The sequence below is a fragment of the Bos grunniens genome, chromosome 11, assembly GCF_055505025.1.
Source record: "Bos grunniens cultivar Pamir isolate PY7600 chromosome 11, Bosgru_T2T1.0, whole genome shotgun sequence".
Lineage (NCBI taxonomy): Eukaryota > Metazoa > Chordata > Mammalia > Artiodactyla > Bovidae > Bos > Bos grunniens.
In genome coordinates, this window is record NC_141175.1 from 17,525,953 (window position 1) to 17,670,131 (window position 144,179).

A 144,179-nucleotide genomic window follows, 5' to 3' on the forward strand; every position below is an offset into this window, starting at 1 on the left:
AGAAAACTGTGGTACATATACACAATGGAGTATTACTCACCCATTAAAAAGAATACATTTGAATCAGTTCTAATGAGTTGGACAAAACTGGAGCCTATTATACAGAGTGAAATAAGCCAGAAAGAAAAACACCAGTACAGTGTTTTTTTCCATATATATACTAATGCATATATATAGAATTTAGAAAGATGGTAATGATAACCCTCTATGCGAGACAGAAAAAGAGACACAGATGTATAGAACAGTCTTTTGGACTCTGTGGGAGAGGGAGAGGGTGGGATGATTCGAGGGAATGGCATTGAAACATGTATAATATCATATAAGAAACAAATTGCCAGTCCAGGTTCAATGCAGGATACAGGATGTGTGGGGCTGGTGCACTGGCATGACCCAGAGGGATGGTATGGGGAGGGAGGTGGGAGGGGGGTTCAGCATGGGGAACACATGTACACCTGTGGCAGATTCGTGTTGATGTATGGCAAAACCAATACAATATTGTAATTAGCCTCCAGTTAAAATAAATAAATTTAATTTTTTTTAAAAAGGCTCTTTATTTCTTCTGCACTTTCTGCCATAAGGGTGGTGTCATCTGCATATCTGAGGTTATTGATATTTCTCCCAGCAATCTTGACTCCAACCTGGGCTTCTTCCAGCCCAGCGTTTCTCATGATGTAGTCTGCATATAAGTTAAATAAGCAGGGTGACAATATACAGCCTTGACGTACTCCTTTTCCTATTTGGAACCAGTCTGTTGTTCCATGTCCAGTTCTAACTGTTGCTTTCTTACCTGCATGCAGATTTCTCAAGAGGCAGGTCAGGTGGTCTGGTATTCCCATCTCTTTCAGAATTCTCCACAGTTCATTGGGATCCACACAGTCAAAGGCTTTGGCATAGTCAATAAAGCAGAAATAGATGTTTTTCTGGAACTTTCTTGCTTTTTCAATGATCCAACGGATGTTGGCAATTTGATTTCTGGTTCTTCTGCCTTTTCTAAAACCAGCTTGAACATCTGGAAGTTCACAGTTCAGGTATTGCTGAAATATGGCTTGGAGAATTTTGAGCACTACTTTACTAGCATGTGAGATGAGTGCAATTGTGCGGTAGTTTGAGCATTCTTTGGCATTGCCTTTCTTTGGGATTGGAATGAAAACTGACATTTTCCAGTCCTGTGCCCACTGCTGAGTTTTCCAAAATGGCTCACATATTGAGTGCAGCACTTGCACAGCATCATCTTTTAGGATTTGAAATAGCTCAACTAGAATTTCATCCCTCCCCTAACCTTGTTCGTAGTGATGCTTTCTAAGGCCCACTTGACTTCACATTCCAGGATGTCTGGCTCTAGGTGAGTGATCACACCATCGGGATTATCTGGTCATAAAGATCTTTTTTGTACAGTTCTTCTGTGTATTCTTGCCATCTTTTCTTAATATCTTTTGCTTCTGTAAGTCCATACCACTGCTGTCCTTCATTGAGCCCATCTTTGCATGAAATGTTCCCTTGGTATCTCTAATTTTCTTGAAGAGATCTCTCGTCTTTCCCATTCTATTGTTTTCCTCTGTTTCTTTGCACTGATAACTGAGGAAGGCTTTCTTATCTCTCCTTGCTATTCTTTGGAACCCTGCATTCATATGGGTTTATCTTTCTTTTTCTCCTTTGCTTTTCACTTTTCTTCTATTCACAGCTATTTGCAAGGCCTCCTCAGACAGTCATTTTGCTTTTTTGCATTTCTTTTTCTTAAGGGTGGTCTTGATCTCTGTCTCCAGTATAATGTCACAAACCTCCAGCCATAGTTTATCAGGCACTCTATCAGATCTAATCCCTTAAATCTATTTCTCACTTCCACTGTATAATCATAAGGGGTTTGATTTAGGTCATACCTGAGTGGTCTAGTGGTTTTCCCTACTTTCTTCAATTTAAGTCTGAATTTGGCAAGAAGGAGTTCATGATTTGAGTCACAGTCAGCTCCCGGTCTTGTTTTTGCTGACTGTATAGAGCTTCTCCATCTTTGGCTGCAAAAAATATATAATCAATCTGATTTTGGTGTTGACCATTGTGTAATGTCCATGTGCAGAGTCTTCTCTTATGTTGTTGAAAGAGGGTGTTTGCTATGACTATTGTGTTCTCTTGGCAAAACTCTATTAGCCTTTCCCCTGCTTTATTCGGTACTCCAAGGCCAAATTTGCCTTTTACTCCATTTGCATTCCAATCCCCTATAATGAAAAGAACATTTTTTGGGGGTGTTTGTTCTAAAAGATCTTGTAGGTCTTCATAGAACTCTTCAACTTCAGCTTCTTCATCATTACTGGTCAGGGCATAGACTTGGATTACCGTGATATTGAATAGTTTGCCTTGGAAACGAACATAAATCATTCTGTCGTTTTTGAGATTGCATCCAAGTACTGCATTTTGGACTCTTTTGTTGACTATGATGGCTACTCCACTCCTTCTAAGAAATTCTTGCCCACAGTAGGAGATGTAATGATCATCTGAGTTAAATTCACCAATTCCAGTCTGTTTTAGTTCGCTGATTCCTAAAATGTCAACGTTTACTCTTGCCATTTGCTGTTTGACCATTTCCAACTTGCCTTGATTCATGGACCTAACATTCCAGGTTCCTATGCAATATTTCTCTCTACAGCATTGGACTTTACTTTTGTCACCAGTCACATCAACAACTGGGTATTGTTTTTGCTTTGGCTCCATCTCTTCATTCTTTCTGGAGTTATTTCTCCACTGATCTCCAGTAGCATATTGGGCACCTACTGACCTGGGGAGTTCCTCTTTCAGTGTCGTATCTTTTGCCTTTTCACACTATTCATGGGGTTCTCAAGGCAAGAATACTGAAGTGGTTTGCCATTCCCTTCTCCAGTGGACCACATTCTGTCATAAAATTAGGGATAACCAATATGATTGACTTTAAGCTCAACATTCAGAAAACTAAGATCATGGCATCCAGTCCCCTCACATCATGGCAGATAAGTGGGGAAACAGTGGAAACAATGGCTGACTTTATTTTAGGGGGCTCCAAAATCACTGCAGATGGTGACAGCAGCCATGAAATGAAAAGACGCTTGCTCTTTGGAAGGAAAGTTATGACCAACCTAGACAGCATATTAAAAAGCAGAGACATTACTTTGCGAACAAAGGGTCCATCTAGTTAAGGCTATGATTTTTCTGGTAGTCATATATGGATGTGAGAGTTGGACTATAAAGAAAGCTGAGCACCGAAGAATTGATGCTTTTGAACTGTGGTGTTGGAGAAGACTCTTGAGAGTCCGTTGCACTGCAAGGAGATCAAACCTGTCCATCCTAAAGGAAATCAGTCCTGAATATTCATTGGAAAGACTGATGTTGAAGCTGAAACTCCAATACTTTGGCTACCTGATGCGAAGAGCTGACTCATTTGAAAAGGCCCTGATGCTGGGGAAAATTGAAGGCAGGAGGAAAGGGAACGACAGAGAATGATATGTTTGGATGGCATCACCAACTCAATGGAGATGAGTTTGAGTAAACTCTGGGAATTGGTGAGGGACAGGGAGGCCTGGCATGCAGCAGTCCATGGGGTTGCAAAAAGTAGGAGATGACTGAGTGACAGAACTGAATGGAATATGATTTCTGAGCTCTGCTTTTTTTTGCCAAATTAAGAAATTAAACATCAAACATTAGTATCATTCAAAGAATTTTAAAAAATAAGAAAGTGAACAGACTTAAAATAAAATATATTTGAAAAATACAGATTTAAAAACATAGTACCAGTATGTTTAACCATATTTAACCAGTATATTTAAGCTTTTGTTATTCAGTCACTAAACTTGAACCCAACTCTTTTGAGACCCCACAGACTGTAGCCCAGCTGGCTCTTCTGTCCATGGGATTTTCCAGGCAAGAATCCTTGAGTGGGTTGTCATTTCCTCCTCCAGGGCATCTTCCTGACCCAGGGATCAAACCCAAGTCTCCTGCATTGGCAGGTGGATTCTTTCCCACTGAGCCACCTGGGAAGACCATATTTAAGCTAATGCAGGTTTATAGACTAAACAGTGCTCTCCATGCTGAGATTCTTGACTCTAATGTCCTAACACTTTGCACGTGGACTAATACTAAGAAGGCTACATGCACATCTCCCTCCCACAATCCATCCTTCTGTCCTCTCTGTACTGTTTCCTCCCTTTGTATTGCTCTTATTTTCTTCCCCTCACTCGTTCTGCTAGTCATTTGTGGCTCCTATGAGGACAATTGTTTCATTTAAGCCATATTACTTGCAATGCTTCTGTCTCCAAAGAACAGTAGAACCAATTCAAATGAGTTTCTCCCATAAGAGACAGCATAACATGAAATCTAAAGGTAAGGTGGGCTTCAATATTAATCCAATACAGTAACTCTGGCTCAAGATTCCTCCTTCTCTGTCCCCCTCTGTAGGCCAGCAAGCTAGCTGGAGCAAGAGAGCTAAAGTCATCTTTAACTTTATATTTACATAGTGCAACACCGTGAGAAATTGAGAAAAGGTCACTGCCAGAGTTGTTAACAAGATAAACAGAGACACTCCAAAAGCACCCATAAAAATCCCCTTGTCGTCACTGGCCCAGTTGGGTCTCAAGTCTGTTCCTCTTACTAAATAGCAAAGTAGAATTACCCTTAAATCAGTCTAGGTCATTCCTATGATTGGGACATATGGGGTCTTTGAAAATGAGTGAATTGCAAAAACAAGTCAAGATTCCATTTGGAAGAAAGGAAGTGGTTGTTGAATCTGCAGTAACAATATCTACTGAAGTCTCTCCCATTATTCATCCAATGTTCACACGTGAGCTACATGCATATACTCTCAAAACTGCTTATACCCATTAAAAATGCATTAATCTCCTCTCAAAAATTAGACAATACAAAGTCTTGTTGATGCTCTCAAATTGTAGTGCTGGAGAAGACTCTTGAGATTCCTTCGGACTGCAAGGAGATCAAAACAGTCAATCCTAAAGGAAATTAACCCTGAATATTTCCTGGAAGGTCTGATGCTTGCTAAAACACGAATACTCTGGTCACTTGATGTGAAAAGTTATTGGAAAAGACCCTGATGCTGGGAAAGCTTGAAGACAAGAGGAGAAGGGGGTGGCAGAGTATGAGATGGTTAGATAGCATCACTGACTCAATGGACATGAATTTGAGCCGACTCTGGGAGATAGTGAAAGACAGGGGAGGCTGGTGTTCTATAGTCCATGGGGCTGCAAAGAGTCAGACATGACTCAACTACTGTAGGAGACATGGGCTCCATTCCTGGGTTGGGAAGATCCCGTGGGGAAGGAAATGGCTACCCATCCCAGTATTCTTGCCTGGAAAATCCCATGGACAGAAGAGCCTACTGGACTGTAGTCCATGTGGTCACAAAGAATCAGACATGACTCAGTTACTAAACTACAACAGCAAGATTACTTCTTTACATTAAGTTCTTACTATAACTGCAAGAGGCAGCAGATGTAACCCCAAATCCAGATTTTTTTTTCCATCGAAGTCCCTTAAAATTCAACCATCAGTGGTCATCATAGATTAGAGTTTGGCTCACTATATTGCTTTGGCATGGGAAAAACTGCCAACAACCCAGTCCAGAAAAAAAAAAAAAAGGTTTCTAGCCACCTTACCCCTGCCTCCTTCACATGGTATCTGTCCCTGTTTTTGGCTTGTTCCCTGCAATAGTTCATCTCTGGTTATCAAATTATGTGGGATACAAGAAACAGAAAAAAAATGTGAACGTTCTTATCACCAAACTCCTAGTAAAAGCTGTGCTCTTGGAAATATATTTTGGAAACGCTAGTTGAACACAAGACAGTAAGTAGTACAGAGATTTCTTTAGAAGAAGTGATTTGATGTTATGGCAGAAAACTGCAGACTCTTAATGAAGACAGCTGCATACTCCTGCCATTCATCAGCACGAAGGTTTCCTTTTGTAATGGGTTAAGTGGGTAGGTGATTAAAATATGAGAAACGGTTATTTTCTACCACAAATGTCTGTACTTAGCTGGTACAGAGATTCAAAATTGAATGTCTAAACTCTAGAAACTTACAGGAGTTTGTGTTATTAATATTTTAAAGACCTGTCTTCAACTTGTCAAGATAAATATCTCCATATATTGTTTATTTTCAGGTGCTAGAATCTCTATGTATACATTTGGTCTAAAATCAACCTCATGTTTTCTGTCTTCTATTTGGATTGTCTTAAGGAGATGACAGTAACTAATTCACAGGTCTGAATTTAAAAATCCTGTACATATTAGCCCCTTTCTGTGATGATTTACTGACATCTTAGACACTCTAGTTTCATTTTAAAAAATTAGATGTATTGCATTTACGATATGCCATGGATAGCTCTTTCTTATCTCCTCTCATCAATTTTTATAGGTCTTCCAGTGCTGCATGGATCCGATACTCCTAGATTATTTAAAATCCCTAAATATCCCCTGAAATATGAGAACCTATGATAGTTGCTGGTGGAATTCATGAATTTTCTCTGGAAATTTATGTCACAGATGCAGTGTTGAGACTTTTTATCCCTTTGGTTTGACTTTTCTGCCAGCTGTCTCCTGAGCTCTGGGTGAATATATTTATCTTAGTTTGTCTGAAAAGGCTCTCTGAGATCTGCAATCTGAACTTGATGAAGGATTGATCATTGAAAGTGGCTTTTTAAAAGACATTTTGGTTAAAAGTCATTTCAACAAAGAAAAACAGCTTGTAGAAAATGTATACATAGTCAGTAATATTCTAGAGATAGGCAGACCATAGATGGCAGTCAGTGAATCTCATACCAGTGCTGATTTTGAAATTCTCCAGCCTGGCTGAGAGCTAAATTTCTTCTTACAGAAGTAGAGAGGCTGCTGTCCTCATGAACTCATTTCCCAATCAGAGAAAAGCAGATCACATGATCAAATACCCGGTTTCAATCTGGAATATGGTCTCTTCCTGGGAAGATTCTCTCCTGACCCATAATCTTTCTATTGAGATGGGAAAAGATGCTTTCCACCGAGTGCCAGGAAAATAAACACACCAGTGATGGATCCCCAACTGAGTAATGTCAGTAAACCTAAGCCTGGAAAGAAGCAGTTGCACAAAGGAAAAAGGCACTTCTCACCTTATATCTGCAGAACAAATGCCCTTAAGAACACAGCTTTGCTTCTGCAGAACGGACTTTGAAAGATTCCCCAGAGTGCCTTCTAAAATATAGACCTTTAGTTTCAAAAGATGCTCTGATGATCTCACTTGTAATTAATAACCACTTACTGAAGAATGAACAGGTTTTTTTTTTTTTATAAAATGTCTCTTTGACATAGACTATGGCTAAAATATAAGTAAAACCTGGGAAACACACACAGACACACATTAAAATCAAAATACACACATGATCCCTGACACAGATACAGGAACAAGGAAAGGTAAGATGGAATTGACAGAGGGAGAGAATCGAAGGCAAAGGGCTGATGGAGAAGGAAAGCAGGGAAGACCAGAAGAATAAAAAATGAAGAATAAAGCAAGTTCCGATTAGACTGTGAGTCCGAAAAGCCCCTCTCCTTTCCAGCCCTTTGAGAGTTTACTTATCTGAGAACCCTGTTCACAGCTTTCTAATGGCTCTCTCTTCCTCCAACCTTTAGAGCCTTTAATGACTAGAATTACCAGAGTAGCCCTCGGGAAGGAAACTGCTATCTGTGCTGAAGCGTCAGTGACCAGATCTATGGCCACCTAGAGACCAAGCTGCAGGCTGGACCTGGCTGCCGGGTCAGAAGTTCAAGGTCTCCATCCCGCTCAGCCTCAGATGCAGTGGACGTGAAGACACCCACAGCCCCCAGGACCACCAGTTACCACATGTACTGAAAACTGGCCTAAAAATGATGCTCCATCTCAGAAAGAGGCATGGCTTTTCTCCAGTGCATTTGTTTTTAATGTTTAACAAGCTGACAGGAGCGATTACTCAAGGACTCAGGGCAGACTTACTGGTTACTCCAACACAAACAAATCATCACCAGGCTGTCAGGACCTGCACAGTGTCCATTCTACAAAACAGGCCTCATGTAAAGTGAGACATCCTCTCCAATTCCTCGTCCCACTCCCCAAACAATTGTTTGTTGTGTTTTTATTAAAAAGGTGGGAGGAAAGATTTTCCACAAAGGTGGGTTGTGGGAATCAAACAGAACCGGGGTGGGTCTGAAAGGCCCATAACCAGGTCACCATCTGCTTTCATTCCTTAATCAGATAAAAGCTCTCCTCCAAACCGTTTACACTCCCAGCTAAATTGTCTACGAAGGTGCCATGCCCTCGAGCCTAAGACATTCAGAATAAGTAAACCCCACTGCAGTCCATGTTAGGAGATATTCTGGAACTCATCACTGGGCCAAACGTCACTCCCTTGTAAAAGAATCACATAATTTTTTTAACGTGTTCCCTGAAATACAAAGCTAGTTCAAGTTTTCAGTGATTTAATGCTCATCTTGCTGTAAACTCTGGGCTGGGACTCCCAGCGAGGATTTGATGCAGAAGCAAAGGGGGAGTTGGAGGCTGCGGTTTCCGATTCATGAAGGTCTCCGAAGGGACACACCAGCATACCTTGTCATTTCTGACCTAAGCGTGAGAGCCGGCCTCCTCCTGCTTTCTCAGCCTCCTGCCCTCCTGACTCAAGAAACAGAGTCTCCGAGCCCCTCGGAGTGGGCTGCAGCACCAGACCCCACAGCTGGCCTGCAAGCTCAGAAGAACGCAGGGCTTAGGACAGATCAGAGAAAGTCACTCTTGAGGATCGTGTTAGAAGAGTCAGCGTCATTAGCACAGTAACCTGGGTGGCCCAGACCTGCCGAGTCCCCTCTGAGCCCCCAGCTTGGCTTCCAGGCTTTGATTAATGGATGGTATTAGCAATTAGGAGACCCTTGCATGATGGAATCGCTGTACCTTCCAAGGCAGTTTTTATCTTTTGCTCAAAGGTAATGAAGAGTAAACAAGGAATGGAGATAAACTCAGGCAGACAAGAATCAAATCCTCTTCGTAACACCACGATTCTTCATTTCTGTGGTTCTTAGAATTCAGCCCACCAAAGGGGCCAAAGAGCCCATTTGTTTGCAAGAACTGATGAATAATTCTGCACTTTTGACTCAGCTGAATGTTTTCTTTGCATTTGTCCAGGTATTTGAAGAAGATAAGAGCTAAATGGCAGTTTAAAAGGTATTAAGTAAATGTGTACACAAACATAAGCGATCACATCTACCTTGAGGTCCTTCAGACCAGCAGATGTCACATCAATACAGGCAACTGATGATACTGCTCACCTTTTAAAAAGTGTCCTACAGTCATCTGGGTCTGTTAACATTTTTCACTGAATTAGTGCCTGTGATTTGGGCGAGGGAAAGAAAAAATGTAAGATGTTAACTAAAGCTAGCAGCCAGGTGGACGTGCTTTGTCTTCAGTGTGCCTTTCACTTACGGGTCAGGAGATTGAATTTCATCTCTCATAGTTGAGGTCAGACACCTCCCCCTTGTGGTTCAGTGTAACTGGCTCAATCCTGTTACCATCCACATTCAGATACTGTGCTTCCACAAGCAGGGCCCTGGACAAGCAGACAGGTGAGTGACATTTGTGTCATTGCCACCAATCACATGGTCCTCAAGTGAGAATGACCACAATGAGCACAGGACCTTAACACTAGCAAGAATTAATTCAGGATATACTTGTTGACACAGCGAATTTCACCTGGAAAACTCAGTGTTCTGTTATCGGCTATATCCTTATTGCAGGTTGTTTGGATTATTTTAAAAAATTTTGTGCAGCATACATAAGGAAAGGATAAAAATTACTCAAGACTATGTTAAGAGTATCTACAAATCAGTAAAAGAAAATATTTGCACACTATTAGAAATTGAGCAAAGTAAATGAACAGGCAATACCTGAAGAATTTTTACTGCCAATTAATACAGAAAAATAAACTTAATATTATTCGTGGTCAAGTAAATACTAATTATAACAATAAGTATTATTTTTCACAAATAGATTTGAAAAAAATTTTAAAGTGGTTGAAAAATGTGAGAAACTGGCAGTATCATACAATTTTAAAGGGAGTGCTGTGCTTAGTGGCTCAGTCACGTCCAACTCTTTGCAACCCCAAGAACTATAGTCTGCCAGGCTCCTCTGTCCATGGGGATTCTCCAGGCAAGAATACTGGAGTGAGTTTCCATGCCCTCCTCTAGGGATCTTCCCAACCCAGGGATTGAACCCAGGTCTCCCACATTGCAGGCAGATTTGTTACCATCTGAGTCACCAGGGGAGCCCTTTAATGGGAATATAAGTTGGTAAAATATTTATTAAGTGCTGATTTTCAGTACCATCAAAAATATAATTTTTGTTTGATCTAGAAATTGGAGTTCAGGAAACTCTTTTTATAAGAACATTCCTAAAAAAAAAGTTTTGCATTTAAGAATATTTATTGCCACATCTGGCATACTAATAAATACTAGTAAATATTATAAATGTGCATCAATGCTCTTAATTCTTTCCTTTATCTGGTTTGTGGGAACATGAAGTTGTCCACTGACCTGAATGTTAATATCCCTTCTCTCCTCCCCCCAGAATTCTATTAGTTTTGATTTGGGAACATTGCACAACTTGAATAAGGTCCCAAGAGCTCTTTTCTGCTTCTTCTGGTGTCAAACAGCACAGCATGTCTGAGAACTGGCATATTGCATAAACCCCCTTTCTTATGTGTCTGACTGCTATTTCATACATTCAGTTAAATCCTACCCTAAAATCCCAAATAAACACCAGAGAGAATGGCGCTCATCTCCTGCTGTTGGAACTCCCACATAGGTTGTAAAACTCACTCCTCATAGTCTGATGCAATTTCTTTAAAGGGAACCATGCCAAGTCCCTTGGCTAAACACATCTTATTTACACACTTGGGGCAAAAAGAAATAGATTAAGTATGGGCTGCGTGGGATTAGGGATGGCTTCTGGAACTGGAAAACTTGGCTACTCTCTACTGCCCTGCATTCATGAAGATTGGAATGAAGGGACTGCTATCAGTAAAAAGAATAAACATCCTCCAGAGAAACAGAGCCTCTTAGAATGGAGAACGGCCAGTGGATTCATGGTTGGAGCAGGACATCAACATGTGCTCTGGTCCAGCCTGAGCATTCTCAATCACAACTTCTCAGATGCTGTAGTCCCAGGCAGGTACACTAGATGGCTGCCCACAGAGGATAAATTACACCTGACTCCACAAATCAGTCACCTTCATTCTCCAGACTGTTGTTGCCTCTTTTCCATCTTCATTTTGCTTTAGATTATCGTCGAGTTTCCTAATAGTGTAGATAATAGTCATAAGAAGAAAAGATATCAATGTGAACATTGACAATATACCAGGCACTAGGAGGTACTGTGCTTACATTCAGTTAACTCAGAAAATAATCTACTTGAGGTAGGTGACATTGTACCTGTTTTAGACATTGGAATTTGAAGCTCAGAGAGTTTAAATGGCTCACCAGTAGTCACACATAAACTTCCCGTGGCTTCCATTTACAAATTCTTAACTCTGTCTAAAATGGCAAGATAACAAAATAAAGGGAGATTAATGAGAAACAACAAACCTAAATGTGGGTAAGAAACGTGAGAAAAACAAAGAACACTTTTTAAAAAAAGATCACAATTTACCTTTTTCCATTTATTTCAGTAGGGCTGAACCTCGTTTCACTTGAGCCTTGATGGAATAAAACTCAGAGAATCGACACTGTAGATTACTCAAGATGATAGCTCCTTGTTGACATGAAAGACTCCTTTATCGGAAGAAATAAAAGGAAAATAACCCCAAAATCACAACCCTAGAATTATAACCTTATTCAAAAGCTAAAAAGCAGTACTAGTTATCTGTTAAATTCATGCATACTTAAAAATTCAATAATGACTGTGTTGTGAATACCAACTTCAAAAAATGATCAGACTTGTGTATAATGAATATGCTTTCATATAAAAGGGAAAATAAATGACACTTCTTTGCCATAAATTAGAATTTATGCCTATCAGGATTTTCCAGAACATTTCTGATTTAAAAATAGCATATATATATGTATATAGGATAGGCTTCCTTCATAGCTCAGTTGGTAAAGAAGTTGCCTGCAATGCAGAAGACCCAGTTTCAATTCCTGGGTCAGGAAAATCCCCTGGAGAAAGAAATGGCAACTCACTCCAATATTCTTGCCTGGAAAATCCCATGGGCAGAGGACCCTTACAGGCTACAGTCCATGGGGTCGCAAGAGCCGGACATGACTTAGTGACTAAACCACCCAAACCATATATATGTATATGCTCTATACCCTAGTTGTTTTTATTAAATATATTTAGCACATTTTATTAAACATATGCAGTTACTTTAGTTTCAAAAATTGAAGATGTTTTTATCTGTGATCAAAAAGTATCCACATCAAGAAAAATGTTGTCGTTTTCATTTTGATGTTAAAAAAGACAGAGAGAAGCAATCACTCGCTTAGATTACTTGCCAGGAGCGATAGAAGACACAGGCATGTACATATCTTCTGTGCTCCCTGTTTTGGATTTTTATTTTTAGCTCCAGAGTCTTTCATGTGCACAACATGGAATTTTGCAGTGATCAAAAAGAGTTATTGATTTGGGTCATTGATATTAGTGCTTTATCCTCACATTGAGCACAAAAAGGATCAAAAACATAATAGTGGCTGCTTAGCCTCTAGGGTGGGCTTTCCAGGTGACCCTAGTTGTAAAGAACCTGCCTGCCAGTGCAGGAGGCATAAGAGATTTGGGTTCAATCTGTGGATTGGGAAGATCCCCTGGAGGAGAGTATGACAACACATTCCAGAGTTCTTGCCTGGAAAATCCCATGGACAGAGAGCCTGGTGGTCTACAGTCCATAGGATCACAAAGAGTCTGACATCACTGAAGCGACTTAGTATGCATGCACGCAGCCCCTAGGATACCATAGTCATACAGGAGAGCCCAAAGAATGAAACGAATGCATAAAAGCTATAAAATGTTAGTTGCATTCCTATTTTCAGGGGGTAAAATAATATGATCATAGACGTGTACCTCATAGAATTGAAATAACTTAATGTAATTGTTTTTGTTTTTGTTCCTGTGTTAAAATATGACAAGGGAAGGCCTAATTTACATAATCCTGAATGGCATCACCAACTCGATGGACATGAGCTTGAGCAAGCTCTGGGAGTTGGGGATGGACAGGGAAGCCTGGTGTGCTGTAGTCCATGGGGTCGCAAAGAGTCAGACAGGACTGAGAGGTTAAACTGAACTGAACTGAGGACAGAAAAAAACCAGAATGGCCCTGGTTTTAAGCACAAGAAAATAAAGACCTGTAAGTTGTTCCTGAGGCACTGAGGAACTCCATCACCCAAGGCTGGATTCATTGAAGGAGGCATGCACTCAGATAACTGAAAACACTTCTCTTTTTTTATTCTGGTCATCTAAGGGATGCAGGGGTGGCGGGTGCACAGTGCAGGAGTGGCCAACAGGAGATACCCAATGTCCAAGGTCAGGAGTGGCAGCCGTGAGGAGATACCCCACCTCCAATGTAAGGAGCTGCAGCTGTGCTTTCATGGAGCAGCCGTGAAGAGATATCCCATGTCCAAGGTTAAAAAATCCCAAGACAGACAGTAGGCTCTGAGACAGGGCATCAGAGGGCAGATAGACTGAAACCACAATCACAGACAACTAGCCAATCTGATCACATGGACCACAGCCTCGTCTAACTCAATGAAACTAAGCCATGCTGTGTGGGGCCACCAAAGATGGATGGGTCATGGTGGAAAGGTCTGACAGAATGTGGTCCACTGGAGAAGGGAATGGCAAACCACCTCAGTATTCTTGCCTTGAGAACCCCATGAACAGCATGAAAAAGCAAAAAGATAGGACACTGAAAGATGAATTCCCCAGGTCGGTAAGTGCCCAATATGCTACTGGAGATCAGTGGAAAAATAACTCCAAAAAGAATGAAGGGATGGAGCCAAAGCAAAAACAATACCCAGTTGTGGATGTGACTGGTGATAGAAGCAAGTTCCAATGTTGTAAAGAGCAATACTGCACAGAAACCTGGACTGTTAGGTCCATGAATCAAGGCAAATTGGAAGTGGTCAGACAGCAGATGGCAAGAGTGAACATCCACATTCTAGGAATCAGGGAACTGAAATGGACTGGAATGGGTGAATTTAACTCAGATGACCATCATTTTTACTACTGTGGCCAGGAATCCCTTAAAAGAAATGGAGTAGCCATCATAGTCAGCAGAAGAGCCCGAAACGCAGTACTTGGATGCAATCTCAAAAGCGACAGAATGATCTCTGTTCGTTTCCAAGGCAAACCATTCAATATCATGGTAATCCAAGTCTATGCTCCAACCAGTAACACTGAAGAAGCTGAAGTTGAACGGTTCTATGATGACCTACAAAACCTTCTAGAACTAACACCCAAAAAAGATATCCTTTTCATTATAGGGGACTGGAATGCAAAAGCAGGTAGTCAAAAAATACCTGGAGTAACAGGCAAATTTGGCTTTGCAGTACAGAATGAAGCAGAGCAAAGGCCAATAGAGTTCTGCCAAGAGAACACACTGGTCATAGCAAACACCCTCTTCCAACAACACAAGAGAAGACTACACATGGACATCAACAGATGGTCAATACTGAAATCAGATTGATTGTATTCTTTGCAGCCAAAGATGGAGAAGCTCTATACAGTCAGCAAAAACAAGACCAGGAGCTGACTGTGGCTCAGATGATGAACACTTTCTTGCCAAATTCAGACTTAATTTGAAGAAAGTGGGGAAAACCACTAGACCATTCAGGTATGACCTAAATCAAATCCCTTATGATTATAAAGTGGAAGTGAGAAATAGATTTAATAGACTAGATCTGATAGACAGAGTGCCTGATGAACTATGGATGGAGGTTCGTGACACCGTAGAGGAGACAGGGATCAAGACCACCCCCAAGAAAAAGAAATTCAATTAAGCAAAATGATTGTCTGAGGACGCTTTACAAATGGCTGTGAAAAGAAGAGAAGCGAAAAGTAAAGGAGAAAAGCAAAGATATACCCATTTGAATGCAGAGTTCCAAAGAATAGCAAGGAGAGATAAGTAAGCCTTCTTCAGCGATCAATGCAAAGAAATAGAGGATAACAATGGAATAGGAAAGAATAGAGATCTCTTCAAGGAAATTAGAGATACCAAGGGAACATTTAATGCAAAGATGGGCTCAATAAAGGCCAGAAATGGCATGGACCTAAAAGAAGCAGAAGATATTAAGACAAGGTCGCAGGAATACACAGAAGAATTATACAAAGAAGATCTTCATAACCCAGATCACCTAGAGCCAGACATCCTGGAATGCGCAGTCAAGTGGGCCTTAGGGAGCATCACTACAAACAAGGTTAGGGGAGGGATGAAATTCCCGTTGAGCTATTTCAAATCCTAAAATGGTGCTGTGAAAGTGCTGCACTCAATATGTGAGCCATTTTGGAAAACTCAGCAGGGGCCACAGGACTGGAAAAGGTCAATTTTCATTTCAATCCCAAAGAAAAGCAATGCCAAAGAACTACCGCACAATTGCACTCATTTCATATGCTAGTAAAGTATTGCTCAAAATTCTCCAAGCCAGGCTTCAGCAATACTTGAACCATGAACTTCCAAATGTTCAAGCTGGTTTTAGAAAAGGCAGAGGAACCAGAGATCAAATTGCCAACATCCACTGGATCATGGAAAAAGCAAGAGAGTTCCAGAAAAACATTTATTTCTGCTTTATTGACTATTCCAAAGCCTTTGTCTGTGTGGATCACAATAAACTGTGGAAAATTCTGAAAGAGATGAGAATACCAGACCACCTGACCTGCCTCTTGAGAAACTTATATGCAGGTCAGGAAGCAACAGTTAGAACTGGACATGGAACAACAGACTGGTTCCAAGTAGGAAAAGGAGTATGTCAAGGCTGTATATTGTCACCCTACTTATTTAACTTATATGCAGAGTACATCACGAGAAACGCTGGACTGGAAGAAGCACAAGCTGGAATCAAGATTGCTGGGAGAAATATCAATAACCTCAGAAATGCAGGTGACACCACCCTTATGGCAGAAAGTGAAGAAGAACCAAAGAGCCTCTTGATGAAAGTGAAAGAGGAGAGTGAAAAAGTTGGCTTAAAGCTCAACAGTAAGAAAGCTAAGATCATGGCATCTGGTCCCATCACTTCATGGCAAGTAGATGGGGAAACAGTGGAAACAGTGGCAGACTTTATTTTTGGGGTCTCCAAAATCACTGCAGATGGTGATTGCAGCCATGAAATTAAAAAACACTTACTCCTTGGGAAAAAAAAGTTATGACCAACCGAGACAGCATATTAAAAAACAGAGACATTACTTTACCAACAAAGATCTGTCTTGTCAAGGCTATGATTTTTCCAGTAGTCATGTATGGATGTGAAAGTTGGACTATAAAGAAAGCTGAGCGCCAAAGAATTGATGCTTTTGAACTGTGGTGTTGGAAAAGACTCTTGAGAGTCCCTTGGACTGCAAGGAGATCCAACCAGTCCATCCTAAAGGAAATCAGTCCTGAATATTCATTGGAAGAACTGATGTTGAAGCTGAAGTTCTAACACTTTGGTCCCCTTATGGGAAAAGCTGACTCACTGGCAAAGACCCTGATGCTGGGAAAGATTCAAGGTGGGAGGACAAGGGGACGACAGAGTTTGAGATGGTCGGATGGCATCACTATTCAACGGACATGAGTTTGAGTAAACTCCGGGAGTTGGTGATGGATAGGGGGGCCTGGCGTATTGCAGTCCATGGGGTCGCAAAGAGTCAGACACGACTGAGTGACTGAGCTGAACTGAAGAGAATGTATTCAGTATGCAAATGAGGATAAGTGTCTACCGGTAAAAATGAACAACTTTGTCATTTAAAAATATTGATAGCTAATAAATATGCTAATATCTTTCATGTCACAGTTGGGAAAAATGAACAATGGTTATTTAATTATTTGGGACCTGTCTTTTCTTATAATTTGGTAAAATGTTTTAAAAACTCAGTTGTGGTATTTATTTTTAATTTTGTTTTTTGTTTCTGTTTTAATTATATAACCACAAATCTAAGAAATTATACTTGGAAACATCTTTGACAAGGAACTGAAAACGCTTTTTAGTTGGGGCTTAACTAAACTGAAACCATATTACCACTTGGATAGGTATGAAAGTCTGAATGGGGCTTCATGGAGCAAAATATTTGAAATCAGGACTGTCCATGCCAGGGAAGTTGAGACCTACCATTGGGCAAAATAAATTCAAGTATCTTTCAATCTCTGCCCGTCACACTCTTACCTAACTGAGATTTGAAACAAGCTCTTTCATTGCCTTTGTCTATGTGCTGAGTATGACATTTCAGCATTACTGGTAATTGGAACCACAGGCTTCCTGTGCACAAGATAAAAGCATGCAGAAACATGCTAATTTCCTAATTCCTCAGCTCCAGTCTCACTCCTGCCAGAGAAAACACGCATTTCACCAGGACTGTGTTTCCTAGAGAGTGAATGATGAAATATTCAGGTGATATTTACCCAAGCCCGCTGTTATTTTTCCTCTGGATCAAAATGCATATACATTATCTTCTAGTTAATTTTTTTCTTGTTCTTTCTTACTTTCTCTCCCGTCCTTCCTTCTTTTTTTTCTTTCCTTGTTTCCTTCTTAAATAAATGATGCTTTCAGTTCAAGCAAAACCTGGGGGTCTAGGACATGCCACACCAGATAGCGTATGCCTTTACCCTTCTCTGCAAACTGCCAATGTTCTGGGCAAGGAGTTACACTCACTCACTGAGTCATGTCCAACCTTTTGCAGCCACACGGCTTGTAGCCTGGCAGGCTCATCTGTCCATGGACTTTTCCAAGCAAGAATACTGGAGCAGGTTGCCATTTCCTATTCCAGGGGATGTTCCAGACCCAGGGATCGAACCCTTGTCTCTTGTTTTCTTGCATTGTCAGGTAGATTATTTACCACTGTGCCACCTGGGGAAAATCTCCATGCAAGGAACTACCTAGCAAAACAAGACCCCAAGGTCTCAGGTGCAAAGTCCATGAGCAGGTTTACTTTCCCTCTATCAGAGAGACAGACGGCCTCGAAGACTCCGAGGGACCCAGAAACAGAGCCTCTGACCACTCGGCCCCTGTCAGCTCTGCAGCTGTCTCTCCGGCCCTCCCAGGCTGCTCGAGGCCTGTCAGGACAGCCCCAGCTGCTGCTCCCTGCTCCAAAGGCAGCTGCTGCAACAAACAGACCTACCTCTTTGGGGCCCTTGACTGGCAAGATTGCCTTTCAGCCCATTGTTCTGTTAGACACTGATTAACCCTGCTGCATTTAGAGCAGGGGATTGCATCAATATCTATTGATCAGCTGTCGCAGTATGATAATCCTCCTGCTCTCATCAGGGCAGTCTGGGCCTCACCATCCAGCAGCCCCCTTTCCCCAGTCAATGCATACCTTTGCCTGTGCTTGTTGGAACTCGTGAGATGCTGAAGGGAAGGTGAGCTGTTGTGGTGAGTGATTGCAGTTCCGGGAGATTACTTCTGCTCCGATATCTGCTTCCCTCATAACCGTCTGCCTGTTCTAAGCTGTCTTGAGCACTTTTAACAAATAAGAAAACTGTATGAAACAAAAGTAGAATACTCTGACCCTCCTTCCTGGCTTAGAAATCACCATAACCCTCTGGCCAGGTAGAAATTGATGCAGGCAACTTCTGAGATCTGAAATTTTTCCAGTATCCGTGACAACAAAGCCATTCCACAAATTCGATTTCATTCTCAAACCAGAGTTTATACACTGCTGTTTGTATTAGTGAAGTGGTTACCTTGGGCTTGTTTCTCTAAGCTGGGCATTTTTCATTAACAAAAACTTTAGTGAGGAAAAAGCATTTCCTATATTTGATTTGCATTGATCTTTTTTCTTCTTTTAATTGTCCCTAAAACAATTAAATTTATTGATATGTTTAAGGAATCCATCTGGGAACTCAGGAGTTTTAAAGGAATATTAAAGGTGGTGCAATGGTGTAAAAAAAAAAAAAAAAAGCCACCTATCAATGCAGCCGACACAAGAGAAGTGAGTTCAATCCCTGGATTGAGAAGATCCCCTAGAGTAGAAGATGGTAACCCACTCCAGTATTCTTGCCTAGAAAATCCCATGGAGTCTTCTCCAGAACCACAGTTCAAGGGCACCAATTCTTTGCTGTTCTGCCTTCTTTATGGTTCGTGTCTCACAACTGTACATGATCGCTGGGAAGACCATAGCCTTCACTATATGGACCTTTGTCAGCAGAGTAATGTCTCTGCTTTTCAACACACTGTCTAGATTTATCATAGCTTTCCTGCGGAGAAGCAATTCTCTTCTGATTTCATGGCTCCAGTCACCATCTGCAGTGATTTTAGAGTCCAAAAAGAGGAAATCTGTCACCACTTCCAGTGATGGGGCTGGATGCCATGATCTTAGTTTTTGTTTTAAAGCTTAGTTTTATTTTCTTCTATTTCTTCTGTTAGGAAAATCCAAATCCATAAGTGGTAAGGTTTTGCACAAGGTTCCTATAGTCAGTAAAAAATAAAAATGGAAATTAAACTCAAGTTTTTCCGGGCAAAAAAATAATCTAAATTAGCACATCATCTCATGGCTCTGGAGTCAGAAGATACAGATCAGAGCCCACACTGATCATCATCATTTCTCTGAAAATCTAGATGTGAAAGCTGCCCCACCCATAGCCTCCTCAGGAAGAAGCAGCATCAGCTAATACTGGAAAGGCACCCCTGAACCCACTTGAAAGGTCATTCCTGGGCAGCCCCGCTATAGCCTGGCAGGTGATCCAGGAAATTTCCCAATGTGAAGGGCTTTACCCCACATGTCCCGTGGTAATGAATTAAGCAAAACAGAGGGGAGCTTTCTGGACTGTGTACTGGAAAAAGTCGAGAGAGACTCACCAAATCATAGGCAAAGGCCAGTGATGCACCCAAGTGAGAAAAGATACTGTTAAAACGATGGCCTGTAAGAGTGAGAGAGAATGCAGACATGGGGTAAAATGCCCAGCTGCCAAGAACCTGGAAGGCTTCCCAGTTCCTGACCCCACCCATGGCTCTCCATGTCATTCTCTCTCTTATCCTACTTATTTGGGTGACTTTTTTAATTAAGAAAAAACAAGTGTGTGTATGGTAACTTATTAACCCTTTTATGTATTTTACATAAAATGTTAATAATGCTGCTAATGCCTTTGACTGTGTGGATCACAATAAACTGTGGAAAATTCTTCAAGAGACGGGAATACCAGACCACCTGACCTGCCTCTTGAGAAACTTATATGCAGGTCAGGAAGCAACAGTTAGAGCTGGACATGGAACAACAGACTGGTTCCAAATAGGAAAAGGAGTACGTCAAGGCTGTATATTGTCACCCTGCTTATTTAACTTATATGCAGAGTACATCATGAGAAACGCTGGGCTGGAAGAAGCACAAGCTGGAATGAAGATTGCCGGGAGAAATATCAATCACCTCAGATATGCAGATGACACCACCCTTATGGCAGAAAGTGAAGAGGAACTAAAAAGCTTCTTGATAAAAGTGAAAGAGAAGAGTGAAAAAATTGGCTTAAAGCTCAACATTCAGAAAACTAAGATCATGGCATCTGGTTCCATCACTTCATGGGAAATAGATGGGGAAACAACGGAAACAGTGTTAGACTTTATTTTTTGGGGCTCCAAAATCACTGCAGATGGTGATTGCAGCCATGAAATTAAAAGACACTCCTTGGAAGAAAAGTTATGACCAACCTAGATAGCATATTGAAAAGCAGAGATATTACCTTGCCAACAAAGGTCCATCTAGTCAAGGCTATGGTTTTTCCAGTAGTCATGTATGGATGTGAGAGTTGGACTGTGAAGAAAGCTGAGTGCTGAAGAATTGATGCTTTTGAACTGTGGTGTTGAGAGTCCCTTGGACTGCAAGATGATCCAACCAGTCCATCCTAAAGAAGATCAGTCCTGGGTGTTCTTTGGAAGGACTGATGCTAAAGCTGAAACTCCAGTACTTTGGCCACCTCATGCGAAGAGTTCGTTCATTGGAAAAGACGCTGATGCTGGGAGGGATTGGAGACAGGAGGAGAAGGGGACGACAGGATGAGATGGCTGGATGGCCTCACCAACTCAATGGACATGAGTTTGAGTGAACTCCGGGAGTTGGTGATGGACAGGGAGGCCTGGCATGCTGCAATTCATGGGGTCGCAAAAAGTCGGACACGACTGAGCGACTGAACTGAACTGAACTAAACTTTAAATCATAATGCATTCCTGAAGCAATTTTCATTCTTCTCACATTAATCATAGAATCATCTCTCAAAGTAAACTCAAACATAGAACTTTGTGTTAAAATTCAAAAGCACTGCCTTTAAAATCTATAGACCCTGCATTCAGGTATCATCTCTAACTTTGAGGCCCACAGGTTACTTAAGAAAATACCCATATCCTTCCTGAATTTCTGCTTCTTATCCACAAAGAGGGGGTGGTATATCCCTCTAACCAACACACTGAACTGAAAAACAAATGTCCGAATATATGTAAAAGTTCGTTGGAAATGCTAAAGCCTATCAAAACGGAAGTTTGTTTTAACAGTTACAAAACACATTTATAGTCATAAAGAACATGATAGGGCAAAAATATAGACACAGAAAAATCTTCTCTGATTAAATGAACTATAAGGTGAGATATAGGATGGGTCTCTAGGCACAAAGGCGTGAGAAGAGTTCCTAACACAGAAATAGCATGTCCAAAAGTCCTGTATAGGCGAACTGGTGTGCTGTTATCAACAGAAACTGGCTTAAGGGAGCTAACAGTGAAACTTTCAGAAATATTGTAAGCCGATTGGTAAACACAGCCATGTTTTACAAATTTGTTATATAATTTGTTTCGTAAAACAAATCACATCAGCCAACGATTAAGTATATTATATTAAAAACTCATTACTCAATTGTACGTCTTTTGTTTAGAGGCTTTATGTAGGTTTTATTTGTATGGTAGAAATACCGCATAATGGGCTGTTCTGATAGTTCATTGGTAAAGAATCCGCCTGCAATGCAAGAGACAGGTTTTGCTCCCTAGGTTGGGAAGATCCCCTGGAGAAGAGAGTGAAAACCCACTCCAATATTCTTGCCTGGAAAATTCCATGGACAGAGAAGGTTGGCTCTCTGCCATCCATAGGGTTTCAAAGAGTCAGACACAATTTAGTGACTAAACAACTACCACTAACCATACATTTCTTCCCAATTTCACATTCAGTAGCATCTCACTGACAGGTTGAAATCAGCCCTGGCAGGAACGTGTGCACAAAAAACAGGCAAACTACAAATCAGGGCTTCATTTATAGCCGTGGTTGAAGATTAAGTTGTCTAGATTTAAGAAGGTGATGGAGACAATCTTAACAGTGCTGAACAAACTTTACATACGCATGTCAATAGCTCCTACATCGTAAATAGTCCCCCAAATTGAGGCAATATTCTTCCAGTAATTGAAAGCTCTTATCTTATTCTGCTAAGAAGTCACATATATCCTTCACAAATTTGAGTGGGGTTTCAACAGATATCTTTGTATTTTTTTCACTTTTGTCTTATCTGTTCATCAAACAATACCAAACAACATTCATGTTGAAACTACATTCATTTATCAATGTTGTGAGCAACTTCTTTTCTGAATCTGACAGTAATTAAACATTTATTCATGGTTTGATTTTCATCAAGTTGTGGTTTGATTGCAACCATAGGCTGGTGATGAATACAAGATCTTGGAAAGGATCAGTCAGCAAATTTTGTGGGAACCAACCAATTGGCAAATGAAACTTACTATAAAATGCATTGCATATTGTATTATTTGAAAATTGTACATTTTAAAAATAAGTTTACACAGACACATGCATTTTTTTTTTCCGGAGCTAGTCATTAAACATATATCAGAACATCACTGTTTGGGAGATAAATTTGTCACAGAGTGATTAGAAGAACTGAAAGACAGACATTATGAAACAAATACAGAGAGAGAAAGGCATAAAACGAGGAGAGATGACATTGGTAGAGACTAGATCCTACACGGAAAGGTTATCATACGAACTTTGGAAAGCCATTAAAGATGTTAAGAAGGTTCAGGATGGGGAGCACATGTATACCTGTGATGGATTCATTTTGATATTTGGCAAAACTAATACAATTATGTAAAGTTTAAAAATAAAATAAAATTTAAAAAAAAGATGTTAAGCAGTGACACACACTTATCAAATTTTTCTTCAAAAATAGATGGGAGGAGAGTGAGAGAGCATGAGCAAAGGTCAGTTTTAGGTTATTTCAATCTTCCAAATGAGAGATTATGGTAGCAACAGCTATGTGGTGGCAGAAATATATAATCTGTATTAGTCAGGGTGTGTAGCATCCAAATTCTGTGACAAAATGTTATTAAGATAAAGGTTTGTTGCTTACTCACAATAGTGCAGTGAAAAGTTGGTCAGTTTTAACATGATGGTTGAGGCATGAGCCTTTCCACTCAGTGGCTCCACTGAGCTGTAGTAACTCCTGTTCTCTCCATAATCTGGACAGAAAAAAAGGGAGCTGGGAGAGTGGAGGATAAAAAGAAGGGGTTGGAAGTGGGTAGCATTCCATTGCCCCAGATGCATCACTTAGTCTCATGGAGGTACCAGAGGACTGGGAAGTTCAACCTTCTTCTATTCCCAGAGGAAAATAAAATGATTTCCTCTGCTCAGTTTCACTTTGTAAATATCTCCATTCCTGACAGTTAAGAGACACTCAAATATTTGTTGACTGAATGCACAACCATGAAGTTTACAGTTTTCTCATTCTAGAATTCACTAGAGAAACACAAAATCTGGTGCAGGGAAGTTTCTAGGAAGAGCAGAAAACCTGGGTTTGAGTTTGATTTGGTTTGGTCTCTGCTGCTTAATCTTTCTGTGACCTTTGACAAATTTTTCTTTTTTTTTCTTGTCTGAGTCTCATTTTTGAAGCTATAAAATAAGGGAAATAATAGCTTTTCTACTATGGGAAGTTCTAATAAAACCAAAGAAGTAGAAGCAAGAACATATTGTAAAGTGTTGCTGCTGCTGCTGCTAAGTTGCTTCAGTCGTGTCTGACTCTGTGTGACCCCATAGATGGCAGCCCACCAGGCACTCAACAATTTCAAAGAGACCATCTTTATAGGGACTTCCAGGAATATGGCATGCGTTCCTAATAATGGAAAGGTCCTCTGAGTTTTGGCAAATATCCCTCTTGCTTCATTAACACAGCAAGAAAAAAAAAAAAAAAAAACTGTTACCTGGCTTGCCCCATGAGAGCATAGTGCAAAATGAGTCAGCCCAGCTGTTTTCACCAGCTGCCTGCCCCTGGGCACAATAGTTAGCCTCATGATACGTATTGCTAGGGCTTCCCTGGTGGCTCAGACGTTAAAGCATCTGCCTGTAATGTGGGAGACCCAGGTTTGATCCCTGGGTTGGGAAGATCACCTAGAGTAGGACATGGCTACCTACTCCAGTATCCTTGCCTAGAGAAGCCCATGGACAGAGGATCTGGACGGGCTACAGTCCAACATGACTGAGCAGCTAACACACTCACATATTACTAAAAGGATTTTTGCAATTTCACTGAAATAAAAATACATTAATACATATTTTCTAGACACTGTAGATTTCTGTGTGATGAGTGGTGTAGGATCCTATTTAAATAGAAAAACTAGCAAACAAATAGGGTTTTTTTTTATTTCTTCTTAGCAAGATAGAATTTACTTAGCAAATGGTTCTATTCAAGTGGAAAAGAGCATTAGTTTAAAAAGTCATCAGTGAATGAATCAATAGAGACATGCTATTGGGTTCTTGTTTTGTGGAAAGACAGTAAATTTTTCATGATCCTTCCCTACCAAAAACTAAAGATGCATTTTCTTATCTTCTCTATGTATCTTCCACAAATCTACCTTTCTCATCTGCCTGGACCATCCCCATCATTTTCTTCCTCTGACTCTGACTCTAGATTTGCGTATCTCCCCAATGCCCCCCATATGAATAAACCTTAATCTTTATCACTAGTTCCTTTTTCAGTTGTGTTCATTCGCTCAGTCCTGTCCAACTCTTTCTGACCCCATGTACTGCAGCACACCACACTTCCCTGTCCTTCACTATCTCCTGGAGTTTACTCACATTCACGTCCATTGAGTCAGTGATTCCACCCAACCATCTTATTCTCTGTCATGTCCTTCTCCTGTCCTCAATCCTTCCTAGCATCGGGGTCTTTTCCAATGAGTCAGCTTTTCTCATCAGGTGGCCAAAGTATTGGAGCTTCAGCTTCAATATCAGTCCTTCTAATGAATATTCGGGGTTGATTTCCTTTAGGATTGACAGGTTTGATCTCGCTGCATTACTTTAGGCAAATGAAGTTATACAATCTTTCTGTCACATCTGAGACCACACGGTGTTCAGTCCTGCGGAGGGACCAAGGTATGAAATACTGCACTGCTGTACTGTTGGAAAAGTACAAATGGCCCAGTCTCTCTGTCAGTAACAAGATTCATTAGGCACCGGTTAACCAGAAAGACTATTTTCCAGAAAGGTTTCTGCTCAACAGTAAAGAATTCTGTAGAACCTTCTGGGCTCTGGTCACAAATAACTGTTCTCCTTTGTCAACAATGAGACAAGATTAGCATTCTTGCAGCATCATCTGAGGCTGAAATCCAATCAGCTCCGTTTCCTAGTGTGTTTCAACAGCAGCAAGCAAAATTCATGTGGTAAATTTCTCTCCCTGGACAATAATTTTGCATCATATGAATATTCCTTTCTTCCTATTTGAGAAACTCTTAGAGACTGTCTTAGTCTACTTAGTGTAAGAAAACTTCAGAGACTAGGTGGTTTATAAACCAAATAAATAAGACTTCTCACAATTCTGGAGGCTGGTAGTCCTCAAGATCAAGATACTGGTAGATTTGGTGTCTGGGGATACCCTGTTTCCTGGTTCACAGGCAAGATACTGGTAGACTTGGTGTCTGGGGAGACCCTGTTTCCTGGTTCACAGGCAGCATCTTCTCACTGTGTCCTCGCTTGGCAGAAAGTGCGGTGAGCTCTCTAAGGTTTCCCTTATAAGGGCATTAGTCCCTTCATAAGGGCTCCAGACTCATGACCTGATCACCTCCCAAAGGTCCATCATTTTGGAGATTAAGTTCTCAACCTATGAATTTTGGAGGGACACAAATATTTAGTCTATAACAGAGACCATCAAAAACTCAAACCTCTGAATCCACAATTACAAGTTGGTAAGAGCATATTGATTTTGTCTATGAAGTTAGCCACTTTAAAGCTTCCAAAGTTGCCCTCAGACAAAGGCAACATCTGGTCTGCCGAGGACTGTCCCCCAGTTGACCTCCAATAACCTAATATTGCTGGATGCTCAGTCACTCAGGGCTTTGCTGAGTTTGTTCCACATAAATTCTATGCAGCTCCTAAGAGAAGGCTGAGTTTCCAGATTGGTCAAGAGAAAAGGAATCTGCCTTCAGAATGACAAATGTTCTTTTACCTGGAGAAACTGTCATTCCAGTTATGTAGTGACATCCTTAGAGCTTTATTTTCAAAGCAAACTTTGAGAACGCTTGGAAGCCAACTCTGTCTGGGAGCATGCTCTGCCATCTCCTGATCCTGCAGTTACATTCTGAATTTTCCACATCTTTTGCATTAAAGAAACATTACTCCCTCTAACTCTGTCTGTTGGCCTCTTTCCAGCAAATGTATTACCTTCGAATGTGACAACCACACAGTTGATGTCATGGGGGACTGTTAGGAAAATCCTTCTAAGGAGCTGTAGTGGAGTGCTTTTGATGAAATTCTAACAGGCAGATGTTTTGGTTCACTGTCTATGGCTTGTTTCACCTGTAAGTCAATCTTGTCAGTAGCTGGCATTTGCATCTTCAGACTCAAGTCATTCATTTATTCTGTTAGCAACTCTGAGGTTTAAAGTTTCTTAACTTTATGAGGATAATATCTCTGCTTTTCTGAGAAGTGTGCAATCCAGGGGTTATTATGAGAAGGCAGAGAAGCAAATTGATTATAAATGAGGCAGCCGAACAGGTGGAGTGAGTGCCATTACAGCCACAGAAACTCCAGTGAAGGAGAAGAGGACATGCCAGGCAAAGGTGCTTGTGTGCAGCCCTGAAATATTGAAAAGTAGATTTGCTGCAGTGGGAAGAGCTCTAGACTTAACTATCATGAAGTGTGTCAAGGAGACCATTGACAAACGTAAAGCTGATCTCAGTTTTCTCATCTATAAAATGAAATGGTACCAGTTTTCAGGACTTCCCTGGTGACCCAGTGGTTAAGACTCACCTTTCAAAGCAAGGGTGAGGGTTTGATACCTGGTGGGGAAACTAAGATCCCAAATGTCATGCAGCCAAAAAACCAAAACATAAGACAGAAGTAATACTGTAACAAATTCAACAAAGATTTTTTAAACTGTCTACATTAAAAAATCTTCACATCAGTTCAGTTATTCAGTCATGTCTGACTCTTGGCGACCCCATGGACTGCAGCACAACAGGCTTCCCTGCCCCTCACCAGCTCCCAGAGTTTACTCAAACTCACGTCCATCAAGTCAGTGATACCATCCAACCATCTCATCCTCTGCCATCCCCTTCTCATCCCGCCTTCAATCCTACCCAGCATCAGGGTCTTTTTCAATAAGTCAGTTCTTCGCATTAGGTGGTCAAAGTATTGGAGTTTCAGCTTCAGCATCGATCCTTCCAATGAATATTCAGGAATGATTTCCTTTAAGATTGACTGGTTGGATCTCCTTGAAGTCCAAGGGACTCTCAAGTGCCTTCTCCAATACCACAGTTCAAAAGCATCAATTCTTCGGTGCTCAGCTTTCTTTATAGTCCAATTCTCACATCCATACATGACCACTGGGAAAAACATAGCTTTGACTAAATGGACTTCTGTCAGCAAACTAATGTCTCTGCTTTTTAATATGCTGTCTAGGTTGGTCGTAGCTTTTCTTCCGAGGAACAAGTGTCTTTAATTAAAAAAAAAAAAAAAAATCTTAAAAAAAATTAAAAAAAAGAAATGACACCAACTTTTCAAGAGTGAGTGAAAAAATAAAGTTTTTGTGTAATGTTGAGTTTATACATCATTTGACACTTTGTTACTATTTATACTGTTAACAAAAGCACATTTGCAATAACCTCAGTTTATCACCTGATGTTTCTTTTCTATTTCAGACACATCCATTTTCACAGTACTATTTGTTCTCACCAAGCCATAGATACAGAATTCCTGTACTAATCCCTGAAAGAAACTTGTCTTCTCCCTGCTATGGAGAAGCATAAAGGACATAAGCTCACCTTGTCCATCTTCATGAATGTCTTTCTGAAGAGTTTGGATTTTTATAGCAATTTCCCTAAGAAAATTTGGCTGTGTGAGTGAGTGATCTAAAGTTTCTGAGACCTCCATTCTTTAATAGATGTTCTCAGAGAACATTCAAAGCAGAAACAACAAAGCTGAAAAAAATGTGGACATCTACCAAAAGAAAGCATAAGCAAAGTAGAGAAACCCAACTCCTGGAGGTTGTGGATGTACTGCAAGCTCTGTAGATGTTAGAGGGGATTCCAGCACCATCAGCTTCGATTTCATTCAGGGCAAAATTGTTGGCATGATATGGTTCCAGTGATCTAGAAACGTAGAAGTTGGTGAGATAAAAGAAGGACACCAAAGGTCAAGGGAAAAGGAGCATTATTTAATGTAATTATAATATTGCCATAGACTTCTGTTGTTATTCAATTGTTGAGTCATGTCTGACCCTTTGTGACACCATGGACTGCAGCACGCCAGGCTCCTCAGTCCTCCAATAGCTCCCACAGTTTTCTCAGATTCATGTCCATTGAGTCAGTGAGGCTAACTAGCCATGTCATCCCCTGGCACCTTTCTCCATTTGTCTTCAATCTTTCCCAGCATCAGGGTCTTTTCCAATGAGTCAGCTCTTCGTGTCAGGTGGTCAAAGTATTGGAGTGTCAGCTTTAGTATCAGTCCTTCCAATGAATATTCAGGGTTGATTTCCTCTAGGATTGACTGGTTTGAACTTCTTGCTGTCCAAAAGATTCTCAAGAGTCTTCTCCAACACCACAGTTCAAAATCATCAACTCTTCGATGCTCACCCTTCCTTATGGTCCAACTCACACATCCATACATGACTACTGGAAAACCATAGCTTTGACAATAGGGACCTTTGTCAACAAAGTAATGTCTTTGCTTTTTAATACACTGTCTAGGTTTGTCATAGCTTTCCTTCCAAGGAGCAAGCATCTTATAATTTCATGGCTGCAGTCACCATCGTCAGTGATTTTGAAGCCCAAGAAAATAAAATCTGTCACCGCAGCCACTTTTTCCCCTTCTATTTGCCATGAAGTGATAGGACCAAATGCCATGATCTTAGTAGACTAAATAAGGTTAATTAATTACTAAGCAAGAATTTTAGGCAACAGATGCAGACCATTTCATTTACATATGAATTGATCCATAAGGCTTGCTCCTTCGATATTTAGCTGCAAATATCTCCAAATACAATGTTTCGTGTTCCCTTGTCACTCTGGTAATAAAGATATATGTCTAAGAATAGGAAGATACATCCAACATGTAGCACAAATATACATTTAAGTTTCTAACACTATAAATGACATGTTCCAATTTAATTCAAAGTATTAGAATTGTTTTCAATCATGAAAAAATATGCTTCTACATTAAGAAGCTTTTTAAAATCACCAATCAGAAAAGAGACCCATGCTAATTTGAGATTAGTAATCAAGTGAAAGATATAATCAGTGCACAGCTAATTCTATGTCAATATGTATTAATTATCTTAAAACTGAGCTTAAAAAAGCAAGTTTATTTGATAGTTATGAAAATTATGTACCATATGATGTCCATGATTACTGATTTTATATTGAATTTGGTAGGTATAATCAGCAAATTTTATTTTATATTTTTAACGAAGAAAATTTATGGAAGAATGTGTAGTCCAAACACATAAGTAATCTTTCAGCCTGATGATGAATGCATGAAAATGTGGCAATAAAGTATCTGAAAATTTGTGTTACCAACTGGATTTATCTTCTCATGATGGGTTCTGAATTTTTAGAAATGGGTTTCTGAATTTTTAGAAATCACTAAATCTTACTATCAAACTATAATGAAATAAAAAAGTAAAATAAGCATTTCCAACTAGTATTTGTTTAGCAACTAGTATGTACAAGACATTATTTTAGGCACCAGAGGTATGATAGAAAAACATATCATTTTTTTAGGGAGCACAGATTTGAATGAATAGAGATGGGTATGAAAGAAATAAAAATACATAATAAGTCAGGTGTGCTAAGGATTATTTTAAAATAGAGAATAAATATAAGAAACGGTAATTGATGTGATGGCATGGCTTTTTTAGGGCATACTACATTGGCATTTTTTACAAGGCAAAATTTGAGCAAAGACAAATAATTTGAGGGAGCAAGTCACTGAGAATGTTCAGGAAAAAGCGTTTCTTGAACAATTGCAAGGAAACCAGCAGAGGTGAATCAATATGAACAGAGTAGGGGCTGGGGTTAAAAGGGTGGACCTGCGGTGGGAGAAAGAGAGGAAGAGAGACCGTGCAGGGCATTAAGGTGTTTGGTCTGGGTGGAGAAGGCAATGGCACCCCACTGCAGCAGTCTTGCCTGGAAAATCCCATGGACGGAGGAGCCTGGTGGTCCATGGGGTCGCTAAGAGTAGGACACGACTGAGCGACTTCACTTTCACTTTTCACTTTCATGCATTGGAGAAGGAAATGGCAACCCACTCCAGTGCTCTTGCCTGGAGAATCCCAGGGACAGGGGAGCCTGGAGGGCTGCCGTCTATGGGTCGCACAGGGTCAGACACGACTGAAGTGACTTAGCAGCAGCAGCAGCTGGGTGAGAAGGGAAGTCACCAGAGTGTTTTTGAGGACGAGGGGTCCACAGCTGGCTTCTCCTTGGGCAGCAAGAGTGGAAGCCAGAATTCTATCAAGAGGTCTTCACGATAGTCAGGCAGGAGACAAGGACAGCTCGGGTGAAGATTTAGCAGTGAAGAGGCTGAGGTAGGGTCAGAATCTCAGCCTATTTTGGAGGTAAATATACTGACAGGTTCTGCTGATGGCATGCACCTGGGGTTGATACAGTGTCGTAGACAACAGTGCCTCTCACTGGCATCGGTGCCACAGACAAAGCCCAGCATGACTCCATATCAGCTTTCTGACTTCCCATCAGATCTTAGATCTTGGCTCAAACTTACTCATGCTTCAATAGCCTTTCCCTTTGAAAATATCTTTTTATTACATTTTTAATGGGATATAACTTTTAAATTTCTTTTTGAGTTGATTCAAATGCGTGCCCATTCATGCTTATGTGGGAGCATAGTAAGATTAACTTGATGTACCTTAAAATAGAGTTCAATAAACAGTAAGATAATTTATTTCCCAATGAATCCCAAACAGAGCAGAGCTACTTTTCTTTTATTGTAAACTATATGACATCTGTTTTAACTAGCTTCTTGAACTCACATGGCCAAAGAATGATAGGAACCAGTAGCTTATCCAGTTGTTCATTAATGGGAGCCCATTTTCTTAGTGTCACTGCATTGTTTTCAGTCCTTTTGATTTCTGTCTTTTATTTTCCCACCATGCAACATGACTTATAGGATCTTACTTCCCAGATCCGGGGTTAAACCCAGGCCCCAGCAGTGCAAGTGCAGAGTCGTAACCACTGGACCACCACGGAAGTCCCAAGTCTTGTGTTCTTCTAATTGAAAAGTTGAATTGAACTCCTTAGAAAAATAAACAGAAATTTGTTTCTTGCAGTTCTGCAGGATGCGAAGTCCAGAATCAAGGCACCTCTTTATATACTGTCTCAAATAAACCCAAATTCAACCCCAAATTCCCCCTACCTGCTTTCAGCAGTTAATTGCCATGCTCTTAATAGCTCATCTTCAAACAGCTTTCTGCATCAAGAAATCTGTCAGTACCGTTGTCAGGATTCAACTTTAAGGGGGAAAAAAATTGGCAGTAGGGGATATGGCATGGAAGAAGGAGAGACCAAAATAAATATACAATGGATAATAATTACAGGAGAATGTATACACACACACACACACACACACACACATATATATATATATATATATATGTATGTATGTATACTTCAAAACCTGTACTTGCAAAATTTCATTTTGGAAAGAAAAGCCTATCAAAGCATATCATTTTAATTATACTTCTATTACCAAGGGACTATGAAAGTGTATATTAAATTAATGGAATGGATTGCCTTGGTTCCACAGTGGTTATTAGCAGGAAGAGCTCCCAGTTTCCTTATTATGTACATCACTAACTTTAATTGCATTAGGCTGATCTGGGAGAGCTATTTTTAGGAAATATTTCATCCACAAAACAATTTCTGTTGGCGGTCTGCCTACTACAGCTCCAGGACTGAGGTTTCTCTCATGAATGTTAACTTCTTGTTTCTGTCAGTCACGCTGCAGCTCACATTACCTTATTAAAGTGACCCAAAAGGACTCTGGTCCTCGACACTGTCCCCTGAAGTTCCCAGGAGAAACCTGCTGGGGTAGGTCAGGCAGGTGTGCTCTGATGGCACGTGGGGACAAGCGTGTGGACACGTGCCTGACTGACACACACACACCATGACCCATGATTGGCAAGTGGGACGGTAACGGCAGAGTCCGGGCTCCCGTAGATCAGGGATATCACTGCTCACTTAATCCAGAGTATAAAGATTTTATATAACAAAAACTTCAAAGCACTGAGCAAACTAGCTCTTAGCTGTTTGTGCCTGGAAACTCACTAAGTTGTCTAAATTTGGCCTACAGTTATGACTGCACTCTGAGATGGTCAGTACAGGACGGTTCGTTAGTGTCCTAATAGTTCTGATCTGGTGCCAAAGTCTTGATCAGAACCTAGGAACTGTAAGTTTCCTGGAATGCAACTTAAAAATTATGTACCCCAAGCCTTCCACATGATAGCTAAGTCCACTGATGAACAATTGACATAGGCTTTGAGAAATAAAACTTGGCAGAATCTATCAAAATGTAAGACATGCATAGCTTCAACCCAGCAAGTTATCACGTATAAACATATCTATATACACGCATATAATATAGGCGAGGCTAAGTGTAGCACTGCCTACAATGATGAAAAAAGAAAAATAACCTGAATGTGTCTTACAATGGAATATTTAAATAAAATGGGGTGTTGTACTATGAAACATTTTGGGGTTTAAAAAATAAATGATATAGTTTATCCATATCATTAAAAGTTCTCCAGTATATACCACTGAAAAAAGAATTCACAGTATACTACACAGAGTATGACCCTTTTATATAAGTAAATGATGCAATGCAATTTATAAATTATGTGATTAGAGACATACATAGATTTCATGGATATGAAACCTGTATCTATATTTCTACATGTATTTTACACTTATGAGACAGATTTTGTATGTATATTTCATTACATCACATAGGCACATATATAAGGAAAGTTAAATAATAAATTTTTAATAGGTTTGGCAACTGAGTTTGAAGATAGGGGATGGGTATAAGTATTTCAAAGCTATGGTTTTTCCAGTAGTCATGTATGGATGTGAGAGTTGAACCATAAAGAAAGCTGAGCACTGAAGAATTGATGCTTTTGAACTATGGTGTTGGAGACTCTTGAGAGTTCCTTGGACTGCAAGGAGATCCAACCTGTCCATCCTAAAAGAAATCAGTCCTGAATATTCATTGGAAGGACTGATGCTGAAGCTGAAACTCCAATACTTTGGCCACCTGGTGCAAAGAACTGACTCACAGAAAAGACCCTGATGCTGGGAAAGATTGAAGGTGGGAAGAGAAGGGACCGACAGAGGATATGATGGTTGGATGGCATCACTGACTCAATGGACATGAGTTTGAGTAAACTCTGGGAGTTGGTTATGGAGAAGGAGGCCTGCTGTGCTGCAGTCCATGGGGTCGCAGAGTCAGACATGACTGAGCAACTGAATTGAACTGAACTGAATAGGTACTATACTTTTTATTCTATATTCCCTTACATTTTTCATAGTAATACTGGTATTCATAATAACCATGTTTTATATATTACTTATGTCACTAAAAAAATACATACAAACTGAAAAGAAACTAGAACCAAAAGAAGCTCTTTGCAGGTCTGAAGTAACTCCACTGGTTTGTGGTAGAGGCAAAATAAGATCATGTATGAGATTTCTGGATAAAATCATTAGTGTCACAGACCTTACCACTGAGAGGGACCCCAGGAGTTAATAACAGCAGTAAACCCTTACTTAGTCTTTACAGTGTTCCAGGCTTTGCTTTTCATGCCTCCTGAATGTTAATTTCTGTAATCCTCAAATAACCTTATTAGGCAGCTGTCATTATCCCTTTGCTAAAATCCTTGCACCATAATCTCTTCCCTGTACACACACCTGCAGGGATCGCTGCCTTGCACTGACCCTGAGCTGGCTTTGGTCAATGGAACAATAGCCAATGACACTTATGCAGATGCTCAAGAGGAGTTGCAGGTTAGAGCCTCCTGGTTCTTGCTGCTGGGACCATTTCATACTCCAGCCTCGACTAGCTTCCTTGAGGAAGAGAGAACACATGGGAAGAGCTGGCCCCTCTCTGCTGAGTCAGCATCCCAGCTGAGGCCTGGGTCTTGGGAGACAGTCCCTCAGCTTCATGTCTGCCAGTGGACTTCATCTTGATTTCACAGATAAGGAAACAGATCAGACAGAAATGCCTGCAGGGGAAAGACACGGATGCAGCCTTGGAGTGAGGCAGGACCAACCCAGCTGGAGGTGGTCCTCAGCACTCTGCGTGGCTGATGCATCCGGAAGCTACCTTTTTCAGCCTGACACAGGAGGGGGAAGGAAGGACACTGGGGTGCAGGGGTAAATCCTCCACCTGCCTGCTGCCCAGATGAGGTCGTCTGCTGTTTTTTTCTCAAGGACTGACTCTCAGCACCTCACCCACCTTGGTCTCTCACCCAAGTTCCAGAAGAATGCCCGCCCACCTCCATCTGAGACAGAGCAAGTGGGCACAGGGTCTGAGCTGGTCTCCCATTGCATTAGGACGTGATATTTTTACTGGGTTTTCTGCTTAATCAAATGGAGATTTTCTTTTAAATTATGAAATTGAGTCTCAGTAAGTTTGTTCCATGAAATGTGTCACCAAAAAAAAAAAAAAAAGAGTAGAAGAGAAGAAAATCAACTCCAGATGAACATAATTCCAAAGCCTATCCTTTTTCAGTAAACATCTGAGCATTAGGGACTATATATTTTTCTCAAGATTCAGTTTCGGATTTAATTTAAACATATATCCAGTGTATGACACAAAGTCCATATTCACTAATGCTGACCTGAATTAAGCTCTTTCTGTTTGTGTAAAAGCTAGGCTACATGAAGGTAGAGAAGCAAAGAGAAGAGTTGGCAGCTGAGCCATCAGGCTGGGTGGAGACGAACTACAAGCCCCAGGTTCAGTCTCCTCTTTCTCTTTCCCTCTGTTCTTTCTTCCTGTGTTTCTTTCCTTAGTATGTTCTCTCTGCTGTGGACTAAGTATGTGTGTCCTTCTAAAATTCACGTGTTGAAACCCAACCCCGATGGTGATGGTGTTAGGAGGTGCAGACTTGAGGAGGTCCTGAGGAAGGGGCCCCCAGGAGCAGGATTGGAACCCTTCTTTACAATAGAGACCTCTCACTCTCTGGCTACCCCGTGAGGACACAGCCAGAAGGAGCTTGTCTGAAGTCCTCATAAGAACCCAACCATGCTGGCACTCCAAGCCTGACTTCCAGCCTTCAGAACTGTGAGAAAGCAACTTTCCATGTGAAAACACTGCACCTCTACGGTACTTTGTCACAGCTGCCTGCACAGATGAAGGCGCTTCAGATGAAAAGGCCCAGTAAAAGCTTCTCGTAATTGTGTCACCATTGTGTTGAGAGCTCATCTGAAATCCAGCCCAGCCATGTGACCTGGGAGAAGGGAGCAAGGGGCAGAGGGTATGGATGATTCAATACTGATCACCAGCTCCTGGGAGTGGGGTTGGTGAAAAGGGTCTAAGAACATCTCCTTCGAGTTCCTAAGATTTCATAAAAGATTTCATGGCCCAGCGCTCCTTCCTGCTTTTTGTTAATTTCCACCTCCCCGACTCTGCTCGGTTTTTACCTACTCCTGCTCCCTCTACCTTCAGTCTCCTTTAAAACACACAGTCACCTCCGCACGACCGAAGATGAGCTTGGCTTACACTGGACTCTCCTACTGCAATAGACAATACAACCTATTTTCATTACTTTCAACTAGTGTCCGGTATTGTTTATCTTTGACGTGTTCTCCTCCTTACCCACTCCTTCCTCATAGCTAAGCTTTACTTGGAAGGTAACTTTACAGAAATGTCATCTCCATTACACATGCTTTAGGTCATTTAATTCTCGCAAAAAACTTTCCGTGTAAGGAATACTAACTTTATTTTTCCAGATGAGGAGAGTGAGGTTGAGAGAGGACAAATCATACAATGACAAAACAGGTTAAGCAGTAAGACCTGGATGCAAACTCGTATCTCCAAACACAGTTTTCATGCTATTTTCCAGGTACCGCGTAGCTATTTAGACAAAGTCTTCAAGGAAATTAATGTTGACACACTGTTGTGAGCCATGGGCCCTAATTATCAACTGAAAAGAGAGTTAAGTCATCGAATTCAACCTTTTTTATTCCCACCCAGATGATCTGAGAAAGCCACGAACCGTTCTCTGACACGTGCTGCTTTCAGATTTTGCTCTTGAAACTCCTAGAAGCTAAATGTTTTCATTCATTTCTTGTATGGAATGGCTTTAACTCTTTCCCCATGCTGGCCATTCTGGAAATGTAACTGACAGGCACAGAGAGGCATCTCTATGGGGAATTTACCTTCTGATCCCCCAGTAGCCCCTGGATACCTTGCTCCAAGCGTTATACTTACAGTAATTCAGCCTCATGCCATACTGATTTATTTGGAAACCGCACTGCGGTGTTTAAATGTATTTACTTCTATGTCATCATCTAAAACTCATAGAAGTTTTTCGCATGTCTGATGCTAAGCCATATCTTCCCTCTTGTCCATTATTCCTGTTATAGGTTTTCTCCATTTAAAGTGTGGGTCCTAATAGCTAGTCCAGTTTAACCATAACTTACTTGGTTTATCCCTTGTTTTGGTCGACTAATAACTTCTTGATCCTGATACTTTTGTATTTCCTCAGATTACAACTCAAAGATGACTGGTTAGAAACCATTGAGGCTTTTGTTTAGTTTAAGACACCAAGTGAATATATGCCCAGCTTCTTTGGTTGTCAGTAGATAGCTCCTTATGAGACGAATTTCCAATTTCTCCACAGTTGGGTGCGTAGCAACTTTAGCACTTCACACCCAGATAAAGATTGCTTTGTTCTCATAGTGTGTACATTTTGCACTCAATTTTTTTTCCAGAGATAGTGATATTAATTTGTGCTTTGTAATGAAAAACCTGTCAATGCCCTGGATCGATGATATGCTATGTAAAGAAAATGTAATTAAGCAAATCCAGTGGAGATTATAGTAAATGTACACCAAATTTCCTCTCCAAACTAGCGTGATAGTAACTAAGGTCAATAGTATATTGAAAAGCAGAGACATTACTTTACCAACAAAGGTCCGTCTAGTCAAGGCTATGGTTTTTCCTGTGGTCATGTATGGATGTGAGAGTTGACCTGTGAAGAAGGCTGAGCGCCGAAGAATTGATGCTTTTGAACTGTGGTGTTGGAGAAGACTTTTGAGAGTCCCTTGGACTGCAAGGAGATCCAACCAGTCCATTCTAAAGGAGATCAGCCCTGGGTGTTCTTTGGAAGGAATGATGCTAAAGCTGAAACTCCAGGACTTTGGCCACCTCACGCGAAGAGTCGACTCATTGGAAAAGACTCTGATGCTAGGAGGGATTGGGGGCAGGAGGAGAAGGGGATGACAGAGGATGAGATGGCTGGATGGTATCTCCAACTCGATGGACGTGAGTTTGAGTGAACTCTGGGAGTTGGTAATGGACAGGCAGGCCTGGCGTGCTGCGATTCATGGGGTCGCAAAGAGTCGGACATGACAGCAACTGAACTAACTGACTGACTGACCACACTCTTCACATTAAATGTATTCTCAAATTTGATAAGTACAGTAGCAAATGATAATTTGTATATAGGTAGGTAGTATTATTTATTTCATTATAAGGATGAAAAAATAAAGTATTGTACTTATTTGCCATATGTTTTAATATTCTGAGCATATTCACATGTAAAGATAACTAAAATGAAATATGGTGAACGTTTTTAAGGAGGTGATGGAGTTGGGAGTGACAGAGTAGAGAATTGTTGTTTATCATTATGTGAAATTTTGTACTATTTACTATTAACTCAGATACATGTGTCATGTTCTTAGTGTTAAAACAGAAAAAAAAAGATACAGAAGAAAAAAGATACAGGAAAAAAAAGAAAAACAGAAAAAAAAACAGATATAGGATATCAGATCTTCTAGTTCTAGGTTGCATTCTTTCATAGTAAACTGTACTCTTTCTTGGAGAAGGCAATGGAACCCCACTCCAGCACTCTTGCCTGGAAAATCCCATGGATGGAGGAGCCTGGTAGGCTGCAGTCCATGGGGTTGCTGAGGGTCAGACATGACTGAGCGACTTCACTTTCACTTTTCAATTTCATGCATTGGAGAAGGAAATGGCAACCCACTCCAGTGTTCTTGTCTGGAGAACCCCAGGGACAGAGCAGCCTGGTGGGCTGCAGTCTATGGGGTAGCACAGAGTCAGACACGATTGAAGCGACTTAGCAGCAGCAGCAGCAGCAGTACTCTTTCTTTAACAATCTGCAATCCTTGGCTGAGTAATTATCTCTACTAGACGCCACTGATATTGATGTATTTACAATATTGAGCCAGTGTTAAGGCACATTAACCTTTAGAATGAAAGGGGAACCAAGTTTCTCTCAATCTCTATCCCCCAACCCTGCTATTTACCTTCAGCCCAAACAGCTGGGCAAGATTATATTCCCATCATCATCAACACACAAGACAGCAAAGAACAATTATATAAGTAATTCCATGCAAAGAGGGGACGAGTGTGTAGGGAGATACACCACTAACCTTTTTCAGCAAAACAGACTCCAAAATTTTGAGGTGTGCTGGCTCCTCAGGCTTCTCATCCTAGCAGATTTTTTTTTAAATAAAACTCTTAATATCAGTGTCAGCAAAAACTGGCGTATCAGCACACACACTTAGTTGGATCTCACACTAAAGGTGCCCCATGTAAAGACTTAAAGGAAGCACTAATTTTCTTTCCTCCCATGTATCTTCCATGGGCTGTTCTATAAGGTGTAACAAGGCTTTGTAAATAATTAGGTCAGAAGTCAACAGGAAAGAAAACTAAATCAATACAGATATTTCAGACTTGTAGTTCCCTAAAGACACGTGGGTTGGATTTTTTTCCACTCTTTTCTGTACGATCCCAGTGTTCTCCAAGCAAGGACAATCTCACTGCTCTGTCAGGAAAATCGAAGTCGTTACAGCCACACGGTGTGTCTTCTGTGAATGAAAATCACAGAGCCGGTGTCGCATGCGGAGGTTTTGTTCTGTGACCTAGTAAGGAGAGGGAGATGGTGGGTTTGACATCCTATCCCCCTCCCTCCGGGAGCAGCCACAGGCCTGCCAGCACCCTCCACTGCCAACACGCAAAGCGCGTCCCCACTCATGGGCCTTGGCGCTAGCTCGGAATTAACCTCTCTGGCGTTAACCAACCTGGCTGGGTCCATCTTTTCATTCAGGCATCTGCTTAAGGATCAGATCTTCTTCTCAGGGCCTTTCCCTGACTGCCCCATCTTAAATCGCCCACTCAGCCACTCTCCATCCCTCTGCCTCATTCTGTTTTCTTGTTGGCGCTTAACTTTATTTGCGATTGTTTTATTCATATATTTTCTTCTGTGTTTATTCTCCTCACTGGACTATGATCTCCACAAAGGCGGGGGCTACTTCTGTCTTCATGATCACAGGAGTACCTGGTGCATGAATCAGTTCAGTTCAGTCGCTCAGTCATGTCCTACTCTTTCCAACCCATGAACCACAGCATGCCAGGCCTCCCTGTCCATCACCAACTCCCAGGGTTCACTCAAATTCATGTCCATCGAGTCAGTGATGCCATCCAGCCATCTCGTCCTCTGTCATCCCCTTCTCCTCCTGCCCTCAATCTTTCCCAGCATCAGGGTCTTTTCCAATGAGTCAGCTGTTTGCATCAGGTGGCCAAAGTATTGGAGTTTCAGCTTCAACATCAGTCCTTCCAATGAACACCCAGGACTGATCTCGTTTAGGATGGACTGGTTGGATCTCTTTGCAGTCCAAGGAACTCTCAAGAGTCTTTTCCAACACCACAGTTCAAAAGCATCAATTCTTCTGCACTCAGCTTTCTTTATAGTCCAACTCTCACATCCATACATGACTACTGGAAAAACCATAGCCTTGACTAGATGGACCTTTGTTGGCAAAGTAATGTCTCTGTTTTTTAATATGCTGTCTAGGTTGGTCATAACTTTCCTTCCAAGGAGTAAGGTGCATAAATAGGAGACAACAAAACCTTGCTGGGTGAATAAATGAGGTGGTAGATTTAAAAGGAAGAAGTATAACAGATGGATGTTTCATTAGCACGACTTGCCCAATAACTCATTGTTGGAGGCAAAATGATACTCTATTTTTAAATATCATCCCAGTTTGCAAAATGCTTTCATACCGATGATCTCATTTGATTCTATCACTGATCCTGGGTGAGAGCAGAAAAGGAAGTTCCCTAAGCATCCTGTGACTTGTCCTAAATTACTCAGCTGGAATGTGGTGGAGTCCGGCGCCCACAGCCATGGCCCACCACCAGCATCCACTCTACAAGAACTGCTTCTCAAAGGGGGAGTTTGTACCTTTTCTGCGTGAACATTCTTTGTAAGTTCTGGAAGTTTGCTTCTTTAAAGTAATATCAATATTTACACCACACACAAAAAAAACCCATCTGATAAGTCTATGAAAGCCTTTGTTTTAGAGGTGGTTTTTAATCCCCTCTTTTTCTCACTGTTGCTACACGCAGTGCTGTGTTGCCACACACACACACACACACACACACACACAGTTACATGGAACTAGCACTTAGCCTATATGGATGAAACATCTAGCTGTATTTAAACATAAACAAGTCATTTGCACTTGAGTCAAGTAACGGAGACAGAAAAAGTCTTAAATGGATGCATCATGATTTCTCAGCACTCTAGATATTCACACAGTCATCACTGACAAGATTGGTGAAACTTGAAACAAGTCTCCAGCATGAATGAAATCAGCTGGTGCTGTCTGTGCCTTTCCAGAGATTAAAAAAAGAAAGAAAAAAGCTCACCTAACTCAGCATAACCTGAATGTCCTGCTCCAGGAGAACGCTTGAATGGTTGATGGATATGATGACAAACTGAGAGGGATTTGGAAGTCAGATCTGTAATGACTCTCTGGCATGGTATTTGGGGTCCTGGAAAGGTACTACACAGATAGAAAAGGGAATTGCTTTCAGGACCAACTAATATCAATTAGGAGATACTATTTATTTATCTGAAACACACACACTCACACACACGCACGCGCGTGTGCCCCACACTCAATTACAATGATTTCCATCTGGCCGCAGGAAGACCGTGACAAGCACCCCCTCCCCACAGTGACAGAGCACGTTTTTCTAAATCCTCCTTTCCTTTCCAGAACTGTAAGACTGACAGCAAGTTACTTAACTCTGTCCAGCAGCAGCTGTGTGGGTTTTGCATAATTAATTATTTATACCAAGGCAGACACAGTAATTAACATCCAGATGAATATGATATTCTGATCAGAAATACTTTGCATTTCAGCCATGCCTCAAGCAAGGAACTGTCAAAACTGGACTGTTTGACAGAGTGGGGCCTGCCAAAAACCTCCCAGACATCTGTTCTGTAACAAAAAGAACAGATTCTCGAAGCAGTGTGTACATATATTCACTGGTTTTCCTCAGCAAGGAATGGTTGATTACCTTTTCACAAATTCCGGTCAATTCTGTTTGGTTCCAAGATCATCACTCAGTGTCTCACAGAAGGGCTGAATTTTAAATGAGAAGTCTGTCTCTCTGAGTGCCAGCCCTGCAAATACAGTCAGATATGAGACCCTGATCGGTTACTCTTTAGATCTGTGAGTGGAAGTGTCACAAAAACGACTTTTCATCCTTTCTGAGCTGGAAAACCAATAGCCCCTCTGAATTATTCTTAACAACCACGTAGTTACTTGACATCAAAGTATATTGCCACTTGTATAGAAAATGGAAATACATAATATATATAAAGTTACAGATTTCTCTAGAAACGGTGGGGAAATGTCACCCACAAGCCACGCTGTGCATATATTAATACAGAGCTTCTGCGAGATAGTTCACGTTGCTTCCGGGGCACAGTTGGATTCAGATGCTCCCTTGGTCATTTTCAATTCAAATCAGAGTGGCTATTGCCAAAAATTATAATTACTGTCCAGGGCAGGTGGATTATGACTAATATGACTACATGGTTTAGATTATTTATAATTCAATTAATTATTTTTAAGTCAACAAGGAAATACAGATTAGGAATCTCAAGACTTAGATACTAGTTGTGGTTCCATCTCTTAGGACTGGACTTCCCAGGTGGCGCTGGTGGTAAAGAACCCGCAGGCCAATGCAAGAGACATGAGAGCCGTGGGTTCCATCCCTGGATTGGGAAGATCCCCTGGAGGAGAGTATGGCACGCAATCCAGTATTCTTACCTGGAGAATCCCTAAGGACAGGGGAGCCTGGCAGGCTACAGTCCAGGAAGTTGGAAAGAGTTGGACACAACTAAAGTGACTTGGCACACACATCTCTTAGGACTAGTTTGGCTTCAGGCCAGTCTTTGACCATTCTGAACATCTATATCTTCAGCAGTGGAGTTAAGTGAAGTTGCTAAGTCGTGTCCAACTCTTTGCGACCCCATGGACTGTAACCTACCAGGCTCCTCTGTCCATGGGATTTTCCAGGCAATAGTACCTAAGTGGATTGCCATTTCCTTCTCCAGCGGATCTTCCCTACCCAGGGGTTGAACCTGGGTCTCCCACATTGTAGACAGACGCTTTACCGTCTGAGCCACATAGGAAGTCCTACTCAGTTCTACTCAGCAGTGGAGTAGAATCAGTTAAGTTTATCTTGTTGATTGCTAATGTCTCTGAAAGCCTTTTGAAAACTTCTGAGACCTAGGTTATGTTATCAAATTATGAGAATGATTCCAGACTGTCATAAAGGCATATTTTGTTTTGAGGGACACTGACACATATTTTACTTTTTTGATATCAACTGACTCGTTTTTAGGGTTGCTAGATTTAGCAAATAAACATACAGGATGCCCAGCTAAATTTGAATTTCAGATAAACAGCAAATAAAGAATTTTCAGCATAAGTATGTCCCATGTCATATTTGGGAAATATTTATATATAATTTATTTGTTGTTTATCTAAAATTCAAATTCAGCTGGCCATCTGTATTTAACCCACATCCATTCTGTATTCAACCCTGCTTTTTGGCTTGGGTAAAATGTCACCTGACTATGCATGGGAGACATGCATCTCCCCTCTCTGACCATAATGTGTGTCGTGTCTTTGCACAACCATATATTTAGAAATACTAAATCTTTCCTTCCACTTGTTTTTCACAGCACATTTCAATCTACCTGTGTTGTTTCAGCTAGTATGCATGTGCTGGAAATTGCAATGATATTAAAGTGGATGTTTCATAATTTATCAAAAATAGATGCATCAATTCTTTTAATTATGCTACTAATTAAGAGTACTAATTAGTAAGAATGCTTAATAGAGAAATTTCTCTGTGGGCTTCATTATATGTGATGCCCCAGAGCACTCTTAATCTTAGAGATGGTAAAGATGATTCTTACTGGCCTCTCCTCTTATCTAAAGATCAATTTTTTTTTAAAAAAAAGGCTAAATAATAATTCAGAAAATGATCCAAGAATTCCAATTTTGCCCAGACTCTATTCTCAGCTAAAATATAAACTCTACCATGAGGCATCTTTCTCTAAAATTAAAAAAAAAGGGACAAGGCTTTTTATTTAATAAAATAGGCCTGGGGAGACTCATAAACTTGTGTCTGGAAGACAGAAAGAACAAAAGAAGCATTCATCTGTACAGAAAATGGACGTACTTCACAAGCCTAATGAATGTTGTTACCAGATTAAAATGAAGGAGAGAGAGAGGAGCGATACGTTGTGGGAGTAAAAGAGGTTCCCAAAGAGGTTTGGGGGAGGATACGCCACGTAATGAGAAGATGGCTCAGGTCATTCGACGACCTTGTATGCAGAGTGATCTGACATCATATTCCAGAGAACAAAGTGCAACTATAAGCACGATGTCACTAGGAACTACGGGAATGGGGAAGTGGAGCAGGAGAACCTTTTGTCTTCCAGGAGAACTTTGAATACAATTTATCCTCATTTGATCACACTCTACGCAGAGGGTTCCTGAAAGCAAGTCTAGCATGACCTGGGCTCTGGGTTCATATAGTCCTCTACCTCTTTTATGCCCATCCCTGTCTTCTAGTCCTTTATGTAAGACCTAGGCCTTGCACTATGACTCATTGTATGTTCTGGGGCCTGCCAGTGAACTCAGATAAATTCATTGTCCATCTTTCCACATGTGGGTTGTGTCAAGATCACAAAAACCCATGCAAGAAAAAGAATAAATTGTTTGATATATAAACTTCAGTCTTAGGACCTTTACAAACCTCTGATCCTGTGTGCTGTACTTTTTGTGTGAATACTGCTTTTTTAGTATTAAGCTTCCAAAATTTTGGTCCCAAGTGCAAACGTGTTCTCAAATGGTTTGGTCCCACTGCCTGTTCTAAAACTGAACCCTGCGGTAGTAGGTGCGTCTAAGAAGAAACAAAATCTGGCCTTCTGCAGAACTAGCAGTTTTTGCCCATTCGAGGTACTCCTCAATCTTGCTTTAGCATTTCCTTTTAGTGAGGTTCAGATGATAAAGAATCTACCTGCAATGCAGGAGACCCAGGTTCAACCTCTGGGTCAGCAAGATCTCCTGGACAAGGGAATGGAAGACCTATCCTATACTCTTGTCTAGTAAATCCCATGGACAGAGGAGCCTGGAGGGCTCCAGTCGATAGGGTTGCAGAGTCAGACACGAATGAGTGACTGACACTTAACACTTAGTGAGTCCACTTTATTGTTGAAATCATACTCTCAATCTCTCTTTTCTAATCATCTCATTTTTCTTGAATAGAAAAAACCCATTTAGTCATTTGCAACCAGGTATAAAACAGTGGATTTCAATCACTAAAAAAACAAATGTTCATTATTAATTTGGGGCTGTTTTTCTCATTGGTATGATATTCTCATAAGCTATTTTGAGAAACCCTGAGAAGGGGAATAGCCATCCATGAGGCATGCTTATTTTACAGAAACGAAAAAGACAACTGAGTGGGAATGAAAGGGTTATAAGTGTTGGAGTCTCTCATCTGGTGTGTTCACAGAGTCTTGCTTTCCATATTAATTGAGGGATGTAATCTTCTAAGCACACGTCTGAGAGTAAAACCTGTGATTTGGGAAACATGTGACTAAACCTCTCACATGCAAATAAACACATGTGCAGTGATGGTGTCTGGCAGCACCAGGAACCAGTCTACGGATTTGCCTTGAAGCTTTTATGCCATTCCTATGGGAAACTGTCTCTGCTTGCTGAGTCTTACATTTTTTTAGTGCAAAATCATGGGTCAAACATTCAGCCATGACCTTTCCTAAAGGAATATCTTTGACCTCTTAGTGAATTGTGTAGATGGTTTTTGCCATTTCCCCCCAAGAGCCGATGATTCCTAGAAACTAAATATTTGTGGGTTGCATAATTATGCAACTAAGCACAAATTCAGAAGCTGAAGAATGTTTTTCATTGATATCTAAATACAATAGGAAGGTCAGTAGTTCACAAACTTGTTGTTGTTTAGTCACTAAAACGTGTCTGACTCTTTGTGACCCCATGGACTGTAGCCCACCAGGTTCCTCTGTCCATGGGATTTTTCAGGCAAGGAAAGTGGCGCGGTTGCCATTTCCTTCCCCAGGGGATCTTTCCAACCCAGGCACCACACCCACACTCCTGCATGGAAGGCAGATTCTTTACCACTGAGCCGCATAGGACCCCCAATACACAAACTTACTAGCAGTTAAATATTGGTGCATTTTTGTCCCTTTTTCAAATTTAGGATCTTTTAAAAAATATTTATGTACTTATTTGGCTGCACCAGGTCTTAGTAGTGGCAAGCAGGATATTTAGCTGTGACATGTGAGCTCTTAGTTGCGGCATGTGGGATCTGGTTCCCTGACCAGGGGTCAAACCTGGGCTGCCGGCATTGGAAGTAAGAAGTCACAGCCACTGAACCACCAAGGAAGTCCTCTAAATTTAGGATCTTGAAGGCCAAGTTTCTCATTCCCTAGTTCTGCATACCCAAGGTTCATGGAGACAAAGCACGCAGGTATTTATAAACTTGTGGGTTTATGAACTACAGACCTCATTCAGCGTGCTTAGATGAAATAGCAGTTACAAACATTTATCAGATATCCCTAAAATCTTTTAAACAATGTACTGAATCACAAATTTATTTTTAAATTTTGTCTTCAAAACAAAATCATCAAAACCAGCCAAAACTTTTGGGGAATTTACAAAGAAACATGCAAGGAATTCAAAGGAGCTAAATGAGAACAGACCCTTGATCTACAGGAAGACACTTGGAGTACAGCAGAAGTACAGTGTGTGTACTCCTTCCATATACTCTGTTAATGACATACTCTATGCAAGCACAGTGCCAGGCCCTGGACATGTACAATGATATATCATTGTGGTCCCTTTTCTCTAAACTAATATTTTTCCTCTTTGGTCCCAGGAGGTCAATGATATACACTTGGTAACCTAATAAATATTTTAAAAAGTATATGATGATCTAATAAATATTTAAGATAACATACTTTAAAATTATATGCTTTTATTGAATAATCTGAAAGATAATAAAAGCATCTTCTAGCTTCTGGGGGTTGTGGCAACCCTTGGCATTCCTTGGCTTAGAAACATCACTCCAGTCTCTGCTTCTGTCTTCACATGAATTTCTTCGTGGTGTGTCTCTGATTGACTCAGTTCTTCTCCACTTGTAGATACCAGTCATAGTGGTTTTAGACCCACACCCTTCCAATATAGCCTCATCTTATTTAATTATACCGGTTCAAAAAACTAAGATCATGGCATCCAGTCCCATCACGTCATGGTAAATAGACGGGGAAACAATGGAAAGAGTGTCAGACTTTATTTTCTTGGGCTCCAAAATCACTGCAGATGGTGACTGCAGCCATGAAATTAAAACACGCTTGCTCCTTGGAAGAAAAGCTATGACCAACCTAGACAGCTTATTAAAAAGTAGAGACATTACTTTGCCAACAAAGGTCCCTCTAGTCAAAGCTGTGGTTTTTCCAGTAGTCAAGTATGGATGTGAGAGTTGGACTATAAAGAAAGCTGAGTGCCGAATAACTGATGCTTTTGCCTGAAACCAGAGAAGGACTTCTTCAAGGGTAGAGAAGAGAAGGAAAGGCTGTGTGAAGTCAAGTGCAAGTGACATATTTACAAAATTATAAGAAATGTGAAATGTGCAGGAAAAAAATGAAATGGATGAGAATGTCCCCCAGGATGATGCTGGAAGAGCAGAAAGGGTGAGCCAGGTTGTGAGCCTCTTCCTATTCCTGATGTTGGCCAGGGTTTATCAAGCCAAGTGATGAGAACTCCCAAGGCATGCTGAGCAAAGAAGAACCATGATTACTCAGAAACGTGACCGCCGATAGTAGTAGCATAGACGACAAACTGGATTGCCATCTTTTACAACCTTAAATAGGGATGGAGATCCATTTATGAGAAATGAGCAGCAGGAAACAAATTGACAGAAGAAAATGGACACAGAAGAATGTGGAAGTAAGCTGAGGGTGAGGGAATGTGAGCCATCCCACTGGGCTTCAGCATTTGCAGCTCAGTCACGATGCTACTCACAAGCAACACAGGTCAGTTCCCCAGGGAAGAAGACTCCAGGACAGCCTTCTGCATGCAAGGTGTTTATTATGCAGAGTACTTGGGATTAACATCAGTGTAGGAGGAAGCAAAAAAAGCAAAATTGGCCAGAGGAAAGACTCAGCCTGCTAACAAAGTGCCACAGCGAGTGCTAGGTTAGGATGGTCCTGCAGAGACTGAGCTACATTAGAGCAAGTTCCCCAGTAGGCAGTGACCTTAGGCAAAGCAGCTCTTTTCAGCTGATGGAAATGGTGAAAAAAAGGTATCTATGTAAGAACTGTAAGCCATTCAGCACTCACAGAAGTCAAGCTAATGAGTACTTCTGATGGTCCTCTAGGTTGGGAAAGGGATTTCAGAGGCTGGCCACAGCATCTGCTGCTATTAGGATTTGGAATTCAGGAGGAGGAGTCATATAGAGAAAGATAATGAGTCTACATGTGGTCATTGTAAGCGAAGGTCTTGTGAGTCTTCCAATTGGAGATTCAGTTCAGTCACTCAGTCGTGTCCGACTCTTTGCGACCCTATGAATCGCAGCACGCCAGGCCTCCCTGTCCATCACCAACTCCCGGAGTTCACTCAGACTCACATCCATGGAGTCGGTGATGCCATCTAGCCATCTCATCCTCTGTCGTCCCCTTCTCTTCCTGCCCTCAATCCCTCCCAGCATCAGAGTCTTTTCCAATGAGTCAACTCTTCGCATGAGGTGGCCAAAGTACTGGAGTTTCAGCTTTAACATCATTCCTTCCAAAGAAATCCCAGGGCTGATCTCCTTTAGAATGGACTGATTAGTGGACACTTGATATTCCTGGCTCACTAAAAGACATACATAAGAGCCTTAAATCAGGAAGAACTGGTCAACATCTAAGGACCGGTTGAAAATGCAAGATTCCTACTGTATCTCATAAAATAAGCCAACTGTCCTTCTCTACAGCAAATACAGGAGCTTAACTCTGCGAAGGCTTTAGGCACAGCTTATGGAAACCACAGAACATGGAGACCTTGATCAATAATCTACTTTCTCCTGTTTCCTTTCCATTTTTGGTTTGCAGAACACTGGTTGTAGATCTTAAGCCCTCCATGAATGAAAATTTAGGACTCCCTTCTCAGGGAGCAAATGATCCAAACTTCCCATAAATGCAGAAAATATTAAGAAGTAACACTACATTCGGAGAAGGCAATGGCACCCCACTCCAGTACTCTTGCCTAGAAAATCCCATGGATGGAAGAGCCTGGTAGGCTGCAGTCCATGGGGTCGCTACAAGTCGGATGCGACTGAGCGACTTCACTTTCACTTTTCACTTTCACACAATGGAGAAGGCAATGACAACCCACTCCAGTGTTCTTGCCTGGAGAATCCCAGGGACGGCAGAGCCTGGTGGGCTGCCGTCTATGGGGTCGCACAGAGCCAGACACGACTGAAGCGACTTAGCAGTAGCAGCAACACTACATTACTTATTTATCTTTCTTGCTTCTTCAATTAAAAGTTTATTGATATGAACTTCCCTCTTAGAACAACTTTTGCTGCATCCTATAAATTCTGGTATGTTGCATTTCCATTTCCGTTTGTCTCCAGGAACTTTTTTATTGTCCCTCTAGTTTCTTCTTTGAGCCATTGGTTGTTCAAGACAATTGTTTAATTTGGATGTATTCAATTTTCCAGTTTTTCTCTTAGTACTGATTTCTAGCTTCATGCCACTGTGGTCAGAGAAGATACTTACTAAGAGTAAATAGGTGGGAGGCTCATGAGGGAGGGGATATATGTATACTTACAGTGGATTAATTTTGTTGCACAGCAGAAACTTAATATAATATTTTAAAGCAATTATACTCCAATAAAATAAAAAGAATGAACTAACATTTGAGAAAAATTAAACCTCAAAGAACTAGAAAAAGAATGCAAAGTATAGTGGGGAGAATAAACTTAAAATATACATATATTCTTAGAAATGTGGAAGTAGATACCATATCTATGAAAAAAAAACAAAAATGAAGGCTTATTTCCCCTAGAATAATAAAAAATTATCTCTCAAATATTAAAATTAGATGACAAAATAAAAAATTCATTGAAAAGACTGGAAGATACAGTTGATAAACTTTTCTAGAAAAATGTGATATAAGAAATAGGAAAAATACAATAAAACTAAAACATAAATTCAAAGTGTTTGAAAAATAGAAAATTCCAGAAAAAATAGAGAAAGAAAAAAAAGGAGAAGAAATAAAAGCAACACAGTTTAAGAAATTTTCCCAGAACTGAAGAGTACCCTTTGTCAGATTGATCATTCCTCTTTATTTCCCAGCACAGTTGAAGAAGGACCACACATGAAGGACCACATTATCATAAACTTCAGAATGCTGGGGAGAAAATAAAGTCCGAAAGCCTTCCAGACAGAAAAGGAAAATGGGACGAACAGAGGATATGGACAAGAATGGCTTCTAACATCCACCACGGCAAGCCTGAAATGGATGTGTAGCGTTCAAAAGTGATGACAAATAATTTGTGAACAACACTTTTGCCCCCAGCCAGAATCCCAGATGGTTCAGTGGTAAAGAACCCACCTGCCAACGCAGGAGACACAGGTTCAACCCCTGGATAGGGAACATCCGCTGGAGGAGGGCATGGCAACCCACTCCAGTACTCTTGTCTGGAGAATGCCACGGACACAGAAGCCTGGTGGGCTACAGTCCATAGAGTCACACAGAGTTGGACAGGACTGAGTGACTGAGCACCCACACACAGAATATTAATTAAGAGAGATTTATAAGAGTTTTTTCAGACCCTCTCAAGAATTTTAAGTATCATGCTGAAAGAAGATATACTCCAGCAAAAGAAGACAATAAACCCAGAAGGACATGCAATGTAAAAAAGTATAGATCCGACCCAGAAAAGAAGACAAGATCCTTAGACTGATCATGAAGGGAAACCTTTATCCCACAGCTGCACAGCAGACCTACAGGTGAGCTCTTTTTAAGACTTAAATAAGGTTTACGGCTCATATGGATACATTTAAACATTTTATGAGAAGATTTACATCCTAGCATTGAATTTATGGGTTAAATAATTAAAATTCTTAAAATAATGGCTGACTTCTCCAAAACAGAAACAAAAAAGCAGACAAACACAAAAACCAAGCAAAAAGGCTAAGTAATTAATAAGATGATTATTGACTTCTAGGAAAGCAAAATACATTTTACTAAAAAGGAAATAATGTTTTCATATATTGATATCTAGTTAAAATAGTGTAAACATTATTGATTTAACAAAAAATATGGTGTGGTATATGAGGTTAAGGGAAGGTAAGTCGGGAGAAGATATAAACCCCTCTTGTGTGTTGTAGGAAGTCAGCTAATAAAAGCTGAAATTTGATCCTACCCTGAAAGGAGTGTGGTCAGAGCTTGGCCAGTATCTTATTTTTGTATTATAAACCTATATAACCTCCGTGATTATGTGCATATGTAGGAAAAAGAAGTGTTATAAGCCCAGAAGAACTCTGCCAAGGTTGTAAATTTGAGAATTTTCAAGATAACAGGAAATACTAGTGAAATAAAGAGGAAGAGGGACTTCCCTGGTGATCCAGTGGTTAAGACTCTATGCTTCCAGAGCAGGGGGCATGAGTTCAATCCCTGGTCAGGGAACTAAAATCCCATATGCCACGCTGTGTAGTCAAAATATAAAATATAATAAAAGTAAATACAAATAAATAGTCTCCATAACCAATATTATTTAAAAAAAATAACCAGGAAGATTACAAGAGTAGGCGGGCACTATAATTAAAGACAGAATCGGGGCTGTCTTTAATTATAAGCCCAATAATGGGCTTAATGATGCCCCTCCCCACCACCACATTATGTCCATATCTGAATCCCTAGAATATATGGATGTGACTTTGAGGACAAAAGATGTGATTAAGTTCAGAAACTTGAGAGGAGGAGTGCATATGGATCATCTGGGTGGTCCTACTGCAATCAGGGGTTTCCTTGTAAGAAAGAGGCCTAGAGAGGTTTAAGTCAGAGAAGGTTCTGAAAAGATAGAGGAGAGGGAGTGATGCGACCGCAAGCCAAGGGATGCTGTCTGCACCAGACTTTAGAAGAGGCAGAGAGCAAATTCTCCCATTGCTCCTCCCGGGGTAGTGTGGCCCTGCCAACACCTTGGACTTCTGACCTCCAAAACTCTGAGATAATGAATCTCTTCTTTGTAAGCCTCCAAATGTGTGAATGTTTTTTACATTTTTACATTTACTTTTTTAAAAAACTTTTTATTTTATACTGAAGTATAGAAAATTAACAATGTTGTGACAGTTTCAGGTGGACAGCAGAGTGACTCAGTCATACGTGTACATGTATCCTTTCTCCCCCAAACTCCCCTCCCATCCAGCCTGCCACGTAACATTGAGCAGAGGTACCTGTGCCACAGAGTAGGTACTTGCTGGCCATCCATATATAAATACGGCAGTGTGTGAGTCCATCCCAAACTCCCTAACTATCCCTTCCCCACATCCTTCCCTCCTGGTAACCATAAGTTCATTCTCCAAGCCTGTGAGTCTGTTTGCTTCATAAATAAGTTCATTTGTATCACTTCTTTTTAGATTTGGTTTATAAGGAATATCACACAGTATTTGTCTTTCTCTTTCTGACTTCCTTCACTCAGTAGGACAATCTCTAGGTTCATCCATGTTGCTGCAAATGGCATTATTTCATTCTTTTAAATGACGAGTAATATTCCATCATATGTATGAACCACATCTTCTTTATCCATTCCTCTGTCTATGGACATTTATGTTATGCATTTCTATTTTAAAGGACAGTCCAAGTGATGGCAAGACAGGCATGGAAAGAGTTTTGAATGAAGACTCTCAGGGTATCATCGACGACCTTTGTAAAACAGAGGCTTTGGAATGGTGAGGACATCAGACAGGTGGAAGGGGATGGATCCTGGACATGAGGTGAGCATAGGAAGCAGTGGCATCAATTGTCTGTTAATATTTTTAAGTTATGTAAAGGATAAAATCAGGACAGAAAAAGGAGGGGACTTTCAACCCCATGTGCTAAAATCAGAATTCTTTTATAATTAAGACTAATTCTATAATTACACATAGGAGAACAATGAGGGTTGGACAGTCAGCCTGGGGAGAGAAATGCTTGGATCAGAACCGGCCCAGCTCCTCTATTAACCAGCTTCTGAGCCAACTTGCTGGCTATTCCCAGCTCTGTACCCTCTATCTTCATCTGTGTACTGAGAATAATATTTAATATCTGTCCATGAGGTCAGTTGGAGTTTCCCAGGTGGCTCTAATGATAAAGAACATGTCTGCCAACGCAGGAGACATAAGAGATTTGGGCTCAATCCCTGGGTCAGGAAAATTCCCTGGAAGAGGGCATAGTAACCCACACCAGTATTCTTGCTTGGAGAATCCCATGGACAGAGGAGCCTGGAGGGCTACAGTCCATGGGGTTGCAAAGAGTTAGGCATAATTGAGTGACTAACACAACACTCAGTGGTAAAGAATCCACCTGCCATTGCAGGAAACATGGGTTCTTTCCCTAGGTCAGGAAGATCCCCTAGACAAGGAAATGGCAATCCACTCCAGCATCCTTGCCTAGTAAATCCCATGGACAGAGGAGCCTGGTGGGCTATAGCCCATAGGGTCTGAAAGAGTTGGACACAACTGAAGCAACTTAGCACACACACCCATGAGGTCAGTAAGTTCATTTAATTAAGCAATGTATATAACATGTTTGGTATGTTTCTGCTCCACCTGGTGATTCCTTAAAGGTGTACTGCTGCTGCTGCTAAGTCAATTCAGTCGTGTCCGACTCTGCGACCCCATAGACAGCAGCCCACCAGGCTCCGCCATCCCTGGGATTCTCCAGGCAAGAACACTGGAGTGGGTTGCCATTTCCTTCTCCAATGCATGAAAGTGAAAAGTGAAAATGAAGTCGCTCAGTTGTGTCCGACTCTTGGCAACCCCATGGACTGCAGCCTACCAGGCTCCTCCATCCATGGGGTTTTCCAGGCAAGAGTACTGGAGTGGGTTGCCATTGTCTTCTCTGCCTTAAAGGTGTAAGAGTTATTATTCTTGTGTCATTGTGAGAGTTAGTAGTTTTATGTCAGAGTAAGAATGAAGAAATGCTCTATAAAAAATCACTTAACTGCAAAATACTCAGACCAAAGGCACTACATATTATAGACAACATATATCCCTAAGTTGGTAAAGTTTTTGAAAACTCAGTGCAGGGAACTGAGAGATAAATAGAGAATTTTATTACAGTAGAGAATCAGTGGTCCACTGACTATCTCCAACAGAAATCTCAAAATAAAACATAGAGTGTGTCTTCTCCTTGAGGAAGCACAGAATAAAATGTGTTTCTTCTGCTGTGACCGGGTCCTTGTATTTCTTAATGAGCACACATGCTGAAGAACTGAACATCTGCCACCTCCCAGCTTTCTCGCTGCAGAACTTCACTAAGTTCTACAGATTTTATCTCTGGCAGGAGAAGCACTTTTCTCCAGGAGGTGGGGCATAAAATATCTAAATACCTATGAGAGTTTAGTACCTACCTGTTAGCACAAAGTGCTGGGTACATTCAGAGACAGCCTTCAGTATCAAACACATATTCCTGTTCTGAACTCCTGATAGTTTTTAGCCTGGGGAAGAGCAGACTTAGAGAAAATATGACAAGGTGCTCACATACCTAATGGGCTGGCAGGCAGGAGATGGATTGTTCTGTTATCAAGCAGATGCAGGTAGAAGAAACTTGAAGGACTAGAAGATCATGCTCTAAACATGGGAGGAAAGAAAAGTCTGCATTATTGCAAGCTTCTGGGTGAACGCAGGACATAAGGGCCTCAGGATAGCCTTACCACAGCCGGGCTCTTTTTGCCACGGAGAGACTCCTGACTCAAACTGATCAGGCTAAGGCTTCGAATGTGCTCACCCTGGAGACGGATGGCGTAGGACGAAGGAAGGATGCATGGATCAAGGAAGCTGAGGATCCCAAGCGCGGCTGCAGAGACCACAGGCTGTTGGATAAAATACCTAGGACAGGCAATATCAGGTTTCCAGCCTAGCTGAATGAACCATCTTCTGGAATAGTGGAACAGACGCAAGAATCTGGGTCCTACTCTCAGCTATTCAACTTCACCAGTCTTAAATCCCACCAGAGAACCTGCATTTTTAACAAGTGCCCTTTCTTGTCTTGTAGAACTGTTTGAGTGTTAAACGAGATAATTTATGTGAAACCACTTGGTTAAGTGCCATGGAAATGTTAACAATCATTCATCTAATCTACAGTGAATTTGCCAAAGTGAACTGTACATGACTTTGCCAAGATCATGGAAATAATTAATGGCAGAGCCAAGAGCCAGGTCTCCTGAGCATCAAGCCTGGGTTCTTTCCAGTTCTCTACATCATATTGTGTTCTCACACAACATGTGTGTGTATGTGTGCACACACTCATATATATGTACATGTATGTATCAGTACATGTATATTGATTTAAATCAACTTGTAGGTGTTTCTACAATATGAATACAAGAGTTAAATTTCTATGAATAATGTTTGGTACATGTCCTACAGGGGAAATTTTCTTCCTTATTTATCTTCCCTCATTATTGTTTTATCAACAAAATCCTACATGTACTACCTGGGGCCAATCCATGCCATCTCCTTTGTGAAACTTTCTTACCAATTCTATACATACTGTCCCTGCTACCGAAGTCTGCAGGGATTACTGTTTCCTTTTAATGCCATAGAGTGAAAACAGCACAGCCTCTAGTCTCAGAAAGTTTGAGTTCAAGCCCAAGTTCTCTGTCTTAAGAGCCTTTTACTGCACCATTTAATTTTTCTGTGTGCTCATAGTAAAAACAGGACGCTGGATAGTAGACATGAACATTCTTCTGTACCTGATGCACTGTGAAAACATAAGGGGATGATTGTTCCCTACATCCCAGGCGACAGTTGCTCCCTGTATCCTGGGGCATGCATGGGCTGGTGCACCGGAATATATATGACTAGCCCATCAAAAAGCCCAGTGTTGATTCCTGACCCAGACAACTTCGAGCTGCACATATTTGGGAGAATCACTTAATCTTTATAAACTTATCTTATTTGAAAAACAGGATATGTGTGAGCCCAGAATAAGGTAATGTGTGTAAAGTACTCAGCAAAGAGGCTGGTACATAATGGAGTTGAAAAAAAATGTAGCTATTATTTTTCTAATTCAATTATATATATGTGTGTGTATGTGTGTGTGTGTGTGTGTGTATAAACAGCCTAGGTATATATAGGCTTCCCTGGTGGCTCAGTGATCAAGAAGCAGCCTGCCAGTGTAGGAGACATGGGTTCGATCTCTGGCTCAGAACAATCCCCTGGAGAAGAAAATGGCTACTCCAGTATTTTTGCCAGGGAAATCCCATGAACAGAGCAAGCTGGAGGACTACAGTTCATGGGATCAACCAAAGGGTCGGACACGACTTAGTGATTAAGCAATGGCATATATGTGTGTGTGTGTGTGTGTGTGTGTGTGTTGCCATGTGCTCATTCATGTATGTATTGGTATCATAAATGGAATATGTCTGAAGGGAGAGCTCAGACCTCCAGCTCGAGGACTCAGCTCAGTGTGTCTGGCAATTGACTCCCGGTGTCTGGTCCTGTCTCCCTACCCTGCGATGAAGGAGCCGGATATGCCTTCCTTCAGGTGGTCTTGTGCTGCACCTGACACCCTTGAGCTTTCGTCCTGGTTCTATGGCCTCGTGCCCATGGCATCCTAGGGTTAGCCCCCATGTCTGTATCTGATGCAGTTTTCTCCCTATCATTTGGATCATCAGTTTCATGACAGCTAGGCGAGTGTTGTATAGATAACCTGCTCTACTTGCTCCCAAGGTCAATTCTAGGGGTCCTTGTCTCTTTCCATCATCAATTATCCCATTTAGAAGAGTCTCCATGGTACAGTGGTTCCCATCATGAGGTCTCAGCACCCCTCCTAACAATCTTGCAATATATCAGCATTTAACATTTTATAAGCCTGCAGGGAGCCAGAGTGAGAGAGAAAGAGAGAGAGATGGACAGAAAGGGAGAGACAGATTGGTTAAATAGCTTGCCAACACCACAAAGCTAGTGACTGAGATCCAAACCCCAGCCCCTAAACCACAAAACAAGCCACTCCTTGCCTTATTGCTGTCAACCTCACGTCAATAGCAAGGGAATCTCATGTTGATTACAAGCCTTGATTGGCAGCTATATAGGGTTTGATGAATAAAACATGAGATAATAAAAGTGTTATTACTTGTAAATGCAGTTGAGTAGACAAAAATAGTTCAAATATGGAGCCTTTGGGGATCCTGAGAGCAGGTCTTGCTGGTAGAAACCTCAGAGCCCTCTCGTTAAATTGATATTGGCCTTGTACATGTCCACCAAACAATCAAATGAGAAAAGGACTCCATATGACAAAAATATTGATCAAAAATCAGTGTCTGAAACTCAAAATAGTTACCATATTGTAACGAGATCATCAAGCCTCCTTGGACTTTCTTTCAAGCAACCTTTTAATGCTATGTTAGTACAATCTCCATGGTAAATGTATTGGTTCTCTATCACAAACTTCTGATAAATCCAAGATTTATTGGATTTATTTTATACTGATACTGGTTTTTCCCCACTCCAAGTACTTAAAATACCCCAATACTTCAACCATCCATTATAGAAGAACCAAAAAAAAAATTAAAAATTATACAGAAATGAATTTAATCATTAGACATCATTACCTCTGTAGTCAGTGATCTCTTACGAGAATGTTTAGGTAAAAAAAAAAAAATCAACTTTTTATTACTGTTGCCTTTGATTTCTGAAGATTTTAACAGTCTGCTACTCCTAGGATTTAAATTAATTGTGCTGCTCCTCAGTCTGCCTTAAATCTGGCCAGAGCAGGACTTTCACAGTTTTTGAAGAAAAGACTAAAAATTGCACTATTTCCAGACAAAGATATATATTTGAATTACAGCTTATGACAAAAATCCTCAAAATAAAATCTTGCTGTGCATTGTTACAATTGAGAGAAAATACACCAAGCTCAAAGGGAGGAATCCACAATTCTCCCACAACTCTGGGAAATAGATTGAGGCAAAAATAACAAAAAGAAAAGAATGCTTTCCAGCTAGCAGGGTGATGTTATTTTAGTTTGATTTAGAAAAAAAAAAAAAAAAAAACTTCAAGATCTGTAGAAATTTCTTCATCAGTAATTCTGTGCCAAAAATGATGTCAAATTACTGGCACCCTGCCATCCAAGGGCCACCTGGTGATCGCATCCTTTCTCAAGGACAGGACAAGGAGACTGTTTCCTGACCACCCAGCCCCAGGACAAAAGAGACATCTGATGATGGTCATGCTGAGACCAGAAGCTGCGGGGCCATGTGGAAGTGGGCCACTCTCTCCAGACTTTGTACGAAACAGCCAACAGCGTAAACCCCACCTGCGGCTAATTATAACTTCAGCCCTGGCACACAGGCATAAGGTATTTATTTACTAATCTGTACTTTACAGGATGCTAACCAAATGCAGCATTTTATTTCCCGGTGTCTCTCTCATTAAAAAAAAAAAAATGCCAGCCAAAAGGAAAGAAGAGAGAAAGAGAGAGAAACAAGAAACAAGTGTCCCACTTTACTGTTGACTGGACCCAAAACCTGTTTCTTTGTCCATTTCTGCATTTATGTGAGTTTTGTGAATGTGTGTTCGAAAAAAGCAGCATTTGTGTGTGTGTGTGCTTTCCTAGCTCACCCAGTACTGTCTACTATAAAATCAATTCAAGAAAATATCTCTTTGCATCTGTCACACCCATTCTGCCTTTCTGCCTACCTAGATTCCACATGTGCTAACACACTTGATGCCATGTTGCTTGTTAAGAGGAATTAGGGGCAGAGCTAAGAACATTAGATGTAGCAAGTGCAGTGCCAGCCTCTCTCTTATCAACAAGATATACCTGGTAAAATGACTCACCTTCCCTGAGGCTCAGCGGTCTCTTCTCTAGAATGGGTACCTTAATACCATCCATGCAAATTATTGGGATAATTGGATGACATATTGAAAAGACCCTGGGACATAGCAAATACAGTAAATGTCGGAAATCGATTACTTACTATTTCAAAGTAAGGGAGCTACTCTTCCTGATTAGAACCTCGGAGATGTTATCAGTTTACTTACACACTCCTCAGATCTCACCCATAATATATAACTTTTTTGTTTGTATCTCCAAATTCTATAAATGCCTTACCAGCTTGTTCTATGTAGACTGTATGTTTTTCACATATACACACATCCCCGGTATAAAAAGTCAACGCTCCAGCTCCAGCTAAATTATCCTTTGTGTTCTGCCCCAATAATCTAAGAATTCACTCCCCCGCCCAAAAGATATGCAATATGTAACTGTGAGTATTTGATGTGGATTGATTGCATTGATGGCCCAAACACGCACCCTTTCCTTTATCATGGCTATTGTCACATGCCCTTTCATGCCTTTTTCTCTCACAAAAGAGGCAAAGTCTCTTTCTCCAGCCCTTGAATTTGTGCTCATCTCTGGGACTCATCTGGGGCTACAGAATCACGTGGAAGTCACAATATTCCATTACGGGCCAGGCCACAGGAAGCCTGTGTGTTCCCACTTGCTCCCTGGCTCTTCCACCTTCCGTGGGAGAAGACATCTATGTCATCCTTCCAGAGGACAAGGCAGGCATGGAGCAGAGCCAAGTTCCCCTGGTCATCCTGCAAAGGCCACCCAAGACAAGCTGACTCTCAGCTGGTCATCAGGTAAGAGCAGGTGCCCAGCTGACATGGAACCTCCCACCCATCCCCAATCTAAATGGATGCTATTGATTCTGGATCAAGTAGACCCACAGATATTAACAGAGAGATATATCTAATGTACATTAGAAAAAACAAATTCTGGATAACACTAACTTTTTATAGTAGTTGACAATACAGCATTCTTGTGGCATTAGAAAATTGCTTTGTGTGTGTGCTCAGTCATGTCCGACTCTGCAACCCCATGGACAGCAGGCTGCCAGGCTCCTCTGTCCATGGAATGTTCCAGGCAAGAATACTGGAGTGGTTTGCCATATCCTTCTCCAGGGGATCTTCCCGACCCAGGGATCAAACCAGTGTCTCCTGCATGTCTCCTGCATTGGCAGGAGGATTCTTTACCACTGAGCCACGTGGGAAGCCTGCTACCATTTTGTTATTTAATTTAGTTTTTTCACTTAATGTGTGTTAGATATATCTTTCTTTTAATATATGTGGGTCTACTTCATATTTGACTGTGGATCATGTAATAGTATGTGTTAGATGGTTATTTAACCACTATCTTGCTGGAAAACATTTAGATGTTTCATCAGTGAGTCAGTCAGTTCAGTCACTCAGTCGTGTCCGACTCTTTGCTACCCCGTGAATCGCAGCACGCCAGGCCTCCCTGCCTATCACCAACTCCCAGAGTTCACTCAGACTCACGTCCATCAAGTCAGTGATTCCATCCAGCCATCTCATCCTCTGTCGTCCCCTTCTCCTCCTGCCCCCAATCCCTCCCAGCATCAGAGTCTTTTCCAATGAGTCAACTCTTCGCACGAAGTGGCCAAAGTATTGAAGTTTCAGCTTCAGCATCATTCCCTCCTGCCGGGGACCAGCCCCAGCTGATCCAGGGTATTCGAAGGAGAGACGGCATAGGCGAGGATCAGGATACAATAGCTTCAATTAGATATTAATTAAAGATATAAAGAGTAATAGAATAAGGATAGCTCAGTAGGAAAATTCAGTGGAGAAAAGAGGCTGAGTGGCTTGGTTTACGCGGGAGACCAATAAAACTTCAAGACAAGAAGTTTGCACCACTTACGTAGGCCACAGGCGTCCTTCCATTCTCCCGAAGGAGAGGAGACACTGAGGCCTCTCCGGTCGGATCTTAGAAGCCCAGGCATAATTAGTAAGCATGGTGGGTTCCGCGCTCCAGATGGAGACTCAGCCAGAGTGGGAGAGAGAGCGACATGGGGAGACCAGTATTTCGAGAAACTGATCCCAATTCTTTATTTTCCAGAGTCTGTTTTTATACACTGAGATGTTATACAAAAGTCACGTGGGGACAGCAGTCCTGACTTTTATTAAAGTCAGGTGCTTCACACAAATGTATACAGAGGTCCTAGGGGTGTTACATCATCTTCTGGCCAGGGGGGCCTGCTGACAATTTACGACCCTCTCCTTGTGACAGCGGTCAGTCAATCAGGACACTTATTTCTCCAGGGGTGATTATTCTCAAAACAGACGCCACCCAAATAAAGTTACATTCCTACAGGGTGAGGGTGTAGTGTGTTTTAGTTAAGGAAAGAATTTACTTAGCCTAAGGTCTAACGTGATTAATATCAAAGGTTAATACTTATTCCTTCTATATATTCATTAATGTGTGTAAGGGCAGGGGATATGGAGACTTAGCAACAAACATTGGCTCAACAAATGAAAAACCCTTCACCAACACAATTTCTAATTAGCCCACTATACTTATAGTTTTCTAACTTCTCTAAAGAACCTGTTTTTAGAGGGTTTAAAGCATCTCGTGCCTCTCACGGTTGGGAGGCTGTGAGCAATCACATGTGGCCTGATGAGCCTGTCAGGCAGGCTAGAGAACCTTCAGAGGAGTTTGTAGGTTAAAACACTCTTGTCACACCCAAGAGTTTTTATTGACTGGAGCTCTAGGTTAACTCCTTCTCCGAAAGAGGTGGTGGGGGACAGCCCCCCGTAAAGTCAGAGGTGTAGGTAAGAGCACAAAGTAGTAAAGTAGGCAGGCTCTGGTTATGGGGGTAGACGCTCGAGGATTTCCAGGGGGACTCCTGAGGCTCGATCCCGCCTTTGCGTATGTCGAGCCTCCTTCCTCATGACCTCTGCCATGGGCGGAGTACCTCACTCTGGCCCCCAACATCCTCCAAAGAAATTCCAGGGCTGATCTCCTTCAGAATGGACTGGTTGGATCTCCTTGCAGTCCAAGGCACTCTCAAGAGTCTTCTCCGACACCACAATTCAAAAGCATCAATTCTTCGGCGCTCAGCCTTCTTCACAGTCCAACTCTCGCATCCATACATGACCACTGGAAAAACCATAGCCTTGACTAGATGAACCTTTGTTGTCAAAGTAATGTCTCTGCTTTTGAATATGCTATCTAGGTTGGTCATAACTTTCCTACCAAGGAGTAAGCGTCTTTTTATTTCATGGCTGCAGTCACCATCTGCAGTGATTTTGGAGCCCAAAAAAATAAAGTCTGACACTGTTTCCACTGTTTCCCCATCTATTTCCCAAGAAGTGATGGGACCGGATGCCATGATCTTTGTTTTCTGAATGTTGAGCTTTAAGCCAACTTTTTCACTCTCCACTTTCACTTTCATCAAGAGGCTTTTTAGTTCCTCTTCACTTTCTGCCATAAGGATGGTGTCATCTGCATATCTGAGGTTATTGATATTTCTCCCGGTAATCTTGATTCCAGCTTGTGTTTCTTCCAGTCCAGCGTTTCTCATGATGTACTCTGCATATAAGTTAAATAAGCAGGGTGACAATATACAGCCTTGATGTACTCCTTTTCCTATTTGGAACCAGTCTGTTGTTCCATGTCCAGTTCTAACTGTTGCTTCCTGACCTGCATACAGATTTCTCAAGAGGCAGGTCAGGTGGTCTGGTATTCCCATCTCTCTCAGAATTTTCCACAGTTGATTGTGATCCACACAGTCAAAGGCTTTGGCATAGTCAATAAAGCAGAAATAGATGTTTTTCTGGAACTCTCTTGCTTTTTCCATGATCCAGTGGATGTTGGCAATTTGATCTCTGGTTCCTCTGCCTTTTCTAAAACTAGCTTGAACATCAGGAAGTTCATGGTTCACATATTGCTGAAGCCTGGCTTGGAGAATTTTGAGCATTACTTTACTAGCGTGTGAGATCAATGCAATTGTGCGGTAGTTTGAGCATTCTTTGGCATTGCCTTTCTTTGGGATTGGAATGAAAACTGACCTTTTCCAGTCCTGTGGCCACTGCTGAGTTTTCCAAATTTGCTGACATATTGAGTGCAGCACTTTCACAGCATCATCTTTCAGGATTTGAAATAGCTCAACTGGAATTCCATCACCTCCACTAGCTTTGTTCGTAGTGATGCTTTCTAAGGCCCACTTGACTTCACATTCCAGGATGTCTGGCTCTAGGTGAGTGATCACACCATCGTGATTATCTGGGTCATGAAGATCCTTTTTGTACAGTTTTTCTGTGATTTCTTGCCACCTCTTCTTGATATCTTCTGCTTCTGTTAGGTCCATACCATTTCTGTCCTTTATCGAGCCCATCTTTGCATGAAATGTTCCCTTGGTATCTCTAATTTTCTTGAAGAGGTCGCTAGTCTTTCTCATTCTGTTGTTTTCCTCTATTTCTTTGCATTGATCGCTGAGGAAGGCTTTCTTATCTCTTCTTGCTATTCTTTGGAACTCTGCATTTAGATGCTTATATCTTTCCTTTTCTCCTTTGCTTTTCGCTTCTCTTCTCTTCACAGCTATTTGTAAGGCCTCCCCAGACAGCCATTTTGCTTTTTTGCATTTCTTTTCCATGGGGATGGTCTTGATCCCTGTCTCCTGTACAATGTCACGAACCTCAGTCCATAGTTCATCAGGCACTCTATCTATCAGATCTAGGCCCTTAAATCTATTAAGGGATTTGATTTAGGTCATACCTGAATGGTCTAGTGGTTTTCCCTACTTTCTTCAATTTAAGTCTGAATTTGGTAATAAGGAGTTCATGATCTGAGCCACAGTCAGCTCCTGGTCTTCTATTACAATTATAAATAATGTTGTAGTGAACATCTTTAACCATGCCTCCCTGCACACATATGTAAGTTTCTCTCTGGGATTCACAAAGAAAATTAGCACTTGATTGTTAATAGATACGCTTCTTATGTTTTATATTCAATATCACCAAAGCGATGCTGTAACGTTAATAGTTTTTCGATAACAAATGTAATGGTTCCATGGTTGTCAAAGGACATGCTGCACGTGGTTGAGTTCTTTTACATTTGCTGAGGTTTGTTTTCTGACTCAGGGTGTGGTCTGTCTTGATCTACATTCCATGAGCATTTGAAAAAAAATTGTTTTAAATAGTGTAGGCCCAAAGTTTTTTTTTTTCTTTCTTTCCAATTATGTTTTTAAGTGACTGAAAGAGCTTTGAATGCTGCCCTTGAGAAACTAAATAAGAACGCCATCTCTCTGAGATACAGAGAAAGCAGTGATACCACAGAATTTCATATACTTGTTTAAAATAAGACAGAATCAATGCTGATTAGTGATGTTTTTGTTTGTTTTTTCATCACTGAATGAAATTTAAAATATATTGTATGAAGAGATCAAAGAAAAATGAACGTAGAGGACAGTGATAGATCAGGATTCTTCCCATTGACACTGATACACACAAATAAATTGCTATGATTAAAACTCTTTTAAAAACAACAAAGAATTCTGATATATATCACAATTATTTGACACTCATCTAAGAAAACAAAAAATTTTAAACTATTTTAAGACAGGGGAATATGGAATTAATCCTTATTGAAAGTGATATATGGGCAAGCTTTTCCATTTTGCTTTCCTTCCTAATTTTCTTAGAGGAATGCAACTATGCATTTTTAATACCTTTTAAATACCACTCTCCTGCCCTGCTGTTGGGAGTATGATAGCATAGGATTCCGAGAAAGCAACATGGCAATGTGCTCCCATCTTGAACAGATAATTGCAGTTCTAGGAATCTAGGCTAAGAAAACACTGGTGAGTGCATGATAGAATTTATGTGCATTGAACTATTCATTAAAGTGTAAGTTATGTAACATTGTACTGTCAACTGAAACTCTTTTCTTCTCAGGTACAATCAAAGTCTCTAGAAGAGACAGCAAAAGAGTAGACGCCAAGTATACCCTACTGTGAAGTGGAATTGTTCTCCCAGTTCAGGCCTTGTTTCATCAGTTTAACCTCAAGAGAATCAGGTATAGGCTACATCAGAAGAGGATTCCTCTTCTCTGTGGACTTATGTTAAGATGTATGTGACTAATTTTTATTGTGTGAGTTCAGCACTAGGCTGCAGGCTCATCAGTAGCAATATACTTGGTTAAATGTTCTGTATTTATCATCCATAATCTTTACCACCTCAGATGATGAGTACATTGCACCACTTTTACTGCTGAGACAACTGTGCCTGTAATGATCTTGTAAGATGTAGTCAGTTACATCAAGCTTCAAAATCTATGGTGTGAGATATGGACCCATTTTATCCATTTTCCAAATGTGTACCCAGTCCTAGGATGTCATTCCTACCCTCAGGCTTTCCTTAGTCTCCTTCCTTCTAGTTTTTTCTTCAACCCAAAGCTCCACTTTCCCAGCTGTACCACCTGGCTTGGGGATGCCCTGTAGCTTATCTCCATGTCTTCTAGAATTTAGTGCTGCCACCATTCCAGAAGGAGGCTGTGTTTCCACACTCTCTCTGCACTGTCAGGGGAGGTCCAGTGTGAAGCTGTGTCAGCGTGCAGACCTGAATTGTGGACATACGGCTACATCTATTCTTTGTCTTTTATTATTGATTACAGGAGATGATTTTCCTACTTCTGCTGAATATGTCGTCTCATCTGCTGAAGACTTTTACGCTCTAATAGTTGACTTTCAGCAGTGGTTACTGTGTGTTGCTCCTGGCAATAAGCACTTTGCATGAATATTACATTTAATGGTCCAACAAGCAGAGAAGAAAGCTGCAGTTATGATTCTTTTCACTTTATAGACGAGGAAACTGTGGTACACATCAGACCAGTACCGGATCCAAAGCTACAGCATAAGATTAGCATGCGTGTGTTCAGTGGTTACATGGTGTCTAACTCTTTTCAATCCCATGGACAGTAGCCCACCAGGCTCCTCTGCCCATGGGATTTTCCAGGCAAGAATACTGCAGTGGGTTGCCATTTCCTCCTCCAGGGGATCTTCCCTACCCAGAGATTGAACCCATGTCTCCTGCATTTCCTGCATCTCCTGCATTAGCATACAGATTCTTTACCCCTGAGCTACCTGGGAAGCCCAAGATTAGCACATTCAGGTTAGAAATAGGATGGGTCAGGACCCAGTTCCCATGATTCTAAGTGCTGCATGCATGTACCTATCCAGAATGTTGCCTCTGAACCGTCTACAGACCTGTTGGCTCCACGATTTTTCAAGGCAACTGCTTATGATTAAAAATGAAAGTCACAGGAAACAGGAGCAAATGCATTGGTAGGGAAACAGAATGCACAAAATGGGGAGACTCAGCCTTGAATGACCACCCCCTGACAGCCAGGTGATGTCTGACTGTCCGCAGCACCCAGCCCAAGACCTGGAGTTCCACTCCATCCTGAAAGCCTTCTTCCTTGATGTCTGCACTGATTTTCTACTCCCTAGATTGTACTCCCATTCTGGGTCTAGGAGCCAGAGACTTGTGCGTTAGCCCAGCACCTACATGAACAATTCACATTCCCCTTATCACTGCCCCATTTGCCAGCATATGCAGGACACAGGGTCCAAAAAGAAGCAAGTAGTGTTGCTGGGTCAGCCTGAAATCGCTTCTGGGTCTTTACTCTGAACCCAACACCTTTTGAGTAGAAGCAACAGAGACTCCATACCTTAAATCATAAGAGAAGCTTCAGGGAGTGGGAATAAACTAATGCTTTAATACAAGCATCCTTTGCAAGAGTCTGTTGCTTGGGTGTTCTCAGAACAGCAGGGGAAAGAATACGTGAATATAAAAGAATTCGGCTGCCGCGTTTAGAAAATGTAGCTGCAAGAGTTAAGGAGCTGGTGTCAGTGCCATGGACCTGGCAGGTTAATTACCCCAAGTCCCCCCTCCATGTCACTGATGCTGTGGTTAGAGACAGGTGTCCAACACCACAGTCACCTTCTCAGGGTTGTAAGCTTTGTCCAGAAAAGAATCTGCCTGATTCCAAAGCCAGGCAGCTTGCAAGGCCTCTTTGTCACTGGGGACTGCCTTTCTGGGACAAAGCCGTGGAGAAAAGGCCTTTGGTATTCTCTGTGGTGGCCCAGGCTTGCATGCCGTCTGCAAGCCCAGGGAGCAACGTGGCGCGCGGCTAGCTGCTGGAGCAAATCGCTTCATGAATATATTCACACCAGGGCCTGTTGGTACCTGTTAGGTGTGTGCCTCTCAGCAGGGTCTCTGCTGCTCCTGGAAGTTGTGGATTAAAAATTCTAAGTGAAAACACAGGCTGCAACTCCAGGTCCCAAGACACCCTCCAAAGGTATAAGGACTCTGCTCCCACGCATCAAACTGAATTGGTAAATGGAAGTGGAGTGCAGCGCAGCTGAGGGGGAGGGCGGAAATAGGTCTTCCCGGGGATCAATTTTCCCCAAGCGTTTAATCAACCCAAGGTTCCCAATCTGGGTCAGTGCAGACCTGTTGTCGGGCTCTGAGTAAAACTGAACAGGACTTGTGTATTTCAGCTTCATTTTCAACAGAACGACTGTGCTTGGGCCTCTGCAGGGCCCTTGTTGGTCTCCATGTCCACCTCACTCATTCATGAATTCATTCATTCAACATGAAAAGACTGACATCCCACTATGTGTCAGACATCATTCCAGGCCCCCAGGACAAGACACCCAACCAAACTATTAAAGCAGTATCGACCCCCCAATATCATGGAAAGTGATTCTGATAGCAGGAGGCAAGGTAGACAGACAATGAGGAATATATGCGATTTCTTTAGTCACTTGTACAGTATATAAATGAAGGAATAAATGAAAGAATGAAGGTTAGAGGGAGAGAGAGAAGGAGAGAGTGACTGTGTGAGAAGGGGAGAGGGGACCTCGGGCATGTGAGGGTAGGTGAGGGCACTTGAATGTGTGATAGAAAGGTTTCTGCAGCTTTAACTAACTAAAAAGATAGCATCTGTGAAATAAGAAAAAGAATTTTTCCTTACTTTAAAGAACAGAAGGTCTATTAGATTTATTTTTGAATGGTGAAAGAAAGTTAAAACTCAATAGAAGGGTTGACATATAAAATTTAGAAAGACAGCACACAAAAGAACAAAAAGACAGAGGAAAACAGTAGAGAAATAATAAGTCAGAAAATCAATGCAGACGGCCCAATAACAAAACAGTAGACATTCAGAAATGTGAACATACAGAGGAAGAACACAGAAAACTTCAAAGAAATCATGCAAGGAAAGTTCCCAGAATAAAAATCGTGAATGTCAAGATTGAAAATTGCTCCTTAGAATAAACAAAGAGAATATGTTGTATGTGAGCTTCCAGAGAGATAAAACAAGTTTCCAACAAGAATCACAAATGTGAATGACCTTGAACTTTTCAATAGTAACATCTAATGATAGAAGGCAGTGGAGCAATCTCTTTAAAATGCTTAGGGAAAATTAAACCTAACCTAGAATTTTGTATCTAGTCAAATAACCATTTAAGTGTAATAACAGAATAAAGACACTTTTAGACCGGATGGTTTAAGAAAAAAAAAAAAAAAGATGTAAACTCAGTATGGGCCCTTTTAAAGCCCAGAATGAGGCTTAGATGGGAAGGGTGCTAAAACTCAGTATGAGATTAAGCAATCTTCTGCAATGGCAAAAGAAAACCACAACCCTAAACCAAGCAAACAAGTCATTTATAACAAAGACAGGTTTTCTAGGTTTTCTTCTTCAAGTCCAATTAGGGTAACTTGACTCATTTATTCTCTGCACTGCCCTGGCTGGTACCCAGTAAGATGTTAACTAGAAGCACTGAAGTTGACTGTCCTTACCTTGGCCCCATCTTAGAGGAACCACTTTTACTATTTCACCATTAATGATGATGTTAGCTCCAAATTTTTGGCAGAGGCCCATAATCAAGTTGAAGGAGATCCCTGTGTTCCTGACTAACTGTGAGGTTTTATCATAAACAGGAGCAGAATTATTTTTAAACACATCTTCTGTATGTATTAAGATAATCATAAGCTTATTTGTTTTTTCTATTGAAGGGATGAGTTGCCATCATTTTTTTTTAATGTTTTACCTACCTTTCATTCCTGGGACAAGCCCTCTTGTGTATTCGCTGGTATCAAACTAAGGATTTTGGAGTATGTTAAATAGTAGATATCACTCAAATATCTTTTCTTAAAAGTTCATTTTAAAAGATTTGTGCATCGGATTGAAGCTGGCTCCATACAATGAACTGGAGCAAGTTTTCCCTCCCTCTTTATTTCCTAAAAACCTTTGTGGAAGAGTAGTATTATCTCTACTAATGTTTATAGAGTATGTCAGGGGAACTTTTTTGCCTGAAGTTTTCTTAATAATGAGGTTCTTTTTCTTTCCTAATTCATGTTTGATAGTTCAGTATATAAAGAGCTATTTTGATTTTTTTTCTTTGTGTATCAGTTTTGATAAATTGTTTTTCCAATATAGTCATTCATTTGGCATAGATTGTTAAGTTTGTTAATATAAAGTTATATTACTGAATGGGCTTCCCACATGGCTCAGAGGTAAAGAATCCACCTGCCAATGCAGGAGACACAGGTTCAATTCCTAGAGAAGGAAATGGCAACCCACTCCAGTATTCTCACCTGGGAAATCCCATGGATAGAACCTGGTAGGCTACAGTCCACGGAGTCACAAAAAGTCAGACGTGATTTAGTTACAAAACAACAGCAATATGATACTGAATAATTATCCTTGGAATTTTGGTAGAATGTGGCATAATAATAATATTTCCTTTTTCCTATCTGATATTGGTAATCTGTGTTTACTTTTTTTTTAAGCATTTTTGTTTGATCAGTCATCATAAAGTTAACTTTTGAATTTAATTATCTGTTTCTATTACCTAACTGTATTCTATTTTATTGATTTATTTTTATCTTAATATATTCTTCCTTCTACTTACGTAAAGATAATTAAATTTAAATTTCTCTTATTTTTTTGGATAAGGTACTCCACATAAATAATTGGGAATGAATTTCTAAATATTTTATGTATGTGTACATTCACAATGATCTATGAATTTCTGAATATCTTATATGTTCAGAAGGAGAGGAGAAGGCTCCCCTCTGTTCCACGAGGCCTTGTTTCCCAATAAGCTGGCCTGGACTCCTTACTGCAGGATCTCAGGGTTCCACAGAAGCACAGGAACCAACAAGCCCTGATGCATAAAGTCTATTCAAGCCCCTGCATGGCTCCTGACTGCTACTGTCCTAATGGCCAAGCCTGCATTCAGGATGGGAAGAATTCTCAGCACTTTTAAAATCTGCTCCTGGGGGAAGGGCTGAAATCTGCCATAGAAGAGTGTCTACTTACTACCAGACACTTCTAATCAGTCCCCTCACTTGAGCCTCATCACAGCCCTGAAAGATAGTTACCATCATCCCTCTCATCTTACAGCTGAAAACAGAGGGGCTCATAGTTGGTATTTTGTCAAAATTCAGAGGCATAACACCTCCCAGGCATACCTCACTTCAAAGCCCAACATGTTCAAAGAAGGTACATCTTTCAGAAATGAGATGAGAGTGCTCTAAAAAAGTGCAGCGGACATGTCTCCAAAGAGGATATGCAGATGGCCAAGAGGCACATCAAAAGATGCGCAACGTCACTAATTATCAGAGGAAAGCATATCAGAAGCACAAGATGTCCCCTCACACTTGTCAGAATGGCCATCATCAAGAAGAACACAAATAACAAATGTTGGAGAGGTTGTGGAGAAAAGGGAACCTTCCCATTCTGTTGGTGGGAGCGTAAGTTGGTGCAGCTAGCATGGAGAACAGTATGGAGTTTTCTCAAGAAAACCTAAAAATAGAACTACCGTATGACCCAGTAATGTCACTTCTGAATATATATCCAAAAGAAACAAAAACAGCAATTCAAAAAGACGCATGCACCCCAATGTTCATAGCAGCATTATTTATAATTGCCAAGGTATGGAAGTAACCTAAGTGTCCATCATAGGTAAATATATTATGTATTTATATGTATAAAATACATATATATTGGAATATATATATAATGGAATACTACTCAGCCATAAAGAGATGACATTTGGCCATTTGCAGTAAAATGGATAGACTTGGAGGACATTATGCTAAGTTAAATCAGCCAGACAGAGAAAAACAATGCTATATGCTATCGTTTGTGCATGGAATCTACAACAAAAAACCAACTAGTGAATATAACAAGAAGAGGCAAACTCACAGAGATAGAGAACCAACTAATGGTTACCACTGTGGGGAGAGGCAAGATAAGGCTGGGGGAGAGGAAAGTACAGACCATTAGGTATATAATAAGCTCTAAGAATATAATACAGGGAATACAGCCAATATTGTATAATAACTATAAATGAAGTATAACCTTTACAAATTGTGAATCACTGTATTGCATACCTATAACTCATATAATATTCTACATCAACTATACTTCAGATTTTAAACAAAGTGAAGCAGGAAGCCAGGAAACAACATGTAGACTTTTGACTCTAGAAGTGGAGATTTTTTTTTTTTTTTTTGAAGGATAGTCAAGTAAGAAATTGCATATAGATAGAAGCAAATGAGTGGCATGTTCTTCAAGGTCTTCAGGAAATTGCAGAAGAGAAAGCTACAAAATAAAATAAAATATATTAAAAAAATAATAAAAAAATAAAAAAGAAAGTAATGAAAGGTCAATAAAGGTTTCACTAATAATTTGACAAATAACTGGGCTTGAAAGGGTGAAAGTAGTCAAAATTGGAAGGAAAAAGAAAATTCCTGGGAAATAGCAGGATCCAAGATGCATGGAAGAAAAAGTATGAATTATATACAGAGAAGAACTAAAATTATAAGCACTCCATGTGGCCTGGAGAGTGTCCCCTGGGGAAAAGATGTTCCAGTATGGATCTTACTCAGGACCATTCAAAGCATCACATCCTCTTCATTGTCTGGCTCTTTGGAGTTGCACTGCAGGGACCTCAAATAATTTTGTTTTTAAATTTTTTGTCCGGAGTTTCTCATTGTTATCAGTGAGATGTTTAGCCCAATGGAGCATCTCACCTTTACCTCAAACTTTGCCTTTTAAAGAAGACTGGCCTGGAGTAGTCATGATTCAAAATGGACTTTCTGACAGTGCCTGGGAAGCTGGTTTGCAGTCACTCTATCAACAAAAATTATCTGTAGAGACTTCCAAATAACCCATCTTGCCAGGAAATGCAGAACATAGAGCAGAATGCCAGATAAATAGAGATCAGCCTTTTCCTGAGACTGATGAATAAAGAATGAAAAGTTACTAAAGAAAAATAAAGAGTCTTTACATGATCGAGCACGTGTGATATGATGATGACTCAATTTTCAAGTCAACTTGTGTGACTAAGTGTTAAACTAACTCTTTAGATGATTTTTTTTCCTTGAAGTCCATGTAGACCAAAGAAAATATATTTCTTTAGTATAAATGTCTCTTAATCCTTTCTAGATAATCTTTGGGTATGAAATATAATATTGTGTCTTATCTCCTAGGAAACTCGAGCTTATAGGGTTTAAAATAATAGAATTTTTAAGTTGGAAAGAATTTCTAAATATATGCCTTGTTTTTGCTCAGTCCCTTAGTCATGTCCAACTCTGTGACCTCATGGAGCATGTAAGACTCTTCTGTTCTCCACTATCTTCCAGAGTTTGCTCAAATCCACGTTCATTGAGTCAGTGATGCTATCTAACCATCTCTTCCTTTGCTACCCTCTTCTCCTCCTGCCTTCAATCTTTCCCAGAATCAGGGTCTTTTCCAATGAGTCAGATCTTTGCATCAGGTGGCCAAAGTGTTGGCGGTTCAACTTTAGTAACAATCCTTCCAATGAATATTCAGGAGTGTTTTCCTTTAGGATTGACTGGCTTGATCGCCTTGCTATCCAGGGAACTCTCAAGAGTCTCCTCCAGCACCACAATTCAAAAGCATCAATTCGTCATTGCTCAGCCTTTTTTATGGTTCAGCTCTCCTATCTGTACATGACTACTAGAAGAACCATAGCTTTGACTATACAGAACTTTGTCAGCTAAGTGATAACTCTGCTTTTTGATAAGCTGTCTATGTTTATCACAACTTTTCTTCCAAGGAGCAAGTGTCTTAATTTCATGGCTGCAGTCACTACTCGCAGTGATTTTTGAGCCCAAGAAAATAAAATAAACCTATGTACACACATTTAATTTTTCAGAAAGAAAGAAGTTTACTGAGTGATTTGCAGTTTCACGGGAAGTGAATATAAAACCAGGATTATATTTCCTTCTACTAAGTTCAAAATTATTTTCTTACATCAAAACATCTATTTTTAAAAGGTCACCCAATAATACAATGTAAATTTCTATATGTGTGCTTACTTCTTTAATGCATATGTGTTACAATTATACCAGCAAACATGATTGACTTCACATAATTTTCCTGGAGACTTGCAATGTCAAACAAATGAACAAAAATCAAAAATTCAATGTCAAAAATGGAAGCAATCAGATTCTATAAATAAGAGGATGATCATAACTCTACTTCAGGCAAGTGCTCTCTGATTCTCCACCTGTCGTGCATTTATGGCAACGTCTCCAAATGAAATGTGATCCCCCATGGAAGGAGAGCTATCTCTTGATGTCCCTCTTCATCACCAAAAAGTTTCTTGTCTGCTCTTGACTCATCAGTGATCTAAGGTCCAGAGGAGGTGGTGGCCAAATAGGCTAAGGGACTAGGGGTGCTGAATCCTGAGTGAAACGGTATGTCTGAAGAGTGATGGAGCCAGGGACAGTAGTAAAACTGCATTCAAGAGGAAACTTGAGAGGTTTCCCTGGTGGTCCAGTGGTTGAGAATCCACCTACCAGTGCAGGGCAAATGGGTTTGATCCCTGGTCTGGGAAGATCCCACAGCCTCTGAGCAACTAAGCCCCTGTACCACAGCTACTGAAGCCTGCCTGCCTAGAACCCAAGCTCCTCAACAAGAGAAGTCACTGGAATGAGAAACCTGTCCATTGTGACAAGAGCGTAGTCTCCACTCCCCACAACTAGAGAAAGCCACGCACAAAAATGGAAAACCCAGAGCAGCCAAAAATTGAATTAAAAAAAATAAGGAGGTAAAGTTGCAAAATTGCTAAAGCAAACTCTCATCCGGCCCAAGCAATGAGCATAGATATGGGAACATAAAATAAGATAAGAAAATGGAGAAGCTAAGAAGAGAGTGGTGAGGCCAAGGATTTTTGCAGTAGACAGAGTCAGGAAAACGAAATCTCCTTTGTCTTGGATGCCAGATGTATGCACGCAGATGGGTAAACACAGTTTAAATGGGAAGAGTGCCTCCTCCTGAGCTGACCTTTTCCCATCCTTGTAATCCACACCTTTTGCTGGCTCTAATTCCTGGTCTCATGTCTAGCAAATAGGAGATCCTGTTTTTGAGATTTTTTAAAATTGATTCATAATGGATAACCCATTTATCCTAAAACATTACAAGATTTAAAACCATTAAAAACACAATGCCATTCTTTGTTGTTACTCCCCAAAATCCAACATAGACTTGGAATTATCAAATTATGAAGGACCCTTACTGGTTATTGTTTATATTAAAAGTCTTTGTGCTCTAAGTGAAGAGATGCTGCTGCTGCTGCTGCTGCTAAGTCACTTCAGTCGTGTCCGACTCTGTGCGACCCCATAGACAGCAGCCCACCAGCCTCCCCCGTCCCTGGGATTCTCCAGGCAAGAACACTGGAGTGGGTTGCCATTGCCTTCTCCACTGTGTGAAAGTGAAAAGTGAAAGTGAAGTTGCTCAGTCGCGTCCGACTCATAGCAACCCCATGGACTGCAGCCTACCAGGCTCCTGCATCCATGGGATTTTCCAGGCAAGAGTACTGGAGTGGGGTGCCACTGCCTTCTCCAAGTGAAGAGATAGAGACACAGCGATCCAACAGTCTCCCTAAATTTCACCTTAGTCAAACATTGTTGTGAATCTCTTGCTATTAGGGAGTATTTCCCATTTAAGTTAGTGGGATCTTTATTATGAATAACCTTGATTAACACAACTCTTTTGATACAAAAGGTACTTAGATACCACTCATAAATCCAAGTGTCAGTGCTTATATGATTTTTGAGGTTACTCCAATGTGTATAGTACCCAAACTCTTAGAATATTATGGGTGTTTGTAATTTTTATGAGTCAATTCTTCCATGCTCAGAGATATCATTATGAGATATTGATTGAAAGGATTTTTCCATATTCATTAGTTCCATCATTTAGTTGTGTCCGACTTTTTGTGACCCCATGGACTGTAACATGCTAGGCCTCCCGGTCCATCACCATCTCCAGAAGCTTGCTCAAACTCACATCCATCAAATCGGTGATGCCATATAACCATCTCATCCTCTGTTGTCTCCTTTTTCTCCTGCCTTCAATCTTTCCCAGCATCCTGACTCTTTTCGAATGAGTCAGCTCTTCACATCAGGTGGCCAAAGTATTGGAGCTTCAGCCTCAGCATCAGTCCTTCCAGTGAATATTCAGGACTGATTTCCTTTAGGATGGACTGGATGGATCTCCTTGCAATCCAAGGGACTCTCAAGAGTCTTCTCCAACACCACAGTTCAAAAGCATCAGTTCTTTCATGCTCAGCTTTCTTTGTGATGCATCTGCTTTAAAGAAATTTTCTTTCTTTAATTTCTTTAAAGCAGAGACCATATTCATAGCATCTGCTTAAGAGAATTGCATGATTTTTGTTTGCTTTTTTCTTTCCTAAATTATTCTCTATGTCTGAAAAAAAAATCACATAGTGAAATATAAGTAGAGGTGACTAAAGTGGCCTCTCTTCTATAATTATATTGGGTTTTATCCAGCTAGTTCAAGTTACTTAATTTCAGAAAATGAAGTTTCATCAAGGGAATATGGAGACCTCTCTGTTTAGTGCTCAATATTCCAGTGAATCTAAAAATCATTTTGCAAATAGCTTTTTTTTTTTAAAGGCCAGTGGTGAGCCCTGAGTCTTAAATACACTGTGATGTCACTTTTCTTTCTTTTTAGAAAACTTGGTTTACTTTAAAAATAAGAGAGAGAGAAAAAGAGAGATGACCATACAAAAACAAATAGTTAACACAAACCTACATAGTAAGAATTTCCCAATAAGTTCTTTGACTCTTAACAGCACATTTTTCACATTTTAACTGCTCTGAAATCTGGCTGCATCTCATAGTTAACATCAGTTCAGTTCAGTTTGGTCAAGGAGTCGTGTCCAACTCTTTGCAACACCATGAACTGCAGCATGCCAGGCCTCCCTGTCCATCACCAACTATCAGAGTTTACCCAAACTCATGTCCATTGAGTCGGTAATGCCATCCAACCATCTCATCCTCTGTCATCCCCTTCTCCTCCTGCCCTTAATCTTTCCCAGCATCAGGGTCTTTTCCAATGAGTCAGTACTTAGCATTAGGTAGCCAAAGTATTGGAGTTTCAGCTTCAACATCAGTCCTTCCAGTGAATATTCAGGACTAATTTCCTTTATGATGGACTGGTTGGATCTCCTTGCAGTCCAAGTGACTTTCAAGTGTCTTCTCCAACACCAAAGTTCAAAAGCATCAATTCTTTGGCGCTCAGCTTTCTTTAGAGTCCAACTCTCACATCCATACATGACTACAGGAAAAACCACAGCCTTGACTAGATGGACATTTGTTGGCAAAGTAATGTCTCTGCTTTTTAATATGTTGTCTAGGTTGGTCACAGCTTTTCTTCCAAGGAGCAAGTGCCTTTTAATTTCATGGCTGCAGTCACCACCTGCAGTGATTTTGGAGCCCAAGAAAAAAAAGTCTGGCAGTTTCCAGTGTTTCCACATCTATTTGCCATGACGTGATGGGATCAGATTTCATGATCTTTTTTGAATGTTGAGTTTTAAGCCAACTTTTTCACTCTCATCTTTCACTTTCATCAAGAGGCTCTTTAGTTCCTCTTCACTTTCTGCCCAGAGGGTGGTGTCATCTGCATATCTGAGGTTATTGATATTTCTCCCGGCAATCTTGATTCCAGCTTGTGTTTCTTCCAGTCCAGCGTTTCTCATGATGTACTCTGCATATAAGTTAAATAAACAGGGTGACAATATACAGCCTTGACGTACTCCTTTTCCTATTTGGAACCAGTCTGTTGTTCCATGTCCAGTTCTAACTGTTGCTTCCTGACCTGCATACAGATTTTTTAAGAGGCAGTTCAGGTAATCTGGTATTCCCATCTCTATAAGAATTTTCCACATTTTGTTGTGATCTACACAGTCAAAGGCTTTGGCATAATCAATAAAGCAGAAGTAGATGTTTTCCTGGAATTCTTTTGCTTTTTCTATGATCCAACAGATGATGGTAATTTGATCTCTGGTTCTTCTGCCTTTTCTAAATCTAACTTGGACATCTGGAAGTTCACTATTGAAGCCTGACTTGGAGAATTTTGAGCATTACTTTGCTAGTGTATGAGGTGAATACAATTGTGCGGTAGTTTGAACACTCTTTGGCATTGCTCTTCTTTGGGATTGGAATGAAAACTGACTGTTCCCAGTCCTGTGGCCACTACTGAGTTTTCCAAATTTGCTGACATACTGAGTGCAGCACTTTCACAGCATCATCTTTTAGGATCTGAAATAGCTCAAGTGGAATTCCATCACCTCCACTAGCTTTGTTTGTAGTGATGCTTCCTAAGGCCCACTTACATTTATCCTTAGCAGGCTTGTTTCTTTATTTGCCTTATTAATTCACAAAATCATCACACATCTAAAGAAATGATGACATCTTCCTTTCAGCAGAGCACAATTTATGCTGTGTGTCCAGTGCAGTCTTGGCGTATTGTAGCAGGTTGGTAAATGTTCATGGAGATGTTCTATACAGACAGATATATAAGTCCACAACTAGATTTCAGTGTTTCCTAAGGTTGAATTACCGAAAGGAAATCTGGTCCAAGGGGAAGAAGGAGAGAGGAGCTGTCCTATTTTCAACACAGCCAGCTTTCTGCAAGAGGGCGAAAGTTGACAGGCAATACATGCCAGGTCTCCTGTGCTGCGAGAGAAAACCCTTCCACAACTAAAGCATTTTGCAGGCTTCTTTCTCTGTGGTTTTAGGGACTTTCTGGCTAATGACTAGCCACAAAGGTAACATTTATCAAGTTACCCAGGTGAAGTTCATCCTTAAATTTGCCATGTTCTGTCTCCCAGAGTCCCCTGGGTTTTGTTTAATGTCACAGACAGATGGTGCTGAGGAATTTCAGGTGTTAAGTTGATGACATTTTGGTTTTCTTAATATGACTCTGAGATTTTTTTCAAGTAGATTAAATCCAACAGTAAATCACACATGCCTCTCAGCATCACGGCCTTGCTGCCCCCCTGATGCCTGCACCAAATATTTGATCCTCTGACCGCAATCATACATCCTGCTCTGCCTACAAGTTCTGCCCTGAGAACACCAGGCACCATCTGTTAAAAGGATGTGAGGAGGAAATGAGAATCAGTTTTATGAATGTTGCAACTGATTAGTTATCAAGTGCTATCTAATTAGTTCATCTCTGATTATCATATAATTAAAGATATTTATCATATCCATAGCTCCACACCAGCACCAAATATTTCTCATTGTCGGAAGTTGGGAAGGAAGATCCTGCAACCTGGCACATCCTGGGGAGGCCAACTCTGCTCCCAGTTCAGCAGCTTTTGCCCCAGGTCCTCCTTAAGAGTAACTGAGTGTTTGTGGCATCTCCTTCTTAAAGCCTTGCATAAAATCATGTCTCACTCACATTTGCTCCGAGGCAGGGTGGAAGGAAGCGAGCGCTGTATGTTCTCTTGCTTTTCTGTCACCCTGGCCTCAGCTTTTGGCGTCTCCTGCAGAACAGGGATGTGTGAGGCCAGCTGCTTCTCTGCTCTGCTCTAGGGAGAGGCTATCAATTTTGTCTGCAAAAGCAGGGTGTCCAGCGGACAACAGAGAAGGAGCATGGGAAAGGGAGGCTCAGGTTTCATTTCCTCTGTGAGTTTTTCTCAGAACAAAGAGTGCAGAGGTTCTGGGTGAGGGGGACCTGCAGGTAAAGACACAGTGACCATCATAACAGAAATTATTTTCTGTAATTTTTTTCTTGCAAACTAGACATTTTAGGTAATCTAGTGTTGAAGCACCTCCATACTGAATGATTTTTATCCTGAGAATATTTTTAGGTTATGTGTCTCCTTCACTGTCTGCGGTCCTGGTGTCCTCTATTTTTTAATTCCTTTCTTACACTATTTTTTAAATAATGCTTTTATTTCTTTTTTTTAATTTACTTTATTTTTTGCCAGGGGGCTTCCCTATTGACTCAATCAGTAAAGAATCTACCTACAATACAAGAGACTACTTGCAATGCAGGAGACACTGGCTCAATCCCTGGGTCAGGAAGAGCCCCTGGAGAAGGAAATGGCAACCCGCTCTAATATTCTTGCCTGGGAAATCCCATGGACAGAGGAGCCTGGCGATCAATAGTCCATGGGATCACAAGAGTCTGACGCAGCTTAGTGACTAAAGCATCAGCGCACGTTGGATCTTAGTTCCCTGACCAGGGATTGAACCCACACCCCCTGCATTGGAAGCACAGTCATAATCACTGGACTGCCAGGGAATCCCCCCCCCCCACCATTATTTAATTTTTGTCTTAGTTTATCTTGATATCGAGGGGCCATCCTTGTGTCTAAATTGCTAAGTGGACTTAACAGTCCACTAAATCCACTGCAGCAACAGCTGGGAAGATGCTGTGCACACATCTGGAGTCCATGAGATATCCACCCTATCAATGGATCTGTCTGCTTCAAAGGGAAGAGCATCTATCAGGCTGTCTTCCATCCATGCTTGGCTCTTCTTTCTGCTGGGTCTGCCTTTCTGTATCTTTCCTGGGTACATCCTCCTTTAGGGTTCAGCCAACAAGGTTTAGAATTCCCTCGTGGCTCAGATGGTAAAGCATCTGCCTACAATGCAGGACACCCGGGTTCAATCCCTGGGTCAGGAAGATCCCCTGGAGAAGAAAATGGCAACCCACTCCAGTACTCTTGCCTGGAAAATCCCATGGATGGAGGAGCCTAGTAGGCACCAGTCCATAGGGTCACAAAGAGTCAGAAGACACGACTGAGCAACTTCATTTTTCACTTTAACAAGGTTTAGAGAACTCACGTGGCCCTCCTTAGTGCTCTTGTTTTCAGAAACTTCCCGTTATATTCCAAACTGACCCATCACTCACCCCAACCAGACTCAGCTTCATACCAGCAGAGCTATAGGTTTTCCATTCATTTCCTACTAATTGTGCCACTTTTGCTGACATTAACGGGGCAAAGATTTTCACCCTCTGTGCTCGTTGTGCTCAGTCGCTCGGCCGTGTTTGACTCTTTGTGACCTCATGGACTATAGCCCATCAGGCTCCTCTGTCCATGGGATTCTCCAGGCAAGAATACTAGAGTTGGTTGCCATTTCCTCTTCCAGAGGATCTTCCCAAACCAGGGATCGATCCCTCGTCTCCTGCATCTCCTGCCTTGGAAGGCAGATTCTTTACCACTGAGCCAGCTACTGGGGCAAAGATTTTAACTCTCTGCTCTAAATCAAGTTTGATGCCTCTGGCCATGAATTTAATAATACATTGAGGGACCAGCCTCCTTATTCCTCCCTGTGACCCCACTAAAAAATATCACCAGCTCTACCAACCCACTTGGTTGGCAGTGGAGGAATGGGAATAATCTTAGCCCAAAGGGATGTAGCGTCCCACTGATTTTACACAAAGTTGTATCAGTTTTTCATGTTTATTATTTTGTTGTTTTTCCCTAGAAAATTTCCAGAGCCTTCAAATAATTGTTTCTCCATATATTCCCTTAGTTTAAATTTGTTTCAAGGGGAGATTTGCCAATCTTTTCACTGTCTAATTAAATACTATAGTTTCATGTCACTTTGACATCCCACTTTTGGGTGACTTGGCCTTGTTCTGTTTTCTCAGTAGATGATAAGTCCTTCAGATATGTATCCATTTTTGTGTTTCATATAACATCCATCACAGTGCCTCACAAACTCCTAATAACCTTAACTGATTGGCTTTCAACATCACAATTTTTCTGTTAGGAACAGAAGGAATGAAGAGATTAACTCAAAATGACAGTTTTAAAAAGATCTCACTACATTTCATCCTTTCAAGAATTGAAAAGGGAAATTTTGCAATTTTAAAAACATCAATGAGAGGGGGCTTCCCTAGTGGCTCAGTGGTTAAGGATCTGCCTGCCAGTGCAGGAGACAGGGGTTTGATCCCTGGTCTGGGAAGATCCCACACGCCAAGGAGCAACTAAGTCCATGTGCACAACTGTTGAGCCTGTGCTCTAGAACCAGTGCGCTATGCCAACTAAAACCCTGGAACCTGCACCCTGCGACTAGAGAAGCCACCACAATGAGAAGCCTGGGCGCTGCAACTAGAGAATAGCCCCTGCTCACTGCAATTACAGAAAAGCCCATGCACCGACAAGGACCTGGTACAGCCAAAAACAAACATGAATTTTAAAGTAAATAAATAAATGTGTCAATGAGAGAGCAATGATTTATTAAAAGGTTATTAAAATACTTGTTTTAATAGGAGGAAAACAGTGCCTAAAACTGCTGAGTGCAGGTCATCATGACAATCTCAGGACATTCTGCATAAAGTTTAAGGGATGTCAGAGCCTTTTAGCACAGGACACCAGCTTGGGTAGCACTGTATTTCAATCTGCGACAATACTTTTTTAAGTACACGCTTTAAAGGCAGGATAATAGCTCATAAATTCAGAGCCTTGTGGGCCAATTTCCAAGTCAAAATGGAACTTTGGGACCATTATTCAGGAGGCCCATATAAGTGTTTACTTTTATATTTGAGTCTGGGTTCTCTCTGATAGATGTTTATAAGGCCCACGCTTGCTTCTCTCTACAAAGGCTATTTATAAAAATTTCCCTCTGCATTTCCTATCGAATCTCCTGTACAATATATGTTGAGTTCTTTAGTTCTTTTTATCTTTTCATAAATAATCATTCATCATATTTGACTTCAGTTTTCAGTACAGAAATAATTCAGTAGAACTTATATACAAATCTTCAGAGTAAAGTATTTGGAGAAAGAAATTGCCTTTAGTTTTAATCTCATTCTCCCCAATGACATTGGTAAAATGAAATAGAGTAAAATAAAAAGTGAAATCAAACAAACAAACAATAAATAAATGAAGTCATAACAGGACTTGAAACAACCTGTCAGGTAGCAGATTTACGAGTTTCACAGGAAGTGATACTTTTTTTAGGGCCACAGAACAGAATCAGTCCCTTATTAGTCTGGCCAAAATTCACACAGTAACAGAATTTGCAGGTCTAGTTAGTAAAATAGTGGTCGGGAATGTGTAAGGGGACCTACACAAATTCATGTATTTTATTGTGTTTATAGAAAACAAAGACATGCTATTTGATAAAGATTTTAACAATGGAGTATATTGCTTTTAAACTAATAGTGAGTATTCTACTATTAATTTCCATTTACTGTCCCTTGCTTATTAGAAATCATTTAGCATATTTTCCTCCAGAATTCTAGTGTCACCCTTGTAAATTTGTTTTTAATTGATTTAAACAATATGCCTACTTAGATCACTTTGGATGTCTTTATGTGACTGGTTCTCCAGGTGTGCTGTGTGCTAAGTCACTTCAGTTGCATTTGAATCTTTGCAACCATAGGCCACCAGGCTTCTCTGTCCATGGGATTCTCCAGTCAAGAATACTGGATTGGGTTGCCATGCCCTCCTCCAGGGGATCTTCCCAACCCAGGGATCTAACACCACCTTAAAAACATCCTGGTTATCACCATATTCCCAAAAACTTAAGATAGAAGCTATGGAAGGTGAGAAATAATTTATAAAACTGTTATCTGTTTGGAGAGCATGAGCAGATATTCCCCAAACTCCCACCCATTCATGGGACATGTGATCTTATTTAGCTTATGATAACTTCACACCATGTCATATTACTCCCATAGACACATGTCTCCAAATACAGACAGTAGTTCCCAGACTCAGATTTTCTTTCCTGTGGCTTTGTTTCTCCCCAACCCATTCGGTCAAATTTTCTTCTCTGATTCTAGTTTCCAGGAGAAAAAGCTTATCTTTAGTTTCTAAACCCATCACTTTTTTTTTTCTTTTCAAAATAATGGAAAATGGTTGCAACTCATCACTTGTACCATTTGTGTAAGGGGTAACCAAATACCCAAACCAAATCTAAAAAATAAACAAAGATTTACCTGGCACACTAAAATTTGGTAATTTTGGGTTATTATTGATTGAAGAAGGAGTATCTCAGACACGCATGAAGAATAAAACAGAAATGCCAAAATTCAAAGAACTTTTAATAGTGACATTATTTTTTTTTACAAGTTGCATTTTCTGTACATCAAAATGCTTTTCTTCTCTTTGTTTAGTCTCACCACAACCCCAATAAATAAGCAGAAATGTGAGAAATGTCTTTTATTTAGACTGCCATTTAAATTCTATCTAGTTCTGGCTTCCCTCAAAATTCTTCTATAAAACTTCTCATGAAACCTTATTTCTTTAGTCAGAAGCCCACATCCTTTCTAGTAGCCATTCCAAAAAAGAAGGCATCACAAATTTGATGGAGTCATAGAGACTCTGAAGTTGAAAAGATGTTAATACTATCTAGTCTGTTAGCCTACTTCTAAAAATCCAGCAGTGCTTACGTGATTTGCCCATGGTCACAGTGCTAGCTAAAATAGAAAGACAACTGGAATACTGGTGTCCCCACCGTGAATCCAGGGCTGATCTCTACCAAGTTTAGGTACTGGTGCTGGGTTCTGCAAAGACATCAGACCTTCAGAAATGTGGGTAATCTCAGTTAAAATGTTTGTTCACAGATAAAGCAGCAAAACACATTGATGAACTCCTGTCCTTTAGAAATAATATCATTAAAGACTGTACATTTTTATCCAGCATTCATATATCACAATTCATCATAAAGTTAAATAAGTTGAGTTGGTACTAATATATCAATAGTGAAAAGAAAAGGAAAAAAGAAGAAAACATGATGCTTTAGAAGGCAAGGGGACCCATTTTGTCACTGAGTGGAAATTTGGATTAAAAAGATTCTTCACATCTGAGGCTTCAAAAAGTCTGTTCTTTCCCTTAGGAAGTCCAGTTCCCTGTTTTTGCAAAACCACAGGGAGGAAAAAGTAGGTTTTGGTTTTTTTGTTTTTTGTTTTTCTGAATCCACCATCACATTCCTCTGCTGTTTACACTTTGATCTCCTTCTCTCACTTCTTTGTGGATTTTTTCCCAAGAAATTCTCTGGCTATGTATGAATGAAGGAAAGAGTTGTGATGAAGTGATGCAGGGAACATGGACCTAACAGAAGCAGAAGATATTAAGAAGAGGTGGCAAGAATACAGAGAACTATACCAAAAAATCTTCACAACCCAGATAATCACTATGTTATGATCACTCATGTAAGAGCCAGATCCTGGAATGTGAATTCAAGTGGGTCTTAGGAAGCATCACTATGAACAAAGCTAGTGAACGTGATGGAATTCCAGTTGAGCTATTTCAAATTCTCAAATATGATACATACTATGAAAGTGCTGCACTAAATATGCCAGCAAATTTGGAAAACTCAGCAGTGGCCACAGGACTGGAAAAGGTCAGTTTCATTCCAATCCAAAAGAAAGCAATGCCAAAGAATGTTCAAGCTACCACCGAATTGCACTCATCTCACACACTAGTAATGTTCAAAATTCTCCAAGCCAGACTTCAAGGTAAGTGAACCGTGAACTTCCAGATGTTCAAGCTGGTTTTGGAAAAGGCAGAGGAACCAGAGGAAAAAATTTGCCAACATCTGTTGGATCATTGAAAAATCAAGAGAGTTCCAGAAAAAAACATCTACTTTTGTTTTATTGACTATGCCAAAGCCTTTGACTGTGTGAATCACAGCAAACTTTGGAAAATTCTGAGAGATGGGAATACCAGACCACCTGATCTGCCTCTTGAGAAGTCTGTATGCAGGTCAGGAAGCAACAGTCAGAAATGGATGAGGAACAATAGCCTGGTTTCATATTGGGAAGGGAGTATATCAAGGCTATATATTGTCACCCTGCTTATTTAGGTTATATGCAGAGTACCTCATGAGAAACACTGGGCTGGAAGAAGCACAAGCTGGAATCAAGATTGCCAGGAGAAATATCAATAACCTCAGATATGCAGATGACACCACCCTCATGGCAGAAGTGAAGAAGAACTAAAGAGCCTCTTGATGAAAGTGAAAGAGGAGAGTGAAAAAGTTGGCTTAAAGCTCAGCATTCAGAAAACTAAGATCATGGCATCTGGTCCCATCACTTCATGGCAAATAGATGGAGAAACAGTGGAAACAGTGGCTGACTTTATTTTTGGGGGCTCCAAAATCACTGCAGATAGTGAGTGCAGCCACGAAATTAAAAGACGTTTGCTCCTTGGAAAAGAAAGTTATGACCAACCTAGATAGCATATGAAAAAGCAGAGACATTACTTTGCCAACAAAGATCTGTCTAGTCAAAATTATGGTTTTTCCAGTGCTCATGTATGGATGTGTCAGTTTCAGTTTCAGTTCAGTCTCTCAGTCATGTCCAACTCTTCATGACCCCATGGACTACAGCATGCCAGCCTCCCTGTCCATCACCAACTCCCAGAGTTTACTCAAACTCATTTCCACTGAGTCGGTGATGCCATCCAGCCATCTCATCCTCTATTGTACCCTTCTCCTCCTGCCTTCAATTGTTCCCAGCATCAGGGTCTTTTCAAATGAGTCAGCTCTTTACATCAAGTGGCCTAAGTATTGGAATTTCAGCTTCAACATCAGTCCTTCCAATGAATGCTCAGGACTGATCCTTTAGGATGGACTGGTTGGATCTCCTTGCTGTCCAAGAGACTCACAAGAGTCTTCTCCAACACCACAGTTTAAAAGCATCAATTTTTTGGTGCTCACCTTTCTCTATAGTCCAACTCTCACATCCATACATGACTACAGGAAAAACCATAGCTTTGACTAGATGGATTTTTGTTGGCAAAGTAATGTCTCTGCTTTTTAATATGTTGTCTAGGTTGGTCATAATTTTTCTTTGAAGGAGCAAGTGTCTTTTAATTTCATGGCTGCACTCACCATCTGCAGTGATTTTGGAGCCCCCATAAATAAAGTCAGCCACTGTTTCCACAGTTTCCCCATCTATTTGCCATGAAGTGATGGGACTGGATGCCATGATCTTAGTTTCATGAACGTTGAATTTTAAGCCAACTTTTTCACTCTTCTCTTTCATGTTCATCAAGAGGTTCTTTAGTTCTTCTTCACTTTCTCCCATAAGGGTGGTATCATCTGCATATTGATATTTTCCCAACAATCTTGATTCCAGCTTGTGCTTCTTCCAGCCCAGCATTTCTCATGATGTACTCTGCATATAACTTAAATAAGTGGGGTGACAATATACAGCCTTTTCCTATTTGGAACCAGTCTGTTGTTCCACATCCAGTTCTGACTGTTGCTTCCTGACCTGCATACAGACTTCTCAAGAGGCAGGTCAGGTGGTCTGGTATTCCCATCTCTTTCAGAATTTTCTACAGCTTATTGTGATCCACACAGTCAAAGGCTTTGCCATAGTCAATAAAGCAGAAATAGATGTTTTTCTGGAACTCTTTTGCTTTTTCAATGATCCAGCAGATATTGGCAATTTGATCTCTGGTTCCTCTGCCTTTTCTAAAACTAGCTTGAACATCTGGAAGTTCATGGTTCACATACTATTGAAGCCTGACTTGGAGAATTTGAAAATTACTTTGCTAATGTGTGAGATGAGTGCAATTGGGCAGTAGTTTAAACATTCTTTGGCATTGCCTTTCTTTGAGATTGGAATGAAAACTGACTTTTTCCAGTCCTGTGGCCACTGCTGAGTTTTCCAAATTTGCTGGCATATTGAGGGCAGCACTTTCACAGCATCACCTTTTAGGATTTGAAATAACTCAACTAGAATTCCATCACCTCCACTAGCCTTGTTCTTAGTGATGCTTCCGAAGGCCCACTTGACTTCACATTCCAGGATATCTGGCTCTAAGTGAGTGATCACACCATCGTGATTATCTGGGTCATGAAGATCTTATTTGTACAGTTCTTCTGTGTATTCTTGCCACCTCTTTTTAATATCTTTTGCTTCTGTTAGGTCCATACCATTTATGTCCTTTATTGAGCCCATCTTTGCGTGAAATGTTCCCTTAGTATCTCTAATTTTCTTGAAGAGATCTCTAGTCTTTCCCATTCTGTTGTTTTCCTCTATTTATTTGCATTGATTGCTGAGGAAGGCTTTCTTATCTCCCCTTGCTATTCTTTGGAACTCTGCATTCAAATGGGTTTATCTTTCCTTTTTTCCTTTGCTTTTCACTTCTCTTCATTTTATAGCTATTTGTAAGGTCTCCTAAGACAGCCATTTTGCTTTTTTGCATTTCTTTTGCTTGGGAATGGTCTTGATACCTGTCTCCGGTACAATGTCACGAACCTCCGGAGGTCCATAGTTCATCAGGCACTCTATCTATCAGATCTAGTGCCTTAAATCTATTTCTCACTTCCACTGTATAATCATAAGGCATTTAATTTAGGTTATACCTGAATGGTCTAGTGGTTTTCCCCACTTTCTTCAGTTTAGCTCTAAATTTGACAAGGAGTTCATGATCTGAGCCACAGTCAGCTCTGGGTCTTGCTTTTGCACTGTATAAAGCTTCTCCATTTTTGGCTGCAAAGAATATAATCAATCTGATTTCGGTGTTGATCATCTGGTGATGTTCACATGTAGAGTCTTCTCTTGTGTTGTTGGAAGAGGGTGTTTGCTATGACCAGTGTGTTCTCTTGGCAAAACTCTATTAGCCTTTGCCCTGCTTCATTCTGTACTCCAAGGCCAAATTTGCCTGTTATTCCAGGTGTTTCTTGACCTCCTACTTTTGCATCCCAGTCCCCTATAATGAAAAGGACATCTTTTGGGGGAGTTAGTTCAAAAAAGTCTTGTAGGTCTTCATAGGACAGTTCAATTTCAGCTTCTTCAGCATTACTACTCAGGGCACAGACTTGGATTGCTGTGATATTGAATGGTATGCCTTGGAAACAAACAGAGATCATTCTGTCATTTTTGAGATTGCATCCAAGTACTGTATTTCTGACTCTATTGTTGACTATGATAGCTACTCCATTTCTTCTAAGGGATTCTTGCCCACAGTAGTAGATATAATGGTCATCTGGGTTAATTTCACCCATTCCAGTCCATTTTAGTTCACTGATTCCTAAAATTTCAATGTTCACTCTTGCTATCTGCTGTTTGACCACTTCCAAGTTGCCTTGATTCATGGAACTGACATTCCAGGTTCGTATGCACTATTGCTCTTTACAGCATCAGACCTTGCTTCTATCACCAGTCACATCCACTACTGGGTGTTGCTTTTGCTTTGGCTCCATCCCTTCATTCTTTCTGGAGTTATTTCTCCACTGATCTCCAGTAGCATATTGGGCACCTACCGACCTAGGGAGTTCGTCTTTCAGTGTTCTATCTTTTTGCCTTTTCTTACTGTTCATGGGGTTCTCAAGACAAGAATACTGAAGTGGCTTGCCATTTCCTTCTCCAGTGGACCACATTTTGTCAGAACTCTCCACCATCACCCGTCCATCTTGGGTGTCCCTGCAAAGCATAACTTAGTTTCATTGAGTTAGACAAGGCTGTGGTCCATGTGATCAGATTGGCTAGTTGTCTGTGATTGTGGTTTCAGTCTGTCTGCCCTCTGATGCCCTCTCTCAGTGCCTACCATCTCACTGGATTTTCTCTTACCTTGGATATGGGATATCTCTTCACTGCTGCTCCAGCAAAGTGCAGCTGCTGCTCCTTACCTTGGATATGAGGTATCTCCTCATGGCCACTGCTACTGACCTTGGAAATAGGGTATCTCCTCTCAGCTGCTCACCACTCCAGTTGGACTATAAGGAAAGCTGAGTGCCTAAGAACTGATGCTTTTGAACTGTGTTGTTGGAGTAGCCCCTTGTGAGTCACTTGGACAGCAAGGGAATCCAACCAGTCCATCCTAAAGGAAATCAGTCCTGAATATTCATTGGAAGGATTGATGGTGAAGCTTAAACTCCAATACTTTGGCCACCTGATGTGAAGAACTGACTCATTTGAAAGGACGCTGATGCTGGGAAAGATTGAAGTTGGGAGGAGAAGACAACAGAGGATGAGATGGTTGGATGGCATCACTGACTTGATTGATGGACATGAGATTGTAAATTCCTGGAGTTGGTAATAGACAGGGAAGCCTAGCGTTCTGCAGTCCATGCGGTTGCAAAGAGTCAGACACAACTGAGCAATTGAACTGAACTGAGGCAGGAAAAACAATCACTACAGAGTTTTCATTTAGGGTGCAAAGTGTGGCATATGGGAAAAAATAAAATGAACTCAAGGCAAGTGCTGGACTTAAATATTATTAATTCTAATTTTTAAGAAGGTTTGATTTAGGCTGATGAGATAAGACAAGTTTTCGAATGTAACTTGATAGACATCTCTAGTTCTATGGAGAGAATTATATTCTAGTGCAATAGTAGGATCCACAGTTCCTGAGATTAAAAAGGTGTGTCTGTGAGTATATTTAATGGATTCATTAAGCAAACATTGATTGAATAGATCTTATGTATTAGAACTGGGCAGGCATGATTATTAAGGGGTGAATAAGATAATCACCCATTAGGTCCAAGACATCCAATGTCTACTGACCCAGCCAGTTGACCAGGGACCAAAACTAACCCTCAGTTAATCTATGGTGGCTGAACCAAAGATCCACATGGAGAGCTTTCTCACAATGACCTGTGGTCATAAATAAAGGACACACATCAGTCTTTATGTGGTAATGGATGAAAAGTAAGAAGTTTCAGCTCCATGCTTAGGCATCATCCTATTTGGTGTCCGTAATAGGCCAAGTCAATAAAATTGTCCTGAGAACCCATCACTTCTGAGCAATGCCTGCCTGGTCCTTTCTCACCATGCGTTTCACCATCAAGCCCACGTTTACATGGGGGCATATCCTGTCCATTCTACCTTCTCCAAGTCTCTTAAGCACAGTTTCACAATCTATTGCACCAGTGTCACTGCTAATGCCTATATCCAGGCTTAGTCATGTTACTCACAGAGTATTGGTAATAATAGTCTTCTATCTTGCCTACTCCTTCTAAACGCCCCCATAATACATCCCAGAAACTGTTCCAGAACAGTCTATCCACTAATGACCTCTCTCGTCTCGTCCCATTCACTCTACATATCGCATCCCTTCACTTACGCAGGGCAATCAGCTTTGTAAATAGACTCTATACTGGTCTCATTGCCTGTATGCATCATTTCCCTCATGTCTTGCTTAAATATTTATTGCTTATTATTTTTCTTTTACAAAGGCTTTCAACAAGAATGTCCTTTTCAAATGCCTACTCCTATTTCAAATCTAAGCAAATATACCTCTTTCAGAAAGTTTTCCTCCAGCCTTTGGCTTATTTAAATGGTTTATAGGCTGACACAATGCCCAAAGAAACATAGTTGTTATAGACATTTCCCACTGCTTTGCATTCACCAGTGGATTTGTCTGTCTTTCCACTAAATAATGCAGAAAATAAAAGCTACATATGATTTTATATCCCCCTAAAATGCATACATCTCCCCTCTTGTTTGAAAATTTAGAGTAGCAAGACAATGATTACTAAAACCAATAAAAGTACCCTCAAAGGTAAGCCGTGCAATTCTACCCTGGAAGTTCCACACTTTTCTAAAAAGCTTGGAAAACATAAGTGTTCATTGTTTGGAGGAACAGGCTCTTCCTCGCCTACTGGGTCGTTTTCCTGAAGGAGGGTGACGGACCACACAGAGCTGTTCAGAACGAGCCAAGGTCACATGGAGGAAACATACTGGCTTCATCTCAGATGAATCGAATAAATGTTGAAACTTTATACATTTTGCTCATGAAAAAGCTTTTATTAAAAAAAAAATTTATTGGAGTATACTGCTACTGCTAAGTCGCTTCAGTCATGTCCGACTCTGTGCGACCCCATAGACAGCAGCCCACCAGGCTCTGCCATCCCTGGGATTCTCCAGGCAAGAACACTGGAGTGGGTTGCCATTGCCTTCTCCATTGTGTGAAAGTGAAAAGTGAAAGTGAAGTCGCTCAGTCGCATCCGACTTGTAGCGACCCCATGGACTGCAGCCTACCAGGCTCTTCCATCCATGGGATTTTCTAGGCAAGAGTATTGGAGTGGCTTGCCATTGCCTTCTCCGATTGGAGTATAGCTGACTTACAATGTTGTGTTGGTTTCAAATGGACAGAAATCCTTTTTTAAAATAAGATGCTTCAATCTGGATTCCAAAACTGGTGAGTATATGCCTGTCTGATGCCCAAGGACTTTTATTTTTGGCTGAGCTCCAACATCACCAGTGCTCACAGGATACATGAAACAAATGATCCTTCTAGTGTACACCCTGAATTTTACAGAATCAGACACCCTTTCTTTCAAAAAAAAAAAAAGATTCAAAATTTATTGTATCCAGTTCTCAGAAACATGTCCAGTTAAGCATGATTTTCTATTATGTGTCATTTCGATTCCTGTTGATACTTCTCTAAGTTTCCAATGAGCCAAGTCTTCATAATAGCTTTATCAAGATCTTCCTAGCTCCCAGTTTGTTCTTATTACTGAGCTGTAATACAACTGCCATGTAATTGGGTGAAACAGAATTCAGGTAGGCAGAAGAGTGAGGCACTGATCTCTCTATACTTTCTTGCTTGTCTTTCCTTTAGAGAAATTCTTTCATCACAGGATATGTAGTGTAAATAACAGAAAAGTAGAAAATTTTAGCCAGATAGGGCAAAGAAATCATCTCATGTGATGACTTTACTTCTTAACGAAAAAGCCAAAACATAGCGGGAAAGTGCTTTTTCTGTGATGGCAATGAAAGCAGTGGCTAGAAGCAGGATTTTGACTCTTCATCCCACTAAATATCACTAATTCAAGAGGTCCCAGAAGATCCTAACATAAAAAGCTATGAGGTGTGCAGTAGAAAGAGGGTTCTAGGCTCATTAATTTCAAAAAGTTCATAACCACATAAAAGATTAAAAGTTATATCCTAAGATCCATTAAGCTTGAGGCATCTGTTCATCTACAAAACACTGTTTGGGCCTATGTTGTCTCTAGTGTAAGTTCAAAAGAAGAAAAACTTTTGCCTTTTTTTTTAAACAAAACCTTATGAAAATTGAACTTTCTGCTTCCTTAGAATTTACAGAGACATTTTTGCATGTCAAAATATTCCAAGGGACATTAATAAGCTTTTCAATCTCAATTCATGAATTTTTATTTCCATCTTCCTTTAAGAAAATACAGAGGCATACTCAAATATTTGTGAACGTCAGATTTCACCAGTGGTACAAAATATTATCTAGTAGTAACTCTGCCCGGTGCATTGCCCAGAAGAATAAGAAGTCCATCTTGTATGAACATGGAGACACAGCATCATGGACAGAGTTGAAAGGGCCTTAAGCCCCATCTAGTGACAGCGTCCTTCTCTGCAGGTGGGAACAAAGGATCCCAGAAAGCAGTGTTTTGAAGAAAAGCTCATGTAACTGGTGGCCATCAACATTCAAGAAATATCCATTAAGCACCAGATGAGGTCCAAGAATTGGTGTGACAGAAACACAGAGATGGGACTACCCTGGTGACTCAGTGGTTGAGACTCTCCACTTTGAGGCAGGGACTGCAGATTTGACAGAGAAGGCAATGCCACTCCACTCCAGTACTCTTGCCTGGAAAATCCCATGGATGGAGGAGCCTGGTGGGCTACAGTCCATGGGGTCGCTAAGAGTTGGACACAACTGAGAGACTTCACTTTAACTTTTCACTTTCATGCAATGGAGAAGGAAATGGCAACCCACTCCAGTGTTCTTGCCTGGAGAATCCCAGGGACGGGGGAGCCTGGTGGGCTGCCATCTATGGGGTCGCACAGAGTTGGACACGACTGAAGCGACTTAGCAGCAGCAGTAACTGGCCGGAGAAGGCAATGGCACCCCACTCCAGTACTCTTGCCTGGAAAATCCCATGGAAGGAGGAGCCTGGAAGGCTGCAGTCCATGGGGTCGCTGAGGGTCTGACATGACTGAGCGACTTCACTTTCACTTTCAGGCAAACTAAGATCTCACATGCTATGTGGCATGTCCAAAAAATAATAATAATTTTTAAAATAGAAATACAGAGATGAGCAGAGTATCATTCTCTCTTCCCGGGCCCATAGATGGGAGGATGATACATAAAAGTTTCACTTAGAAAATCTGTTGACATATAAAGAGTTTCATTTTCACCATGGATCACTCCAACGAACCAGACCTTCACAGCAGCTTTCATCAGAATCCTGCTAACTCACACATGGTTGGTTGAAACCATTCTAAGAGTGATGAGGACAACTGAGCATCTGTAACAGGAAAGAATATTTCTATGCACTGAATCCACCCAAATGATCTCATTGTTTTTATTTTCATGAATCAAAAGTGCTTTCATCCAGAAGAAATAATGACTTGGTAATGTAGAAAAGGGGAAACATGACATTTGGTTTGCTTTATTAAGGACTTGGCACATAAATTATAAATGAGCCTTTGTACATGGTCACTAAGAGAAAAGTAAACTGTGACTTTTATATTCAAGAGAGCATAAAAGCATCAAATGACTGCTGGTCCTCTGAGATGGAAGTCTTAAAATTTGTAGTCTGCCTGAGCCCTCTTCCTCTAAAGCTTGTTTGTTTGTTTTTTTAAATGAGTTAATTTGACTATTTCATTTTTTTAATTTTTAATTTTTATTGGAGTAGAGCTGATTTACAATTTGTGTTACTTTCTGCTTTATGACAAAGTGAATCAGTTATATATTTAATCATATATCCACTCTTTTAGATTCTATTCCCATATAGGTCATTACTGAGTATTCACTGGAGTTCCCTTGCTATACAGTAGGTCTTATTTGTTATCTATTTTACATATAGTAATGTACATATGTTAATCCCAATCTCAATTTATCCCTCCCCTTCTTTCTCCCTTGGTAATCTGTGACTCTATTTGTGTTTTGTAACTTTGTTTATTTGTACCGTTTTTTTAGATTCCACATATCAGTAATAGCACATGATAGTGTTTGTCTTTGTTTGACTTCACTCAGTATTACGATCTCTAGGTTCATCCATGTCACGGCAACTCAATCTGCCAGCAAAGTTGGAAAACTCAGCAGTGGCCACAGGACTGGAAAAGGTGAGTTTTCATTCCAATCCCAAAGAAAGGCAATGCCAAAGAATGCTCAAACTACTGCACAATTGCACTCATCTCACACGCTAGTAAAGTAATGCTCCAAATTCTCCAAGCCAGGCTTCAGCAATACGTGGACTGTGAACTTTCTGATGTTCAAGCTGATTTTAGAAAAGGCAGAGGAACCAGAGATCAAACTGCCAACATCTGCTGGATCATGGAAAAAGCAAGAGAGTTCCAGAAAAACATCTATTTCTGCTTTATTGACTATGCCAATGTCTTTGACTGTGTGGATCACAAGAAACTGTGGAAAATTCTGAAAGAGATGGGAATACCAGACCATCTGACCTGCCTCTTGGGAAATCTGTATGCAGGTCAGGAAGCAACAGTTAGAACTGGACATGGAACAACAGACTGGTTCCAAATAGGAAAAGGAGTACGTCAAGGCTGTATATTGTCACCCTGTTTATTTAACTTATATGCAGAGTACATCATGAGAAACACTGGACTGGAAGAAACACAAGCTGGAATCAAGATTACCGGGAGAAATATCAATAACCTCAGATATGCAGATGACACCATCCTTATGGCAGAAAGTGAAGAGGAACTAAAAAGCCTCTTGATGAAGGTAAAAATGGAGAGTGAAAAAGTTGGCTTAAGGCTCAACATTCAGAAAACAAAGATCATGGCATCCGGTCCCATCACTTCATAGGAAATAGATGGGGAAACAGTGGAAACAGTGGCTGACTTTATTTATGGGGGCTCCAAAATCACTGCAGATGGTGACTGCAGCCATGAAATTAAAAGACACTTACTCCTTGGAAGGAAAGTTATGACCAACCTTGATAGCATATGCAAGAGCAGAGACATTACTTTGCCAAAAAAGGTCCATCTAGTCAAGGCTATGGTTTTTCCTGTGGTCATGTATGGATGTGAGATTGGACTGTGAAGAAGGCTGAGCACCGAAGAATTGATGCTTTTGAACTGCAGTGTTGGAGAAGACTCTTGAGAGTGCCTTGGACTGCAAGGAGATCCAACCAGTCCATTCTGAAGGAGATCAGCCCTGGGATTTCTTTGGAAGGAATGATGCTAAAGCTGAAACTCCAGTACTTTGGCCACCTCATGCAAAGAGTTGACTCATTGGAAAAGAGTCTAACGCTGGGAGGGATTGGGGGCAGGAGGAGAAGGGGACGACAGAGGATGAGATGGCTGGATGGCATCACTGACTCGATGGACATGAGTCTGAGTGAACTCCGGGAATTGGTGATGGACAGGGAGGCCTGGCATGCTGCGATTCATGGGGTCACCAAGAGTCGGACACGACTGAGCGACTGAACTGAACTGAACTGAATATTCCATTGCATATATGTACCACACCTTTATCCTCTGCCAATGGACATTTGGGTTGCTTCCATGTTCTGGCTATTGTAAATAGTGCTGTAGATTAAACCCAAAATGGATTAAAGAACTAAAAATCATAGGCAGAACACTCTGACACAAATCTCAGCAAGATCTTTTTTGATACAACTCCTAGAGCAAAGAAAATAAAAACAAAAAATAAACAAATAGGACCTAATCAAACACAAAAGTTTTACACAACAAAGGAAACCATAGGCAAAATTAAAAGACAGCCTACAGACTAGGAAAAAATATTTGCCAAGAAAGCAACCAACAAGGAATTAAACCCCCAAATATACCAACAGCTCATGAAGCTCAATATCAGAGAAAAAAAAAAATCCTAACAAATAAGGAGCAGAAGATCTAAATAGACATTTCTCCAAAGATGAACAAATGGCCAAGAGGCACATGAAAAAATATTCAAAATCACTAATTACTAGGGAAATATAAATCAAAAGTACAAAGAGGTATCACCTTACATAGGTCAGAATGACTATCATTGAAAAAAAAATCTACAAGCAATAAATTCTGGAGAGGCTGTGGAGAAAAGGGAACCCTCCTACACTGTTGGTAGGAATGTAAGTTGGTATAGTCAGTATGATGTTCTAAAAGTAGAACTACTATATGACCCAAAAATCCCACTACTGGGCATATATATTGAGAAAGCCATAATTCAAAAAGATATAAGTACCCTACTATTTATTGCAGTACTATTTACAATAGCCAAGATACGGAAGCAACCTAAGTCAGCTTTAATTTTTTTCTTTTCATGTTACTTACAGAGCCTCTTACATGTCAGTTTCTCTAGCAGAGGCTGAGAAATCAGAGATGAATGACACTCACTTCAAGTCTATGAAGTATGGTCTGTGGCTGAGAACAGAGAGGGTTGGAATTGGACGATGGGGTGATCTCATCTGAGAAACTGTGTTGGGGAGTTCTGTGCAAGGACGTGTGTGCTCAAGGCTATGGCAGCAAGAGTCACCACCTGCTCCCCACAGTAGCTATGCTGTATCTTCCCATAGGCTATTATTTTTCAGTTGAAGTCTTCAGATGTCGTGTCTGGGGTATCTGTAGGATACTGAAGAAAATGATGACAAGAAACTTATATGAACAATTTTATGCTAGTTCAGATACCATTTTAATGTCCAATTCTGAAATGAGGAAGAAGTTTGCAGAGGTCTGGTTTGAGATGGAGCATTGTATATGCCAACAACCCTCCTGGGGCCCCTAGACTTCCCCTCCTCTAATATTTCAGAAGAGGGATCTTAAATTCCAAGAGAGCAGGGTTTGCTGTGAGCATGCCAAAGGGAGCCTGTAGGCTGATGTAGTTGTAATTGGAAGCTCTGCCATACACAGCCAGATGGTGGAGTCTCATCAAAACAGGGACTGCATTTAAAAGACCAAGGCTCCACACTCAGGGGCCTCTGCATGGAACGTGAGGAATCAAGTTCAACTTTAGGAACTTCAGGGGTCAGCACACCGTGACCTTGGCTTCAGCTGGAGCTCTTCACATCAACCAGCCCTGCATCCTCTGCATTTTATCACGTGCTGAGAGCAGACAAATCCTGACCCATATGAACAGCATCATCTCAAGAACCTACAATCTGGTTTAGACAGCAATCTAGAGTAAAACGAATGTCTCCCAAACATTCTCACTTCTTCCTTCAAATCTCTCTGATTCCTCTTATGGTTCTTTTTTTTTCCCTTCCTTTCCTCCTGTTTTAGTGATTTAGCCCTTATTTCTACTTCCAGGAATAATGATTGTAATTGCTATTGTAATAAAAACTCATACTGACTGAGTGCTCATTTTTAAGGTCGAGCTCTGACTTAAAAGCTTTGAGAGTACTGGCTCACTTAATTCTCAGAATAAATTTAGGAAATATTTTAGGGTTATTTCAGCCAATTAGGCATTTTACTTCCAGTCTGAGTCAAGCAGGAACAAAATGACTTGCCCAAAGTCACAGGAGTGAGTGGACAGACTTGGATTTCAGACCCAACAATCGGACTTCCGAGTTTGACCTCAGAATGTCGTCTGTTGTCTCTGCCCATTGCCTCATCACCCCAGCCCATGCATGCCACACTCAGAGCTGAATCCAACAGGAAATCCAACTCCTCTGTGCCCACAGATCTTGTAGACACATCTTAAGGTCTTGACTTGACTGCTGCAATTGTGGTTGGTCCCAGGAATGGCAGGAATGAATTTTCATTCTTGCTTCACCCAAGCTCAACTTTCAGTGACCCAAAACTGAGTCACCAATAAAGAGGGTTTTAAGGCAGATTTGTCTTCTCACAGGCTTTACAAATAGTAAAATATCCTAAAAGGACCTGAATTGTTCTACACAGTATATCTTAAAGTTTGGGGATATGTGGCAGTGTTGTGACATTCTAATCCTAACTTACTTTCTCCAGTGGAAAGAAGAAACATCTTGGAGTACAAAGCTGCTAATTTTATGCTCTAATCTCTAGAGTGATTCTGTAACTTCCCTTTATAGATAGGCATGTAGTTCTGACCATTATACCAAAGGCCTGAAAATCATGTGAGGCTCAAATCTAGGGCCAACTGAAATGGAGAAAAATGTTTCCCCAATCCATATACCATAGGCAGTTGGCTCATGCATGCAAGAACCATCTTGGAGAAAAATTAGGAATTAGGTGGTTAGGCTTTGTAGCAACCAGTCAGACACCTAGAAAGAATCAAGAACACAAAGCTGAAGGGGTCACCCTGGCCAACCTCCTGTGGTCCACCTCTTGATACAGCAATTCTTTTTTTTTTTTAACTTTACAATATTGTATTGGTTTTGCCATATATCAAAATGAATCCGCCACAGGTATACATGTGTTCCCCATCCCTAACCCTCTTCCCTCCTCCCTCCCCATACCATCCCTCTGGGTCATCCCAGTGCACCAGCCCCAAGCATCCAGTACTGTGCATTGAACCTGGGCTGGCAACTCATTTTATATATGATATTATACATGTTTCAATGCCATTCTCCCAAATCATCCCACTCTCTCCTTCTCCCACAGAGTCCAAAAGACTGTTCTATACACCAGTGTCTCTTTTGCTGTCTCGTATACAGGGTTATTGTTACCATCTTTCTAAATTCCATATATATGCATTAATATACTATATTGGTGTTTTTCTTTCTGGCTTACTTCACTCTGTGTAATAGGCTCCAGTTTCATCCACCTCATTAGAACTGATTCAAATGTATTCTTTTTAATGGCTGAGTAATACTCCATTGTGTATATGTACCACAGCTTTCTTATCCATTCATCTGCTGATGGACATCTAGGTTGCTTCTATGTCCTGGCTATTACAAACAGTGCTGCGATGAACAGTGTGGAGATTCCTTAAAAAACTGGAAATAGAACTGCCTTATGATCCAGCAATCCCACTGCTGGGCATACACACTGAGGAAACCAGAATTGAAAGAGACACGTGTACCCCAATTTTCATCGCAGCAATTCCTTTTTGTATTTTATCAATCCGGTCATCCAGCCCCAGCTTGAATAATAATAGCAGTGAAACTTGCACTAATTCACACACTCACACCAGCCACTACTGACAATGTTAGTTGCTAAAATATCTATTAACAACCACTTATTAATAGGTGGTATGTGGCTAAAATCTGGCTCCGTGAGGATTCAGAGAGAATTAGGCTCTGCTCATCTGAAGAAAGAATCACAACCTTCCCATATTTTCTAGAGTACAAATACCCACTGTGTCAAACTGTCCTTCTTATAGTGTGTTGTCTGTAAGGGTCTCACCAGGGCTGCTGTACTCTAGAATTTAACTATAGAGATTCTGTCATGCATCCCAAACTAGTTTGTGCCACTTCTGGAGCCAAATAGCAGGCTTTAAGTTTCTTTCTGTGACCCCTATTGCCCAGTAGAAAAGCTTGGTTGAATAGATTTGTCTTCAAAGAAGTATAGCAGAGTAGCGAATACAATGACACCCCATCTAGGCTCAGCTCCTGGCTCCAGCTCTGCACGGGGAACCATAGATGAGCCTTGCTTGTCTAGTCCTAGGGTATCAGTTTTTCAGATGGTAGAAAAAGAGATGGAGAGAGAAGGCAGAGAGTGCACTAGGCGTTTTCCATCCGGGAACAAATTTAATGGACATTGAAGTTGGTAGACCAAGAAGCTAGATTGACTCCTGTTTGCAACTCACTGATCTAAAAAATGGCTTGATCTCTCTGGGCCTCATTTTTCTTAGTTTTAAAGGGGGAATATTCATAGCATTTATGTCACAAGATTATTCTAAAGATTACATGAGATGACATTATATATATATGTGTGTGTGTGTGTGTGTGTGTGTGTGTGCACGTGTGTTCATTTGCTCAGTCATGTCCAACTCTTTGCAACCCCGTGGACTTTAGCCCGCCAGGCTCCTTTCTCTATGAGATTTTTCCAGGCAAGAATATTGGAGCAGGTTGTCATTTCCCATTCCAGGTGTTCTTCCCTTGGCAGGGATCGAACCTGCATCTCTTTATATATATACACATAAAGGGCTCAGCACAAAGCCTGGCACATAGTTATATACTCAATAAATATAAGCCGATTTAAGAACACCACTAAGCTATGACAGGCAAGCAGTGTTCTTTCAAACAGGCTTTGCCAGATGGCTTCCTAACTCTGGGTTTGGCTCCTTCTTGGGAATGTGTTCAGTGAAAAAAAAAAAAAAAATCCAACAAGTCAATTAACAAACATTGACCAATATTTTCTACATGGAGCACTATGCTTCAGGCTCTGTGAATGATCCAACAGGAATAAGGCATGGCCTTCCCCTAGAGGAGATAATTTCATTAAGAAGATGAGACAGCACATGAAAACAGAACCAAGTTCAGAGTAGTAATGGGTTCTCAATGGGTAATATCCACTCTGTTTCCTAAAGGCGCACAGAAGGAGGTTGCTTTCTAGCTCAGATGTTAGGGCAAGCTCCTTAGGGAAGGTGAGGTTTCAATTAATGTCACACCCACAGCAAAGGAGTACCCTGTGTTCCCCACACTTCCATGCAAAGCAAATCAAATTAACAAAGCAAACCCCTTCTTCTGGATGTTCTCTCAGTAAAGAGCATCATCACCTACAGAGAATTCCACAGAGTGGTCCCTTTTTTAAAATCTTTTCTCTATCAGCCATTTGGTCCTGACTATCTTCCATATCCAGACCTGAAACTACTCAAATTCGTGTCCTTCTCTCAAAACACTCCTTGTCAGTTGAAGTCCTCATTGCACTTGGGTCTCTGAACCCTTCCCATTGTTTAGCTTTCCCATCACACCTGTCCATCTGTTCAGGTGGTGACAACATGATTTTCTCCCCAGGGTGGACATGAACACCTCGAGGTCACACTGTAGTAATGGTTTCTTTGTTGTCTTTTCACCCTGTCTCGTTAGCAGCCGGAGCGCAATGTTACTTGAGTTCTATCGCAATTACTTGCTGTCCCCTGACCGCCATGCTTTCCCAGCCTCCATGGTTTCCAACCCTGGGAATGCCTGGTCCCTCAGTGTTTCTCCACCACCAATCCCCACCCTCCTGTCTCTTCAAGGATCAGTGGGAGATGGCTCATTCTTTGGGACTCCACTCAGTGCCACCTCTTCCAGGAACCCTTGGCTGGCACCTTCCTAGTCTGATTTAGGTGTCGCTTCTCTGAGCTAATCTAGCTCTCTGTGCCGAATTCAATTACCCTTCTTAATTATATTGAAACTGTCTATATTTATCTGACTTATCCATAGCTCCTGAGCTGCTTTTTTTTTATTGGTGTCTAGCTGCTTTACAGCATTGTGTTAGTCTCTGCTGTGCAATGAGATGAGTCAGCTACATGTGTGTGCGTGTGTGTGTGTGTGTGTACACACATATATCTACTCCCTCTTGTGTCTCCCTACCCAAACCCCATCCCATCCCTCTAGGTCATCATATATATATATATATATATATATATATATATATATATACACACAATATCATGTGTAAAATATTTAGTGGGAACCTACTATATAACACAGGAAGTTCAGCTGGGTTCTGATATATATATATATATATATATATATATATATATATATATAAAATCAATGCTAATCTCCCAATTCATCCCACCCTCTCCTTCCCCTGTGTCCACATGTCCTTTCTCTGCATCTGTGTTTCTATTCCTGCCCTGGAAAAAAGTTCATTTGACCTGATTTTTTTTTCAATGTCAACTGAGGGGTCATCTACTTCTATTTTTCCTGTGCACAGCACAAGATAGGGTCTTGGTAAAAATGTATTGAAAGTGAATTAATGTATGTATGTGACCACTGAATGATGGATAAAATTTGTCCAGACTTGCCAAATTTGAGGATAAGTCTCTGAAAAGCAGAGGCCTAGGCAGAGGGCATGGTCAAGAAATCACTTCAAAGAGGGCTAGATGTCTTTGGTGAGACTGAACAGTGACCTGTTGTAAAGTAGAGAGTCTTATGATCCAAATGATTTATTTTTTTGGAATTGTCAGTGGGACAGAAACACTGAACCTAGCCCTTCCTGTTGCTCGGCTAAGAAGTTGTTTAACTTCTTCATTATTAATCCAAGTTGAATGTCCTCCCCCTTGCACCTCAACACCTCACTGCTGCTGCTGACAAGTGCTCAGTCATGTTTGCAAACCAGATGGACTGTAGCCCACCAGGGCCCTCTGTCCGTGGGATTTTTCCAGACAAGAACACTGGAGTGAGTTGCCATTTCCTCCTCCAGGTCAGCACCTCACAGCTCCTTGATTTTAGCAGTGGAGTCCCAGATGTACGCGGCCGTTCCTTGCACTGGGGACATTTCGTGAAGTTGGGGGGGGGGGTGTGTGCAACAGAATGCAGCAATGGTGTGAGCACCCCCCTCTCCCTTTTCATCTCATCAAGGATATTCTCAATGAACAAATAATATACAGCCACGGAGCACAGCAGAAGCATTTTCAACATTGCACACACTGAAGCAAGACTACGCTTTGAAAACAATCTGTTTTTCAGGGTAAAAGCAAACCAACAGCCACTGCCCAGGAAAAAATTATATCTGTAGTATTTTTTAATATCAGTTTGATGAGATCTAGGTTATAAACACGTCTGGTGCTGTGTAATTTGCAACATAATTTCACTGTCTGTTTATCTATCCATCCGTCCACCCATTCATATGTATATAACATAGGCAGGAAATCTGGTGTCTGTTGCTAGTTCATAAATCAGTGTCTGCTCTCAACAACATCTGAATACAAATGTGATTAAATTTGATACCATGCCCATTTTTCATTTATCAGATTTCAGAATGTGATGCCTTGGCAGCTGTCTTATGGTAATGTGTTTTGTGTTTAACTCCTTGAGTCCCAATTCCTCTTGACATACAAAACCTCTTGCAGACAAACTGGAAATTCACCAAATAGAATATCTACCTAACACAGACAAAATTTTCTTCAGCATATCAGGGAAAAAAGGATAGGAAAAGAGCTGGAAATAGAATCAGAATATGGAAGTAAAGCTCAGAATTACTGCGTTTTTGAGATGGAAGAGAATTTAGAGCTCATCTAGCCCCATGCCTCTCGAAATTCCCTGTTCTATAAATCACCTGGGATCCTGTTAAAGTGCATTTTCTGGTTCAGTGGGTCTGGGGTTGGGACCCAATATTCTATGTCTTTAATAAATCCAGGGGAAGCCCACACCACAGCTATGCCACAGTCTCTTTGGTCTGCAGTTCCCAAAATTTGGTAATCATCTGACAGATTCATGTGCTCAAACATCCTGTCCAGAATCACTAAACAGCTTTTCCTGGAAAACGGTCTTATAGCTGTATTTTTAACAGCCAACTCACATGAGTGGCCAAGTTTGGAAAAATCTAGAAAACCAAAGCCCCAAAGGAAAAACGAATTGCTGACATAGGGACTGGAACACAGATTCTCAAGCAAGCTGTTGCCACTACACTTACCGCAAGATAAATGAAATATCAGAATGGAGTTTGGAGGACAATCCAGAATATTCAAAGCAGGTTAAAGAAAATTGATTCTAATAGAAATAGATTATTTAGGGCTAGTGCTAAACAACCTTCCAGGATTACTGAAACAGGACCCAGAAAAGGGAAAAAGGCTCCAGCTGTTCTGTGAGAGAAACAAACCAAACAAAACAAAGCACTGGCAGTAAGATACCTTTACTGACAAACTAGTCAATGCTAAAGGAAATCAACCCTGAATGTTCATTGGAAGGACTGATGCTGAAGCTGAAGCTCTAGTATTTTGGCCACCTGATGCAAAGAGCCAACTCGTTGGAAAAGAACCTAATCCTGGAAAAGACTGAAGGCAGGAGGAGAAGGGGACGACAGAAAATAAGATGGTTGGATAGTATCACTGACTCAATGGACATGAGTTTGAGCAAACCCTAGGAGATGGTGAAAGACAGGGAAGCCTGGAGTGCTGCAGTCCATGGGGTCACAAAGAGTCGGACACGACTGAGTGACTGAACAACAACAAAAGTAGCGCTAGTGATAAAGAACCTGCCTGTCAATGCAGGAGACTTAAGAGATTTGGATGGTTGAGATGGTTGGATGACATCACTGACTCAATGGACAGGAGTTTGAGCAAACTCAGGGAGATAGTGAAGGACAGGGAAGCCTGGTGTGCTCCACAGAATGGCAAAGAGTTGGACACAACTGAGTGTCTGAACAGCAACAACTAACAAACAAACTGATGTTGGGGATTCCTAGGTGACTCAGTGGGTAAAGAATCTACCTACAATGCAGAAGACATAAGAGACAAGGATTTGATCCCTGGGTTGGGAAGATAGCCTGGAGGAGGGCATGGCAATCTACTCCAGTATTCTTGCCTGGAGAATCCCGTGGAAGGGGAGCCTGGTGAGCTACAGTCCATAAAAAAAGCTGGACACAACTGAAGCGACTGAACACACACACACAAGCTGATGTTGAGAGAGCGTGCTTTCCCTTTCTCTTCCTTCATTTGCCTTCTGAGAACTTATTTGCAAAATCATTAGCTACTTACCTTTGAAATGTTTTCTTTACAGAAAGAGAAACGTATCTTAGCTCCCCAACCTAACTGGAGAAGGCAATGGTACCCCACTCCAGTATTCTTGCCTGGAGAATCCCATGGACGGAGGAGCCTGGATGGCTGCAGTCCATGGGGTCGTGGAGAGTCAGACATGACTGAGCGACTTCCCACCACGATAGCCCCAGATCCACCATAGCGTCCGCAAACCCACACGGCTTCCCAAGAATCTTCACTGGCACAAACAAGCATACCTTCAGCTCACCACTGATATCTAGATGGCCACAAGCCTGCCAGAATATCAACATTCCACCTTGGAATGCTCAACAAGGAAGATGGATGTAAAATTTCATCTGTTATTCTCCTTGTCATAGATGGACCCCTAATGAGATTCCTTTCCTCCAGAAAATAAAATAATGATCATACAGATACTTGTGGGTAAGCCGTGAACTCCTAATGTTCATGCCCACATTTAGGATGAGAGGGGGAGTAAATCAAAGGAGCATTTTACAATGTCTGTTTCCCTTTTGTGGAATAGAAAACACATTCACTGTCCACCTTGAAATGCATAAGAATGTTTAAAAATGCAATACTTAAAACACATAAAACTATAGAAAAAAGTCACCCAACTTGCAGAGAGCACTTTCTAGGAAATAATGACCAGTTAAACATCAGAATTTTTTGCACTAGCTAAGGGTGTTTCCTGCAACCTGGGTGGGCTGAAGAAAATCAAATGCATGCAACTGGCTTAGAAATGCCATGATCACCTGAGCAAAGGGCCTATGTTCAGGGCTGGCAAGGTTATTCATGGGCCATGGTTTCCTTGGACACCTGCAGAGGTGGCCTGCTATAATTGGTCTCCATAACTAATTGACATATCTATCAAGAACCTCAACAGCCCCCAGTGACTGGGAAACTTCTGGCAATCTGGCCTAAGGAATAATTAGCTTTGTGCCAAAAAAATATCCATAGTACTATCTTATTTACGAGAAAAAAAATTCTGCAAATATATAATTATCTAAAAATAGAGAAATGGCTAAGTATCTCATGATGTTCTACAGTTACGTAATTTAAAAATGCGGTTTGTAGAAATATGGAGTTTTTCACATTGTCAAGTGGGAAAAGAAGACTGCACAAATGTAACCCAAGCATACTTAAGTACCCACAGAAAAAGGGAACTTGAAAGGAGTATGTGAAAGGTTTCCTTGTTGTTCAAATGAAGAAACTAATCAAATATTCTAGAACAGTTGTAGGAAGCATAGGTTAACTCTCTGGAGTACCAGCACAGTGTTCCCTAAATTATCTATATTATTAAATATAATCAATGATAATTACATTAACCATCATAAATAACAGTTGCCAATGGATAGTAGAATTATGGGGCTTTTTTCTCTTGCCTTTCCTGGTTTTTTGTAGTCTTAAATAATAATCAAATACTGGTTTTAGAAACAAAAATGTAATTAATTTCACATGTAAAAATCATTCTGGATAGATGGTGTCTGTGCTCCCCCCTTTAGCTGATTCTAAGGATGTTGACAAGATTTGTATCTCTGGCTTGAACTCTCAGCTCTCTGGCAATTGTGGGGTTAACAGCCAGCCCCCTCCAGCTCACCCACCCAGACCAGCTGTGCTCCTCTCCCCGACAAGTCCATCCTCCAGCAATCGGGAGACACAAAGCCCAGAATTCAAGGAATGGGGGTGGGGCATGTGCCCTGTGGTTTTTTTCCCCCCTGCTTTTCAACATAAAAATGAGGCAGAAAGCAAAATCTCCTTTTGAAATAATACATGCTAAATTCTGGCTTTTATTTCCCTCCCCGATCTTCCCCCACCCCCCACAATACCCCCCCCCGCCCCCCGCAAAGTAGCTGGCTTATTAGGTGGGATTCATCCTCGTTTTTTTGTTTCCTTAAGTAGGATGCGCTTCACTGTGTGGTCGAAAGCAGATAAAGCCACAGAGGAGTTTCCTGGTCCCTCCTGATCAAAGATTTAGGATAACACGCACAAGGGACCCTTCTTTCCTGCTCACTGGACCTGGCTTAAAGGGTCTTCAGTCTCTATGTCACAGTTGCTGGTTTACAGTTAAGCTGGGTGTAGTGTGCAAAGTCGCTGGTAGAGGACTGGGGACAGATGGTGGGCGGGTCTCTGACTCTCCCTCCCCTCCCGGCACCCCCTTCTCTATCTCCCTCCCGCTCTCTTTCCCCTGCCTCTCCCAAGTCTCTGACCTAGTCCCCCCATGCTCCAGGCTGTGCATATGAATCTCATTGGGTTTGTTTATATTTTCAGACTGTGAAAGAAATATGGGATCTTGGAGAGCAACCTCACCTTCAGGTTTCTACAGGAAAAAAAATAATAATAATAATAAGATTTCAATTCCTATTCAAAACACAGCTTGTTATAATTGGGAAAAGATTCTCCTCCCTGAGGCACTTTGAGTCAATTAATTGGGTTTTTTGAAGTGTTAATAGGAAAAAAAAATTTTTTTTTGACCTTTATGGGGTTTTTTCATAGAGCTATTCAAGAAAATTGCCGGGCTATTAACCAAACCAATTTTGAGTCCACAGAGCCCCCCAGAGCTGAGTGAATTTGGGAATGGCTGAAATACAAAACATGTATAATTCATTAATCATATCAGGAAAAAGTGCTCACTGGATTGAGAGACTAGTTTGTACTGGCCCACAAGCCTGTTGTGAGTGGTGGGGGAGGGTGCGGGTTGGGGTGGGGGGAGCAGTGTGCCACAGCCATTTGGAAATAAAAGACTTACTGACAATGATGTTACAAATCCAGGCAACACCAAAGTAGCCCCCTTGAAAGTGTCAAAATAGGAAAAAATGGAAACAAATGTAGCAAGACTGTGTTCAGAGAAACCATCTCCCTCCATTTTTTTTTTAAGAAAGAAAGAAAACTATTAAGAAAGCCAAGTCAAAAGAGGAGAGCTCAAGAACTGAAATCTGAGCCGTGTCACTCCAGTTCTGACTTTCCCAGACCCCCAGATTGTCCCCAACATGTTAAAAATAAAGTGCTGAGTTGATGAATTACTAGGCGACATGTGCTGGTTCATCTTAGCCTCAACTAGGACAGCACTAGCAAAAGTATTTTCAAATTCTCTTTGTGCTCTAATTCCTTAGGTACCCATGAATATCTGGAAATCATTTTCCTTTCTGTGATTAAAAGCTCACACACCCAACACCAACAAACAATTACAGAGGGAGACAACCACAGGTTTCACCATTCACTTTTTTTTCTCCTATAGCTCAGGCTTCTGCCTCCACTACTTTGAAAGCAAATAGCCAGAGCTGAAGAAAACTAGCAGCATTGCCAGCGTTGTGCAGGCTTCACGGGGCTGGCTTTTACTGGAACAGATGGCTGTATAAATAAAACACTTGACTCAACTACAAGAAAAACTTCCATTCATCTTCCATAGATTGGAAATGGGTAATTGGATTAATTAAATATTCTGGTAAGCAGAGAGATTCCATTTATCCACAATGGAGTTCTATTTGTAAAAATGGACATCATGGGTAAGTACACTGTGAGTGGGCTTGAAGGAATGCAACCCCTGCTTCATAATGTGGCTCAGAATGGACCCCAGGCTCAAGTGACCGCTGAGCCAACCAGGTCTAACTGACGGACAGTTCAGTTTCATGAAGGCTGGAGTTTCATTGTACTGATGTAGGGAAAGCTTCAGAGGGAGTCCAAGTTGATTTTACTATGAAGGAAGGTTTGGGGGACTTCCCTGGCAGTCCAGTGGTTAAGGATCTGCACTTCCAATGCAGGAGGCCAAGGTTCAATTCCTGATCAGAGAACTAAGATCCCACATGTGCTGGCATAGCCAAAAATAAATTAATTAATTTAACTAATTTTTTTTTTTTTTAAGATCTGAGATGGAAGAAACAGATGCATTTCTGGGGAGGGAGAAAATTGATAAAGAGGAAAACCACAGAAGAGGTAAAAACTCAATTCTAACAGCTACAAAGAACCTACAGCTAGCCTCAAACTTAATGGTGAGAAGTTAGAAGTTTTCCCACTAAGGTCAGCAACCAGGAAAGGATGTCTCTCTTACAATTCCTTCCCAACTTCAGACTGAAGTCCTCCCTAATGCAATAAGACAAGGGTATACAGATCAATAAGCAAGAAATTAACCTGCCTTTCTTCATATGTGATATGATTGTCTATGTAGAATTCTAAAAGAAAAGACAAAAAGCTCCTGAAACTATACATTAGTAAGCTTTGTAGAATATAAAATTAATATACAAAAGTCCATCATTTTTTAAAATATGAGCAATAAACAAGTGGAATTTGGTATTAAAATGCAATATCACTTATATTAGCAACCAAAAATTAAATATTTAGATATACATCTAATTAAATACATAAAAAGTCTGTATGAGGATAACTACAAGACTAATGAAATAAATCAGAAAACCAAATAAGTGGAGAGATGATTGACGCTGATGGATAAGAAGACTAAGTATTCTCAAGATGTCAGTTTTTCTCCAATTGACCTATAGATTTAATGCAGTCCTATTTAAAATATCAGTTAGTTATGTTATGGCACCCAACAAACTGATTCTAAAGTTTATGTGCTTGCATGGTAAATTGTTTCAGTCGTGTCTGACTCTGTATGACCCCATGGACAGCAGCCTGCATGGACACAGCAGCTCCTCTGTCAATGGGATTCTCCAAGATAGAATGCTGGAGTGGGTTGCCATGCCCTCCTCTAGGAGATGTTTCTGACCCAGAGATCAAACTCCCATCTCTTAGGTCTACCTGCGTTGGCAGTGGGTTCTTTACCACTAGCCACTTGGGAAACCCTCTGAAGTTTATATGGAGATGCAAAAGACACAGAATAGCAGATACAATATGGAAGAGGAACAGAGCAAGAAGACCAACCACTACCCAACTTCAAGAAGTGTCATAAGGTGACAGTAATCATAATGATGTGGTCAGAGGAAAGAGGAGGCACATACACCAGCGGAATGCAGAGAGAACTCAGAAGCAAACTTATATAAGTATGGTGATCTGATCTTTGACAAAGGATAGAAGGGGATTCAATGGAGCAAATTCAGCTTTTCAACAAATAATGTTGAAATAACTGGACATTCACATGTCAAAAAAAAGAATCTAGACAAAGATCTTACATGTGCCACAAATTAACTTAAAATGGACCTAAATGTAAAACACAAAACTAAAACTCCCAGAAGAAAATACAGGAGAAAACATAGATAGATGACCTTGGATATAGTGATGCTTTCTCAGCTGAAACACCAAAGTCACAACAATCCATGAGAGAAATTATTGATAAGCTGGACTTAACTAAAATTAAAATCTTCTGTTCTGCTAAAGACCATATCAAGAGAATGAAAAGACAAGCCACAGACTGGGATATGATATTTGCTGCTAAGTCGCTTCAGTCGTGTCTGACTCTGTGCAACCCCATAGACGGCAGCCCACCAGGCCCCGTCGTCCCTGGGATTTTCCAGGCAAGAACACTGGAGTGGGTTGCCATTTCCTCCTCCAATGCATGAAAGTGAAAAGTGAAAGTGAAGTCACTCAGTTGTGTCCAATTCTTAGCAACCCCATGGACTGCAGCCCACCAGGCTCCTCTGTCCATGGGATCTTCCAGGCAAGAGCACTGGAGTGGGGTGCCACTGCCTTCTCTGATGATATTTGAAGAAAGACATAAAAAACTGTTTTCCAAAGTATACAAAGACTTCATTAAATCATAAGATAATGAACAACCTGATTAGACAATGGGCAAAAAACCTGGACAGACAACTCACCAAAGAAGATATACTGATAGCAAATAAGCATATGATAAGATGTTCCGTATTTTTTGTTACTAGGAAAATGCAACTTAAAACCCTAATTAGATACTACTACATGCCTCTGTGAATGGCCAAACTCTAAATCACACACCAAATCTGGCCAGAATGCAGAGCAACAGGAACTCTCATTCGTTTCTGGTGGGAATGCAAAATGGTACAGGCACTTGTGAAGGCAGTTTGGCAGTTTTTTTATACAATTTGGCATACTTTTAACTCATGACTCATCAATCAAACTCCTTGGTATTTACCCAAATGAGTTGAAAACATATGTCCACATAAAAGGGGCTTCCCAGGTGGTGTTTTTTGTCTTTTCATACAGTTTGTTGGGTTTTCAAGGCAAGGATATCGACAATCCTAAAGGAAATCAACCCTGAATATTCATTGGAAGGACTGATGCTGAGGCTGAATCTCCAGTACTTGGGCCACCTGATGTGAAGAGCTGACTCGCTGGAAAAGACCCTGATGCTGGGAAAGATTGAGGGCAGGAGGAGAAGGGGACGACAGAAGGTGAGATAGCTGGATGGCATCACCGACTAGATGGATATGAGTTTGAGCAAGCTCTGAGAGTTGGTGATGGGCAGGGATGTCTGGCATGCTGCAGTCCATGGGATCGCATAGGGTCAGACACGACCGAGAGACTGAACAACAGCAACAGAAGTAGCGCTAGTGGTAAATAACCTGCCTGTCAATGCAGGAGACTTAAGAGACTCAGGTTCAGTCCATGGGTCAGGAAGATCCCCTGGAAGCAGAGATGGCTGTCCACTCCAGTATTCCTGCCTGGAGGATCCCATGGACAGAGGAGCCTGGTGGGCTACAGTCCATAGGGTCACATAGAGTAGGACAGGACTGAAGCGACTTAACACACACACACACTGTTATTCCCGTTGTAGAGATGTGAACACTGAGAACTTGGAAATCAGAGATTTGACCAAGATCACAGATCCTAAGGGGCAGAGACAGAAGCCACTCCTAGACTCTGTGTCTAAAATGCCAGAGCTTTATTATGTTACTTTCCTGTAGGTTGAATGGGCTCAGCTGAGGATGGGGTGGGGAGGGGGGTTAACAGAAAGGGGTGGGGATCAGTGGTTTCATGAAAACCCAGGAAGGGTTCAGGGTTTCCAAGAGAGCAGAAGTGGAACCTTCAGCCTCTCCAGCCTCAGCTGGGACTTGCTAGGCACCCCTTCTGGCACATTCCATTGGTCAAAGCTGCCCTGACCTTTGAGTGCACATGTAGGGATGAGGGCAACTATACCATCTTTGCTGATAACCCACCACAGTCCCTCCTCCGTGCTGTCAGCATCCAGCAGGTAAGGACCCCATAGGCTGGGTCACCCCTCAGCCTCTACAGCCCTATTTGTATCCTGGGGACAATCTTGACCTCCCAGCATCGCAGTGAATACCAGGGCATCCACAGACATGCTGAAAGTTTTAAAAGCAAAGGACAATGGCCAAAACAGTGCTGATTAAAAAGAGCTGAGCACATGCGTGTTTTTCAACCCAGAAAAGTGATTCCTCTTTAAATACTTCACATCAGGACAGCCCTGCCTCCGATCTGGTAAAGTAACACCCCCGACGGCCCAGGACTCCACGGGTGCCTGGGTGACTTGGTTTTGCATTCCCCACGTAGGCAGATTTTCATACCGGCTAGACAGGGATTACGAGCTGTGTGTCAGCTCCTTACCTTTGGATTGGTTTCTGCGTTTCCTCTGAGCACACACTCTAAAATTCATGAGGTCGGAGGCACTCTCCATGCAGCCTCATGCAAGCAGCGACAGACACCCTTAATTTGTAAGCATTAGCAGAATGAAATGCAGTTGCAGAAAGTGTAATTGGATCATCTTTGTATTTTGTGTCAGTGTTTCTGAGTATTGTAAGACGCTGAGCACCTCCTAAATGCAATACAGGAGTTGTGGAAGGCATGACAAATAAGAGCAGAGTCAACTCTCTACTGTTGCATGTGGAGTGTGTGTGTGAGAGAGAGACAGACAGACAGAGACAGATCATGCACATCCACAGTAGTCATTAAGCAGAACAGCTTTAGATCTGCAGAGACGCATAATGGTTTTCAAACCTTCCTGACATTAAAATATTCTATAATCACCTTCCATTAATAAAATCAGAAAAAAAGCATGGCTTTAGTGTAAAGCATAAAATTCACTTGCTTTCTTCTCCCTCAAAATGTCCTTGTGCCTACAATATTCCAGGCCATTGAGCTCTCAAGGAAAAAAAAATCAGGGCTTTTATTTGTCATGAGAAAGAGAGGTCCAGATTTCATGCCTGATGATGATTGGCAAGCCCTAAATTTTCCATAACTAAATAATATAACTCAGACTGGAAAAAAGGGAAGTAAGCTGTCCACCTCACTTTAAATGTAAGGTAATGGGGTCCATCTTCCCCTTTCCACACAAAATGCACCTAGAATTCTAATTCACTTCTGACCTCCTGATCGTAAAAGACATGCAAAGAGACCAGCTCATGAAAGACAGCTTATAGATCTGGAGATGTTTAGCATGGATGGAAAAGTCTAAGGGAGGGAAGAGGAGCTGTCTTTGTGGATCTTAAGCACTGTCCCAGAGAGAAGATAGCAAACTGATTCTCTGAGCTAAAAGAACAGAGGAACGATCAACAGGTAATGCTTCCAGCGCTTCCAGGAAAGCGCTGACCTTGGCCTAATGTATCATGCTCCAGCTCAAAGTTTCTTAAAGTCTTTTCATTAAACAACCTTGGTTCTATGTTGCCAGTTTTGGTATACAGGCTTTCCAGGTTGCACAAGGTAAAAAATACACCTGCAAATGCAGGAGATGTAGGTTCAGTCCTCGGGTGGGGAAGATCCCGTGGAGGAGGAAATGACAACCTGCTCCAATATTCTTGTCTGGGAAATCCCATGGAGCCTGGCGGGCTACAGTCCATGGGGTCACAAAGAGTCAGACACAACTGAGAGACTAAACCACAACACCCTACCACAAAGGCTGTTGCAAAGAGGTGATTCTGCCGCACTCCCTAGGAGTCATGAGCCGTAATTTTTTGTAAATTTCCACCCAGAAGAAACACATACTGTGCAAAACTAGAGTGCTGAGATTGGATGGGAAGGTGCAGTGTTGCATTGGTAGCAAATGTAGCATTTCAACAAGCTACTTTGATGAGACTTCAATCAACCTACAGTATTTTCACTCAGTGATGATGGTGACATGTTAGCTAGACCAATACATCACTCATGTATCAATCCTTACATTTTAAGACCATCATACTTTTATTAATAAGTTCATTCAAGGATTATTAAGAATGACTGCAGTCATTAAACAAAACAAACAAACAAACAAAAAAAACTATATGACCCCCAGATTTTTCTACTGGGTAAGAACAGCATAAACCATGTAGAAAACAATTCCTTGTGTTAGTTTATTTCTCAAAAAAAAGCAGAAGGTTATATGAGGTATTTTCATCAGGAGGCAAAGTTCTTATGAATCTAAGAAGCCTTAACATTTACATTCTTCCAAAAAGCACGTACTGAGTACTTATCACAGACCAGAAGCTGAGCAAGACAACAAAGACACAGGACAGAACGAGGTAATGCCCATCTTCAAGGAGCCCGTGATGTAGTAAAGTCAGCAAGAGAGACAGGTGGATTATTTTAAAGCTGGTAGTTACCTCTGATAGAGAGCTGCATGAGGTGTGGTGGGAGAGCCAAGAGGGGCACCTACCCAGCCTGTAAATTTAGGAAAATCTCGGAAGAGGAACCAGAGCTGAAAATGAAAAACATGTATATTATCATATGTGAAATAGATCGCCAGTCCAGGTTCGATGCATGAGAAAGAGTGCTCAGAGTTGGTGCACTGGGATGACCCTGAGGGATGGGATAGGGAGGGAGGTGGAAGTGGGGTTCAGGATGGGGAACACATGTACACCCTTGGCTGAGTCATGTCAATGTATGGCAAAAACCACTACAATATTATAAAGTAATTAGCCTCCAATTAAAATAATAAATTAATTTAATTTTAAAAAAGACCAATAAAAAATGAAAGGCAAGACGGAATTAACAAGTGAGAGTAAAAACTGACAAATAACAAAGAAGGTTGAGGTCAGTAAGACTGGAAGTATGATTTTCCTCATTTTACAGACAAGGAAATGAGTCAGGATAACTGAGCTATATGTCCAAACATATAAAGAACTGAGGCCGAGGATCAGACCTGGGCCACTGTAGCTTCAACATCATGCAGAGCTCAGACAGGACACTCACCTCCAGGTGCAGGACAACACAGAGAGGAAACCAACAGCCATCCTTCAGCAAGACAGTCTAAAATAGAGCCAGCAATAGGTGGTGCAGAAATATCACAAAATTATAAGAAGAAAAGCTTTAAAGGTCTGAGCTTTAGAAGATTTGGGAAAGACAAAAAGTTCTTGTCAAGTCATTGCTGGCTCGTCTAAAGAGACTAGCTTTGGTGCTCCTAACAGGACACAACAATGGCATTTGAAGACACAGTTACAGAAGAAACACTTACTCTGGCTTCACAGCCGCAGACCCTGGGCAGACGACTTCCAGAAGAAGTGCTCTCGGGAGAAACTGGCAAGGCCGAGGAGGAAGCAAGATGGGAGAGAAGGAGCCACGTGAAGGTGGAACCTCGGGGCAAAGTGTGATCCTGTGGGGGTTTCTCCTCCAGAGGGTTCGAGCAGGTCCCTGAATCTGCTGGTCTCTGTCTAAGGGTATCTTAAAGGCCTGAACTCCCAGGTCCTTTGGTTCTCCAGGCAGGCAGAGCGGGGTGGGAGCCTCAACAAGAGTTGCAGCTGAGGGCAATTAGAACAAACTCACAATATGTGGAGCAGGGCAGCCCAGAATTGTGGGAAAGAAGTGATCCAGGGGATTCAGACTGAGAAACAGCAGCTCTGCTGCAAGAACAGCCCCCAGATAAAGGGCTGGTTAGGAGACCACCATGCTCCTCATCGCAGAATGGGACCCCCCCCACATGTAGAAGCTACTATCCATGTCCCCCAATTACACAGGGAGAAGCTGAAAACAGAGAGCCTGAGTAACTTACCCAGGAGCACACAGCTACTTAAGCCAGAGCAGGGATTCAGGCAGACAGCATGACTCCAGGGCTTATGCCCTTAATCATTGAGCTACCTGCCTGGAGAAATCATACAGATTAAACAAAATACGGAATGTGAAGGGTCTAGCTCAGCACCTAGCATATTTATTAGCATTAAAAAAAAAAAAAGCTGCTATTGGTTTCAAACAGGCAAGATTCTAGACATTTCAAGAAGAAAACTCAGGGCTTCCCTGGTGGTCCAGTGGTTAAGAATCCATCTCACAATGAAAGGGACACTGATTCAATCCCTAGTCCAGGAAGATCCCACGTGCTGCAGGGCAACTAAGCCCATGCACCAACCTGGAGCCTTTGAGCTACAACTACTGAAGCCCGCGTGCCCTAGGGCCCATGAAGTGAAGTGAAAGTCACTCAGTTGTGTCCGACTCTTTGTGACCCCACAGACTATACAGTCCATAGCATTCTCCAGGCAAGAATACTGGAGTGGGTAGACTTTCCCTACTCCAGGAGATTTTCCCAACCCAGGGATCAAACCCAGGTCTCCTGCATTGCAGGCAGATTCTTTACCATCTGAGCCACCAGAGAAGCCCTTGTTCTTGCTCCTAGAGCCCATGCTCCAAAACAAAAGATGCCATCACAGTGAGAAGCCCTCAACACCGAAACCAGAGAGTGGCCCCATGTGCTGCAACTAGAGAAACCCACACTCAGCGAGAAGACCCAGCACAGCTAAAAAATAATAATAATTATAATTATAAAAAAGAAGAAAACTCAGCATATGAAGAGTATTTACTTGATTCATTTATCCAGGTACTGGGCACTATCATCATTCAAGGCCCTGCAGGTGGTAATGTGTAAAGCCACATTTATTACTATCCTCATGAAGCAGATATGATGTTTTTTAATTTATTTAATTGGAAGATAATTGCTTTACAATATTTTGTTGGTTTCTGCCATATATAGACATGAATCAACCATAGGTCCCTGCCCTCTTGAGCCTCCCTCCCACCCTCTACCCCAGCCCACCCCTCTAGGTTGACAGAGCACCGGTTTGAGCTCCCTGCATCATATAGGAAATCCCCACTGGCTATCTATCTTACACACGGTAAAGTAAAGCACATGTTTCAAAGCTACTCTCCCAATCCATCCCTTTCCTTCCTTTCCTTCCCCCATTCCACCCACAAGTCTGTTTTCTATGTCTGCATCTCCATTGCTGCCCTGAAAATAGGCTTATCAGTACCATTTTTCTAGATTCCATATATAAAACATATATGATTTTTAAGAAGATCTTATCCCATTCAAATTCTGACAGAAATACTGAAAAAGTTTTAAGAAAGCTTAAGTCAATGAGCATTAGGGATTACAGTTGATTTACAAGGGTTGGAGAAGTCTGGAAGCCCAATAATTACATGAGGAAGGACCAGTAGTAGATCCTGAGATTCAGTTTATGAATTTCTGTATCAAAGGTAAATATTAACTATGAAAATGATGGCTTTAATCAGGTTTTCTTAACTACATAATCCACACTCTTTATGTTGTAGCAGGCTGACTGAGAAAAGATTAAGGCAAAACAGCATCAAAAGTATTGTCATGTCCTGTGGAAGTCTGGGTACTTGTTTGATGTTACATCGAGAGGATTTAAAAAAAGGATAGTTTTTAAGCTAAAGATATTAACAACAGAATGCACAGCCTTGGGATGCTTTCTACTTGACAAATAGTAAAAGCATTAGGTTGGATTGGATTCAGGCAAAGACAAAAATGACCATTTGTTAATAATGTGTTGGTTCGGTTATTTGACTGAAAGACTATCAAAGTAACTTTAAATACTAAAATTGTCTGTATATTTTAAGTCTTCAAGAACAGTGTCTCTTTCTTCAAACCTTCCCTGGTACCTACACTGCATCTGGCATTTTCAGATTTTATAAAGGAGGGCCTCAGAGGGGACGATGACGAGACCCAAGGATGATCTTGACCCAGATCTGGAAGCTGTATGATTCAATCACTCTGGCCTCAGGTCATCCCCCAGAGAGGATGTGTTTTTATTGATGCTGGTAAGTAAGTAACAAGCTGCTGGGCATGAAGACCCTCCATGGTATTTCCTCTGCCGGGGTGAAAAAGGTTTGTAAACCTTGTAGCTTGCCATCTTCCAGAGCTGAATCTCCATACATTGTGACTTACTCCTCCATAGCCTGTGAGCGCCTGTTCTAGTCTCTCTGCTTATGGAGCTCTCTGGACACCCTTCTCTTGCTTTACTCTCTGATGTTGAGTCTCTCAGTTGTGTCCGATCCTTTGCGACCCCATGGACCAGAGCCTGGCAGCTTCCCTGTCCTCCACTACTTTTCTGCAAAACTCAAGTATGGGACTGCTCCCCCAGGCATGGCTCCCTTGACTACAGGACTCTCCCAGCACCTGGACCACTGTCATCAAAGCAGTGATCATGCTGACTTATGTTCACTGTCTGTCTACCCCAGCAGACTGTGGTATATCCTGTGACCTCAGGGACTCCGGCCTCTGGCTCACAGCAGCACGGACACAGGCGAGTCAACAAAGTGAATATGGACTGCTTCCCTCCCTGTCCAAGCCCTGACATCTGCTCACAGCCTGGGAGCCCTCAAGGGGCCTGAGGTCAGTAGATGCCTCCCAGGAACTGCCTGCTGCAGCGGCCAGGGGGCAAGATCTCAAGGCAAGGGAATGCTTCCGTGGGTGGCTCTGAGAACCCACGGGAAATAAACAGTTCTTTGAAGGTGGGAACATGTTCTAAAGGCTGCAGAGCCAATCGGAAAGCTTTGATTCCAGCCATGGAACTGCTTTGTCTTATGAGAAGCCACATCGGTGATTCTATTTAGAATTTGCTGAGCACCTGGTACACCTCAAGGATTGCCCGGAAATCTGGTCCCACAGATGTTTTCACCTGGATGAGGTCTGCACCTCTGGTCTGCACACCCCACCCTGGAGAGCACGGTCTCCTAGAGCTGGCAAATGTCGCTGTCACAGGCTCGGTGCCTGTTTCTAGGCGACGCCAGAGCACGGTGACATCCTACTGAATTGTGTAACTTGAACAATTTCAGAAAATAATCTTAATGGAGCATTGAGGCCCTTTCATTGTCTTGGTTCACTCGTTATAAGTGGATTTCAATATGCAGTTAATCAAAATACCCAGCTGCATTCATTTAAAAATGCAACCCACAAATAGCATCTAAGTGGGCCTTTTACCTCCCTGCTAAGAAAATGCAGGAGAGATTTCACTAGAATTTAATTTTACAGAAAACTAAAAGCCCCCGGAATCAGCCGTTTGTGATGCAAATGTTAACTCTGTCTTTATTGCAACAGAGGCAGCTAATAAACAAGTAGTACATCTACACAAGATGAAAGATGAGGCTGAAGGAAGAAGGGCAGGGGGCAGGTCACCAGGACTCGGCCTCCTCAAAATCTACATTCACCCCAAACTCTCCAGGCTGACCTAGAAAATCAACATGGGCGGGGGGTACAGTTGCTCTCTCTTCAGAAGTAATAAGACTTATGACAAGGCCTTAGGCTTTAAGGTCAGATTTACAAGCTAGATGACCTTGGAAAATTCTTACTCTTTTCAAGGTTTCATCATCTTCATCTTTAAAGTATACATGCCAAAGTCTATTGCATAGGATTTCTTATGGGTTTAATTTTGTCCCCTAAACATTCACTGGGGCTTCCCAGGTGGCTCAGTGTGTAAAGATTCCACCAGGAAATGCTGATTCGATCCCTGGGTCAGGAAGATCCCCTGGTGGAGGGCATGGCAACCCACTCCAGGATTCTTGTCTGGAGAATCTCATGGACAGAGGAGCCTGGTGGGCTACAGTCCATGGGGTCACAAAGAGTCAGACGCAACTGAACCAGCTGAGCGGGCATGCACACAAGTATTCATAGGTTGAAACACTGTTCACGTGTTGAAGTTCTCCGATGACTCAATGTGATCTGATTCGGAAAAAGGCTTTTATAGGTATAACTGGTTTGATGAAGTCATACTGGAGTAGGATGGGCCCTAACCCAATGTGACTGGGGTCTTTATGAAAGTAGAAATTTGGACACACACACACATTAAGGAGACTTCTGGGTGATGGGTCTACAAGCCATGAACACGAGGACCACCAGGGATCACCAGTAAAGCACCAGAAGCCAGGAGAGGGGCCTGGAAGAGATTCTTCCTCACAGCCCCCAACCCTGCCGACACTTGACCTCCAACTCTGACCTCCAGAACTATGAGGAAGCACATTCATGCTGTGTAAGTCCCCAGTCTGTGAGATTTTGCCACTGCAGCCCTAGTGAACTCATAGAGGGTAGCTCTAAGGATTGTGTGGAGGACCTCTGTGGTGGTCCAATGGTTAAGACTGTACTTCCACAGCAAGGGGCGAGAGTTTGATCCCTCTTCCCTGGTGGTTCAGACAGTACAAAAAAATCTGCCTGCAAAACAGGAGATTCAGGTTCATTTTCTGGGTCAGGAAAATACCCTGGAGAAGGGAATGGCAACCCACCCCAGTACTCTTGCCTGGAGAATTCCATGGACAGTGGAGGCTGGCGGGCTATAGTCCATGGTGCCCCCAAAGAGTCAGATACAACTAAGCAACTAACACTTTAACTTTCAGGGAACTAAGATCCCATATGCCATTCAGCATGGCCCCAAAATAATAATAATAGTAATAAAAAAGACTGTGGAAGAAAAGCCAATTATGTTAATAAAGTCAGATGATGGGATTTGAATTATTTTGATCTTGATAATCATTGTACAACATATATCAAATTGTCATGCCATATACTTCTTATACAAGCAATTTTATTTGTCCTTTAGTCCTCAACAAGGTAAGGCAATAGATAAGGTGTGTGCATGGTGTCCGCAGAGGCACGTGGGCTTCCTGGTGTTTACAGAAGTCATGTCCTTATCTGTTCAGGTCAAGGCCTGGCTCAAGCGAGAGAGACAGAGAAGCTGGAACCATAGCATTTCCCTCTCTGAAATTTAGTCTTTTCATTGCTAAGATATACCTAGCTCCTACTTCACAGCCTTGTTGTGAAAATGAAATGAGAAACAATACAGGTATATTTCATATAATATTTCATATAAATATTTCATATAATACTTCATATTATATAATATTTCATATAAATGTTTCACATATTTTCACATTTCATATAATACTGAGTACAGAATAATCAGTACAGCTACTTTAATTATCACCAGTTCTTGCAACACTCTTACAAGATATCATTAAGTTCATTTTATAATTAAAAACAATTTCAGGAGGTTATGCATTTTTCCAGGGCAGCCCAGATGGTCAATAGGAGTGTGGGATTCAGGTCTAGTTCCTCCAGGGGCCCAGGCTCCTGTTCTTTCCAGCCCAGAGGCTCTCTGACTTTAGTGAGTCAGATTTAGGAGGCAGATTCTGACTCTGTAGAACTGGAAGGGGAGCCTGAGGTTCCACATTTCTAGTAAGCAACTGAGGGATGTCAGTGTCTGTGCAGTACACCTGGAGCAGTGATGATCTGGAACATCCTGCTATCTTAACAGGCATTCTGCTTTACAGGGCAGAGGACCAGAGCAAAACTGAGAGAGAGATGGATAAACACTGACATTGATTTAAAAGAAGTTGAAAAACAGTGAGAATGAGGGGAAAGAGAAGAAGAAACAGTCATGTCTCAAAAAAAATCAGGCGCAAGAAAAGAAGAGGCCCACATGCATCACGCCTGCAGGTCCAGGACCACACATGTTCATCCAGCAGCTTACATGCATCTGGAGTTTCCCATGTGTGTCAGAGGACTGTACAGAAACACAAAATTCTGCCTTAGTCTTGGTGAAAGGAATTTTCACATACTGAAGGATGGAGAAGTCATTCCGGCTTATACATGATTTAACGTGAATTTTATGCTAACCAGAACAGTCTGTCTTAGGGCTCGTCAAACATGCATTGTACATCTGCTTTAATCATTAAAGAAAAGTAAACATTTAAAAATCAAAATGGAGTCACTGTGGTTCAAGCATCCGTACTGGAGCTGGGTGGCCCTGTGGATGTGGTTTCAGATGCATTCCTGCATCCCTGAGAACCCCGAGATCTTTTCTGAACAGTGTCAGGCTCAAGGACACCCCCAGCCATTCTCAGAACAAGGTCTGCTGGCAGCTGCAACCTGAGGGTCTCAGGGTCTCCCCTGGTAATTGTGCAACTGTGTCAGACCCAATCCTTGCTTAGCAAGCACCCCTACCTCTTGCAGCTCCAGTCTGACTCTTAGCGACCCCATGGACTGCAGCCCACTAGACTTCTCCATCCATGGGATTTTCCAGGCATGATGACAAGACAGCAGTTTAAAAACTAAAGTATATTCTCCAAGCCCTGATCACAGGTGTAGACTTTGCCATCAGATAAATGAGTGTTCTCATTGAAACTCTGCTAACACTCAGATTCCTCCATTTTGAAAGAGAAATATTTTTATTCATCAAATTTGCTGAAGATCAAAATGCGTTGTTGCTCAGTCACTCAGTTGTGTCTGAATCTTTGCGACCCTATGGACTACAGCATGCCAGGCTTCCCTGTCCTTCACCATCTCCTAGGGTTTGCTCAAACTCATGTCCATTGAGTCAGCAATGCTATCTAACCATCTTCTTCTCTGTCACCCCCTTCTTCTTCTGCCTTCAATCTTTCACAACATCAGAGTCTTTGTCAATGAGTCAGCTCTTCTAGTCAGGTGGCTAAAGTATTGGAGCTTAAGCTTCAGCATCAGTCCTTCCAATGAATATTCAGGACTGATTTCCTTTAGGATGGACTGGTTTGATCTTGCAGTCCAAGTCTCTCAAGAGTTTTTTCCAACACCACAGTTCAAAAGCATCAATTCTTGGGTGCTCAGGCTTCTTTATGGTCCAACTCTTACATCTGTACATGACTACTGGGAAAACCATAGCTTTGACTATATGGATCTTCGTCAGCAAAGTGATCTCTCTGCTTTTTAACACTCTGTCTAGGTTGGTCATAGCTTTCCTTCTTAGGAGCACCTGAGTTACTACATGTAAAGGGTGTGGAGTACATCCCGGCATGAAATAACCTCTCAGTGCTTGTGAGTCTCATGTTGACATTCATGTTCAGGAAGCAGTGGTCTGTCCTGCCCTTGGTAATGGACACAACTCCTCACCTTTTTTAAGGGCTTATGATGGTCCAAGAGCTGGGCCAGATGCTTCATGTTTATCCCCTTCGGTCCTGAGATGGGCTCCATCTGCTACTTTACAGATGAGGAAACTGAGGCACAGAGGGGTTATTCATTTGCTCAGGTCACAAGGCTAGAAGGTGAGTTAACTGGTGCTTGAACAAGTGACCTGACTTCAGAAGCCAGCTCTTGTCCTCTCCTCTCCACTGGACTCTTTGGAGGCAGTTCCTACCATTGTTATGAATTAGAGGAAGTTCCCTGGGCAGGTGGGCTTCCCAGACAGTGCTAGTGGTAAAGAACACACATACCAATGCAGGAGACGTAAGAGACACAGGTCAGGAAGATCCCCTGGAGGAGGGCACGGCAACCCACCCCAGGATTCTTGCCTGGAGAATCCCATGGACAGAGGAGCCTGAAGGGCTACAGTCCATAGCGGGTCACAAAGAGTCAGACACAACTGAAGCGACTTAGCAGGCACTTGTGCCCTGGGCTGGTATAGTCTCCAAAAGCCTACTATTTTTAACTTGCATTAGAGGTGATCGGAGCAGTTCATAAAGAGGTGACATTTATCAGTCCCGTCACCCTGAGAGCACACACAGGGACACATTGGCGCCCTGAGACCAGCCCGCTAATGACGTGCCTTTGTGCAGCACGCTGAATCGCAGCCCCGGCCCGGCTGCTGTCAAAACTGATTAAGCCAAACACGTGTTCAGCAGTGCCTTTGAAAGAGTCCTGTAATTGACTGTATGACGAGAGTTATACATAAGCAACTGGATTAACAACTCTCCCCACCCCTCCCAACAACGAGCCTCAGAAGAAAATGAGCTGATTATGCATATGCTGTCCAGACCAGAAACGGGGTGCGAACCCAGACGTCTCTTCATTACAGGGAGAAGTGGCACCTCCCCGGGAGGTCACAGAACAGAGAAAGGGGCAGGGATGAGAGGCATCCTCCAGGCAACCCCGTCTGTTCTCAGCCACCAGAGTGAGGGGATGAACGCCCTTCTTTCTGGAAAAATAAATAACACTTCCATCTCACTGCAGCCCCTGAAAGAAGCATGGTCATCAGCACTTGAAATGTGGTCACCAAATGTAATGAACAGTGGACATGGAAATGACAGCTGTTGTTTAAGGAGCAGCAGGTATGTGCCCATGGTAGGTTGGGTTCTTTCCCATTGTTTCTTATTTTTAAATCTCAGAGATATCCTGCAAGATTATTGCTCAGTTTATCAGAAGGCAACCAAGGCTCAGAGCATTGACTAAATGGACCAAGAAGACAAATCAATGAGGGTCAAAGTGCACCAGGGGCTAAGGTCACAGTATTCTTCTGCTCTGCTGCTTTCCCTCTGGTCCTCAACCTCAAGACATTGCCTGCTGCCCTGGGTGGTGGGACTCCAACATGAACGAACCCCCAGCACCAGGGCCGGGACAAGGCAGCTAGATACAAGGCCATAAGGAGGAGAGAAAACATAGGCACAGGAGAATGTCATTCCTTCTAAGCATGTGTGTTTCAAATCTATTCAGGCCAAACAAGTCCAATCTGGATCCTTGCAGATCTGGCTTGTGAGCCCAAGAGACCCAAAATGATTGCACCCCACCACCTCCCCACAATGACATGTTCATATATCTGCAAAAATATGCTTGAAACCCTTTCATCAACTAGTTTGATTTTCTCTAGTTGTTCCCCGCAGCATTTCAAAGGTTTACTAGAGGCAAAAACGACTTATGTTTCACTTACAAATTGGAAGAAGCTGTGATTCTCTGCTTCCTAAGTCCTTTACCAAGTCCCTAGAGACCAGCCTCTAAGCTAAAGAACAAAGTTTTCCACTTTCTGTCTTACAGACAGATCTGTCCTCAACACGTCTTCAAAAGGTTAATCACATGGAAATGATTATGCTACTATGTTTCAGCCCACGAATGAAACATCCTATCTTGGAAAGAGAACAGGACAACCAATGTACAATAGCTGAGAATCTGTGTGTTGAAAGGATAATCAACTGAGTCAGCAGCTAAATAAAGCTGTTACGTAGAATTAAAACTGGATCCTAGAATTTTGGAGAGGCAAAGGTCTTAGAAGCAATCTAGTCTAACTATCATAAATTTTCAAGCAAAGGAAATTGAGACTTTAAATCAGATTGGTCCATAGATCTCTGGTCTATTATATTCCTGTGTGACTTTGGGCAAAATCAGTTCAGTTCAGTTCATTTCAGTTCAGTCCCTCAGTCGTGTCCTACTTTTTGCAACCCCATGAATCGCAGCACGCCAGGCCTCCCTGCCCATCACCAACTCCCAGAGTCCGCTCAGACTCACGTCCATCGAGTCAGTGATGCCGTCCAGCCATCTCATCCTCTGTCGTCCCTTTCTCCTCCTGCCCTCAATCCCTCCCAGCATCAGAGTCTTTTCCAATGAGTCAACTCTTCGCATGAAGTGGCCAAAGTACTGGAGTTTCAGCTTCAGCATCAGTCCTTCCAATGAACATAAAGGACTGATCTCCTTTAGGATGGACTGGTTGGGTGTCCTTGCAGTACAAGAAACTCTCAAGAGTCTTCTCCAACACTACAGTTCAAAAGCATCAATTCTTCGGCACTCAGCTTTCTTCACAGTCCAACTGTCACATCCATACATGACCACTGGAAAAACCACTGGGCAAAATAGCCCAGTTACCCTGTTTATATACCAGTTCCCACAACCGGCTGATGGCGGTAAATACCATCAACCCAGGGAACTGAGTGAGCACTAAGGGTCCCATTTGTTTCTTTTGATAATTTTATTTTATTTGTTTCTTTTTGGCTATGCTGGGTCTTCATTGCTGCACAGGCTTTTCTGTAGTTGTGGAGAGTGAGGGCTACTCTCTCGTTGTGGCACAGAGGCTTTCCATTGCGGTGGCTTCTCTTGTTGCACAGCCCTGGCTCCAGGGCACCCAGGCTTCAGTAGTTGTAGCACTTGGGCTCAGTAGTTGTGGTTCCCAGGCTCTAGAGCACAGGTTCACTAGTTGTGGTACACGGGCTTAGTTGCCCCGAGGCACATGGGATCTTCCCAGACCAGGGATTGCATGTCTCCATGAGGATTCTTTACCACTGAGTCACCAGGGAAGCCCCGTCCCCTTTTTGAGGTGCTGACATCTGCATACCCTACACCCAGCTCAACACCTGGTACCTGGTAGCGATTAAGACACACATGTGGGTGCAGGACGGGTGTGAAAGCCTGGCTGACACCTAGGACTTGCTGGGATATAACTGATTCTCCAAGGTTGTTGAATGAGTCGTTGACTTGAGATCAGAATCTGAAGCTGATTCCCGGCCCAGGGCTCCCCACCTGGTGAATTAGGGGTGGAGGGAAGGGACAAGGGAGCCGTCAGGGCTCCGTGCCTGGAGGAGGTTACGCTTTCAGTGGCCCGGGGTAACCTTGGACATTGGCTTTCTGTTATCCTGAAATGAAGAAACATCCAATCCCAAACTTTCCCTGCCGCAGCTCCACCCGTGCTGGGGCAGGGGTCGGGGGATGGGGTTGAGGGAGTGCTACTGGCTGATTCAGCCAGCTGCCACCCACGCAAGTCCAGGTGTACCCGTTCATAATGGAAGCCCAGCCTGTAAGCAGCTACTAGGACTTCCCTAGTGGCTTACACGGTGAAGTGTCTGCCTACTAGGCAGGAGACCTGGGTTGGATCCCTGGGTGGGGAAGATCCCCTGGAGAAGGAAATGGCAACTTACTCCAGTACTCTTGCTTGGAAAATCCCATGGATGGAGGAGTCTGGTGGACTACAGTCCTTGGGGTCGCAAAGAGTCGGACAAGACTGAGCCACTTCACTTCGGCTTCACTTCAACCTATAAGTGAGAATGAGCTCCTCGATGGTAAACAAGGAGATGACACTAAGAAGTCTAAGCGGACAAGTCTATCCTCTTCTCATCGTGTTGTGATCTTCTGGTGACAAACAATGCTGTCAGTACATCCCAGTGACTGCAGAGCCCCAGCACTGGCTTCACTCGCAAGGCCCTGCCCACTCCTGGCTCTGGCTCTCGGTGGCCACTCCAAACCATCTTCTGTGTCCTCCCCACTCCCAAGAGGCTGCCTGTCCCGAGAACTGTGAGCTGTCAGCCCTCGGATTCCTCCAGGGGCCCCTCCCTCTGTGCTCCCACAGGCTGAGCTTGCTCCTAGACCCCTCCCGGATCCCATCTGTGTTCAATTAGAATTCTCCACGTGTGCCTTAAAGCCCCCCACCCTCTCCCCCAATCACGGTCACATGTAAGGTCTGTGGTCTGCACAGGGCCCTGATCAAGGGCGGAGCTATGCAAAGGTTTATGCCAGATACACGCTTCTCCTCACAATCCCTCAGTATGTTTTTGTTTTGTTTTGTTTTAAAAAATCACAAGCCCTAGTTCAACCATCACGTGTGTGCTCAGTCACTTCAACCATGTTCGACTCTCTGTGATCCCATGGACTGTAGCCCTTCAGCCTCCTCTGTCCATGGGGTTTTCCAGGCAAGAATACTAAAGTGGGTTGCCATTTCCTTCTCTGAAGGATCTTTCCAACTCAGGAATCAACCCCACATCTCTTATGTGTCCTGAATTGGCAGGCGGGTTCTTTACCACTAGCACCACCCAGGAAGTTCAACCGTATAGAGATCTATCTATGGACACCTTTCTTTTCATTTTCTCCTTCATTCCCACTTCACCTAATTAATTTGTCTTCATGAGGAACCATGGAAACAAGATGGGGATAGAGGTCCCCCCTAAACCCACCACACACACACACACACACAAAGTAACCCCAGGTATGTCCTGAAGTCTCAGTCTTCCTAGTTAGCTGTGCTGAAGTTCGTGCGGAAACCACAACACTCAGTAGTGTATGGTTGAATCCAAACTTTGCCCTTCTGGACGGATCAGACAAATGATAGGTACTTCACCAAAACAGAGCCATTTTTTGTGAGTGAAAGGGGCTCTAGAATATTAATCAGACAATAGGCATAAACTGTTACCTTTCTAGAAAAGTAGAATGCAGAGTAACATGAATCAGTCCAGTATAAGGAGTCTGAGGTGAGTTTTCCAGAAAGTTATAAGCAAAAAATGTTGAGGAAAATGGTGGGAAAGAAAACCTCGAAGTACCTCTTCACGACACAGTAATATTTTACAAAGGAGAGAAATAGGAGCTTGTTGTGGGAAACCTGGCCAATACCTCCTCAACCAAGGGTCAAAGTGAATATCATCAAGATAAGGACGGTACATACTCTGTGTTCCAGACTGACTGCCATGTCGGTATGGACTTATAGATTCTCGCTTGATCCAGTGGTGATATAAGCTGTGCTGTCATGATCTGCTGGGTTTTTTATGCTCAGATGGTCTCCAGTTTGGCCAGTGGCCTCCTCTTCAGGCTGACAACTGGTCATTTTCACATGTCCCTGCTTTCCAAGTACTTCCTTACTTTATGGAACAAAGCGTTTTCGGAAGATGGCAGATACATCATCTTTATTGTTCTTACAAGTACTGAATTGCAGTTGAATGCAGGCTAACTAGACTTTTGAGACTTTATCCCCAAGAAGGGATTTCAAATCCTACGAGCGGTGTGTGCCTGGGACCTTAGAGTTTGTCTAATGCAAACTTTCATTTGCAGACGGGAACCTGGGGCTCCAAACCAGAAATCTTTGGGCCAAGGCCAGCAGTCCAAAAGGAACCCATTGTAGAAAACGTCTTCAGAATGGGTCAGAAGAAGAGTGCTTCAGAGAGACTCCAGCGTAAGTCAAAATAATATTAAGTCCAATCATGTTCTCCAGCTGAGTCTGCAGCGTTGGCTCCTGTGTCTGACCATGATAGCCCAATAAACCATTTTTATTACAACATGCATAACCAACTTGCCAGCCGTCCTCACTTTTACAGATGGCCATTAATTTTTTTTTCCTAACGTAATGCATTCCACTCACAAAAAAATCCTTACTCGTCATAAATTGTGAGTGTAGAGAGGCAACACTGCAGTTAAGTACTGAGAAATAAATGCCCCTCATTATGCCCCCATTTATTATTTCAGGCAGGATTTGAATATATCTTTAGGAATATCTTTGAGAAAACCATTAGTTCCATTACAAGGCTTCAAAACTCACCTATGCAATCCTAAAGAGGTGCTAGAAAGACGTGGTACAAGCAGTGGAAATGGAAGGATTACAAGACCCAGGCACTGACTTCATCTGTCACTGCACAAGGAGCTGCCAGCCATCAGGAAAGAAAGATACAAAGGATTTCCCCCATACCTGGAATTTTCATACTGAAAATGGCTACATTTTAGGGAATTTTTCAGGCAACTATTCAAATGATAAGAGGTTCTACGTAGCTGAAAATGATCAAAACATAGAAGAGTGCCTTCTAAACTGATTTTGATATCAATAGATCCCGTTGTTTTTTAGTCACGAAGTCATGCCTGACTCTTTGCAAGCCCATGGACTCCCCCACCCCAGCTCCTCCGTCCATGGGATTTTCCAGGCAAGGGTACTGGAGTGGGTTGCCATTTCCTTCTCGAGGGGATCTTCCCAACCCAGAGATCAAACCCAGTTCTCTTGCAGTGGCAGGTGGATTCTCTACCATTGTGCTACCTGGAAAGTCTCATCAGTAGATGTTACTCAAAGCAAAAAGAGGGTTATTGGTCAAATGACTTATTTGACTTTGCATCTTCTTCTCCTTCTAGTCCTTCTCCTTCCCTCCCTCCTCCTCCTCCCCTCTTCCTCCTTCTCTTCTTCTAACTAGCTCCTGTGATAAAACTAGCATTCTTCTTAGGAAACACTTTGGGGAAATATTGATTAGGGATATGATATCTCAAGAAGAGAGGAGATCTGTGAGCTCCATGTTGGAGGGGGAGGAAAATAATATAGAAAAAGCTTCTAGTGTTTCTCACTAGACATCAGTGGCTGAGCAGCATACACCACTGGCAAAAACTAATGGAATATCAGAGTTTCTGTTCATCCATTAGACCAATATATATATATATATATATACACACACACACACACACACACACATTTTTTTTCCTACTGGGTACCAGTGCTGCAAGAAGAGCAGAAAGACACTGTCTATGATTAGAAGAAAGAGATTAAGTTCACAAGAAATGGAAGTCAAGATTGCCATTGTTGCTATCGGGGAAGGAAAGAAGAGAGAAGAAAAAAAGAGACCAAAGGGGATTTCCTCGAGCCTGAGTCTTTCTTAAAAACCTTTTTATTTTGTATTGGGGTACAGCCGATTAACAATGTTGTAATAGTTTCAGGTAAACAGCAAAGGGACTCAGCCATTCATATACAGGCACTCATTCTCCCCCATCTTGAACGCAGTGATTCAATAGCTAAAAACACTTAGTTTCCCTGCATGCGTGTTCTAATATCATTATCCAAGAAAAAGAAAAGAAGCTTTAAAGTTTATGTGCCCAAAATTCCTTAAAAAGGACGGAGCTGGAGTCTTAATTCCTGAGATCTGGATCCAGTACATGTTCTTTCAACTGTACCCCACATGCTGCCAAGGTGCTCACACTCTTTAATTCTTACAAAGCCATTTACCAATCATCTTTTATGTGCAAAAGGTTGGAATGCAATGAAAAGGAGAAGACCCAGAATGAATCAGAGAAGTTCCCTCTTTCAAACATACTCTGTATTCTGATTAAGGAAGGCAGCATACATAATTTTACCTAAACGCATGACAATGGAGGTGGCAACTGATGTGGGACATTCAAAGAATAGAGAACTTTTAGCTGAAAGAACAGAGAAGCCTCTGTGAAAGTGCAGCTTGGGAGTCAGATCTCAGGACCTTGAGGAATGATCAGACTTTGACCACCTAAAGAACATAAAGAAATTGAGAGTAAGACGCTCTTGGTCCAGGGTGGCTAGAACCCAGGATGCTTGTTGGGGAAGAGTGAGACAGAGGGTTGTGAGGAGGGATGCTTCTGGGTCACGAGAGTCCTCAGGGAAATCCGCCCCCTACTGCGCTGGCAGTGAGGCCATCAGGACGGTACTAAGAAGCCCAGGTTGAAGACGTGGCCTCAGCTGTCTTCCAAGGATGCCAAAAAATATGTTTGGAGAAGAGCTTCCCGCTGGCAAAGAACTGAAATAATACTGCAGCAGCAACTGGAATTCCTCCTTGCAACCCAAGTATATTTTAAGACATTTTTCACAGTGAATGCTTTGTCAGAAGTTGCTCAAAAGAGTTTCTATGAAATAGATGAAGCAGAAAATTACCCGAGCTCTGAATCAGTAGGAGAACAAAACAGATTTAATAGATCTGGCTAAAGGAGCAAGACTAAGTGATAACAGATATGTTCAAATGATATGCTCAATACTGAACTGTTTTGATTAGAAAATAGATTTTGTGATAGTCCATGTTTTTTTCTTAATGTCAGCAAATGTCCTTTAATATCTATAACATGCCAGGAGGTGCTGTATTGGATGTTGAGGCTACGAAGAGGAATAAGACAAAATCCCTCATTTAAATAAAAGCTCACTGTTGAGTGGAGAATATATGTAACTTTTAAAGGACTGACTTACAATGCCAAAGTAATGAGGATAGGATGCTACAGGAAGACAGATGGTGCACACTCACCTGAGCTTTGCCCTCTGCCCTCACACCTCTGCCCTGGGAACTGCCTGGCTAACAATGTATATATATATAATCATGAGCTTAACACAAGTCATTTCCCTGCTGCTGCTGCTAAGTCGCTTCAGTCGTGTCCGACTCTGTGCGACCCCATAGACGGCAGCCCATCAGGCTCCTCTGTTCCTGGGATTCTCCAGGCAAGAACACTGGAGTGGGTTGCCATTTCCTCCTCCAATGCAGGAAAGTGAAAAGTGAAAGTGAATTCGCTCAGTCGTGTCTGACTCTTAGCGACCCCATGGACTGTAGCCTGCCAGGCTCCTCCATCCATGGGATTTTCCAGGCAAGAGTACTGGAGTGGGGTGCCATTTCCCCCCAAAGCTTTCAAGTATCTCTCCTCTTCTAGGTACAGAAGACAATAACCATATATGTGTTTCGATTTTAGATGTCTTCTGTTAGTGGGTTTGGGATTGACATGTACACATTGCTATATTTAAAACGGTTAAGCAACAAGGTTCCTACTGTATAGCAAAGGGAACTCTGCTCAATGGTATATAACAACCTAAATGAGAAAGAATTTGAAAAAAGAGTAGATACAAGTATATATATAACCACATCACTTTGCTCTCCACCTGAAGCTAACACAACATGGTTAATCAACTACGCTCCAAGATAAAATGTTTTCTAAAAATTGAGATGTCCTTCCTACTGTATAGCACATGGAGCTCTTCTGAATATTATGTGACAGCCTAGACGGGGGGCTTTGGGGGAGATTGGATTCATGCATATATATGGCTGAGTCACTTCACTGTTCACCTGAAACTGTCACAACATTGCTTGTTAATTGGCCATCCCCCAATACAAAATACGTTTTTAAAAAATTGAGATGTCCCGTATTTCCACTTCTTAGAGAAGAGTGAATGGAAAACTGTAAATAATGGAGAAGTTAAAGGTCAGACAAATCCAGAATAAATTTTGCTAAAGAGGTCTTGGACATATTACCTCCATAAGCCTCGATCATTTCACCTGCAAAAGAGGGATGATAAAGTTGGTTCCTTGTAGGAGTGAAGGGGACATTAGAAAAGGCATTTGTAAAGTATCCAGAACTCAGTGGCATGTAATAATTGCTCTATTCATTGTCACTATTGTCACTATAATCATGATTATTTTCTACCTGAAGGAACATTATCTTACGGCATCTCCAATTACCTCCAAATATGTTATGGAATTGCCATGGCAAAATAGACTTTTCTATAGAAAAACAAGCAGTCCACATAGGGCATGGTACTGGGAAAAGCAAGATTTAAACCATGCCCCCCACCCATACACGCATGAACCACAAGGAGAGGCAGCTATTATCTAAAATTTGGGTCTTCCTGACCTGACCAGGTTTCAAGCCTCAACAGTACAGACCAGATGTATCAAGGGATGCTGTGCAAATGGGGAATAGCATAGGAGTTCAGGAAGACTCGGGTCCTGCTCAGGACCTGGCCCCTGTCTGCTGACTTGAGGGGACCATGCTGTGTCCATGCTCCCTACTCCCTCAGTGGACAGTGATGTCTGGAAAAGGGAAGCTTAACATCTACTTGTCTGGCCTGTTTGTAGGTGATATCTATGAGAACCACAACTGAGGAGAGAGAGTTAACTCAGAAATTGGATCTTCTCTCTGTCTTCTAAGAAGAAACCCATGAGCTTTAATGACATCTGCAAACAACTTTTAAGAAAGAACGTTTGTCATACATATATACAATGGAATATTACTCAGCCACTAAAAAGAATGAAATAATGCCATTTGCATCAACATGGATGGACCAAGAGATTGTCATACTGAGTGAAGTTAACAGACAGAGGAGAAATATATGATGTACCTTATATGTGGAATCTAAAAAGAAGATACGAACTTACTTACAAAACAGAAATAGACTCATAGACATAGAGAACATGGTTGCCAAGGGGGAAGAATTGGGGGAAGAGATAGTTAGAGAGTCTGGGATGGACATGTCCACTCTGCTATATGTAAAATGGATAAGCAACCAGGTATAGCACAGGGAACCCTGCTCAGTGTTACGTGGCAGCTTGGCTGGGAGGGGTGTTTGGGGGAGAATAGATACATGTATATGTACGGCTGAGTCCCTTTGTTGTCCTCCTGAAACTATCTCAATATTGTTAATCGGCTATACAGAAAAATAAAAAAAAGTTTTTGTTTTGTTTTTTTTTTAAGAAAAAGAGCATTTGGAAATACAAATTAAACAAGGCTGATGAGATAATGATAATAAAACTCTGAGTATAAAGATTGTCTCCCATACGTTTCTACGAAGGAAAAAAGGTGTCACAAAAGTGGAGATAAAGTTTCAATCCCTTCAGTGACAGATGAGAGTCACATGGATGAAAACCCCTATGAACCTGGCACGTAGAGCAGTCAGCTTGACAGGATCAATCAGGGGAGGAGCTTCCCAAAAGCCACATACCTGGAAAGCAGCCGAGTCAGGGCGCTAACCCAGAACAATCTAATCCAAACTTCATGTTCTTCCCATCAGAAAGACCATGTATCTTAGGATAACCTAGTGACCTCTTATCTGTCTCCTCGTTACACTGTGCTCCTCACTATTTTTACCCAAGTCTCTGGCACAGAGCAGACGTCCCTGGTGGACCAGATGGTAAAGAATCTGCCTGCAATGCAGGAGACCTGGGTTCAATCCCTGGGTTGAGAAGATCCCCTGGAGGAGGACATGGCAACCCACTCCAGTATTTTTGCCTGGAGAATCCCCCAGGACAGAGGAGCCTGGCAAGCTGCAGTCCACGGGGTTGCAAAGAGTTAGACATGACTGAGCGACTAAGCACGGCACACAGATGGCACAGAGCAGGTACCCAGGACACATTTGTTCAATGATTAAATGAATGAGTACTGGATAATATATTGGACTATCCCATTTGTATTCATTGTAATCTATTTTCAACCTTCACACTCACATTCTCCGCATGAAAACAAACCTTGGATCTCTCTAGCATTTTACTTAGGATTCTCTAGCAGGAGAATTTCCCTGAATATCAATTGCTATTTGTTTTTACTTTTTTAAAACTCCTTTCCAAGTAGATTGTCTCAAACTTTACTGGTTAAAAGGAAAAGAGTTGAGGACCTCCCTAATGGCCCAGTGGTTAAGAATCTGCTTTGCAATGCAGAGAACAGGGGTTCAATCCTAGTCAAGTAAGATTCCACATGCCTTGGGGCAACTGACCCCATGTGCCACCATTACTGAGCCCTCATGACAACAAAAGATCCTGCAGCTGCAACTAAGACCTGTGTTATGCATGCTCATGCTAAGTTGCTTCAGACTTGTCCGACTCTTTGCAACCCTATGGACCATAGCTCACCAGGCTCCATTGTCCATGGGATTCTCCAGGTGGAATACTGGAGTGGGTTGCCATTTCCTCCTCCAGGGGATCTTCCCAATCGAGGAACTGAGCCCACATCTCTTATGTCTCCTGTACTGACACATGGGTTCTTTACCATTAGTGACATGGATTTCTCTGGCTCAGCAGTAAAGAATCTATTTGCAATGTAGGAGACCTGGGTTTGATCCCTGAGTGGAGAAGATCCCCTGGAGAAGGAAATGATAACCCATTCCAGTATTCTTGCCTGAGAAATCCCATGGACAGAGGAGCCTGGGCGGGAGGGTGGGAGGGTGGGGTAGGGCTCCATTCCATGGGGTACAAAGATTCAGACACGACTGAGCAATGAACACTTTCACTTTACTTTTGCAACTAAGACCCAACTCTGCCAAATAAATAAACAAATATTTTTTTTAAAAAAGGAAGAGAGTTGAAATCTATTGAAAAGAACAAGAGAAAGAAGCAAAGATTCCTAGATCTTGGGAAGGGTACAGACATGGGATCTTGTAAATTATAGAGCCTCATGGTCCATCTTTTCCCTCAGAACCCAAAGCAGTGATGGGATGATGGAGTGGACAATGGTGTCATGAAGGTAGCTGCATCTGGATTCCCAGGACCTAAGTAGAGCATAGGAACCACAGAGCTGAGCTGCCTAGTCGTCAAGAACCAGAACACCTGGGATAGTCAAGATGTTAATATTAACCACAATGGACCACAGACTAAGAACCCTTCCAACAGTGGATGGGTGTCATCTTCTTATGCAATGCCAGAAAAGTGAAAGAATTCCAATCGCCCCTAAAATTCAACCTACCAGGAGTAGGGCTCAGAGTTTGAATGAACTGAATCAAATAAAACACACTAAATTGAGCCCTCTAAGTGTCAAAGACTTAGTCTCACCACACTTAAAACTTATTATAGAGAGTATACACAGTATCTTGGAAAGGGAGTGAGGAAAGGGGTGGAGGAAGAGGGTCTTTGGAGGTGAAAAGCACAGGGTTAGCTGAGAGCTACAGTCCTGCCTCAAATGAACTCACATCAGTGAGCCCTGCAGGGGTAGGAAGGACCCAGCTCTGTCATCCTTTGCTGAGAAGATGAGAACTGCACATCATCTTGGTCAGCTGTCTCACTCTTTGCCGAACAGAAACTCAGACTTCCAAAGAAAATACTACTCACTTAGCATTGCTTAGCAATTGCTTACGTTGATGTCAGACAACTTAAACCCAGGCCAGGGGCTCAAGGTCACAGGTTAGAGTCCAGGGCTATAAGTGTCATGGACCTGTCAGAGCTTCCAGGCTCAGCAGTCAGGGCCTGTTGGACCAAGAGCTTCTCAGTGTTACCTGGTGGCCCAGAAAAGCCTTCCCGAATGATCTGCATTGTGTAGACCTGAGACCTGTGCAGTGTGGAAGCCCAATTATATATTGGGGTCCAATAAAGACTCCATTTCACATTCCCATCATCACCCCATGGAAGCCTGGAGTCTAACTGGATCGGGTTTAAAGAGAGTATCTTCACGCACATTTCTTGCACAAACTACTAAATGAATCAAGACTTTCTTTCACGGCAGTTAAGTAAGATTTTAGACTTGTGATTGGGGCCCATAACTGCAATAACTGATTTTCTACGCCTGTAGCAAATACTTGTGGGGCACAGCTTCCCTGGGCTCAATGGTAAAGAATCTGCCTGCAATGCAGGAGACCTGGGTTCAATCCCTGGGTTGGGAAGATCCCCTGGAGAAGGGAATGGCTACCCACTCCAGTATTCTTGCAAGGAAAATTCCATGGACAGAGGAGCCAGGCAGGCTACAGTCCATGGGGTCACAAAGAGTTGGATATGACTGAGCAACTAACACTTCACGGTCTACAAAGAAATGACCACCTCAATTAAAGAGGGGTTCTGAGTTTTCACAGGAGAGAGTTACAATCTATATTCTGGGGAAGAGAGACTTGGACCGCACTGAAAAATTAGAATAATAATCATAGAAAGTCGAGATATGTTTGTTATTTCTAAATTCTGAAGTAAACTGTCCCAGATGTGTCACGGTGTTTCTAAAATTTGGATAAAGGAAATAATCCTTCTAAAGAGGAAAAAAAAAATCCCCTTGGACCCCTCAGAAATGTATTCATGGGTCCCAGGAGTCCACAGGCCTATTTTAAAAAAATATGCTCATATGAAATCAGTTTCATTACAGGAAAACATATTTCCATTAAAAATTGTTACCACAAGAGGACACTTTTATCTTTACAACTGGCAAAACTTTTGTTAAGGTTGCCGTTAAGATGAAAAGAAGTATACACTGACTCCCATACAAAGCACTATTTCTTGAGTTTACATCTGCACATTCCAGGGAGACTGAACACCTGAATTTGAGAATCTTTGTTCTCACGTGTGGTGGTCACTCACAGAGTCCACTCAGGAAGAGGCTTCCTGAGGCAGTGCCCCTGGGGTGTGTCCAGTCTTCATGAAGGAATGAGGTCAGGCAGGCTTTTATCCCTAGACTGTCAGTCACTTCATCTAGAAGATAAGCTGGTGGATGTGGTGTCAATGAAGACTCATTTGACTGGTGTCTCTATATGATAACTAATATTTGTTCATTATTCCATGGTTTTAAAGCACTTCTGCATGCATTCTTGTTTAATCCTCATAGTAACTGGTGATTATAATCTCTGTTTTCTTGGTGAAGAAAGCAAGGCTCAGAGAAGGTACATCACAGCACTGATAAGGGACGATGTCATCGTATCTTGTTTGTCTAGGGTCCTGAAACTCACCCCTTTCTCCTTCAGAGCAGAGCCTTGGGTCTAAGACTTCATTGGAGGCATACCCTGTAAACTGGGGACAGAAGGAGTGGAGCGGGAAATGGATCTTTAGATTCTTTAAGTCTTTCCTGTGAATCTCCCAGATTCCTGGCTTGCTGTTACCATCCTAGTCTGGCCCATCCTATAGGCCCATAGCAACCTGAAATGTTAGGTCCATGAATCAAGGCAAAATGGCACTCATCTCACACGCTAGTAAAGTGATGCTCAACGTTCTCCAAGCCAGGCTTCAGCAGTACGTGAACCGTGAACTTCCTGATTCTCAAGCTGGTTTTAGAAAAGGCAGAAGAACCAGAGATCAGATTGCCAACATCCGCTGGATCATGAAAAAAGCAAGAGAGTTCCAGAAAAAATTCTATTTCTGCTTTATTGACTATGCCAAAGCCTTTGACTGTGTGGATCACCATAAACTGTGGAAAATTCTGAAAGAGATGGGAATCCCAGACCATCTTGAGAAACCTATATGCAGGTCAGGAGGCAACAGTTAGAACTGGACATGGAACAAGAGACTGGTTCCAAATAGGAAAAGGAGTATGTCAAGGCTGTATACTGTCACCCTGCTTATTTAACTTATATGCAGGGTACATCATGAGAAACGCTGGGCTGGAAGAAGCACAAGCTGGAATCAAGATTGCCAGGAGAAGTATCAATAACCTCAGATATGCAGATGACACCACCCTTATGGCAGAAAGTGAAGAGGAACTAAAAAGCCTCTTGATGAAAGTGAAAGTGGAGAGTGAAAAAGTTGGCTTAAAGCGCAACATTCAGAAAACGAAGATCATGGCATTTGGTCCCATCACTTCCTGGGAAGTAGATGGGGAAACAGTGGAAACAGTGTCAGACTTTATTTTTGGGGGCTCCAAAGTCACCGCAGATGGTGACTGCAGCTATGAAATTAAAAGATGCTTACTCCTTGAAAGGAAAGTTATGACCAACCTAGATAGCATATTCAAAAGAACAGACATTACTTTGTCAACAAAGGTCTGTCTAGTCAAGGCTATGGTTTTTCCTGTGGTCATGTATGGATGTGAAATTTGGACTGTGAAGAAAGCTGAGCGCCAAAGGATTGATGCTTTTGAACTGTGGTGTTGGAGAAGGCTCTTGAGAGTCTTTTGGACTGCAAGGAGATCCAACCAGTCCATTCTTAAAGAGATCAGCCCTGGGATTTCTTTGGAAGGAATGATGCTAAAGCTGAAATTCCAGTACTTTGGCCACCTGATGCGAAGAGTTGACTCATTGGAAAAGACTCTGATGCTGGGAGGGATTGGGGGCAGGAGGAGAAGGGGACGACAGAGGATGAGATGGCTGGATGGCATCACCGACTCGATGGACGTGAGTCTGAGTGAACTCCGGGAGTTGGTGATGGACAGGGAGGCCTGGTGTGCTGCAATTCATGGGGTCACAAAGAGTCAGACATGACTGAGCAACTGAACTGAACTGAACTGAACTGAAACAGGAGATGGCAACAGTGAACGTCAAATTTTAGGAATCAGTGAACTAAAATGGACTGGAATGGGTGAATTTAACTCAGATGACCATTATATCTACTACTGTGGGCAAGAATCCCTGAGAAGGAATGGAGTAGCAATCATAGTCAACAAAACAGTCCAAAATGCAGTACTTGGATGCAATCTCAAAAACGACAGAATGATCTCTGTTCGTTTCCAAGGCAAACCATTCAATATCACGGTAATCCAAGTCTATGCCCCGACCAGTAATGCTGAAGAAGCTGAAGTTGAACAGTTCTACAAAGACCTACAAGACCTTTTAGAACTAACACCAAAAAAAGATGTCCTTTCATTATAGGGGACTGTAATGCAAAAGTAGAAAGTCAAGAAACACCTGGAGTAACAGGTAAATTTGGCCTTGGAATACAGAATGAAGCAGGGCAAAGGATAATAGAGTTTTGTCAAGAGAACACACTGGTCATAGCAAACACCGTCTTCCAACAACACAAGAGAAGACTCTATACATGAACATCACCAGATGGCCAACACCAGAATCAGATTGATTATATTCTTTGCAGCCAAAGATGGAGAAGCTCTATACATTCAGCAAACACAAGATTGGGAGCTGACTGTGGCTCAGATCATGAACTCCTCCTTGCCAAATTCAGACTTAAATTGAAGAAACTAGGGAAAACTACTAGACCATTCAGGTATGACCTAAATCAAATCTCTTATTATTATACAGTGGAAGTGAGAAATAGATTTAAGGGACTAGATCTGATAGACAGAGTGCCTGATGAACTATGGATGGAGGTTTGTGACATTGTACCAGAGACAGGGATCGAGACCATCCCCAAGCAAAAGAAGTGCAAAATGGTATGGACCTAACGGAAGATGATATTAAGAAGAGGTGGCAAGAATACACAGAAGAACTGTACAAAAAAGAGCTTCATGACCCAGATAATCACGATGGTGTGATCACTCACCTAGAGCCAGACATCCTGGAATGTGAAGTCAAGTGGGCCTTAGGAAGCATCACTATGAACAAAGCTAGTTGAGGTGATGAAATTCCAGTGGAGCTATTTCAAATCCTGAAAGATTGAAAGTGCTGCACTCAATATGCCAGCAAATTTGGAAAACTCAGCAGTGGCCACAGAACTGGAAAAGGTTAGTTTTCATTCCAATCCCAAAGAAAGGCAATGCCAAAGAATGCTCAAACTACCACACAATTGCACTCATTTCACACGCTAGTAAAGTAATGCTCAAAATTCTCCAAGTCAGGCTTCAGCAATATGTGAAGAGTGAACTTCCAGATGCTCAAGCTGGTTTTAGAAAAGGCAGAGGAACCAGAGATCAAATTGCCAACATCCACTAGATCATGGAAAAAGCAAGAGAGTTCCAGAAAAAACATCTATTTCTGCTTTATTGACTATGCCAAAGCCTTTGACTGTATGGATCACAATGAAATGTGGAAAATTCTGAAAGAGATGGGAATACCAGACCACCTGACCTGCCTCTTGTGAAATCTGTATGCAGGTCAGGAAGCAGCAGTTAGAACTGGACATGGAACAACAGACTGGTTCCAAATAGGAAAAGGAGTTCGTCAAGGCTGTATATTGTCACCCTGCTTATTTAACTTATATGCAGAGTACATCATGTGGAATGCTGGGCTGGATGAGGCACAAGCTGGAATCAAGATTGCTGGGAGAAATATCCATGCATTAGATATGCAGATGACACCACCCTTCTGGCAGAAAGTGAAGAACTGAAGAGCCTCTTGATGAAAGTGAAAGAGGAGAGTGAAAAAGTTGGCTTAAAGCTCAACATTCAGACAACTAAGATCATGGCATCTGGTCCCATCACTTCATGGCAAATAGATGGGAAAACAGTGGAAACAGTGGCTGACTTTATCTTTTTGGGCTCCAAGATCACAGCAGATGGTGATTGCAGCCATGAAATTAAAAGACACTTACTCTTTGGAAGGAAAGTTGTGACCAACCTAGACAGTATATTAAAAAACATAGACATTACTTTGCCAACAAAGGCCTGTCTAGTCAACGCTATGGTTTTTCCAGTGGTCATGTATGGATGTGAGAGTTGGACTATAAAGAAAGCTGAGCACCAAAGAATTGATGCTTTTGAACTGTGGTGTTGGAGAAGACTCTTGAGAGTCCCTTGGACTGCAAGGAGACCAACCACTCCATCCTAAAGGAAATCAGTCCTAAGTGTTCATTGGAAGGACTAATGGTGAAGCTGAAACTCCAATACTTTGGCCACCGGATGCGAAGAACTGATGCATTTGAAAAGACTCTGATGCTGGGAAAGATTGAAGGCAGGAGGAGAAGGGGACAACAGAGGATAAGGTGGTTTGATGGCATCACTGACTCAATGGACATGAGTCTGGGTAAACTCTGGGAGTTGGTGATGGACAGGGAGGACTGGCGTGCTGTGATTCATGGGGTTTGACAAAGAGTCGAACATGACTGAGCAACTGAAGTGAACTGAACTGGCCCATTCTACTTGCTCATCCACTTGTCTTTAGGCCAAAAGGACTTTTCCAATCACAGTGCAAAACTCACAGGTTTGTTCATGCCTCTGGTCTGTTCATTCAGCATTTCCCCTCCCTCTTCCTTGCTCTATCTCTGCTTATTGTTACCCAGCTCCCCAGGTTGCCAGCCTTGACCTTGACCCAGCTGGGCTGCAAAAAGCTGAGCCTGGTACTGGAGATCCTGTTTCAGAGATGGAGGCTCATTTCTCCAGGGTGAGATTTCTTAGGATAAGCAGGACGAGGCTGAGTGCTGATGAAGCACTCACGTGAAACAGGCTCTCAATGCCCCGCAGTAGGTGATTATAGAAACCTATTGAGGGGTAAGCTTCCGATCATATGAATATAGATTAGAAGAAGAAGGCACAGCAAAGTCTGAGTTCTATCTGAACTGGCATGTAAAACCTCACAGTGCAATCCTTCCTGGGGAATCTTATTATCAACAATGTTTTCTCACAGTGCATTAAACCAAGTCAGACTTGCAATGCTATGCCGAACATTGTCTTCTAAGGATTGAGTTTCCACCGGTATTGGACGGAGAAAAAAATAAAAAAGAAGAATTGGTGATCCCAGAGTGGATACACTAAAGCCCCAGTGAGGTGACAGAACCTGGTTTTCATTTCAGTTAAAATCCTGCATCATAATAATAGTGCATCCAAGCTCTGTGTACAATGTTTAATAATGCTCTGAGAATCTTTCTGCAAAATACTGGCAAGAAACATGCACTCTTTTAAGGGAGCTGACAAACCCTTGAATTTTCTCTCCTATTAAATTATTGCTTAATGAGTAGTGAGGCTATTATAGACCCCGAATCTTTATAGTTTCAGCACCCTGGAAACCACAGTCAAGGAAAACCTCACAGAATGTTCTAGAGTGACAGCAGCAACCAAGAGGAATAGTAATTTCCTGGCTTCAATGCCAAAGCCCCATGGCCAAGAAGGGTGAATTTGGCCTCACAATATGTACAATTACTCTCTCGTGGCCAAAATGCTCAAGTTTCTGCTCAGCTGTGTGTGTGGTAGTAAAAGAAGTGGTTAAGTCTCTATTCCACAGTATATTGCTCCTGATATTGATTTTTAAGAAAAAAATCATTATTTTTTGTATCCCATATGTTACACATTTCATTATCCTCTGATTACAAAATATGATAATAGCCCTTTATTCATCCTGACATTATTATGACTTGAGTCTCCTTTGGCCTGGTCAACTGGTGGAAATTTGGAGGGAAATGCAAACTAGCCCTGTATATCTACTAGAATGGCTAAATAAAATTAATAATTAGTAGATTTTAAAAGACAAAACTTAAAATGCCAAAAATGCCAAGTATTTGCAAAGTACCAGTCAGTTCAATTCAGTTCAGTCACTCAGTCGTGTCTGACTCTTTGTGACCCCATGAATCGCAGCACGCCAGGCCTCCCTGTCCATCACCAACTCCCAGAGTTCACTCAGACTCAGGTCCATCGAGTCAGTGATTCCATCCAGCCATCTCATCCTCTGTCGTCTCTTCTCCTCCTGCCCCCAATCCCTCCCAGCATCAGAGTCTTTTCCAATGAGTCAACTCTTCGCATCAGGTGGCCAAAGTACTGGAGTTTCAGCTTCAGCATCAGTCCTTCCAAAGAAACCCCAGGACTGATCTCCTTCAGAATGGACTGGTTGGATCTCCTTGCAGTCCAAGGGACTCTCAAGAGTCTTCTCCAACACCACAGTTCAAAAGCATCAATTCTTCGGTGCTCAGCCTTCTTCACGGTCCAACTCTCACATCCATACATGACCACTGGAAAAACCATAGCCTTGACTAGACGGACCTTTGTTGCCAAAGTAATGTCTCTGCTTTTCAATATGCTATCTAGGTTGGTCATAACTTTCCTTCCAAGGAGTAATAGAACAACTTAAATTCTCACACATTATTAGTGGAATTTAAAAATGGTAGAGCAACCTTGGGAAATAGTTTGACAGTTTCATATAACATTTCATAGATGCTTGCCATATGACCTAATAATTTCCCCCAAAATAAAAAATATGTATATGCAGAACTTGTATATAAATAATCATACCAGTTTTATTCATAATCACAAACAATTGGAAACAGGCTAAACATTCATCAATAGCTTAATAGATAAACAAGTTGCTGTACAATCATACAATACTTGTTGCTGTTGTTTAGTTGCTAAGTCGTGTCCGAATCCTTTGCAACCCCAAGTACAACAGTTCACCAGGTTCTTCTGTCCATGGGATTTCCCAGGCATAAATGCTAAGTGGGTTGCTATTTCCTTCTCCAGGGTATAGTCCCAGCCCAGGGATTTGAGCCTGTGTCTCCTGCATTGGCAGGCAGATTCTTTACCACTGAACCCCCAGGGAAGCACTACAATACAGTACTATAAG

General features: G+C 41.7%; 1 long non-coding RNA gene across 9 annotated transcripts; it reads right to left on the bottom strand.

Annotated features, from left to right (window-relative positions):
- Positions 1 to 7,892: 7,892 nt before the first annotated feature.
- Positions 7,893 to 115,683, bottom strand: LOC147362663 (uncharacterized). Of its 9 annotated transcripts, none has more exons than XR_015135755.1 (9): positions 115,352 to 115,680; positions 42,220 to 42,325; positions 41,563 to 41,699; positions 18,505 to 18,647; positions 11,662 to 11,783; positions 11,493 to 11,546; positions 11,243 to 11,309; positions 9,442 to 9,565; positions 7,893 to 9,346 (listed from the first exon to the last, which is right to left on the bottom strand). It is a non-coding gene; the product is annotated as an uncharacterized LOC147362663 (long non-coding RNA). The 9 variants fall into 9 exon arrangements; XR_015135750.1 differs by having other exon boundaries at positions 11,445 to 11,546; positions 115,352 to 115,678; XR_015135756.1 differs by lacking the exon at positions 41,563 to 41,699 and having other exon boundaries at positions 11,445 to 11,546; positions 115,352 to 115,683.
- Between the last annotated feature and the right edge of the window lie 28,496 nt (positions 115,684 to 144,179).